Source organism: Lampetra planeri, chromosome 36 (genome assembly GCF_965212315.1).
Source record: "Lampetra planeri chromosome 36, kcLamPlan1.2.h2, whole genome shotgun sequence".
Classification (NCBI taxonomy): Eukaryota; Metazoa; Chordata; class Hyperoartia; order Petromyzontiformes; family Petromyzontidae; genus Lampetra; species Lampetra planeri.
Window position 1 is genome coordinate 9,586,339 of NC_136142.1, and position 125,571 is coordinate 9,711,909.

A 125,571-nucleotide genomic window follows, 5' to 3' on the forward strand; every position below is an offset into this window, starting at 1 on the left:
CGGGAGGCCGTGACGGAACAAGGTGAGTCAACTGACTGAGATGACTGGCAGATCCCACATCTTGTGCTGCCCACTGTGCCAACTCTCACTTACACAAAGATAAAGATACCCCCGTGTAGCCTTTAACAGGCTGTGAGGGCAAGTGCTGTTAGCTAGCACCTATGACGCCACGCGAGAGGGTGGGTTGCCAGCGCCACACCCGGCCGCCTTTGTCTCCCCAGCGGTGATGTTTTACACATCACACCGGGTACTCATTTGAGGCTAAGTCGACCTAGTTGAGGCCCAGGACCGGTTCAGATATAATCGTCACCGATGTTGGTGGCCGTGAGCGGGAATCGAACTCGTGCACTCCACGTGCGCTGTGCACACGTACGGCCCGACAAATCCCACCGCTGGAGGGAGAGCTTCCTCCCCAAGCCATCACCAATATCATCAGCCATGGTCAATCCACTGCTGGCTGAGGACCTGTCTCGCGCCCGCATGCAGTTTTCGGGGCTGATTTGAGTGTTCGTGGTGAGTGAGCACAGACGTTGAAGCAGAGTACAGCGATATTTATGTATTTATGACGCTTCTTTCCACAAGGGATCCCTCACCGATTTTCATGACTGTTTCAGGAGGTTCCCGACAAGTTTCTCGCAGTAGGATGGTTGCTGTCAAGTCAATTTTATTTTTGTTTACATCGGTGGCGCCTTTCCGGCACATTAAAACACAACATAACATCAGAACATTCTAAATTATGAGAGAAAACTAAAATATGTTTACATACTGTCCACCGTTGTTTAAAATGTTTTCAAAAATTCTTCAAGCAAGTTTTGGCCGTGAGTTAGTTGTTGTGTTCAAGTGAAAAACAGATGTGTGTTGCCGAATTGTAACTTCAATGTTCGTGATGGAGTCGAGTGTGCCGGATTGCTTCTGGAGGTCGTTTCCAGAGGTGTGGCGCTGCAAATGGGAACGATCTGTCCAACCCCACGGTTTGTGTGTGGTTGTTGGCTGGGTCACGAAGCCCGCATGCCTAGCCACCAGCTTCTGTTTGGCCGCATAGAGGGGTTAAATGGGCACGGCACGAGCTGGAGAAGAGATGGAGCTGATGTGATACGGGAGGATGTGGAGCTGAGTGGACTTGTCAACGACTGACGCCAGCGGTGTCAAGATCGGCCTCTATGGAGGAGGCTCGTGAAGGACGCTGCTGCTGCTGCTGGGCAGTTGGAGGGAGTCGCCCTCCAACAACAGCGGAGGGCAAGAGGAGCGACGCTCACAACAACGAGTGGAGCGCCGGGCGGATAAAATACAGCGAGTTGGCATCAACCGGTCATCTCAGTCAGCCAGCTCATGGCACCTGGGTCTGCCCCGTGACCTCCTGCCGGCGAGCCTTCGACACTTCACGTGGCCTCAAGGTGCACCTAGCCTGGCACAAAGTGCCGTGGTCATGTTACTTCGTGTCGAATGGCAGTTGAATTGGTATGAGTATACAATTGAGTGTTTGGGTTCAGGAGCGGCGTGAGCTGTTGTATTGCTTGATTTGTATGAGGTGCATTTTTTCTAATTTAGCCAATTTTGACCCTGACCATGGCACGCAATGGCCTATCTCTTCCGCATGACCTCACAGGGTCTTTAACGTATTATTTATGGTTAGTAATTGTTTTCAGTTTCACGAGTTATTTTGTTACGTTTTTATCTGAGTGTCTGTTTCTGTATGCGGTTTAACTTTTCTTACTTGGCAAATGTTGACCCTGACCCTTACACACAATGGTCTGCTCTTGCGAATGAAGCCACGGGATCTTTAACGTCACAGTCGTATATTGTTTATGGTAATAATTGGTTAATTTCACAAATTACGTAATGTGTTTTTAAAAATGTGTTATTGCGTCTGTTGCTGTGTGTTGTCGAGAGCTTTGATATGCTCGATGACAGGCGCCTTATAAATATATACAGGAGATACAAGCATAATGTGCATGCATAATGCGCATGCGTAATGCACGATGATTGCCATATGAATAACCCAGCCGACAATGGCTACCCATTGTAATGTATATGCATTCGTTAATAAAGTCACATCATCACATCTATCCCTCCATTTCAGGAACGAAACAGGAGGAATTTTCCACAAATCTGGCTGTCCGCCTGATGATGCCGCTTGTAATTACTGGCGAAACGTCGTGCTCAGATTGTAAATGTTGTGGTTTTGTTCTCCAACACACAGCCGGTTAGTGCTGTACTAGTATACTACATTATACACTAGTGCTGTACTAGTAACGAATCGACACGTTTTGTTTACGTGACAAACCTTACTGATTGGCCGTGTCGGGTGGTGGCGGGTTTAACGACACATTTATATCTACGCGATCTATCTCAAAAAAGCCTCTATTGTGGACAACAGAGGAGCATCATCGTCATTAACACAGCCGCAGTATTAACGCGGGCGGCCACCTGGGTTCGAACCGCCGGTACCCTTGGCAACAGGCGGCGAACCGCCCCGCAGCGAATACCACTGAAGTTGTTTGCTAATAAAGAACCTACGTGTAAAGTCGAAGTTGTTTGAACAACAACAACAATCAACTTTAGACAAATAATTAACTTAGAACAATCTGACTTGCAGAAACGCTAGTGGCAATTTATAGCGACGGGTGCGTGACGTTTTTGATAGCGTTTAAATTACGTGGCGTCACTGCCGCATACTTGTCTATCGCGTGCCAATGTCAATTAAAGCGACCGAGGGCGTGACGTCATTTATTGAGTTCAAATTACGTGACGTCCCCGATCCTGACTTGCATAAGCGCACCAGTGGCAATTAAAGCGAGGTTTAAATAACGTGACGTCACCGACGACTACTTGTTTTCGCGCGTCATTGTCAATGAAAGCGACGGGGCGCGTGACGTCATTTTACAGCGTTCAAATTGACGTGACGTCGCCGACGCAGCGAGCGCGGGCAAAGGTTTGACGTCACTCCCGGCGAACGTTATTTCAAACGGACCAATGAGAGAGCGCCCACACCGCGTAACGAATGCATATTTATCAAATGACGTCACTACCGAGCCACCGTGGGCTGGGGGGGTTGACCTTGAAGATGTCACGATTGCGCTTGACCAATCGCAACGTCGGTAGCGACCTCCCCCCTCGTCCTCGCGTCTGATTGGCTGGTGGTGGGGGTGGTGATGTCAGAGCCGTTGGCGCTGCGTTTTGAATTTGCGGGAGGCCAGAGTCGCCTCAGGTTTTAAAGTTAAACAGTTTTATTCTACAATTATAGTCTCTATTTCTACATACACACACATATATAGCAGAACGTCGTGGTAATGAGACCTGGAGCACCCGCCCGCCCGCTGTGAGAGCCGAGATCAGTCCGTGCCGCGGGTGCTCTTCCCACGCTGAGGTAGGCAACGGGACATTCGCCCGAAACGTCGTCGCCTGTTATATTTGTACATTTCATATCGACGCTGACGAACGCGTGTCGGTTGTTATTGTTGTTGTTTGTGCACCACTGCCAAGGGAAGCAGTATGAGCGTCAACCGATAATGTGCTTAAGGTAGGTTCTGTACAACAACAGCTTTAAATTAATGATAAGTATTCTTCACGGAAGCTTTAAGTGAAGATATAATAATAATCAGTGTTTACCCTTTATGGCAATACAACAGGAGGTAAGAAAGTTTGTTGGGTTAGATCGCGTAAGTGTATTATACTTACGCGATCTAACCCAGAAAAACCTTAATTATGAATAATGTTGGTCGTGAAAGCCTACTACGTGTTAAACTGACGACAGGAGTTGTTTTAAGATATTCAAACATTTATCTGATAATAATATCTGCATTGTCTTTGAAACTGATTGCCCTACGCCAGAGACAGCAGCCTTCTTCATGGTCGAGTCTCACCACCAGTGTCAGACCAAAGAGCCACAAGACGAACAGCACCAAGTCCTATCAGAGCAGCTATATCATGGGACCTTTTTGCCAGTGTTAAAAGTTTGAAAAATAGGTTTTTACTTTTCTGGCAATGCAACAGGAGTTGTGTTAAGATGTTTAAACACCAAATAGATACCTTTCGCAATGAATTGAATTCGCATTAGCCACACACAGTACTTGTGATGAACGTACAAACAAAGCATGCTCTACACCATTGGAACCTCATTTGCCAGAAGAAAAAATATGATCATTGGTTTTTTACCCTTTTATCCGGTAACAAAACTGACACCTTTTTTACAAGGAGTCATGTTTGCATAGACCCTTGTAAGGGCAGTGCATACATTATCAGAGTTATGTTTTTTGTTTGCCTTGCGACTGCAGGTATTGTGGTCTATGCAAACATGACTCCTTGTAAAAAAAGGTGTCAGTTTTGTTGCCAGATAAAAGGGTAAAAAACCAATTATCAAAGCATGCTCTGATAATAATATGGCATTGTCGTTGGAACTGATTGCCCTACACCAGAGACATCCTTCTCTATGGCCTCGTCTCACCAGCGGTGTCAGACCAAGGCGAACAATGCACTATGAGAGCATTTATACCTTGAGATGGGCAGCTATATCGTGGGACCTTTTTGATACTGCCAACAAACGTCTCATGATGACAACAAATGCGTTCTGAACACAGTTGTTCTGAACCTGTCCTCGCGTGTATGATGGTAGAGTATGTTCAGGAGATAGATGCCAATGTCGAGTTCTGCTAGTCACGACGAGAGGGCTTCAGGGGAGAGCGAGAGCGTGGCAGAGTTCGTGTCGTGTTGCTCTTCCTCCGCTTACTATCCGCTCCATAATGTGGGTTTCCATAACCCCAATCGCACTCCTGTGACTTGCATTGAATATCTCTGTGGGTCAGTATCTATGTATATCCTATGCTTTTGCGTATTATCACAGCGGCAATATATTGAGGCGCTAAATGCCAATGGTCTGCTGACCAATAACGAGATGGCTTCAGGAGAGACGTTTCTGTTCCTCCGTTGTAAACTAAACGATAAACACATTTTTTTTACCAGGGTAAGGCCCACTGAGATATACTGTACAGCTCTTTTTCAGAAGCGCCCTGGCCACAAATGATAGCTCAACAAAATTGGCTTATCACGTGGAAATTTATAGCGGACAAATACTCGAAACGTGTGATGTTGATTCTAAACATGGAGGGAAAAACCAGAGGACCCAGAGAAAAATCTACGCGACCACGAGGAGAGAGACACGCAGATTCCAGATATACAGGCAGGCGTCGGGGTTGGGATCGAACCCACGACCTCCTTCATTGCAGGCGAGGTAGTTAGGTGCGCAGACCATACTGGTTGTATGCCCCATAGCTGCACTGATACATGCTCGGAGTGCTGTGACCCGATAATTCACTCATAATCACGTGAGACAACAACACGTAAGGCAATCGTTAGGTATAATTTGTCCACTGCGGGATGAGGACCCAACAACACAGGCCGTGCAGAAACTGGAGCTTCTTTGACCATCCATATCTCACCACAGAATGTGAGCTTGTGGCTCATGCAACTGAAACTGGACCATTTAGTAAATCCATAGAGACACACAGAGATAGAAACTCAGAGACCCATGGGTACATACGTACTCGTAGAGATACATAGAGATTCGTAGAGAGACATTGGTCCACATTGATAGGGAAGAGATACGTTAAAGGACAAGCCGCAGTAGCGATTGTAGCCAAGCAATCCAAACTACGAACCATACAGTAAGCTCTTTCAACCGAGGAGGAACAGCCAAACTGCACGAACTCTCTCTCTCTGCTGAAGCCCCTCTCGTCGTGGCCAGCAGACCACAAACATTGACGTTTAGCTGCTGAACGTAGACCTGCACCTGGCATACGCAAGAATAGAATCACGCTCGTCGGCGCAGGTTGGTGAAGGTGGGGAGTGCGAGGGTGGCAGCAATAAAGTACAGGCACATTGCCACTACGGATTATTTTAAAACAAACTAAATGATAGCTCAACGAAGTGGCTTATGTGGAAATTTGTAGCAGACAAATACTCTAAATGCATGTTGATTCTGAAGGGGAAAACAGGAGGACCCAGAGAAAAATCCAAGCGACCACGGATGAGAACATGCAAACTCCAAATATATAGGTGTCAGGGTCGGGATCGAACCCACGACCTGTATACCAGGCGAGGTAGTTAAGATCTCGCCACCGTGCGCTGTTCATTCCCATGCAGCCCCGTAAAACAACGCATACACGTTTTAATATGTAAGACTATTACTAATTGCTGTCTTTAAAAGTGTAACGAATGTATGTCTGTTATTAACAGGTTAAGGTACAGCCCAGCAATTTCTCACTCATGTCACTGCTGGTAGAAGGGGTCTTCACGAGATGGGGCTCAAGAGAGAATTTTATCCTCTTCCACATTGGCCGGACGTATTGGAGGAAGTGGGATTACCCAGTAATAACTTCTGGATGAACAGGGATGATGGGGGGGGAAGCTATTTAAGAAACTTGCCCATTGTTTAAATTGCCCCAGCGAGAGATCAAATTGAACTCGAGAGAATAATTTGCTAAGTGGCCATGAAAGCATAGCCATTAATGTCTCTCTCTCTCTCTGCTGTCTTCTGCAAGACTGTGAAGCAAATCAATCGTGCTGTTGACGCCGCGGCCGTCCTTCTCATCCCTTCGAGTGGTTCCATCCATCCCTCCCTGAGCCATGGGTCTGCACGAGAGCAAAGACGGAGCCGCCGCTGCTGTGCCCGAGACACCCATCGCCATGCCCGCCATGCGCCGTCTGCGCCAGCTGGAGGACCCACGCTCCCCGTCGTGCGATATCGAGCGCACACCCATCGAGGTACGGGGCGTGGGGGAGGAGGCCACTGGTTTACGTCGCACTCGCAGGGGACAAAGGGGGTGTAGTTGACTAGCAGCATATATAGGGTTGTTAAAAATCGGGATTTATTTGGCATTGCCGGTAACCGCATGTCAAACACCGGACAGACGGACAGGAGCTGTTGCATTCACGCTCTCAACGCTTAGCTCAGGGGTCGGCAACCTGCTGCTCCAGAGCCCGATGCGGCTCTTTGAAGGACTGCTTCGGGACGTTATTTATTAAGGACTATCATCTCGCATTCACACTTTTTTAGTGTGTTTAGTTTGTTGTCCATCCCCCGCACCTCCGATTAGCACGGTTGGCTATGTATGGTGCGAAAGAACTTCTACATGTATGCATTGCGGCTCTTGAAACATTAAAGGGGTATTTTTTACCGAGTTATAAAAAAGAATGGCTCTTCTTATTTTGGTTGCCGACCCCTGCCTTTGCCAGAAAGTGGAGCGGTGTCGCCGGTTTTTGTGTGTGCTGTCGGTCAGGTGGGGAGCAACTCGGAGGAGAAGAGACGCCCCGAGAGACTTTCTGTGGGAGACACGGGAGAGGAGGAGGAGGATTATGAGGAGGAGGAGGAGGAGGTGGTGGTGGCTCCCAAGGAGGAGGGTCACGTGGCGGCGGTCAATGACCCGCGCTCTCCCTCGCAGGAGTTTGACAGAACGCCGCTGCGCCTGGAGCCTGAAAAGCACACACAACGTATGTGTTGGGGGCACGGCGCGCAGAGGGTGTGCATGCGTATGTAGTAGGTCAGTGTGTGAAGGGTGTGCGTGGTGGGCTTGATGGGTGTACTTGTGTATGTATAGTATAGTATGCGCTACAAACCCGGTTGGCTGTGTTCATTGTTGTCCCTCCAGATGCAACGAGTGCCCTGGCCATGCAGCTGGACCTTGTCTTCCTCGGTCTGAACACATCCGATTTGGCCCCAGGTACCTGGCTCCGGATGTTCCAGACACTCTCCCCACCCTCCTGTGCATGGGGTTTTCTCCGGGCACTCCGGTTTCCCACGTGCAAACATATATACGCGCTTACAAACATGGGAGAGAAATCATGCAAACGCATGGATTCTGTAATTCTTTCTAAAATGCGTTTGTCCTCAGAATTATTTAATTTATTGATGATAATATTCTTCAACGGGAAAGCGAGATATGTAAGTCTTCATAGGAGTTTAAAAGTATGACTAATTATTTTGACTCACTGGAGTTTTTCCTGGGTTATTGAGAGCCTATTACCATCATCAATGTCAACAGCATGTGCATCATCAGCATCGTTATCATCTACAGTGTTAGCAACTGTTCTAGCACTGTGAATATCATCGACATCACAAGCAGCTGCATCATTAGCAGTGTCATTGTGTTAATCCATCATCTCTAGCTGCAGAAGCATCATCAGCTGCGGTATCTAAATGATAATCAATCATCATCAACTGTATCATCTTTATCATCACAATCACCGTCAATGCCCTCCGCGGTCAGTGCTACCGATTCCACCTGACGAACCCCTCATTTTAACAGAGCACGAACTCCAGTGCACGGCGTTGCTTACCCTGCCACACCCAGAGAGCGATACACCCAGGGAGGAGGCTGACGACAGACTGGAGGAGGTGGCTCTGCGCGTCTCCACTGCCGCCCCGCCGGTGGTGCTGTCCATGAGGGAGCAGGAACCGCTGGACCCCCCGGCTGCTCCCCAAGCTCCCCCACCAAGCCCCAGGTGTGTGTGCGTGTACATGTTAGTGTGCGCGTGTGTGCGTGTACATGTTAGTGTGCGCGTGTGTGCGTGTACATGTTAGTGTGCGCGTGTGTGCGTGTACATGTTAGTGTGCGCGTGTGTGCGTGTACATGTTAGTGTGCGCGTGTGTGCGTGTACATGTTAGTGTGCGCGTGTGTGCGTGTACATGTTAGTGTGCGCGTGTGTGCGTGGCGAGCCGTAGTTTAGCGGTTTGCACATTACACTACGAACCCGGCGAACCAAGTTCGATTCCCACTCATGCCCAATAACAGTGGTGAATATCTGAACCGGTCTTTGGGCCTCTCCTAGGTTGTCTCAGCCTTAAATGAAAACCTAGAGCGGTGTGTAAATATTACAACTGGGGGAGACAAAGACTGTCAGGCTTAGAGCTAACCACCTTCTCGTGAGCCGTGACGACCTTCACATGTGCTCGCTCACAGCGCTTACCCCAACAGCCTGTGTAGTTTATAGGGGGACTTTTGTCTTTGTTTGTATCTGCATGTACGGGTAGTGGATAGAGCACTGTTACAAACCCGAATTCAATCTTCATCATAATGGGCAGATAGTCCACATTTCGTCATTTGTTTCCATTTTTCTCTTGTCTTGTGCCAATATGCTCAAATAGCGCCACACCTTTCTGGCACCAATCTCGTTATGTCATCGTCAAGCCATTCTCTGTTAGCTCTTCCTCTCTTTCCGGTTCCTTCCATTTTTCCTGAATGGTACACTTTTAATCTTCCTCTTGTTGTCCACCCTACATACGCGTTCAATAACGATCGCTTATTAAACACTGTCGAGGGTAAATGCGTGTTAAAAAGTGTTGCAGAATCCCCCTCCCACCCTCTCTTCCCCCTCTCCCGTTTTCCCTTTTAAGTTAGTTATCTTCTCCCTTCCCTTTTGCTGTCCCTCCCCCCATGTAAACGGTCACTGCTCTGCTAGAGGCTCCTCACCTGGATGGGGCAGTGAGCCCCAGTGGCGTAACGAGCGTGGAGGGTCAAAGTTACGAGTTGGGGGCCCCCTTAACAACAACAACAAAAGTGTAAAATAACAATCTAGATTTGAAGTTTTCGTGACTGCAGAGATCCATACTCTTCGGTTCTTTCGGTAAAGTCACGTATGTATAAAATAAAATAGTGATTTAATTTATTTTGTTTTATTGTGAAAGAACAATAACGCTTATTTAAAACGCAGTTGAAATACATTTATATGAAAATGTGCTTCCATTCACATTTTACTTTAACTTAATTAGGCTATGTATCGTGGCGATATATAATAGCCGAGGTGCGACCGTGCGAGACAAATCAAATACTGGGGCGCCAGCTGACTGATTGACGGCACCCATCCTGAGCTGATGACATCACCACTACGCCACCAAGCCCCGCCGTGTCGATCTCGGGCTTTTGCTGGCGGGATCTGTGCTCTTCCCCCTTCTTGTTCTGTGACCGGTGCTGTGTAGCCGGGCTCGCGTTGAGTTGAAATAAAAACAACAAAAACAAGTGTTGCGGAATCGATGCGTGTGCAAGCTTTTTCTTCGTCGCCTTTGTTCTTCACGCGTGCGTACGCGTTTCTTCCACAGTGAGGAAACGCCACCCGTCCCAGCGCAGTGCTCTCCGCTGTGCGAGGCCGCTATCAATGTTCTGCCGGAGTTGCCTATTTATTGTGGTGCGTTCACTCTCCCACACAGCTAACCACACGGCCAACTCTGACCACACGCTCGCACGTAGCTAACCCACCCAACCATGCAATCATCCACACAAATAACCACCTAACCACACAACAAACCATATGTGTCCATGTGCCTGTGTGTTTGTCTGTGTGTATGTTTGTCTTTGTACTGTGTAAATTTGACTGGAGTGGTAGTGTAGCGGTTAGTGCGCTGCACTATGAACCCGGCGACCCAAGTTCTAGTTGCTGAGGAGATGGGGTCTGCTTCAGTCGCTCGCGATCACAAATCACTTTAATTCCATCAAAAAAGTGACTTGAAGTGCCATGCCTATCGCCATACTTAAGGGAAAGAAAGGTGATCTGATCTCCAACTCCCAGGCACAAGTTTGCAGACTTGCTAAGCATTTCTGTGAGGTCTGGAGGGAGGGGAAATCCCTCAGCCCAGAAAACATAATTGGGCAAAGTGGGGATTACTCTGCTGAGCCTGCTGTGCCTCAAATATTGTAAGAAGTAGTCAACCCGCTATGAGTGACTGGCTGAAGTGCCATCTTTTGAAGTACGGAAGGAAATCCAGAGTCTAAGACCAGGAAAAGTGCTGGGCAGAGATGATCTCCCACACAAACTGCTGAGGGAGGGTGGTTTTTCTGTGCAGACTGCCCTACCTGACATCATAATAACAGTCTGGACCACTGGGTGGGTTCCGCAGGATTTGAAGGATGCCCTGGTGGTCCCCCTGACTTTAAAAACTACAGGGGCATCTCCCTCCTCAGTGTACCGGGAAAGGTACTGGCAAGGATTATTCTACATCGCCTTGCCAGGCACGCTGAAGAGAGGCTTGCGGAGCCCCGATGTGGTTTCAGGCCAGGGTGGTCCTGCACAGATATCATATTTTCTGTCCGTCTGCTACAGCAGAGGTGAAAAGAATTCCACCAGCATCTACATCTCTGCTTTATTGACCTGGTCAAGGCCTATGATACCATCAATAGGCCTGGGCTCTGGGTTGTTCTTCATGCTTTCGGAGTCCCTGACTGCCCACAATCATTAAGGACCTTCATGATGGTGGTCGGGTAAAGCTACATGGCCGGAAGTCAGAGCCATTCCCTGTTAACCTTGGGGTGCGACAGGGATGTCCTCTGGCACCTACATTATTTAACATCTATTTCGACCACGTAGTTTGAGAAGCTTTCCATGGCTGTACTGGATGAATTTCCATCTGGTACAGATACAATGGGAGGCTGATGGATGCCTGGGTGCGGTCGAGGGATGGCTCTCTATTGGTGTGCTGATGATCTGGTAATTGCTGCTCACTCTGAAGTGGAGTCGTAGGTGCTGCTGCTGAACTTGGAGCATGCTATTAAGAGGTGGGGCCTTACCGTCAGCCCCTCCAAAATTAAGCACCTGTCTGGGTATTTTGTGTCATAAAACACTCCACCTCCTCAACTCCTCATTGGTGGGGTAGTTGTGGAGAGGTGTCCATACCTGGGCAGTCTGCTCATGACCGGCTCTGGTTTGACAGCAGAGGTCTCACTCCGAATTAGTCGAGTGGCATTATCTTTTCATTGGCTGCGTAACGCTGTATAGAAGCTAGCTACCTGGTGTGTCCCTCCACATGAAGCTTTGGGTCTTCTCGGCCACAGTCATGCCCTCCCTTCTCTATGCTTTAGAAACATGGACCCCCCCCCCTAATAGAACATCTTTACCGGTTAGAAACATTTAGGCTGGCCTGCCTACAATCCATCTTGTGTTTGACCAGCATGTATTGTGTGAGGAGCTCACAAATCCTCGAAAGATCTGGACAGTCCCATTGTTGAGCTCCTGCAGGCAAGGCTGCTTTGGCTGGGTCATGTAGCCCACATGCCCAGCCACCACATGCCTAAACAGCTCTTGTTCGGTCGGATCGAGGGGGCTAAACGGGTGTGGCACGGGCTAGAGAAGAGATGGAATAATGTGGTGCGAGAGGATGTGGAGCTGAGTGGACTTGCCAATGACTGATACCAGCCGTGTCAAGATTGGGCTCTGGAGGAGGCTCGTGAAGGACGCTACTGGGCAGTTGGAGGCAGTCGCCCTCCAGCAACAGCAGAGGGGAGAGGAGCGACGCTCACAACAACGAGCAGAGTTCCGAGTGGCTAAGACACAGCAAGTTGGCACAGTATGGGGCACAGGTGGTGCATCTGCCAGTCATCTCAGTCAGTCAACCCAAGGCACCTCTGGGTCTGTCCCATGACCTCTTGCCAGCTGCCGTTCAACACTTCACGTGGCCTTAACATGCACATCACCGCCACTTAGTGGCAAATGGTGGTTATTGTTCTCGTATGTATGACCATGTGCGCTTGTGTGTGTTATATGTATGACTGCACGCATGTGTTATATATATGACCGTGTGTGTTATATGTATGACCATCTGCACCTGTGTGTGTAATATGTATGACCGTGTGAGCAGGGAGCCCACTTAAGGCCGTGTCCCCGTCGCGCCCGTTGCTGAAGCAGCGTGTGGGCCCCCGGGTCCTTGGGGTCCACTCGTCGGTGACCCCGCGCTCGCCCCTCGCCCTCGTGACCCCGCGCCCGCCTCTCTACCTCGTCTCCCTGTGCGACCGCAACTCTCCTGGCAAGCCCCAGCGTCCGGCCGTCACGGCGAGTAACCCACAGTGCCGCGTCGTCATGTCGAGGCGGTGGGGGAAGGGTCGCCTCGAGGCCACGGATTCTCAAACTTGCTTGGGCCGCGGACCAATCGCCCGATGCACCCTGGTGACAAAACAGTTTCACCTCTCTCTTGATACCAGTCATGCAACATGGTTAATATTGCCGGAAAATTAAGAAAAAAATGTAGCTATAAGGTTTGTTTTTTTAAAGAGGGGCATTTAGATCTTAGGGTTAGGGTATTTTAACCAGGGCAGTTTACCTAACTTCATTTTTTAATTAAACATCATGAGTAAAATATAAATGTCCGAAGCATTGTTATTATTGTCCAGATCAAGATACGTTTGCCTCACGGACCACCCCCGGTGGTTCCGGGGACCGCACTGAGAACCACTGCTCTTGGCCATCCTGATAAGCCTGAAACAAGTGCTCCGGGAATTAATTAATCTGTATCATTTTCATTATTTTCTCTTTCCCTATAAGACCCTATTGCCTTTTCCCCCCCACTGCACCACACAAAGCGTGTGTCGGGGCCGTAGCAGAGCCAGCCGTGCGCCAGAGGTCACAAACGGGTTTTGATTCCTTACCCGTACCCGGCCGCACCAGTCGCAAACAGGTACCCGTATCCATACCGGGTCGGGTCCGGGTAGCCGGGTATTGGGTAGAGTACGGGTATCGGGTACCCGATTGCGACCTCTGGGATGAAGCCATGTTGCAGGCGCGGGTGGGTTGATTCTAGGAACTTGAATTGTGAGAAGAGACAAGACGTTGGGAAATGAGTGACAAACGGTGACTCACCAGTGACTCACGGCCTTCTCACTCATTGGTTGAGGTGAGTCACGTGCGGCTACCCGTACCCGGCCGCACCAGGGTCGCAAACGGCTACCCGTACCCGGCCAGGTAGTCGGGTATCGGGTAGGGTACGGGTATCGGGTACCCGATTGCGACCTCTGCCGTGCGCGGCATAGGAGACACCCAGCTGCTTTTCCACTGCAGGAGCCAAGCCGTGCCGCCGACGTGTTTGCGAGCAATTGGCGAGTCGAGGGCACGCATAGGCGACGCGGCAACACCGTGTCCTCGCAGTGCGCCGACTGACGTCGAATGCATTGCGATCATTTCGATCATTTCGCTGCTATAAATGTCCAAATGATAAGCCACTTTGTTGAGCTATCATTTGTGGCCAGGTCGCTTCTGATAAATAAGTGAATACCTCGGTGAGCTTTGCCTGGTAGGATGGGCATGGTTTAGTTTTATTTGTTTGTGTTTGGGTGATGTTTACCTTTCTTGTACTTTCCACTATCATGTTTTTGTATTGTTTGTTGTTGTAACATTCTTACCCGCCCCTCCTGAACATCTGTGAAAGAGCTTTATAGCTCATCGGATTCCTCCAGTACAAATAAATATTCTGATTCCTACCTGGCCCTGCTTGGCCTCCCTTGCCAGATTCGGGTGTCCTATGAGTCCAGCAGCTCATCACGTTGTTTTGTTTTCCGGCTCGGAACAGCAAATAGACAGTGGGGAAAACCTCCGGTACCGCGAGGGCCCCACGCTAGCACGGGTCGGATGTGCCAGTGGTAAGCGGGTATATTTTTGTCTATTGAGAAGTGAACACCTTCACACGTGGTAACGTTTATTTGTTTAACTGGGTGAGAACTGAAGAAACCAGGAGAGTCTCGTTTGGAATCTCCATGGCGCAGTAGTAATGTGCGCGTGTGTGTGTTTGTCCACCCAGGGTCGCAAGGGAGGCTCCGGTGAGGCGCTGCACGTGCCCGCTCGCGCCGTGCGCAAGCACGAGAGGGTGATGGGCGGTGACAAGGAGAACAGCTCCGTCCGAGCTCTGGATGACTGAAGATGCCGCCGCCGCTACTGCAAGCCGTCAAAGCAGATTCTCAACAACAGCAGCCACTGCCATTGCCTTGGGTCGACGAGGAGTTTGCCAAACACCCCTGAGCAGAACCCTCTTGGAAAGTCGCGAGTCTCGGGAGTTGAGACTCGGCTTTGAAATTTCCTCTAAGACTTCGTGACGATTCACCCTCCGCGCTTGGATGAATCGCCACAATCCTGTTTGAGCATCGACTAATTCGTCCTCGCGTAACATCGCCATCTGTACCGTCTCGTGTGTTCTGTCTCATTCAAATCTTGACTCTCTCCTGCTCCCGCTAGGTACTTTACCATCGTTCCATCTCGTCACTGCCAGGATTGTTCCGTCGTTGTTTCATTCCATCCGCACAAACTTCAATCTCTTCCATCCCATTTATGTTGCCACGTGTGTGCCATTTCGTTCGCTCGGTGTAGTTCCTTCACTGTGCATGTTGAAGATCCCCTGACGTCGTTGGCAAGAGCAGGCCGTTGCATGTGCACATCGGGGGTCTATCATTTTCCAACTTCCGAAAACTCTACGTGCAATTACTCCAGTGGGATCTTGCACTTAGTACCGGCAGGACTAATGCCCGCTGGTGGCGAGTCACCTTGCGCGCACAGGGATGAGATGCAACAGAAAGCGCGCCGAGACGGCCCGGCATGTAGGCTGCGACGTCGATCACGCCACCGTCATCATCAGTTCTGTTCTGAGTTCCGCGTGGTTTCCTGCAGCTCATGTGGATGGTCTCGTTCCGCTGCGTTTGTTCTCGTGGTGTTGGCCATTCCTGTTTCACCCATTCTCACCTTGGGCCCAATTCCTTTTGGACAGTGGGTTAAGGCCAAAAGAAACGTTCGCATAAAGTGTTTGTGCAAATCGAAAGCAATTAACCCACCCCCCCTACCTCCAAAGTAAATTTAATTGCCTGCGTTGTGATTTGTCGGGTAGTTCCCATGCCGCGTTCATTAAAAAGTTACACTACGGTCCGGCTCCAGGTTCCTCTCCAAATGCACTGCCAGCGCTTTCAAGCCTCTGGCAAGTGTGGTGGTGGGGTGACGAGGTTTGAAAACGTGTGGCGCCATATTGGTTTAAACGTTCGGTCAGCTTGACTGACGTGGTCTTCACAAGATATGCTGTAACAATTGCGACAAAAGATGGGGGGGGGGGGGCATGGTGAAGTGTAAAGAGGTACATTGATGCGGGGCCCCCACCGGCCACGACCTAACGTGCGCTCTCAAACTCGACCTCGCTGTGTATATTGCAGACCTGATAATCACGTGCTCATCACGAGCTCTGCACCCTTCTCGTTGCCTTCCTCGTGTATGGTCTTCAAGTCACGGCTCGCTCGGTTTTGCACATTTTTCTCGCCAATAAAAGTTATTTTAGCCACGATTTGGTCTTCGAAAATGGTTTTGAGGACAAACACCCAGGCAAGGCAACTTTCCATGTAGTTTTGAAAACACACAATTTCTAAGGATGGGTTTTATTTCGAACATTACAAAACTTTGCAAACCGGGTGGTATTTATTTTTCACCTTAGAACTATATTCTTACAAAAACCAACAACAAAATAAAGACGGCCAGGATGTTTCACGTGCAACTTCGGTCCGGTTAACATTACACCAGCCCTGCCCCCTCACTTTGAAATCAGGAGGCGGACGTCCAATTTACCTGCAACCCTCCTACCAATCACAGCATCCTGAACTGACTACTCCTTAGCACAATGCTATACCAGTGGAGAAACCACGGTTGTGTTTATGGCTGTGTATCTATGGGTGTCATTATCCGTATGGGTGTCTGTAACTGCATGGGTGTGCCCGTGTGTGGGGAGCTGCCGTGTAGCCACACGGCAGATTCTACACGAGTGGTGAAGCTATCAATTGTGCGGGTGGAGGGGCCCAGGTGCTGAGCTATGAAACTGGGACAGGCCGGGGGGGGGCATTATACTCATTGCCCCCAGGGCTGATGCCAACGACGATACGCCAATTCCATAGCGAGACATGAAGACTTACCAGAGACAGAGGAAGGCACAGAGACAGAGAGAAGGAAAGGACCGAGCAAGCGTTGTGGCTATTGAGTGTGCAGGCGGTGCAACTGCGCCAGGGCTCACAGGCTGGAGGGGCCGAGGCATTTGCCTACAAATATGGGGGTTCAAAAGTTGGACAGGAGGGGCCCCAGTTGACGTCTTGCACCAGGGTCCAAGTCGGCCAAGCTACGTCACCGTTCCACTTCCCAGGATTCTTCACGAAAGTTTTTTTCCCAAGCGGATTAAAGCAGGGCGAGAGGAGAGGAGACGCACGCGCCCGTTACAGGGGACACCGCCCACAGCTGCGTAAACAACAACAAAAAACGTCGAAGCCCTTTGGGTTGCGCGCAGCGGCACGCGGATCTAGGCACTTGGGGAGAGCTACGCTAAAGGGAAGGAGGGCTGAGCGTCGACCTAGAGTCAAAACGAAACACCCGACGGTTACAATTGATGAGCGGGACGGGGCGGGGGGTGGTGAAGGTAAAGGTGCGGCCCTGCAATTGCTCGCTCACTCACGTCACGGCCTCCACCAGAGGGAGCTCTGAAGAGCCCCCTTCCCCACCTCTAGAGGGTATTTGGCCTACTCTTTCACACGCTGGCCAGGCATCTTGGATAAAAGTGGCACAGTGCTGGGTGGACGAAGGCGTAGGAGTGGGGGTGGGGGGGGATTTGAGAAACTTGGACCGACGTTTCAACGCCGCGCTCCGTGAGATTGACGGCAAACAAATAATAATACAAAAGCTGAAGAAACAGAAACGCTGCCAAGGTGGCCACATTGCCCGCAGAGCTTCAATGGCCGTGATCCCCGCAGTTACGGCCGGCTCCGCGCTGACCTTAGCCACCGCGATAAACCCCCATTTTAGCTACGGGACATCTGTGAAAAAAATAACTTCATAAGCTCATCGGATTCCTACGATCCAAATAAAGGTTTCGATTCTAACCGATTTGAACGTCTATGTAGAAGAGGCACGTGGCCGTGAAGGCCACGGAGCCTTTTGCCGCGACCTGCCCAGTTTGGGTGAAGAGTCAAATGTCGAGGGATGAAAACGAAACGGAGTAAAACTTACAGGGTAAAAGCGCTCACGCTGCGACATCCGAGTCAAGTTTAGGACAAGGCTCCACTTCTTAAGAGAGAGTGGAGTCGCTGAGAGGGGGTGGATTCGCACCTTCAATTAGCATGGTGGGGCTACGTACGGTGGGAAAGAAGTTAAACACACATACAGGGACTCCTCGACTTATGAATGAGTCAGGTTCCAGAGGTTTGTTCGGAAGAGGATTTGTTCGTAAGTACAACTTTACGCCTGTCGATTCCAAAAATGTTGTACGGCACGTACACTAAACACAGGAAATGGCTTTAAAAGTTATATAATCTCCTGTAGATGCCACTGGTTCTTCATATTCTGCAAACGTAGATGCCACCACCGCCATCTATTGTGCGGCGATTGAACTTACGAATCTCGGTCCGAACAGGCAAATGGACATACGGACAGCTTTGTTCGTATCTCTGACAGTTCGTAAGTCGAGTGTTCGTAAGTAGAGGAGTCACTGTACAGAGTACATGGTGGGGGTGGGTGGAGCCACCATTAAAGTGTGCGGTCACAGGGTGGAGAGGGTGGAGAGGGTGGAGCAACTGGGTGGAGCAGGTGGAGCCGCCACGCGTGGGAGGGGTCGCCGAGGGTGGGAGGAGTCGCTGAGTGGAGGTCGGTGGGTTCCCCCGTGGGTCGAAAATGCACATCAGGGGCACTTCCTGTCGACGCATTGCTTCCCGCCCTCCTCGTACTCCTGCTTGGAGATCCACATCTGCTGGAACGTGCCCTGCACATGCAAAAACAAAGATCCCCCCAAGTATAGTCTTAAAACTGTTGGGGCAAGTGCTGTTAGCGCGTAGCACCTATGAAGGCCGGCACGGCACGCTAAGGGGGTGGGTTGCCAGCACCATGTTGTCTCCCGAGTGGCGATGTTTAAACACCGCACCAGGTACTCATTTGAGGCTGAGTCGACCTAGGGAAGGCCCAGAACCGGTTCAGATAATTGTCACTGGTGTTGGCCATGAGCGAGAATCGAACTCTGGCAGCCGGGTTCAGAGCACTACACTACCGCTCCCATGCGCATGCGCACATATACACGTACAGACGCACATGTAGATATATACACTAAAAAACAAGCAAACAAGCATATACAGTAAACTAAACTATAAACTAAACAGTTTTTATTTTACCACTTAAGACCCACTGAGATATATAGCTCTTTTTCAGAAGTGACCTGGCCACAAATGATATCTCAACGAAGCGGCTTATTATGTGGAAATGTATATCAGCCAAATATTTTAAATGCATGCTGACTAAATGTGGAGGGAAAACCAGAGGAACCGAGCAAAAATCCACGTGACCATGGAAAGGACATGCAAACTCCAAATATACAGCAGGCGTCAGTCAGGGTAGGGATCAAACTCACGACCTCCTGTATACCAGGCAAGGTAGTTAACATCTCGTAGCCACCGTGGTGATGAAGTGTGAGAGCGAACGTGCGAGTGCGAATGTTTGTGAGCAGGACTGAATGTGTTTGCGAGTGTGTGTGATTGTGAGCCTGTGAGCGAGCGAGTGATTGAATGATGAGCGAGCGAGCGTTACACACCAGCGATGCGAGGATGGAGCCGCCAATCCAGGAGCTGAATCTTCGCTCGGCGGAGCTGGTGTTAGAGATCAACTTCAGCCTCATGCTCTGTGGTCCAAATCCACAGACATACACAGAGACACACATAGATATAGACAACAACCAGCATTCACCACTAAGTGGCGGTGACTTCACCACGGCGCTTGTGCCATGCTCGGTGTCGAAAGCTCACTGGCAGGAAGTCCAGGTACAGTTACAGACACACACAGAGACAAAGATCCCCGTATTGCATTGACAGACGATTGGGGCAAGCGCTGCTACCGTGCATCTATGAAGGCCGGCACGGCACACGAGGGGGTGGGTGGCCAGCACCACGCCTGGCCACCTTTGTCTCCCTAGTGACGCTGTTTACACACTGCACCAGGTACTCATTTGAGGCTCAGTCGACCTAGGTGAGGCCCAGGACATGTTCGGATAATCGGCATTGGTGAGCGGGAATCAAACTTGGGTTGCCGAGTTCAGTAGTGCAGCGTGCTAACTGTTACACTACAGCTCTCCACACACACAGACAGTTACAGACACACACATGCAGATGCACATTCACACACAGCCACAAACGCAATGTACATACGGGCAGCCAGAAATAATCAAAATCCCACAATTCATCACACAGGTCATTGGGGGGGTCGTGATACTACTGATGCTACTGGCCCTTGCTAGTTGCTGTGGCGGTCACTTCCTTGTACGTAAGCGATGCTGCCGATGGTTAACGGTGGCTGCGTCACTGGAGTATGTCGACTCACCGGCGGAGTTTTCTGTGAGAGCTCGCGGTTGATGCGGTCGGTGAAGCTCGGCAGGAGAGTGTTGCCCCCAGCGAGCATCACGCTGCCGTAGAGACCCTGCGCTCGCCGCAAATACCGCCACCACGCCCGTGTGAAGTGTGGCGTCTGTGGTGTGGTATGCGTAGGGTGTGATGTGCCTGGTGTGACGTTCGTAGTGCGGTATGGAAAGGATGTGGGAGTGTGGGTAGCCTTGAGTCTCAAGCTATTGTGGATCATCCAGGGGGTAAGGAAGGGTGGGGGCCGACACCCCCACTGCAGATAAACATCCGTAGAGGGACGCAGGCAAGGCCAGTGAGTCCTATGCATTATTTGACCTCCTCCCTCAGGTGTTGGATCAAGTAGCCCCATCTGTGAGCTCCTCTGGCAGGTGAGGCTGCATTGGTTAGGTCACGTAGAGCGCTTGACCAGCCACTGCATGCGGAAGAAGCTTCCGTTTGGTCAAATAAAGGGGGCTAAATAGGCACGGCACTGGCTGGAGAAGAGAAGGACTGATGTGATAAGGGAAGATGTGGAGCCGAGTGAACTTGCCGATGACTGGTACCAGCAGTGTCAAGATCGGCCTCTATGGAGGAGGCACGTGAAGGATGCTACTGGGCAGCTGGAGGCAGTCGCCCTCCCAACAATGACGGAGGGTGGAAGAGCGACGGCTCACAACAACGAGCAGAGTACCAGGCGGCTAAAACACAGCGAGTTGGCACATCCAGCTTCTGTTTGGCTGGATAAAGAGGCGGCTAAGTGGTTGTGCGACACGCCGAGAGACAAGGCTTGCGATGCGTTGCATGGTGCGCCGTGTACGACAAAGGACCGCAGCGGCCTGCAGGCACTCACGGGCCGGATGTCGATGTCGCACATGCCCACGCTGGTGGTCACCACGTGGCTCACGCCCAGCATCGTGTTGCCGGTGAGACCCTGCCGCACCAAAGACAGAACCACCAACATCGTCGTCATCGTCACCGACACCACCCCCTCCTCCCGCACACGGCAACACGCGTCGCCAGGTGCAAACGCCACGATCACAACCACCGAGGGTTGGGAGCGGAGTGGTCAGTGGGATCAGCGGGAGAAGCGCAAGCAGGCGAAATAGTGAGAGTCGTGCGGTGTGCGTGGCGTGAGTGGAGAGCCTGGTGTGGTGTGTGTGGTGCGTGTGTGGTGAGTGCGGTGTGATGTGTGTGGTGCACGTGGTCAATGCAATGTGGTGAGTGTGGTGTGGTGTGTGCGTGGTGCGAGTGGTGAGTGCGGTAGTGTGTGCGTGGTGCGAGTGGTGAATGCAGTGTGGTGAGTGCGGTGTGGTTTGTGTGGTGCGAGTGGTGAGTGCAGTACATGTGGCGAGTGTGGTGAGTGTGGCGATTGTGCCAAGTGTGGTACGGTGTGATGTGGGTGGTACGAGTAGTGCAAGTGGCGAGTGTGGTTCCACGTGTGGTGCGAGTGGTGAGTATGACGAAATAGCGAGTGTGATGCGGAGTGATGCGTGTGGTGCGTGCGGTGCGCACAGCACGTGCGGTGTGGTGAGTGCGCCATGTGTGGTGAGAGTGGCGAGGGCAGTGCGTGCAGCGTGATACGTCATGAGAGTGGGCGAGTGTGGTGAGCGCAAGTGGTGAGACTCACTCGTGTGCCGAGAGCGGCACGTGCGTGAGCGAGTGGGGAGCGAACCCTTACCCGCACGTGCGAGGGGTCGAACAGCCCCTCGGGAATCTTGAACCTCTCTGGCCCAAAGTCGCAGTTGTATCCGTTCGGGAACTCGTAGTGAACCGTGGGCATCTGAGCGGCCACCCTGCACACAGCACACAGCACACACAGACGCGTACGCACGTACAGATACACGCCGGTGAGGGGTTTCGTACAGGCGGAAAGACAGGAGGAGAGAAAAGGGAACAGCAGAACTGGGACAGGGGGAAAGGAGTGAGAGAGAGAGCAAGGGGGGGGGGGTGAGCTGTACGTTATGTACGTGCACATGTGGTACGAACTGGTCATCGTAGGAGGAGTCGGAGACCTGAAGCACAGACGCCTGGAAGTCCTGGATCACCTCCTGCCACACGCACATAGCACAAGACAAAGATCCCCGTATAGCTTCAACAGACTTTTTGGGGTAAGTGCTGTTAGCGAGTAGCACCTATGAAGGCCGGCACGGCACACGAGGGGGTGGGTGGCCAGCACCACGCCCAGCCGCCTTTGTCTCCCTAGTGGCGATGTTTACACACCGCACCGGGTACTCATTTGGGACCAGTTCAGATAATCATTACTAGTGTTGGTGGCCATGGGCGGGAATCGAACTTGTGATTCCCAGTCCTTCGTCGCACACGCCGCTCCATACCACGTATCACTCGTCTTCTCTCGACCATGTCGCAAACCCACTCAGCCCCCTCTCTATCCAGCCGAACACCGCACACAGAAACACACAAAGGACAGGCAACACGCATCGCGCGCACACGGCACACAGCATACACGCATGGTACACTGAACACAACGTTGCGGACAGTTATAAGAATGACAAACGTGCCCATGAGAGACGTAGCGATGAAATCAGCTCGTGGTGCAGCCGCTGGGTGGGTGATTGCATCGCGTGGCCACGAGAGATGGGGGGGGGGGGGGGGCTTTGGGCGCCACGGTGGCTAGGAGATGTTAACGACCTCGCCTGGTATACAGGAGGTCGTGGGCTCGATCCCGACCCTGACGCCTGCTGCTGTATATTTCGAGTTTTCATGCTTCTCTCCCCGTGGTCGCGTGAAAATGTATCCGGGTCCTCCAGTGTTTTTCCCTCCACATTTAGAATCAACATCACGCCTTTAGAGTATTTGGCTGCTATAAATTTCCACACAGTAAGCCACTTCGTTGAGCTATCATTAGTGGCCAGGTCGCTTCTGAAAAAAAAAGCTATGCAGCTTAGTGCGGGTTACCTGGTAAAATAGTTTATAGTTCATGAACAATTTGTAGTTTCTTTCAGTCGTGGAACGATCATGGCTCAAGTTGGTAATGGTGATGATAACGGTGTCACGACAACGGCCGCGCTGTTTGGATAATTTCAACGATGACGACGATTTATTAGGTTACTGCACGGCCGCTCTCTCACGTTGCACATGTGGTTGTGCCAGGAGCGCGTCACTTGCGGCAGCTTCTCCTTCTTCTTCCAGCTGGGCTGGGAGCCCTCTCGCACCGCGTCCTGCCGCACGTGCGGTCAACACAACACCAAGCAGGGAAAAACATCAGGGACGCGCGCACGCAAGGATGCTGCGACGTTTTCCAACAAGCGTGATTTTTTTTCCCCCGGGAGCATTTAATTCAGTGCTAAAAACGATGAATTAGCGATCGTTTAAAGCCGCGCAACGAGATGACAATCATGTAGAGCTAGGACGCAGAGACCTGCGTGTTGCGCAGTGACCCACGCGTTAAAATGTATACCCATAGACTTACATAGACAACCAAGACTAATATAGACCAATAGACTAACATAGAATGCATAGATTAACTTAGCTACAGGTAGCACCCACAGACTTAACATTGAACCCATAGACGAACGTCGAACCCATAGACTTAACGTCGAACCCATAGACTTAACATTGAACCCATAGACTTAACATTGAACCCATAGACATAACAATGAACCCATAGACATAACAATGAACCCATAGACATAACAATGAACCCATAGACTTAACATTGAACCCATAGACATAACAATGAACCCATAGACAGACCTTGGAGGCGATCATGTAGGGAGGGACAATTTCTATGTTCATCTCCTGGAACATCTCGCGGCACTGCATGGTGATGAAGTCACCAGCTAGGGGCGACTTCACAATGCCTGGGCACAGCAGGGACAGAGACCACGCAGAGCAGCGCCACACACACACATGGCACCGTGAACACAGCAGGGTCAGCGTGTCGACATGTATCTATCATGTACAGGGATCGCCATGACGTATGTGCGTGTGATTATTAGTTTTTATGAGGAGGCTCATGAAGGACGCTGCTACTGGGCAGTTGGAGGCAGTCGCCTTCCCACAACAACGGAGGGCAGAGGAGCAACGCCCACAACAATGAGCAGAGCGCCAGGTGGCTAAAATACAGCAAGTTGTCACAGTAGGGGGCACAGCTGCTACATCTGCGAGTCATCTCAGTCAGTCAACCCATGGCACATGGGTCTGTCCCATGACCTCCTGTCGGCGAGCCTTCAACACTTCACGTGGCCTGAAAGTGCACCTGGCCTGGCACAGATCCAGTGGTGACGTCACCACCACTTCGTGGTGAATGGCGGGTGTTTTTGTTGTACGAGTGTAGGTGCTCACTAACTGCACTTGCCCTAACAGTATGTTTAGGCTATATGGGGGTTCTTTGTATGTCTTTTGTACGAGTGCGTGACTGTGTGGGTGGCGAATATTTTAACTGGTCCAGGGACCTCCCTCTACGTCAACACAGCCTTAAATGAAGTACCTGGTGCGGCACGTAAACATCAACACGAGGGAGACAAAGGCGGCAGGGCGTGGTTGCTGCCCACCCGCCAAGTGCAGTGCCGGCCTACGTAGGCGCATGCTAACGGCGCTCGCACGGTCTGTCGAAGGCTACATGGGGGAGCTTTGTCTTTGTGCGTGCGTAGACACGGACCCTGCTGCAGCACGTAGCCATCGTGCACGGGGATCGCCGTGGTGTGCGTCGCTCCGCTGTCGAGCACCAGCGCCGTGGAGCGCCCGTTGGCGAAGCTGTGGCCACGAGCGAGTCAAGGAGGTTGGAGCCTTGTCCAGTGATCAGCTGACCCGACCCACCGGTCAAGTCACGGGAGTGTCTGACAAACCCCACCAACTCAACAAACTGACCGACCCGACGATCAAGCAACGGTACCGTCTGACAACCTGACTTACTCAGAGACTGACAAACCAGCTGGTTAGTCGACAAACTGTTACGGTTAATAACCAGGGCAGCCAGCCGGAGGAGAACCGTGAACCTCTGCAAACAAGTGACGAACGCGCAATCGCCGTCCTGCATCACAGTCCCAAATCACAGTACAGCAGCTGCTCAGTTTGACCCATGTGACCGCGATCGAGTCTGCAAGTAAACCGAGTCCTTTAAAAATAACACGTTCTGAATCGTCACTCCCATCCTACAGAGCTAACATTTTCATGTTTCTACAGCCTGGTTCACGTGCGTTTTGCATGTGTAGAGGTGTAATTGTGTATGGGCACGGATGGCTAACAAACACAAGGGGCGTGGTTAGGGCCGTACACAGAGGAGATGCTCACACCGACGTCCGCACCTGCATCCCCCACGGGCCCCTCCCGGGGGTCGAGTACTATAAAAGGTGGTGAGCCGGAGGGCTCGAGGTCGAGTATCAGCTTAAACCAGCGAAGAGCGAAGACCAGCTAGAATAGGCCCCGGAGCTCCCCTGGCTCGCTGTCCTTGTCAGGGCCGACCAGGGCAAGCCGGTGGCGTGGCCCCGAGAGCCCAGACTGAAGTTCTTATAAGAGCCGGTCTGGAGACTCAGGGTGCCGGGATCCCAGCTTGACCAGGGCTGGGATAGGTAGCCTCCCCTAGCTCCGTAGTGGAGGACTCGGGCTTAGGTTAGTGGGGTTAGATGTTGCGTCTCCCTGTTAGACGAGTGAAGGGGACGATACCCCTCTAAGTGCTGTGTGTACCCGTTACTGTACACAAGTTGGTGTTAATAAATAAGTGTGCCTCCGACCCCGTCGTCAAAGCCTCCTGAATACTTACTACACATGATCCACGTTTCTGTTTGGGTCAGATCCCCCCACCCCCCCCTCCACCATCATGCTGGATAATCCTGTTCCCGGTGCAGTAAACACCAACAACGGGGAGGGAAAACGTAGTCAGGTGTGAAGCTGGCCACAACACCACGTCCTCATGCGCTAATGCTGGCCTGAAGATTTTCTACAGCGCAATTCGGAAAAGCCCTCAAATAGATGCTAACAGCACTTTCCCCCTGCAAGCTTTATGGCTGTATGGGCAATATTTTGTGTGTGTGCACAGATCTGCGCATACTGCAATCTGTGAGCGCTATCGGGCGTTGGCATGTGCGAGGATACGCGGTGAGCACCGCCGACTTGCACAGGAAGAAGGCGGGGATGTTGTAGTGCTCAAACATGAGCTCCGTCAGCCTCTCCCGCTTTCCCCGCGCGTTCCACTGAGCCACACGACACACACACATGTAAGTACAGATGCACACACATGCACATGAATGCAGGCGGCGGTGGCCAAAGCCGTTCTTAGGGTACGGCGAATCGGGGCGACTGCCCCAGGCCCCGCGCTTTGGGGGGCCCGGCGCTTCAACGTTACGGTAGTGTCAGACGTAATACTTTAGTCTGAAGGCGTCGGGGGGGCCCCGCACCCCACTATGGGCAGGCCTGGTGGTGGCTATGCACGCGGCCTGTAATCCAGCACTGAGGAGGAAGCGAGGGTTGGTGGCTCACACGAATGTTGCACAACTTGCTTTCCTCGTGGGCACCGAGAAGGAGCCATACCCTGGCTTGCCAGGAGAAGGCGATACAGAAAAGTGTGGATCAGTATCATCTATCCCTCTTCTGTATGAGAGAGAGTGCTAACCATACATGTGGTTTCCTCCCATATGTATGGCTAAAAACAGCTCAATAAATAGAAAACTGCAGAGCTTGGACAATCGCTAGCACCAGTTCACCGCCTGGCTGTCTTCCACCACCTGGCTGTCCGTCGTTCCTCAGCGATTGTGAGAGATGCAATTTGCGTGAACGACGCTGCTACTTAACATTAAACGTGAATGCACACGCACACACGCACACAAAGTGCACACACACACGCGGCAAACGACCACTGAGAAATGACAACTGTGGGAATGCTGCCTCACGATTGCAGCCATCGTGCTAGGCACACGACATCGGTGGATTGACAAAGGTTGTCTACCGTGTACGAGGAACAGAAATCCCGAGGGGATGTAGGTGGGATCCACCATGGTGGAATGTAGGTGGGGTCCACCACAGTGGCCGAGGGTTGCAAGGGGTGTGAAAAAAGGTTATTTACCGGAGCTTCGGACATGAGCACTGGGTGTAGGTCAGGTTCCGACTTGATGTTTCGTTTGTACGTGTGATCCAGAATGGCTTGGAAGCAATCCCAGTCTTCGACTGTGGACCCGCACACATACACGCGAGCACATGGCGTCACCCACACGCACAGACGAGCACAAGGCAGGGTTAAGTATCTGATCAAATCAGCAAAAATGTGCCCCATCTCCACAGTTAAGCAGGTTCTGAAAACTCGACAGCGCTCGCATGGGGATTTGTTTTACGTGACCGGGATCCACTGTGAGGTTACAGAGGGAGGCCCTCATCCAGCAGTGGATGAACAAAAGGATAACACATGCATCAGTATACGTACTGTATATGGGCCTTGTTTAGCAAGCGTCGACAAAAAAACTGCGCTCGTGAATGTGTAGCAGATGAGCGTTCGTGTTTTTTTTTTATTTAGCGAGGTCATAAGAAATCCAGAATGTAGGTGATGTCAACAGAATTGAGCAGCAAGTGGAGAGAGTTTTGACCTGCAAAATGCTATGTATGTATGTATGTTTAACTTCTTTCGCACCTGTACGTAGCCAACCGTGCTAATCGGAGGTGCGGGAAATGGCACCCACTCCAGGGCAGTGGGACCCTGGGTAATCTGTTGATCACTTAAGGCAGATGAGCCTCAAGCAGGTCAATGTAATTCGCAAACACTGGGAAGGCGTGGCTTCAACCTGGTGAATTGTTCCGGCCATCAACAATCACACGATAAAGAGGGAGAAAACGCTGGCGAGGAGTGGCGGCATCAACAGCTTTGGCCATGATGACAACTTCATCTTGATGGCGGTGACACTCAAAGGAGTCTGTGAGCGACACTGCATGTGTGTGTTCATGTGCTAGCGTTCACGTGGGGAGCGGTAGTGTAGCGGTTGGCACGCTGTGCTACGAACCCAGCGACCCACGTTCAATACCCGCTCATGGCCAACACCAGTGATGATTATCTGGACCAGTTCTGGGCCTCCCCTAGGTCGACTCGGCCTCAAATGATGACAAAGCGAGGTGTGTAAACATCGCCACTGGTGAGATAAAGGCGGCTGGGCGTGGCGCTGGCCACCCACCCACTCGTGTTCCGTGCCGGCCTTCATAGGTGCTGCTCGCTAACAGCACTCGCCCCTACAGTCTGTTGAGGCTATAAAGGTGGGGGGGATCTTTTGTCTCCGTATTCAAGCGCTCGCACAGCCCACTCACTCATTCCGTTCTTGAGCGGTGACGTGACCTCCATGCCCTCGCGCGCCACGTGCAGCGCGTTCACCCCGATGTGGTAGGACCTGCGGGCGCCAACGTGGCCGCTCTCCATGCCAACGCGCTCCAGCCCGTCCACGTCCATGGGCGTCGTGCCGTCCTCCCGCTCCAGCATCATCCCGAGGGCGGTCGGGAAGTCGGCCTGCCCCGCGCACGGCAGCGGTGTTCAGAGTCAAAAACTCAACACATTCGTCAAACGCACCGTGGCCTTAAAATAAATATATACATATATAATCTGTTCTGCTACAACGCATGTTTTCATAACGTGAATTGGATTAGGGAACACTTATTTTTAAACGCGGATGCGAATGCGATTGATTGAACAGAACTACATACTCTTAGGTTTTTCGGTAAAGTCACGTAGGTAAAAAATAAATAATAATAAATAATAGAATAATAGAAATAAAATAATAAATCACGACGTTTCGGAGGCAACACAAGTCTCCGTCATCAGGTGGGACTGTCACAGCTAAATTTACTGAGACAGATTTACTGAGACAGATTATGAATCCTGGCAGTCACGAAAACTTCAAATCTAGAATGAACAGAACTACGTGGCACGAGTAGGAATAAGCGGCTGCACGGCTGCCTCAGCGTAGCGTTGCACAAGGCGGGATGCTGCTGGATGCTTCTAGATGCTACCCACGCGCCTCTGTGTTTGTTCAGCCTGTGTACGCATATCACGTGTTATCGCGGACTGTGCCTTACCCTATATATATATAAAAGGGAAATTTGTGAATGTGTGTCTGTGGAAATGGGTAGCTTCCCCGACTGTACACAATGCAAAAAGCATAAAAATAGACTTTTGTATTTTGGGGGGGTGGGGGGCGCAATAATGGATATATTTTGCACGGCAAATGAGCGGTGACGTCAGATCTGTGATGTCACCCGCATGCGGAAGCATTACGTAGTGTGCCTGCTGACGTAACGCATCCCCCCCACCCCAACCCTCCGCGTAGGCTGTGTATTAATCCAAGACAAAAATCCAAGTCTCGGGCGAAGCCGGGTAGTAAAGCTAGTTATTTATAACGCGATTCTTCCATAACGCGGTGTTCTTCGGGAACGCAACTACAGTGTTATAGGAGAACGAACTGTATATCATGTGTGCGCACGTGACGAAGGGACATTACTTTCAACATTAGTGTGAGTTGCGTGCAATTCCCGTCCCAAAATACATGGGTGTGGGCAGGACATGTCGCTAGTAGGGATGACGGCCAATGGGTGAGAATAACAACGGATCGCACATAAAAGATACATCCACTATAGAGACTGGCCGATTAAATCAGCACGTGTGCTGGTATCAGATGGATTGCTGCATTGTGGGACTGCTGAGGGATGATGAAGATGGTTGGTGGAGGCATACTTTCCATTCTTTGCATAACACTTTGCATTATTTTTCTTTTACAATTTTTATTTTACCAGCTCAGGCCCACGAAGCTGTATAGCTCTTTTTCAGAAGCGACCTGGCCACAAATGATAGCTCAAAGAATTGGCCTATTGTGTGGAAATTTATAGCAGCCAAATATTCTAAACGCGTGCTGTTGATTCTAAATGTGGAAGGTAAACCGCAGGACCTGGAGAAAAATCCATGCGACCATGGGGAGAGAGAGACACGCAAACTCCAAATATACAGCAGCAGGTGTCAGGGTCGGGATGAAACCCACGACCTCCTGTACACCAGGCGAGGTAGTTAACATCTCCTAGCCACCGTGATCATGAGAGAGAGAGACACGCAAACTCCAAATAAACAGCAGCAGGCATCAATCGGGATCGAACCCATGCACGCCTGTATACCAGGCGAGGTAGTTAACATCTCCTAGTCACCGTAATGATGATGAGAGAGACACACAAACTCGAAATATACAGCATCAGGCGTCAATCGGGATCGAACCCATGCCCGCCTGTATACCAGGCAAGGTAGTTAACATCTTCTAGCCACTGTAGCTTCGTTAATGTCCATGTTCATGATCCAGGTCATCGTTACTTCCGAGCACAAACGCCCGTTGGAAATCAATCCAGAATCCACGAATAAGCGCCACGTTCCTTCCTCGCTCGCCTTGCCCGCCGCTCTGCGCGAGCGGTGTTCGTCGCACGGGGCCCCCACGCGCGCCTACCTTCGGGCAGTCCTCGCCCGCAAACCCTGTGCGCACCGAGTACGATCCCAGGTCGAACACCAGCGCCCCCACCTCATCTGTGTTCACGACGCAAAACAGAAAAAACGACAAGAGTTAATTCAATCTTGATTTGAAGCTTTCGTGACTGCAGGAATCTTTGGTTCTTTCGGTAAAGTCACGTAGGTAGAAAATAAAATAAATCACGACGTTTCGGGCGCAACACAAGGGTCCTTCATCATGTGGGAAAGCCTCAGCAGCAGACCACGCTTTCCCACCTGGTTACGGGCGCTTGTGTTGCGCCCGAAACGTCGTGATCTATTTTATACCTACGTTCGTTCACTCGTTCATTCATTCTCGGAGCAAGGGAGCCGTACTAAGCAAACTGTAGGATACTTGCGATGCAGCATGTATGCCCCGAGCCTCAAATACCTAAACTAAGGCACCCTAACGATATTTAGAGTTCAGTGTTAATGCCTGTGGCTAACCAAAGCCAGACTTGGGCACGCACTCTAGGCTGTATAAAGTACTGTATTAAAGTATGATACTCAGAGCCAGACGAAGGCATTATTACATCCTTACGGCTCAGTGCGGATGCCTGTGGCTCAAAAGAGTCGTCTTAAGGCACCCTTAGAATGTTTACAGTTAGGTATTAATGCCCAGACTCAGAGCCGAGCTCAAGGCAACATTTAAGGATATTCCGTTTGAATGCCTAAAGCTTATACACATAAATGAATGTACCTTTAATACTGCGAGTCGGTGTTAATGGGAGGGAAAACCCCCGTCTAGAATACTCACCTCCGCCGTATACTCCGCCGCTCATGATCACCGACTCGGTTCGCGCAGCTCTGCCGACCTAGGCACCTCGCGGCCGGGCAGGGATTCTATCCGAGAAGGGGTTACCCCCGCGCGCCTACTTCGGGCCTAGCGCTCGCCTTCAAGTCTCTTCAACTTAAAACGATCAACATCAAAACCAAAAATAATAACGAAATGTTTTTTTGTGTAAAAAACAAAGTACAGTTGTTAGCCTCGGCGGAAAAGGCACCGTTTTTAAATATTTAGATTTTTTAATATTCGGTAATGAACGCGGACCCGGAGACGCTGCAAACCGGCGCGTGGAACGGGGGCACAATGGAAACGGGAATCGATTCGCGTGTCACGCAATCGATTCTGCAGATTCCCGAAGTGCTCGCGGGCGAATGGTAGCGGGCATCGATCCGTTAATTTTTTTAATAAAATCTCGATTCCGGGTAATCGATTCTCCACGCCTCCTGTGGCCAGGTCAATTGCACCAACCCCATTTGTCTCTGGGTATCCGGCGAAGCTGTGGATGGGTTTACTCCGTGAGTAAGGGGCCGTCCATAAATGACGTCACGCACCTGGGGGGGGGGGGGGGTCAGACATTTGTGACGATGTGTGACGAGGGGGGGGGTTTGAGAAACGTGACGTCACATCAAAATGCGCAACTTTCAATAAATATAGACAACACGTTCTACTTAATTAAATAGACTTTTTAATAAATGTTTTCTCCTACAACATCAGAGTGCAGCGTCACATTAAATACGCACTACAATGACAATAGTTTAAAGCGATTTGAAGCATGTTTTATTTTGGTGGGGGGGGCAGAGCTTTGTGACGTCATATTTGAGGGGGGGTCTAACGTTTTGTGACGCCGTGTGACGAAGGGGGGGGGTCAAAATTCGTCCAAAATCGCGTGACGTCATTTATGGACGGCCCCTAAGATGTTCAAACACCAACTGGACATCCTTTTGCAAGGAATCAAAGCACTGCATTAACCACACCGCAGTTATTGTGTTGAACATGCAAACGAAGCTGTCAATCAGTGCCCTGACTTATTACAGACCAATTCAGGCCTCATTGATCACCCCGTCCTCTTATAAATCTCAAAGTCCCATCATAAGGGATAAACACAAACAAATAGACAAAACATGTTTGCCCGTTCTAGATTTGAAGCTTTCGTGACTGCAAGGATTCATATTCTTAGGTTTTTTTCGGTGAAGTCACGTAGGTAAAACATTAAAATGAATAAATGTAAAATATTTTATTTTACTTTTATTACTTTTAATGTTTTACCTACGTGACTTTACCGTAAAAACCTAAGAATATGTTTGCCCTTATTGGGACCTGAAAACTCAATTTTGCTGGACAAGAATACGGCTAAACATGGGTTGACAGGTATGGTATAGTGTACTGTATAGTAGTGTAGTGTATAGTGTAGTATATAGTAATGTAGTGGATAGTAGTGTAGTGTATAGTGTAGTCTATAGTAGTGTATAGTGTATACCATACCTGTCAACCCCTTATGAGTGCCCTAACTTATCACAGACCAATTCAGACCCTATTGGTCACCCCGTGCCCCTTATACATCTCAACGTTCATCCTGCAAAGTCCCATCACAAGGGATGAGAAACACAAACAAATAGACACAAAATGTTTGTATTGAAACGGCTGTACGCCGTATGGACCTGAAAGCTCAATTCCCCTGTACAAGAATACGGCTAAACCGTATGGGTTGACAGTTATGTGCAAACAAACACGCTTTGATAATATATACATGGTCTTTGTAACTGATTGGCCTACACCAGAAACAGCCTTCGTTATGGTCTATTTGGTGTTTTTGGCAATACATCTGTTGTATTGCCAAAAAGGTTGAAACCTATTCTTACTTTTAATACTTTGATACTGGCAAAAAGGTCCCATGATCGATTTTCAGCCTCGGCGGGGATTGGATTGGGCGGCCACCGTGCGTCACAGGGTGCTCATCGGTTACACGTTTTGGGTTGTGCGAAATACATGTCTGATAACACCGAGTAGCGAACGGTCGGCTACATACGCTACCATAAGAAATCCAACATACCGTGCATAACATGAATATATAGAGGATCGCAGAGCTTGGGGAAATGTTCTTCGCACCGGCTGACCGTGTGGCTGCTACCGTCTGCAGTTCCACGCGCTCCTGAGTCGTCCTCTCTGTCTGGCGTGTTACAAGTTGACATTAGTATTATTACATCCTATTTACAAAGTCCAAGTGAGTTCTGCTTCAATTAGCATTGAGACGCTGCTCAGCCCTATACAGTCCGGAGCCAGTAGTGGAAACTCCACGTTCCGACGGCAGGGGCGCAAGTCTATCCACAAGATAAACCACAAATTGGTGTCCATCTTATCGACCCCGCGGGGTATGGTGATGGGCTGAGTCAACCTCCCAACCAGGATATTAATTCCCAACATTCCAACTGCGGGCAATGCCCTTCTCCGTGGAAAATAAATAAAATGAAGAAAGAGCATTATCCTGAGCGTATCCTATTATGTCTTCATTTTAAGTCCACCCACAGTGGTGTTATTGACGAATGTGTGGAGTTTTAATATGTAACATCTGTCGGTTCCACCAGCGTTGATTGAAGCTAGCCTGACTGCTGATGATATACTGAATATCGAGTGTTGCCTTGTACTGTACTGAATCTATGCTGCTGATATGATGCACTCCCAAGTAGGTTGCATGGCTGAGGGGATGTGTAAAGAATACTTGTATATAACATATCTTTTTTTTCAGAATATTTATTTATACTGGAGGAATCCGATGTGCTATAAAGCTCTTTTTCACAGATGTCCAGTAGGGGAGGGTAAGAACTTCACAACAACAAACAGGAAAAAAACCTGAGAGTGGTGCAAAGTACAAGAAAGGTAAACAAACCACCAAACCACATACAAATAAAACTAAACCATCCCCATCCCACCAAGCAAAGCCCACTGAGGTATTCACTTATTTTTATAAGTGACCACACGTCCACGGGGAGAACATGCAAACTCCAAATGTACAGGCGTCAGTGTCGGAATCGAGCCCCCGACCTCCTGTACACCAGGAGAGAAATATGACATCATACCACCGTTGCGCCCCTTAAATAAAAAATATATATAAGTTCAAATTGCATCATCAGTTCTCAAGCTTCGAAAAGGCAGTAAAACAACAGCAAAAACATTCCCAGACCACACCAAGACAACACTGCAGAGTCCCTCCATACAAATTGTACATGAAAATTGAACTCGCGATACATTAAGGATTACATTTACAAATCACATTTGCAAATGTGGCTGTATCCAGCACTAATCTTCTGCTGCAAAATAATTTTTGAAGGAAGATTTATGATGTTGAGGGAGGAAACAAGGTTGTTTCAAAACCTCGGTGCTGCAAAGGCAAAGCCTTTGTCACCAATTCCAATTCTTGGAATGGTTAAAAGGCAATTAGATGGAGTCTTAGGTTTCTTGTATTTGACAATGGAGTTCATGAATTAGCTAAGTATAGCGCAGATTTGCCAATAAGGATGTTATGGATGAATAGGGCCCAAAGTAGATGTCTTCTTGCATCAAATGATGTGAGATTGGATTTTAAGTAGAGGTCACGATGGTAGGTTCGGTACTGTACATCCAGTGCAAATCGAGGAGCAGAATACTAAAGCGGGTTTAGTCTATTGAGTGATTCATTAGTAGCTGATCTGTAAGAAGCATCACCGTAGCTAAACAGTGGTAGAATGATAGCTTAATTAATTTTCAGGCGTAGTCGAATGGAAAAAAAATGTGTTTGTATATAAAAATTCAAATTTGGATTTGATTTTTATCGAGATATGATCAATATGGGATTGGAATGTACGTTTTGAACCGATTAGCAAACCCAAGTATTTTAAGCACTCCGTTTGTTCAAGTATGTTGTTTCTGATATCAGTAATAGGTGAAGAGAATGAAACTGGATTTTTGTTTGAGGAAAACACCATGAACTTAATTTTTCTAAGATTTAGGAGTAATTTAGCCATGCAAATTGATGTTGAGTTAGACCAAAACCGTGTTGGAGATTCTCTTTGACTTATTTAGAATATTTACTAGATACTAGTGTAGTGTAATAGCGCCGGCTGGTGACCAGCCGCGGCAACTGTGGTGAACAAACAGTACACACGCCAGCGAGCATATACACGGCTGTGTTGGCAGGGCGGAGGAACTGGGGCAAGGGTCATGGAGGGCCCCATCTGGAAGCCCCTGGAACCTGCTAGTGGGTTCGAGTAGGGAGGCTGGTAGCATAAAAGGGGCCGAGAGCGGGAGCTTAAGGCTGCCGGTTTGGGATTGGATCGTCTCGTCGTTGCTATCGTCTCGTCGCCATCGTCGCTGCCATCTTCGCTCGATATTGCGCTGCTAGATAGTTGTTGGCTGTCTCAGTCAGCGCCGTCGGTTTTAGAGGCTAGCGTTGTGTATAGGCTAGCGACTGTGGAGTGTGTGCAGGCGAGATAGTGTGTGTGCAATAAAGAAGGTGCCTCTACAAACCCTCGTCTCCGAATTATTGACACTACACTAGCATGACAGTGTCATCAGCAAAGCTATTTAATTGTCTAAATATAATGAGAACAGAACAGAATGGGACACAGCACGGAATCTTACGGAACACCAATCTAGATTTGAAGTTTTCGTGACTGCAGGGATCCATACTCTTTGGTTCTTTCAGTAAAGTCACGTAGGTATAAAATACCGAAAGAACCAATTATGGAACACCCTTGGCTATTTTATGGATGAGATAGTATCACGATGTACCCATTAACAACGGTCTGAGAGGTAGCCCTTCAACCATTTTACTGCACTGTCTAAAATGATTGTGGGTAGAATATCATGGCCAACAGTGTCAAAGGCTTTTGACAAGTTGAGCAAAGCAGTAGTGGCCTTTATCCAGGTTACTGAAGATAACGTGTAATAACATCCACCATTGCTGTGGTAGTGCAGTGATTCTCTCAAAAACCAGACAGTGGTCTGTGAAGGAGATTGTTACTTTTGTTGTAGCAGTTTATTTGCGATTTAAGTATTTTTTTGAATATTTTAGCAACTGGTGAAAGAATAGAGATTGGTCTATTATTATTAGGGTCTTCTTTGAAGCCATTTTTATATACCGGGTGAATAAGAGCGGTTTTCCACTCGATCGGAAATGTACCTTTGATAAGTGAGAGGTTGAAAAAGTGTGAGGGGTTTATAAGTAAGATCTGCCACAGCCACACATGCAAATCCAGGTGACTCGTCTTCTCCCGGGGATGATGATGACGACGATGTCTTAATTGATGATAGTTTATGCGATAAATCGAGTTCAGATATGGGACTAAACGAGAAGTATGGAGGATGACTTTCACGAGCATTTTTCGGGTTGGTGTATGAAGAGAAAGAAGTGCATATTTGTCAACCCCTTATCAGTGCCTACCTTGTGGCAGACCAATTAAGACTTTATTGGTCACCCCGTGCCCTTATAAATCTCAACGCTCGTCCTACAAAGTCCTATCGCAAGGGAGAGACACAGAGAACATATATTTTCTTGCCCATATTGAAACGGGCTGTATGCCGTATGGACCTGACAATTACATCTATATGTATAAAATCGCAAATCTGTCTGTCTGTCTGTGTGTGTGTCTGTCTGTCTGTGTGTCGCCGGACCATACGCAGTTTCATTGGACGAAATGTGAGGGATTTGCGAGACACGATTGGTCCGTTTGGTTTTCCACGGCGGTTGCCCCTGGCAACGGGTAGCGACGCATTCGCTGCGGGGTGGACGCCATTTTTAATTCCCGTTAAAAATATACGCACGCATTAACACGCGACTCTGAGGTAAATTCATCAAAGTTTCACGTCCTCTTCACTCCCCCCCCCCCCCACCCCAATGTGTGCAATTACTATTATAGGGTCGGTAGATAATAAAATTATAGCGATTAGACAGTATTATTGTAGCGCGGGGGGGGGGGGGGAACGGCCCCAGTACCCAGCCTCAGCCGGGTGGGCAATTTAGGCGAGGCCGGAGGTTCTGCACGGTACTAGGCCTCGACACCCCACCACACTATAGGCCGTACATATTACTGCACAGCGGCCGAGGAGATCGTGGCTGGGGGGGGGGGCAGGGGTAGCAGCCCATCTGTGTATATATGTAAGGTTATTAACAAATATATTTTTCACCCGGGCAACGCCGGGTACTTCTGCTAGTGTCTCTATACAAGAATACGGGGTAAACCGTATGAGTTGACAGGTATGCACTACCCAGTGTATCAATGTCTCACTAGCAGTGTCTCTGTACCAGTGTTTCACTACCAGTGTCTCACTACCCACTAACTACCAGTGTCTATGTACCAGTGGTTCACTACCATACCCCTTATCGGTGTCAACCCCTTACCTTATTATAGACCAATTCAGACCTTATTGGTCACCCGTGCCTCTTATACATCTCAACGCTTATCCTACAAAGTCCCATCACAAGAGAGAAACACAAATAGACAAAATAAATGTTGTTTCCGTAATGAAACGGCTGTACCCCTGTATGGACCTGAAAACTCAATTTCGCTGTACAAGACTACGGGGTAAATCGTGTGGGTTGACACGGTATGGAGGTGGGGTGATGTGAACAATGGGGCATTCCGAGACTTTTCCTTTATACTCTCTGATGTGTTTATGTCAAAGGATTCTCTTTCACGAGGAGAGGGCAGACAATGCTACAACAGAGGCATTGCTCATCTGTCGTAAAACTTAAATCGACAGAATCTGTTGAGGTCAGGGGGCCCGAGGGGAGGGGACTGTGGGGGGAATCGAGGAGAGAGGCCTCGCGTTGGGCTCAAGAATATTTAAAAAAGATCATCGATTTCTTTCACGATTATAATCAGTTTGACTTCGTCATGTAACTCGATTATATTTATTAAAGCGATTAATCGATCCAGGCCTGCGTGATTCGCCCTGAAACCGCACCCGTCTCCGTGGCAACAACGGGGCCCCTCCCCACCCCACCCCACCCCCGTGTCGCTACGGGGTTGCTCCGCACGGGCTCGGCCCCACACAAACACAGGGCGGCGGCGGGGGGGGGGGCTCAGCTTTATAAACAGTAATCACCCTAGAGGCGTCACGACCCTCGGAACCGCAATGCAATCAAATGAGCCACGTCACGCACCCATTTGCCCTGGGGGCATTTCTCATATTCGAACTGCCCACCCGTTGGGCGGAGCCTCTGATTAATTGTCGCGTTGGATTCCGTACAGCGCTTAGGCGCGAAGAGCCCCTGCGATTGGCCACGGCGGACCGGGTCGGTCGCGTCCGACCAATGCAACGTCACTAACATCAGCGTCACGTGGCGCGCGCCGACCAATGAACGCGAGGGCCGGCGCGCAAGCGGTCTAGGAATTGCGAAAGGGGGGGGAGGGGAAGTAGTGGAAGGAGGGGCCCCCCGCGCGTTGCCTTTTTCCGCGGTTCACGTTCGCGCTGAGGGGAAGGCGGCGAGGAGGCGGAGGCGGCGGAGGAGACGACGACGACGAGAACGACGACGCCAGAGGAGGAGGAGGAAGAAGGACGGAGGGACGCGGAGACAGGGGAACGTGGCAGGCGCGCGGCCACGGCAGCGCGGGGTGAGTTGAGCGGGCGAGGTGTCTCCGACCCCGGCCCGCTCGCCCTTCATTACCCCCCCTCGCTACCCCCGTGGTGCCTCACGTCTCGCCGCTCCCTCACACACTCGCGTTATCTACTCTCCTCCATTACCTCGTTACCTACCTCCCACCCACCACCATCCTTCCTGATGTTACCGTTTCGTTACCTCGATACCCGTGCGGTTATCTCGACGGTGGTCTCCGTCACTGCGCCTTCGTTCGGCCTTGCGTTCGCGCTCGTTACCGTGTGCCGCTACTGCAGAGCCCGTCAACCCCCTTGTCGGTGCCCGACCTTACTTCAGACCTTTATTGGTCACTCCGTGCCCGGTATCAATCTCAACGTTCATCCGACAAAGTCCCATCGCAAGGGAGGAACACAAACAAATAGTTTAAACATTTTCTTGGCCCGTATTGAAGCGGCTGTACGCCGTTTGGGCCTGAACTCCATTTCCCTGTACACGAGAATGCCGTGTGGGTGGACGGCTATGTACGACCAAGTGTCTTACCTACCCAGTGTCTCTGTACCAGTGTCTCACCACCCAGTGTCTCACCACCCAGTGTCTCACCACCCAGTGTCTCACGAACAGTGTCTCACTACCCAGTGTCTCACTACCCAGTGTCTCGCTACCCAGTGTCTCACCACCAGTGTCTCACCACCAGTGTCTCACTACCCAGTGTCTCACTACCCAGTGTCTCACCACCCAGTGTCTCACCACCCAGTGTCTCTCTACCCAGTGTCTCTCTACCCAGTGTCTCACCACCCAGTGTCTCACCACCCAGTGTCTCACCACCCAGTGTCTCACCACCCAGTGTCTCACCACCCAGTGTCTCACCACCCAGTGTCTCTCTACCCAGTGTCTCACCACCAGTGTCTCACTACCCAGTGTCTCTCTACTCAGTGTCTCACTAGCAGTGTCTCTCTACCCAGTGTCTCTCTACCCAGTGTCTCTCTACCCAGTGTCTCTCTACCCAGTGTCTCTCTACCCAGTGTCTCTCTACCCAGTGTCTCACCACCCAGTGTCTCACCACCCAGTGTCTCACCACCCAGTGTCTCACCACCCAGTGTCTCACCACCCAGTGTCTCACCACCCAGTGTCTCTCTACCCAGTGTCTCTCTACCCAGTGTCTCTCTACCCAGTGTCTCACCACCCAGTGTCTCACCACCCAGTGTCTCACTACCCAGTGTCTCACTAGCAGTGTCTCACTAGCAGTGTCTCGCTACCCAGTGTCTCACTACCCCGTGTCTCACTACCCCGTGTCTCACTACCCCGTGTCTCACTACCAAGTGTCTCACTACCCAGTGTCTCACTACCCAGTGTCTCACCACCCAGTGTCTCACCACCTTGTGTCTCACCACCTTGTGTCTCGCTACCCCGTGTCTCGCTACCCCGTGTCTCGCTACCCCGTGTCTCGCCACCCCCGTGCCTCGCCACCCCGTGCCTCGCCACCCAGTGTCTCTCTACCCAGTGTCTCGCTACCCAGTGTCTCGCCACCCAGTGTCTCGCCACCTTGTGTCTCGCTACCCCGTGTCTCACTACCCCGTGTCTCGCTACCCCGTGTCTCGCCACCCCGTGCCTCGCCACCCCGTGCCTCGCCACCCAGTGCCTCTCTACCCCGTGTCTCTCTACCCCGTGTCTCGCCACCCCGTGTCTCGCCACCCCGTGTCTCGCCACCCCGTGTCTCGCCACCCCGTGTCTCGCCACCCCGTGTCTCGCCACCCCGTGTCTCGCCACCCCGTGTCTCGCCACCCCCGTGTCTCGCCACCCCCGTGTCTCGCCACCCCCGTGTCTCGCCACCCCGTGTCTCGCCACCCCCGTGTCTCGCCACCCCCGTGTCTCGCCACCCCGTGTCTCTCCACCCAGTGTCTCTCCACCCAGTGTCTCTCCACCCAGTGTCTCTCCACCCAGTGTCTCGCCACTCAGTGTCTCGCCACCCCGTGTCTCGCCACCCCGTGTCTCGCCACCCCGTGTCTCGCCACCCCGTGTCTCGCCACCCCGTGTCTCGCCACCCAGTGTCTCGCCACCCAGTGTCTCGCCACCCAGTGTCTCGCCACCCAGTGTCTCGCCACCCAGTGTCTCGCCACCCAGTGTCTCGCCACCCAGTGTCTCGCCACCCAGTGTCTCGCCACCCAGTGTCTCGCCACCCAGTGTCTCGCCACCCAGTGTCTCGCCACCCAGTGTCTCGCCACCCAGTGTCTCGCCACCCAGTGTCTCGCCACCCAGTGTCTCACTACTCAGTGTCTCACTACCCAGTGTCTCACCACGCAGTGTCTCTACCCAGTGTCTCACTACCATACCTGTCAACCCCTTCTCAGTGCCATACCTTATCACGGAACAATTCAGACCTTATTGGCCACCCTGTGCCCATTATACATCTCAGCGTTCATCCTACAAAGTCCCATCACAAGGGCGAAACACAAACATAGCCAAGCCCGAATGTTGTTGGCTGGATCTAAACGGATGTATGCCGTATGGACCTGAAGACTCATTTCCCTCTACAGAATACGTGATACGCCGCATGTGTGTTGGCAGATATGAAACGATACCCTTTTTGTTAAGCCAGGTTTTAGCTCCCGTCACGAGCACGCGTTACCCCCGCTCGTTACTATTTATTACCTCGTTACAATCAAGTTACCTCTAGCTATTTTAACCACCTTTAAACCCCCTCCAGCCACTCGTAGCCGCTGATTAGCAGCCATGCCCCCCACTTTATTTGTCTCTTCGATATCCCGCGTCACTTCCCCTTGGCATCCCTTTGCTCACTCCTTGTAACCCTGCTACGTTACCCTTAACTGCAATGGTAACCGCGGTGATAATGAAGCGGTTGAGGTGATTTAAAAGCAATCTCGGGCGTGGTCGCTAGTTTATAGAGCGATCGTTGTTACACACATTACAGAAGCTGCAGTGTGAATCCACGTAGTTTATTAACACGTAGTGGGCTTTCGGGACCAATGTTATCCACAATAGAGGTTTTTTGGGGTTGGATAGCTTAAATATAAATGTGTCGTTAAACCTGCCACCACCCGACACAGCCAATTAGTAAGGGTTGTCACGTAACAGTTCCTTACTAGTACAGCAATTCCGGTGTGTTGGATGGTAAATCCGCATATTAAATCTGGCTGTCGCCTGATGATGCTAGTTGTAATTACTGGCGAAACGTCGTACTCGAATTGTAAATGTTGTGGAATTACTCTCCAACACCGGTGTGCTGTACTAGTAACAAATTGGCTGTGTCGGGTGGTGGCGGTTTTAACGACACATTTATATTTACGCGATCTAACCCCCCAAAAAAACTTCTGTTATGAATCCATGTAATAATTAACGTTGATGTCAATCTGCGGAATCCACTGTGTGAACGGTTATAGAATCTATGTGCGAGTCTTACAGTACTCGTGTGGTCATCTGTAAACTATCTACAGGTGGTGTTTATAGTACCGTGGATTGAAATGCATAATCCTGAGGATATGAATCTGCAGACTTTACAGTGGTGACATCGCTATACACTACACTTGTTTTTTAAACGGTTGCTGAGCATAGGTCCAAAACGTCAAACGGCCAGAAACAAGCAGCACTATCATAGTTGTAATGGATAAAGCGTTTATGCATTTCTTCAGAAATTAACGAATAAAGTTCATAGGAACGCGCTAACCACGATATGGATAGAGTGGTGTGCAAAGGGTGCGACTGGCCGTGACAAGACGATTGACTCGGTGAGTGTTGGATCATCAATGGAGTTCTCATCTTATTTAAACAAAATCGACTTAACTTTCAAGCCAAACTGTTAGACATTGAAACATATCAGGTACAGCGAGGTTAGGAACTGAGTGTGCTCCACCCTAGATGGCAACAGTGTTCCAACTTTGGCCATAGGGGCCATCCATTTAATACGTACGCATGGAGGGGGTTAACCCAAATGCGTACGCTTGCGTGTGGGGGTCTACTGACAATGTACGTACGCATAGGAAACGGGGGGCGGAGGGTGGAAAGCTTCGATAATAATTTGTCTGCATTGGCCTTCAAATGAGTTAGATAATCCGGCGGTGGACTATCTGTTGCTTAAACACGTTCATATTATGAATCCTTGATCGTTTCTTGCGTGGATTAAATATCAGCCGGGTGTGGGGAGGGGTCAGGTCTTGACAGATTTTTGCGTACGTACTAAATGGATGGCCCCATACTGTATTTGTCGTTTGTATAGGAGTCGCAGCCAATAAGTAAGGGTTGTCACGTAAGCATAACGTGCCAATTCGTTACTAGTATAGCACACCGGTGTGTTGGAGAGCAAATCCACAACATTTACAACATTACTAATTGGCTGTGTTGGGTAGTGGCGGGTTTAACGACACAGTTATATTTACGAAATCTAACAAAACACCTTATGGATGATATTGGTCGCGAAAGCTTGCGTGTTAAACTAGGAATCACAATTGATTGGAGTTAAAGAAGGGTATGGTACGGAAAGGAAAACCATGCTTCTTGAACGCCTCCTTTAGTAGATTGGGAATATGGTCCAGCCATTCCTTGACAGGTCAGATGAGATTGTGTAAATATAATCTGCTGTGGTGTGAACAAATCAAACCTGCAGTAAAACCTCTCAAAGAGACTAATTGGGGAAAACCTTTCCGGTTATTTGGGGTGTACTGAAACTAATTGATCATTGCGGACGTAAAATGACATTTGCACGTGATTAACTTGACTAAATAATTGCAAGTAAATGTTGAACAACATTTTAAAAAGCACTGCACATGTGTTGTGTGATGTAATCCGAGTTCCCATCGCCATGAAGCAGAGGTTACAAAGCTGAGATTCACTGGCTGTATCATGCGAAAGAGATGTTATGATGCATTTAAAGAGTTTATTTTGTTGCATTTGTGAAACGTTTAAATGAATGTAGAGCATGTGGTGTCCAACAACATGTACACAGAATTACACACAACAGATAAGTATATAACTTTATAATTGCGAGTGCGCATAGCCTACCACTCGAAGGTTAATTTGCGCACTACCACTGTTCAGGTAGTTTTTTTTAATTGATGACCAGAGCGGCAAATGTAGGGGAAAAAACTGAATATTTGGCACCACTCTCCCTCAAGAGTTCTATCCAATCCTCGGCCATTTTTCCGTCCAATCGCAGACCTGCCTTGGGTGTCAGTTGATGAAATCTGAAGGATTGTCCACCCCTCTTTAGTTTGTGTATGTTAGGGGGTTATGGCCAAGCATTGGAAAGCATTTGGGAGGACATCCACCAAAGGAGATGGAGCGATGAGATCAGTTCACCTGCATGTGGATTGTTGTTTCGCAAGGTCGTGAGAGGTGCGGGTGACCTTGAGGTCATCATCTAGCAGTGGATTGGTCATGGCTGGTGATAATGATGGCGTGGGTTAACGTTTGGGTTATGGCTTCGGGGTTTGGGGGTATGGTTACGGACCGCAGTAAGTAACATTGTTTTTCTTACCACGTAGTTGTAGGGACAGTAGTCTTCACTTTTATCTAATTTTGGTAACCTTTCCGACTTGCTCCGACTTCCGGCTTTGCTTGAGTCGGACTTGAATGTTTTTCCTGTGATGCCGACTGAATTTACAAACTATGTAATGTTTACGAAGGTTAAGCATTGGCATGGAGAAGTGTGGTTGATACACGAGGGTTATCTCACCGCAAACAAAATAAGCATCAGCCTGTGGCCATTCTAGAGTGATGTTTGCCAATAGCATTGGGCCTCTGTGAACAAACTTACTGGTTTAGACTTTGGGTCCTCGGCCACAGTGTGGCCTGTGAAATAAATGCCACTGGGTTTCCTAGCATTTGTGGGGTAGCTAGAACCCTTTACGAACACGGGAGCAGGGGGGGGGCCTTTCAGCCAATACGGTGTGTGGTGTGGTTCTATAGGCTTTGTGACGAGCGCTCGGCTCCGCCGACTTTAATAATTCATGTGAATCGCCTCTTCCCACGTGTGGACGAGAGGTGATGGGCGGGGGCTTGGTAACGTCAAAATCGCTGTCAGCCGCATCGCGCTGGGCGTGGCTTGTAGGGGGTTGCCTGCCTTCGGGACGGTGGGTGTGGGGCGTGGCCACTGTTTTTAAAGGGCCTAAAATAATCAACCATCCAATGAATTACAGATATTGGTTGTTTAAGCGACTTAACTATTCATCCGAGCGTTCGTTGTGACTAAATCAAGGTGATAGCAGGACTAGGGGGCCTCCTGCCCACAGCATCATTTCACAGGGCCCATGGCCACATTAGGCCGACCACTTCACAAGGCCCCGCAACCGATATTTATCCTTGGCTGCAAGCATCTTCTCAGCTGTACGAACCGGGTACGAGAGGGGGGGGGAGCATTTTAAACCTGAAAGCAGTTTATTATTTTGGCACACTCGGTACCATACTCTGCCGTCTTTCAGGTGTTTGGGAGGACAGTGAATACATATGGATCTTGCTTACCTGTCGGTTAATGTGTGGCTCGCCAAACGAGTTTAAAAACCCCAAAAGTCATATTAAGCTCTCGGTTAAAGACAAGGTTTCCCAACCCTGGTCTACAGTCACGTGAACTTATGGATTTTGTCGTGGTGTGAAGCGATACAATCTGCATTGATGTCCAGTACATCACACATCACCGCCATGGCCAATTAAACCCCCCCCCTTTCCTGCACACCAGTGCACTGTGTGTTTTGGTGTTGCTCAGTGTAGACGTCCACAAATGGGACCTCCGTCACATACGGTCACGTGTTCTTAATCTCGTGTACATTCGTTTGACTTTAAATCACGTCGGCGCGTTTCACCGTGTTCGGAGAAACTTGCGCTTTATTTGCCCTGTCACCTGTGTGTACACGATGCTCCGACTGTCATATTTGATTGATGTTCCCATATCTGACCTTTTCACACATCTGCCTACACCTGGTCCCCAAGCGAGTTGGTTGCGTGATTGCATCGCATTTGTTTGTGCAAAGCCACACGAATATAACATATCATTCTAAGTCCCATCGGTCTATGGTATTTCCAGGCTTGTATTATTTAACCAACGACAATTAAGTAGACACTGGGCTGGTTTCGTGCTTTAGAAGCTCATCAGCAGTCGGGAATGGTAAAAAAATGCTGATGGGTTGGCAGATGTTATTTGAGTGTCCTTTATTGGCAAGAGCGCTTGGTATTGTTTTCTGTCTTGAAGGCATGTGGTGTACAGTGTGAACTATGAAATATTGTAGACTGGTGACGTGAATCCATAGGGTAGTAACTGTATCTGATGGTACAGTGAATATAGTATTTGTCTGTCTTGTCATTGTATAGCTAATGTATAAGTGGAATAATATGGGTATGTGTGTATGTAAAGTGGACTGCACAATAGTGAACGAGTATCCATAGGACAACCACTTGACTTCCCCAAACAGTTACCACCCTTGGAATGAGTATGGGACGAGTTAACCCGTAACAAGGATTTGAACTTGCAACCATACGATTGTGAGCCTCTCGCTCTACCCCTGGTTGACTAAAGTGACTGTGGATCGTATGTCGTACAGACTGTGTGATTATACACTATGGGTATATGTGTAGAGTTGTCTTCGATAATTTTGTGAATAGTTCATGTAAGTCGACTGCTGGATGAGGGCCTCTTCACACCCTATCGTTCATGGGGGTTTGACCATACTTCTCCCCGTTGGTCAGTGCGGGTTGAAGGGAGAACCAGGACCGGTGCAGACCTTGCTTGCCACTCGTGTTCGCCATGGCTGGGAATCAAACTGGGGTTCGTCGGTTTCACAGTGCAGTGTGCTAACTACTGCGCTACCGATCCACCTAATGTGTGCGATTGAATCAATACTATCTGGAGATAAGACTACCTGTATAGCGAATAGGCTGTGTGTGCAATCGCACCATGTGTGTAATCACACTGCATGCACAGCAGCCATTTATCAGTCCACTGCTGGATGAAGGCTTCCTCGCACTGTCGATCATGGGGGCTGTTTGACCATCCTTCGCTATACTGGTCAGTGTGGGTTGCTGAAGGCGAGGAGCCGAGAGACGTGAGACTGGATATTTTAATACCTAGTAAACTGAACTATCTTTTATTTTACCAGCTAACGCCCACTGAGCTATTTCGCTCTGTTTCAAAAGCGACCTGACCACAAATGGCTTATCATGTGGAAATGTATAGCAGCCAGATACTCTTAAGTGCATATTTCTAAATGTGGAGGGGAAAATCCACTGGACCACGGAGAGAACATCCAAACCCTAAATATACAGCTGTTAGGGTTGGGATCAAACCCACGACATCCTGTATACCAGGCGAGGGAGTTAACATCTCGCCACCGTCGTGCCTGCTTTAGTGACTACTATAGATGTATTAGTGATTCATGCGTATGTCATCGACAGCCATAATCCACTGCTGGATGAAGTCCTCCCTAGGCAGTCGCCATATCTATCTGTATAGGAACTCAAAAGGTAGGTAGTACAGTGACTGGGTGTGCGTGACTAATACTGGAGATCCAAGTGTCCTCTTCGTTTTGATGGTCGGGTTAGACCCTACATCTCTCACACAAGACAAAGATCCCCTGTATAGCCCTAACAGTCTGCCGGGGTAAGTGCTGTTAGCGAGCACCTATGAAGGCCGCCACAGCACACGAGGGGGTGGGTGGCCAACACCACGCCTGGCCGATTTTGTCTCCCCAGTGGCGATGTTTACACCACACCAGGTACTCGTTTGAGGCCGAGTCGACCTAGGAGAAGCCCAGTACACGCACAGATACAAGACACGTACAAGACAGACACATGAACAAGACGCACACAGACACATGAACAAGACACACAGACACATGAACAAGACACAGACAGACACATGAACAAGACACAGACAGACACATGAACAAGACACAGACAGACACATGAACAAGACACAGACAGACACATGAACAAGACACAGACAGACACATGAACAAGACACAGACAGACACATGAACAAGACACAGACAGACACATGAACAAGACACAGACAGACACATGAACAAGACACAGACAGACACATGAACAAGACACAGACAGACACATGAACAAGACACAGACAGACACATGAACAAGACACAGACAGACACATGAACAAGACACAGACAGACACATGAACAAGACACAGACAGACACATGAACAAGACACAGACAGACACATGAACAAGACACAGACAGACACATGAACAAGACAGACACATGAACAAGACAGACACATGAACAAGACAGACACATGAACAAGACACAGACAGAGACACATGAACAAGACACAGACAGAGACACATGAACAAGACACAGACAGAGATACATGAACAAGACACAGACAGACACATGAACAAGACACAGACAGAGACACATGAACAAGACACAGACAGACACATGAACAAGACAGACACATGAACAAGACAGACAGACACATGAACAAGACACAGACAGAGAAACATGAACAAGACACAGACAGAGACACATGAACAAGACACAGACAGAGAAACATGAACAAGACACAGACAGAGACACATGAACAAGACACAGACGGACACATGAACAAGACACAGACACATGAACAAGAGACAGACGGACACATGAACAAGAGACAGACGGACACATGAACAAGACACAGACAGACACATGAACAAGACACAGACAGACACATGAACAAGACACAGACACATGAACAAGAGACACAGACGGACACATGAACAAGACACGGACAGACACATGAACAAGACAGACACATGAACAAGACAGACACATGAACAAGAGAGACAGACAGACACATGAACAAGGCAGACGCATGAACAAGACACACACAGACAGACACATGAACAAGACACGGATACAAGACACACACACACGGTTCAACACACGGGGGGGTGGTGGTGGGGTGATGGAGCGCGGCCTCTACATTCCCCACAGCGGATAAGCGCCAAAGGGGGCCCATCGGGGCGCGCCTTTCCGCGCCCGTTGGCCGCGAGCCCGTCACGTGCTCGCCGGCGGGCCAATGGGCGCGGGGCTTCGTGTCGGCGCTCACGCCCGCCTGTGACTGCGTGGGCCAATGGGCGCGGCGCGCCTGCCCATCCGCGCTGGGAAATGTAAGCGGGCTCCATCTTCCTCGTCGTCCTCCCTGCTCCTCGTCATCGTCTCCGCTCATCATCATCCGCCTCTTCCCAATCATCCCCCTCGTCGTCTTCTTCGCCGTCGCGTTTGACATGGCGGACGCGGCGCGCAGCCCCGCGCCATGAGCCCCGCGAGCGGCCACACTGCTGCTGCTGCTGTTCACCTCGGCGGGAGAGCGAGAGCGGCGGCCGAGTGGGAGGGACGCGGGAGGCGACGCGGCGGAGCGGCGGTGAGCGGAGGATGCGCGGCTACGGGGTGGGGGTGGATGGGGTCGTCCGGTTATTGTGGTGGGTGGTTGGTTGCTGCTGGTGGGGGTGGTTGGTTGGTGGTGGGTGGGGTGGTTGGTTGGTGGTGGGTGGGGTGGTTGGTTGGTGGTGGGTGGGGTGGTTGTTGGTGTTGCGTGGGGTGGTTGGTTGGTGGGGTGGTTGGTGGTGGTGGGTGGGGTGGGTGGTGGTGGTGGTGGGTGGGGTGGTTGGTGGTGGTGGGTGGGGTGGTTGGTGGTGGTGGGTGGGGTGGTTGGTGGTGGTGGGTGGGGTGGTTGGTGGTGGTGGGTGGGGTGGTTGGTGGTGGTGGGTGGGGTGGTTGGTGGTGGTGGGTGGGGTGGTTGGTGGTGGTGGGTGGGGTGGTTGGTGGTGGGGGTGGGGTGGTTGGTGGTGGGGGTGGGGTGGTTGGTGGTGGGGGTGGGGTGGTTGGTGGTGGGGGTGGGGTGATTGGTGGTGGGTGGGGTGATTGGTGGTGGGTGGGGTGGTTGGTGGTGGGTGGGGTGGTTGGTGGAGGGTGGGGTGGTTGGTGGAGGGTGGGGTGGTTGGTGGAGGGTGGGGTGGTTGGTGGTGGTGGGTGAGGTGATTGGTGGTGGGTGGGGTGGTTGGTGGTGGGGGTGGTTGGTGGTTGTTGGTGGTGGTGGATGGGGTGGTTGGTGGTGGTTGTGGGTGGGTGGGATGGTTGCTGGTGAGTGGGGTGGTTGGTGGTGGGTGGGGTGGTTGGTGGTGGGTGGGGTGGTTTGTGGTGGGTGGGGTGGTTTGTGGTGGGTGGGGTGGTTTGTGGTGGGTGGGGTGGTTTGTGGTGGGTGGGGTGGTTTGTGGTGGGTGGGGTGGTTTGTGGTGGGTGGGGTGGTTGGTGGTGGGTGGGGTGGTTGGTGGTTGTGGGTGACGGGGGTGGTTGGTGGTTGTGGGTGAGGGGGGTGGTTGGTGGTTGTGGGTGAGGGGGGTCGTTGGTGGTTGTGGGTGAGGGGGGTCGTTGGTGGTTGTGGGTGAGGGGGGTCGTTGGTGGTTGTGGGTGAGGGGGGTCGTTGGTGGTTGTGGGTGAGGGGGGTCGTTGGTGGTTGTGGGTGAGGTGGGTGGTGGTGGTTGGTGGTGTGGTGGTGGTTGGTGGTTGGTGGGGGTGGGGTGGTTAGTGGTGGTGGGGTGGTGTGGTTGCGGGTGGTGGTGGCTGGGGTAGTTGGTGGGTGGTGGTGGTGGCTCGGGTAGTTGGTGGGTGGTGGTGGTGGCTCGGGTAGTTGGTGGGTGGTGGTGGTGGGTGGGGTGGGTGTGGTGGGTGGGGTGGTGGTGGGTGGGGTGGATGGTGGTGGTGGTGGGGTGGGGTAGTTGGTGGGTGGTGGTGGTGGCTCGGGTAGTTGGTTGGTGGTGGCTGGGGTGATTGGTGGTGGTGGTGGTGGTGGCTGGGGTAGTTGGTTGATAGTGGTGGCTGGGGTAGTTGGTTGGTAGTGGTGGTGGTGGCTGAGGTAGTTGGTGGGTGGTGGTGGCTGGGGTAGTTGGTGGGTGGTGGTGGTGGCTGGGGAAGTTGCGAGGTGGTGATGGTGGTGGTGGCTGGGGTAGTTGGTTGCTGGTGGTGTTGGTGCTGGCTGGGGTAGTTGGTGGGTGGTGGTGGTGCAGGCTGGGTTGGTTGGTTGGTGGTGGTGGCTCGGGTAGTTGGTTGGGGGAGGTGGTGGTGTTGGTGGTGGCTGGGGTGGTTGGTTGGTGTGGTGGTGGTGGTGGCTGGGGTAGTTGGTTGGTGGTGGTGGTGGCTGGGGTAGTTGGTTGGTGGTGGTGGTGGCTGGGGTAGTTGGTTGGTGGTGGTGGTGGCTGGTGGTGGTGGCTGGTGGTGGTGGCTGGGCTAGTTGGTGGGTGGTGGTGGTGGCTGGGGTAGTTGCGTGGTGGTGGCTGGGGTAGTTGGTTGCTGGTGGTGTTGGTGCTGGCTGGGGTAGTTGGTTGGTGGTGGTGGTGGCTCGGGTAGTTGGTTGGTGGTGGTGTTTGTGGTGGCTGGGGTAGTTGGTTGGTGTGGTGGTGGTGGCTGGGGTAGTTGGTGGGTGGTGGTGGTGGAGGCTGGGGCAGTTGGTTGCTGGTGATTCCTGGTGTGGTGGTTGCTGATGATTGCTGTGGTGGGTGGGGTGGTTGCTTGTGGTGGTAGGTGGGGGGTGGGTGCTTGTGGTGGTAGGTGGGGGGTGGGTGCTGGTGATGGGGGTGCTGGTGATGGGGGTGCTGGTGATGGGGGTGCTGGTGATGGGGTTGTTGGTGGGTGGTGGGGGTGTTGGTGGTGAGGGGTGGGGGGTTGGTGGGGGTGGGGGTTTGGGTGGGGGAGGGGTGTTTGGTGGGGGTCGGGTGGTTGCTGGTGGTGGGGGTGTTGGTGGTTGCTCGGTTGCCGGTGGTGGTTGCCGGTGGTGGGTGTGGTGGTTGGAGGGGTGGTTGCTGGTGGTGGCTGGGGTGGTTAATGGGGTTGTGCCATTGTCCGGTTGTAGTTAATGATTCGGTGCTGTGGATACAATGTGGTTACTTGGGTTTCCTGGTTTTTCTGGTTAATGGTGGATTTGGCCTGTTCAGTTATTGTGGTTACAAATGTCGTTAATCAAGTGGTTATGGTTAATGATGTGGGGTAGGCAGGTTATTGTGGTTAATGATGTTAATGTTGTGGTTAATTGGAAATTGTGGTTTAGGGGATCGTATGTTGGGTTTTTTATATTGTGTTTGTGGTAACTAATGTGTTTTGTGGTTAATTGTATGTTTTTTGGTATAGTCCGTTTTTGTTGAATGATTAGGTTAGTGGTCTATGAAGTAGTTATCGTGGTAAATGATAAGATTGTTGTGGTTAATGATATGGGTCTGGAGTAGTCTGGTTATCATGTATTGATGTTGTGGTTACGGTTTTTGGGTTACAATGATTTTTGTTCGTGTGGTTAATGAGTGTGTAGGATGTGATTGTTGAGGGTAATGATGTGATTATGCGCCGGTGCATTCAGTCAGATGTATAATGTGGTTACGAGGTGGTTTGGTTATCCCAACTGGACATCTCTCAAATAACAGCTGAACGGTTTTTCTCCAGGAAAAAAAAATTACATTCGGATTCTGTTTTCATTCACGTAGTTAGATTTTAGTGTGGTTGTTTTGGTGTTTATTTGGTTCATGGGTGTTGGTGCGGCTATTGGGGTGAATAATATGGTATACGCATGGATTAGTGTGGCTTACGAGACAGGTCCCTTGAGAGCTCTCTGTGCGGCTACACTTCTCCCCTCAAGGTGGGAGTGGGACCTGCCCGTACAAGAGCAGATGAGGCAAAATCGGTCAAACAATCTTAATTTCTCAATTGCGATTTGCATGTAGCAATCATTGCCACCCACCCCCTCCCCCCTTTTATTTTGACAGATTGTGATGAGTCTCCTTATGCCCACTGAGACAGCTGCCACTGGGGGTGCACTTGAAAAATATCTGAGATGTTATGTGAAAGGTTTTTGTGAAACCCCGCCTCCCCCGACATTATAGGGGGCTTTTTCAAAAAGAAAAGTGTTATCATCATTAACCTGGTCTAATCGTGCTGACTTTTATATCCTTAATTTTCGTGGTTTCGGTTCATCATTTGAACCGATACCACTTGCGTCAGCACGAACCAATAACATAAACAAGGTAATGACCGAGTTTGAGTATCTGAACCGGTCCTGGATCGCCCCTTTACCAGCCCGCACGGACCAGCGTGGTGAAGTATGCTCAAACATTCCCCACAACTGATATGTCAATAGCAGGCCATTACTCGGCAGTGGCTTGATACCATCTGTGAATGTTGTTTATCAGGATTAGATGAGCAAGAAGCCATTGAGAAGAAAATCATTGATGGTTGATATCGGATAAATGATGTGGATAGAGTACAGTACTGTATATGGTTGTGTGGGTGCGGTTGTGTTCTTTTATGGGTATGGGTGTGTTCTGGTTGCATGCGATTGACGTTTTTATATCCTGTATTTAATTAACTGGGAGAGGCTATGAAACCATTGAGACGGATTAAACAGCATTGCCTCTTTTGCAAGGGCGACATGGGTCTGTTGGTGTGCGTGGTGTCTGCGAATAGCCTGTGATATGTCTTGACGGTTCTGTGTGTGATGTGCCCATGTTCAATATCCGTGATGAGCCTGTGTGAGATGAAACTGAGCGACAGCGTTTTGCAGGGTGTGCGTGGCAATGCGTTTAAATGCGTGGTGTGCGTGTGCGCATCCGTGATTTTTTTCGTGTGCGATTTCGGCTTTGCTAGATGTGCGTCTCCTTTTTGTCCATGGGTCCGGTGATGTCTTGCGTGGCGAGTGCGTGTGATGGGTCTTTCCGTCGTGCACGCATGTGCGCCGTCCTGCTGTCCCTGTGTGTACCATCGTCTTCCTCCTACGTGGGCCGCCATAAGAACGCCCTCGCCGCCCCCCCCACTCGCCGCCCTCTGCTCCTCATCAGCACGCCCGGCTCGCTCGTTAGCGGCACCCGCCCACACTGTTCGCCTGCGTTAAGTGGTTCCACTGTACGCGCTACTGTAAGCCCCATCCCCCCCCCGTGTGATGGGAGCGGTGGTGGGGGGGGGAGTTGAGGGACAGGCGGCGGCAGAGAGAAGATGGCTCGGTGAGTCCGTGGGGAGTGGATGGGGTTAGGCGATTATTATCAGATGTTTCCGAGGCTTTCCCCATCGGGCACGTGACGTCAATCCAGCCCTTGGTAACGATGCCTCCTCGCTCCCCGGTGTCCGATTCCTACCTCCCAGAGCAGCGCTGTCTGGGTAGCAACCGCTCCCTCTTCGCCCCCCCTCGTCCCTCATCGCCGCCTCTCATCTCTCTCACCTCGCTCCCTCCCCGCTACTGTCTCCCACCTCACCTCGTTGCTCCCTTCCTCACCACCACCACCTCCTCGTCCCCCGTAAACAGCTTCAGTTCCTCACTACCTCTTTGCGCATCTCACTCCCCTTCTTGCTCCCTTCCTCACCATCTCGCCCCCCCCCCCACCTTCACCCGTGAAATCCGTGGGGTGCAAGTGTGGCGATGATGATCGCAGGCTTCTCGCCGTTTCTACGGAAACGATTCCCTTTTTAATAGCGTCGCATCCTTTTCGCTACCAGAGGGACCACACACCTCAGCAGGGTTTGTCAAATGTAAGCAGGGATTTAGCCTGGAAAGCGTTTGGATGGGGCTGTACTTGATGCGCGCAAAGCGGGTTGTCACCGGCAGCTGTGTGGCTGCATTGTTTACGGCACAGGGCAGTAACAACATCCATTGTACTGTCCTTGGTTACTACCCATGCCCCCCCCCTCTTATCCTTCATAAACTCGCAATGACCAGAGCTGTACGGAGCCAACCGAGTAGCCAACCGATTATCACGGAATGGCTACGTACGGTGCGTAAGAAGTTCAACATGTTTACATACATAACCAACGCGACCCGTTCGTGTGGGGAGGCACTTATCAAGGAGTGAAGTGACGAAAGGGCTGGATGTACAAGCCAGTGGGTTTTACTTAGCTCTTCATAGTTATGTTGATGCTGGTGGTGGTGGGTTCTAAGTCGGTCAACCCACGGCACCTGGATCTGTTCCATGACCTGCCAGCGGGCCTTCAGACACTTCACGTGGTCTCAAAGTGCACCAAGCGTGGCACAAGCGCCGTGGTGGTGACGTCGCCGCCATTTTAGCGATGAACGGTGGTTTGTTTTTTGTTGGGGGAGTTTTTGTTGTTTTTGTTTTAGGGAGCCACTTGGCTCACTTCCGATTGCCGAGCCTGGGGTAATGTCGGTCCGTCCGGTGGACACTTCACACGTCTTTGACAAAGTTCTACAACCCCCCCCCCAAGCGTTCACCACACAGTCTCGCGCACACAGCTCGCCTACACAACGGCAATGGGCAGTTTATTTTTTGTCGGAAGAGATTAGCAACATTATTTGCCTACATTTTTTTTTTCCCCAAAAAAGTTATTCTTTACTTGATTTTGCTACCAGCGGGCCCGCCTAGTTCGCGTGCGTGCCAAGACGACGAGTTTGTGTGGGTGTGATGTTTAAGCGTAAAAACACAAGTGCATGTGTGTGTAATTTAGGTTAGAATGTGAGCCATAGGGGTATTGGTGTGTGCGTGAACACTCAAGGGTGTTCAGGGGTGGGGCGGTCTTAGTGTGTGTGGGACGGTTGGGGTCCGATGATGAGCCCGGCGACCCGAGTTCGATTCCCGCTCACGATCAATAAGTGGAGAATATTTGACCTCAAATGAGTACCTGTTGCTGTGTGTAAACATCGCCACTAGGGAGACAAAGGCGGCCGGGCGTGGTCCTGGCCACTTACCCCCTTGGTGTGCCGTACCGGCTTTCGTAGCGCTGCTGCCTCGCAGCACTTGCCCCAACAGTCTGTTCATGCATTAGGAGTGGAGGGGGGGTATCTTTGTGGGATGTTAATGTGCGCCAGTGTCTTTCACACAGTTTTAGAGGGGGGGGAACACTTTCGCCGGTAAGCATCATCAGTGCAAGGGCCCATCACACACATTATTTGAAACCATTGGGGTTTGACAGCAGCACGATGGTGATTGGGGCTGTTTTCACTCGGGGGGCCGCACCGTTAGGGGCCGCACGAAAGGCCACCAGGGGCCCCACCGATGGCCCGCGGGCCTTGCCATGAAGAATGCTGCGCGGTGTGCGTCAGAAGGCGAGCGCGGGTGTTCAGTCTGCACGTGGTGACGCGTGCACACATCACGCAAAACAACGGAGGGGGCCGCCTTAATGGACCGGCCTGCCGGCTTGCTTGTCACGCTGCTGCTGTTTCTTACCGACAATGTAATTGGTGCAAGGGGACGGCGGCTGCCCGGCTGCTGAACTTAAACCCGAGCGGCGCTCTGCAACCAGCGTCGTCATGAGTCGGGTGACGTTAACGATTAAATGGTTTTGGTTGATTCGTTCGAGCTGTAATTTGTGGCCAGGTCCCTTAATAAAAATAAGCCCATAGCTCAATGACCTGGTAAAATAAACAGTTTAGTTTAATTTGTATATTTTAAGTATTATATATTTTTAGAGTAACACGTAGGCTTTGCAAATGTTGTGGAATTACTCCTGAAGTCACGAATTGGCGCGTTGTTTACGTGACAAACCTTACTGGCTGTGTCGGGTTGTGGATGGTAACGACACATTTATACTTACGCGATCCAACCCAAACACCTTTATTATGAAAATGTTTATTACATTTCCTATGCATTGCCCACTCCTATCGTGTGTTTTGTATATTTTGTCGTAACGTTCTGACCCGCACTAACTGGACACGTGTGAGGAAAGGGAGCCTTATGGCGCCATGGGCTTTCTTCCAGTATCAAATACATGTTGTGATTCCGAGAGTCGAATCCCGGTCAAATGTTGGGGAACGATCCTCACTCGCGAATGTTCGCATGGCGCGTTCCATTGCGATTGGTCCGGCGAGCAGCCATCGGCAGTGGGGGGGGGGGACATCGGTCAACCGAGTGGTACGTTTCAGTAGCCGCACGCACCATGTCGCAAACCCATAACCATTTGAATAAAAAATCTATTTTATTATCGATAACGCTAAACGTACTGAAATATTGCAAACCCTAGATAATTATCTCCCCCCCCCCCCACCGCCGAATTGGTTTCTTCCGCATACACACAACACTGCCCTTCAATTTGCACCCATTCGACCCTGGCACCAGTGGTCTCATCCAACCCCTCAATTGGCACCCCAACGACCCTGGCACCGGTGGTCTCTTCCAACCCCTCAATTGGCACCCCTACGACCCTGGCACGGGTGGTCTCTTCCAACCCCTCAATTGGCACCCCTACGACCCTGGCACGGGTGGTCTCTTCCAACCCCTCAATTGGCACCCCTACGACCCTGGCACCGGTGGTCTCTTCCAACCCCTCAATTGGCACCCCTACGACCCTGGCACGGGTGGTCTCTTCCAACCCCTCAATTGGCACCCCTACGACCCTGGCACCGGTGGTTTCTTCCAGCCCCTCCCAGCTCTGGGCCACTACCGCCATTGTGCACTGTACTGTGCTCTCTCGCAGGCACTGTACGTTTTAAATTCCATTTCTTTTGTCAATCCACTGCTGGATGGGGGCCCTCCCCACGTCTGTGCGGTGCGTGGGGGATTAGTTGAGCATACTTCACCACACTGGTCAATGCAGGTTGGTTGAATAGACGCTGGGAGTATAGAATTACTCTAGCAGCGTGACTAATTTATCTTTTAAAATTGAAATTTTTTTAGGTGGACGATTAGTGCGTAATTGTGAATGAAGGTTTTTTTTATATTGATGAGAACGTGATGGAAATGTCAGTTTTTGGGCAGCTGGAACCAGCAAAGCAGAACGTACGAGAGAGACCCCTGTACAGACGAGACGATACGAGCAAGGCAGTGAGTGTTGAGTGACCGTCGCATACGAGATGGGCGGGAATCGACGAGCCAGACGGTGCAAATGAGATTGTACAACCAAGCTAAAGCGAAATTGTTTAATCGAATTGCGAACCCCGATTTGTGGCAATTTTAATTGTGTGTGTGTGTGGGGATGGGGCAATCTGGTGCATGCCCTTGCACTGTACCTCCACAGCTGTACTGCGTTGGCCCCAACCCTCCTGTATGCACTCGCTGTGGCACATGAGCATTGCGTGTGGTGCTGTACGGTGTAAGGCCTATTACTGTCTTGTACCAACAGAATAAAGTAACAGTTTGTCATTTTATGCAGGAAAGCTTCACTCTTGCTCAAGACTCTGGTGTTCGGGAGGGTCCTGCTTGGGATTGCTTGGAGAAGAATTACATTATGTTGCTAATTATTTTTGTGATAAAAAGCCTTTGCATGCAATGGAAGTGCACTTAAACTGGGATCCCCCCCCTCGGCTCTACGGTGCAGTTGCACCGCCTGCTCGCTTGACGGCGAAGCCACTGATCAAGACGAGAGGGAGATATTTTTAGAGGGCAGAGCACAGTGTGGAGCTGTGACTTGGGTGCTTTGGGAGTTACGGAGTGGGTGGTCGTGGACACCAGAGAGCAGCGGAGATGGGAGGCAAAAAGGAAGAGAAAGGCGGGGGATGATGCTTTGGGGGGGAAGGTAATGGCAGAGAGGGAGAGACCGGCTTGTTGCATAGTAACACGTACGTGCGGTGGGTGGGTGTTGGCTGTGGTTAGCCCCGTGGTGGTGGTTGCAGTGGAGGGGCTACGGCTGGGAGTGGTGCCGCCACAAGTGGACGAGGAGCTGTCGGTATCGAGGCTTTTAGTTTCTTTGCGTGCGTTCTTCCCGGCCGCGATCACTGGTGTCGCCAAAACAAAATCGACGGGGGTTTGCGCCCGGTGTCTGGAGTCTTGCCGAGAGGGTAAAGCATCGCTCTTCTTTTAATAAAATATGACTTTGTTTACTTGCTTAGGCTTCCGTGGTTGTGCTGTGCAGCTCTCCGATGTGTGCAGGGGTCGTTACCGCATGACGTTCGGCACGATGTCCGGCGTGTTTTGAACCTTGGTATCGCAGTCCACTGGACTTTTTCTATTTAACATTTGAGTAATTCCCTTGAGCCGTGGAACGTGTGTGCAGAGCGTTTTTTTTGCCACTTTTTCACAAACTATATTGAGAAATGAAGCCCCGATGGATCTCCATGTGTCGTCTGTTTGACTCCATATGCTGGGAGCTTTTGTCATGCACTGAATTGAAGATGCTCCCAGTGCGAGGAGGGAAACATTGGACGTCAAGCCAAACCACATGTGGCACGACCCGAACAAACGCAGTGGACAGCTATCGGGGCTTAATTTCTCAACAAATACTTCTTGCGTTACTGCTAGACTGCAGTAGGTGGTACGTAACAAGTACGATAGTCGTATGCCATAGCGGGAGGTTTCTGAATGCGGTGTGGCGAGTGCAGACATTTTTTTCCCCTTGTTTACCAACCCGGCTGACATTAAGCCATGTTTATTGTGATATATCTGGTTCCAATACAAGTCTGTTGTTGTTTCTGTGTACAGCGCGTAATTTTTTACTGGTTAGCCTTCACCGAATCGCTGGTGGAGTGGGGTAGGTGGAGCGTGACTAGTAGCCACAAACCAACAGGTAATAATAGATGTGGTGTGCCGGATGCGGAAACACTTTGCAGGTTTCCTCAAAAAGTAATAATTAAATGGCCATGAACGGCCGTTCTATATCAAAAGATTAAACTATTTCCATACCAAGTAGAAATGTTACCAAGTCGGCTTTTAAGGACCAATGTTTAACTCGAGCAGCGTTTGCTTGCACAGCAAATCCTGATGGCTTCCTTGATGCAGCAAACCAGCGATCCGCTTCTTTCGTCTTGTGTGCTTGCCATCAGCAGGGTGTGGCCACATCAAACACTGCAGGTCTGCCTGGCGTTTCTAGGCAAAAGCCGTCCGTGGCGAAACGTTGTACAAACATTCTCTACGGGTTTTGCGATTCTGTTTTTCCTGCCGTTGTCTGCTGGCACTGGGTTTCGATTGACATTTCATAGCTGCTAGACTAAGTGCTGCTCAATCGATTTAGAAATATTATGTAAAAAAATCAATTGGACACGTAAATATTGCTACAGACTTCCGGAAAAAAAGTACCGTGATTGACCAAGATGAAAGTTAAAACGTCGTCGATATAAATACCTACGTAATTCTATTTCGCTTCGAACGCTGTGTATCGTAAAGGAGGAGACATTGTTACAAATTCCATCTCCCCCCCCCTCTCCCGCGCGGAGGCCTCTAATTGGGACGCTTCTGTGACAGTAAGACAGAAATCACGGCAAACCGACACCACTCGCTGTTTCAGCAGAAACAATTCCTCTTTTGGGAAACGGGAAGTTGCTCAACTTGTACAAACACATGACCAAGCATCGCCGTTGGTGATAGTTTTTAAAAAGGAATTGGCCGTACATCCTAATGTGCGGGGTCTGCCTGTGAAGGAACTTCTCAACTCGGTGGTGGCTGTCTGTTTCCATTGCAAGTGTGTGATAAGTTTGTCCTGATAAACCAAAAATCGTTCGCAAGCATGATGGAAACTCGTGTTTGGTTCGTTGATGTTGCAGCCCTTTGTCAATCTACTGCTGGATAAAGGCCACCCCCCCTCCCTCACAGCCCCTCTCACGCTGTGTTGGGCAGCAGGGTTGATTGGCCCTACTTCACGCCGGTTGGCGTGGGTTGGTGAAGGAAACTTGAGTGGCGCGAATCCCGTGTTTGTGATTTTTCGCTAACGAACTAAATTCTGTGGGAACTTCGATTGGCTTCTCCACTGCAAATCATATTTGATCGTTTTTTTAGGTGTCTTTTGAATAATCGTTACCCTGTTTGCCTGCATTAAGAGCAGCCACGAATATTAACCGATGAGCTTAGATATTTCACAAACTCGACACATTTGTCAATATTCTTTGTGTTCCTTTAAAATTAGAAAATGGTATATAATAGGTGACATTTTCAGGCAATTGCCCTTCATAGCAAATAATGTGTGTACTTGTGCGCCACTGCAAATGCGGTATCACCAAATTGTAATTTGGTTAGCTTTAATATTTCATTGGAAAGGCAGCTAGCTTTCCCTTGCCAAGCGTGACCTCGTCATCACCATTACAACAATTACCACTTCTATAGAAGTGAACAGAGGTAACAATGTCGGTGACGGTGTTCGGCATTCTTGCCTTTGCCGGTCACGTGAGATTGTGAGGGCAGACAATGCCTGGGGGTGAGAGGTGTGGGGGGCGGCTAAAAAAAAAATGTTGAAACCTGCCCGACCGCACTGGTGCGAGAAGGAGCGCGCACGCATTCTTGTCGTGCCTGATGCCCTTCACCCGCAGTGGTGCACCCTGGTCTCTGGGAAGCCAAGCGGGAGGTCGAGCATGGCTTGCGCTTGGACAGGCGACGGCTGCAAACAAAACAATGGCCGTTGTTGCAGGCTGCTGCTTCTGCGAGGCTATGTTGTCAGCAGTCCAACATAATCCATTGTTGTCCTGTACATCTGTACTGCCACGTCTGTGCTCTCCACCTTGATCCACCCACGCCGACCGCAAATGGTGAAGTATGGTCAAAGGTAACTCCTGCGGCCAGTGACATGGGGAGCCTTTTCATCTGGCAGTGGCTGTGTACGTACAGCCTGTAGGTGGCACTGGCTTTGGGGGGGCCTACATTCATCAGTGGATTGATCATCGGTGATCATGTTGATTGAGTGACGAGCAGGTTACACTATTTTGCTCTAGTCTGTCGTTCCATGCGAGAGAAAGAGATCGCTAATGACAATAATTGTTGCTGAGTAAACACTGTTACTGCCGCCTGCACCGCTTTAATTTCATCCTCCTCTCCCACTGAATGGGTTATGGGCAGGGTCAGTGGACATCCTCGGAAGTTCCACCGATGTGTACCGCAACACTCAGTGATGATCCGGCTGCGCCTCCTGGTTAGAGCTTCCACCGATTTCCTCTCGATTACGGGAAGTGGTTGGACAGGTCGTGTTTGTCTTTTTTGTGGTTCCGAGTTTTCACTGCGTGCAGTATTGATTTGTGGACGCACAAAAGACACACCTGGCGCTCGCTCACGTGTGGGTGTGCGGCGAATGTGTGTGCTCGTGTGCGTTCGTGCGTGTGTAAGTGTGTGTCCGTGGGGAGCGCTGGCGCAGTGATTTGTGCGCTGCGCTACGAATCCAATAGCCTCAGTTGAATGCCCAGCTACGGTCAACATTCGTGGAGAGTGATAATCGGAACCGGTTATGGGCCTTCTCCTTTGTTGACTCTGCTTTCTTAAAATGAGTACCTGGTGCTGTGTCTAACACATGAGCAGCGGGCAGACAAAGGTGGTCATGTGGTGGTGGTATTTGCGGTGCTCGTACTGGTTACAGTGGTGTGCATGTTTCTCCACTCGTGTGCTTTCATGTTTTCCCACGTCCTCTGTCTCCATTTATTTTGTTCTTGGACCATCGCCTCCAAGTCTACCTCAGTCTCTTATACTACTTGTTCTAGGCCTACCTCTCAGTCTACAAACCCCATTGCTTGCTCTGTTCATCGCCTTTCTTTCATGTGTTGTGGTTTTGCTCCCTCAGAGGACGTGTTCCCCTGGCCATCTGAGCCAACTTTCTTTTTGTACGTGTCCGAGATGGCTACCGCTGCGCATTTCTTCTTCATTTTTGATCCTAATCGGGCTTGGGTTTCCCGATTTACATTTTTTTATTTTAATGTTCTAAACCGGATTCTCCAGTGCAGTGAGTTGACGGTTTCGGCCCGGTCACAAAATGACGGAGCAAAATCCTCACATTAAATATTTTTTTGCCTTGTTGGTGTTATTTGAATTCCTGAAAAAAATGACTTTTTTGATATGACAGATGTGATGTGAGAAATTTTTGATATGTGGAATAGAAAATATACGCAGTTTACACTTGATTTAAAATAGTAAAATTTTCCTCTCGTCAACATTCCAGCTCATAAACCAAATCAATATGAGTATTTTCCAACATGACAATTTGATTTGATTGGCTATATTGGGTGGTGAAGAGTTATATCTTAAAAATTGGCATTATAGCTACACGGTCAAACCCAAAATAAAGTAATTGTGAATCATATCGATTTTTAAAAGGCTACGAATACAAATTTACATATTAATAGTTAAGAAAAGTAAGGCGGACTTTGGCAGGACACATCTCCTCGGGGTTGATGGTGACCAGTGGCCTGGACTAACGGAGGAATGGCAGCCGGAGGATGAGGGGTGGGGAGCACATCGGACAGCGTTAACGTTTCCTCGGGCTGGAGCTAAGGTGGTGGGGGGGGGTGTGCTGCTGAGAGGGACGTCCACCTTTTGTAGAATCAGCAGCGTCGGCGCTCGTGTGTGCCGGTGCTGCACCGCAGGGCCGTGAGAGGACGGCGGACGACTGCTGGCTTTGGGATAATTTCTTACAGCAGGTGGGATTTGGTTGTGGCTTGGCGACGATAATTTGAGATCGCCGCTCTTTCCGAGGTTTTTTTTTTATTGCGTTAAGGCTTCGACACTTCTGTGTGAGGGTTTTGTTCTTTAAAATCTACTCGAGGTAGAGTTCGCGAATGTGGATACGATGTTTATATAGGGGGGGATTGGAGGGCTGGGTTAAGTTCCCGTGAGAAAATGAAAACGTTTCTTGGTGTTAATTTCTCGAAATTAAGAGGAAGGTTTTGCTCCGTAGCCCACGTGGTGTGCATGAATAGGCTGTCCAAAGTGATGTCAGAAGTTGTTCGGTGACGTCATCTCCACCGGAGCTGTTCTCTCCGGCCGGATGCGATGGCACGCGGCTCGTTGTCTTGAGTTCCAAATAAACATCGTCGCCTGGTCTCGTGATGAAAACCCCCGAGTCCCTGATCTCGTCAGGTTTGGGACTGTTAACCAGGCCTGTAATGGCGTTATAGATTCAATAACTCAGATTCTTTCGCACACTATAAACACATTGAAGTGTGCACGTGTGTGTTTTTAAGAAATTATTTACGTCGCACAATGTGTGAGCTGTATGATACATTGAGGCTGATGCAAATAACAATTATCCATTACTGCAAGCATGTTGTCTGCACTAATCGGCTAGAAGACGGGAAATATTTTTGACCCGGTAATAATACCGCTGTGTTTCTGACCTTCGGCATGCTCCATTGTTTCAGTCACTGCAATGGCCTACTCCGGTTGATGTGACGGAGCCTTGTGTTCATGTGTGCTTGTCCTCCAGCGGGCATTCGTCTGCCATTTTAAAAGGCAACAATTGCCGTGTATAATGCCAATTTGGGAATTTGCAGGTAAATTTACCCAGTAAATCCTCGCTTCAAAATTTTTTCAGGTAGCTCCTGCTAAGATGTCAAGTTTGGGGCAATGTGGCTATATGAATCCCAATTGAGTAATTAGAAATATTTGGCCAATACCAGTTAAATTGTTTGGGTGTTTTTTTAGCTATGGGTGGAAGTGGAGTGGGGGCAGAAACTAGAGAACCCGGAGGAAACCCATGCAGAACACGGAGAACATACAAAACTCCACGTAGAGAAGTGGCAGACAGCAATTAAACCCAGGCGCTTCTTACTGGAAAGCACAGTTGTTACTACTGCGGCCACCCCTCCCGCTACAGTCGGGATGGATCGGTCTGAGGTGGCCCACAGACACGGAAGGATTTTAACGAGACCATGTGGTGTGAGATGAGGGGGGGGGGCAGGACGGAACTGGAAGGGAAAGGCATGTAAACAACCCAGAATACATTGACTATTACCCCTTTCAAAGATCAATTACATATAAATTGGCTTAGTATTCGTAACGTTTGTGTTTTACTATTAGGAACTTTTTCAATCGGGTGAGCGCAAGTACAGAGTTGCAGCCAAAGGTGTGAGCTTGGGGATGTTGCGATGAAACCCAACTCGTGGTGTAGCGACTGGATGGATTGTTTCGTTGCAGGACAATGGGTGATGGGGACTGCTTGGGGGGGGGGGGAGAGGCCTTCGTCCAGCAGTGGATTAATCGTTGGTGGCGGTGATCTGGGACTGTCCGGCGGTTTAGCGCCGTTCGCCGCTTGTTTGCAGAAGTTCACGGTTTGAATCTAGTAGCTGCCCTGAATAATACCGCGGGTGTATTCGCCGTAAAAATGCGCACAGTCTGCTGGACGTCAAAAGGTCACGTGACGTGTTATGTCATTTGCGAGAGTAGGCCATTGTGTGCCGGGCATGACTGTCCAAATTTGCCAAATAGCACAACAACAACAAAAAAATACCAGCAAATTACTCAATTGGAATATGCAACACAATTATCCCCCCCCCCCATCTGTCGTGCGACACTTGCCAGGACCCTCCTGAAAAACAGTCGTGAGACTCTGCAAGGCTTTCTTGTTCTAATAACAATAAGCGGGGGGGCAAGTGGTTGCGTTTCTGGCCAGTCTGACAGGGTTGAGGGCAGTGGGCAGGGCGGACAGTGGTTGTCTTGGCTGCGGTTCCTCTGGGCAGCCAGTTAATGATCGTTCTCGGGAGACACACACGAACTGTGCCTGCACTTGCGCACCGATACCCGTGTGTGTGCGCACCTGTATTAAACATCTGCATGCGTATTTGTCTGCCAACCTGCCTGGACATTGTATCCACCTTTTGTTTGTGTGTGTGTGCTTTTACAGGTATGAGCTGAAGTAGCATAGCCATCCATCAATGTGCCTAGAATGACCTTTGTTTAATTGCGTGTGGAACTGTTCCTGGATGTGTACCTGTACGTTTACCTGTCGGCTTCCACACTCGTGCATACCTGCACGTGTAACTTTGGATGTGCATATCTATTCCTCCATGCTTTACCTGTGTGTGCACCTATGTACCTGCACTGCCTTTGTGTGGAAGCACTTGTACCTGTCAGCTTGGGTACCTGTATCCGCTTGCGTACCTTTTGTGTGTCTCGTGTATCCACGTGTACCTGCGTGCTTACCTGCAAGCACTTGTCTCTCTTGTAGACCCCCTGCCACCTTCAGTGCCCCCCTTCCCCCCCCTGTCACACACGCACCGTCCACGCCATCACCTAACCCCCCTGGCAAAACCCCTCGTTAAGAGCTGCACTCGCTAATTACCCTAATGAGCACACCTATCTTTCGCCATGGTGACGACTCTCTAAACAAAAGCACCTTCCTCTCCCTGGGCACACACCTGGGCGGTTTCGCCAGGAGGGGTTGGGCACAGCGCCGCCGTTGAGCTCGTCTTTTCAAGCTGGGTTTCTCGCAATCCCGTGCACTGTTAGAATTATTCTTATTTGCCGAGTCCTTGAAATACGAAGCTAATTTAGGACAGGGTAGCGCACCCCCGGTGTGTTGGTTTTCTTGAAACCACCATTAAATTTTCACCAAAGATCACATCTCGCCCGTTGACGGCATGCAATGTCTCGTGTTTATATTGCGTTGCATATTGGACAAGATGCAGCCCTGGAAATTGCTTGCTCACGCCACCGATTTACAAAAGAGATCTTGATTTGGAACTGCGTTGTGAGAGAGCCCTGTCCAGACGACATCTGGCATTTCGATGTTCACGATGGCGAGGCGTGTCTTGGAAGAGACCGGTTTGCACTGGAAAAATAAAAACGCAATATACAGAAAGGTGAACGATGGCAGTAAAACCACCGACAATCCCACATTGCAATGCTGTGGCTGCCTCAGTGGCTGCCTCAGTGGCTGCCTCAGTGGCTGCCTCAGTGGCTGCCTCAGTGGCTGCCTCAGTGGCTGCCTCAGTGGCTGCCTCAGTGGCTGCCTCAGTGGCTGCCTCAGTGGCTGCCTCAGTGGCTGCCTCAGTGGCTGCCTCAGTGGCTGCCTCAGTGGCTGCCTCAGTGGCTGCCTCAGTGGCTGCCTCAGTGGCTGCCTCAGTGGCTGCCTCAGTGGCTGCCTCAGTGGCTGCCTCAGTGGCTGCCTCAGTGGCTGCCTCAGTGGCTGCCTCAGTGGCTGCCTCAGTGGCTGCCTCAGTGGCTGCCTCAGTGGCTGCCTCAGTGGCTGCCTCAGTGGCTGCCTCAGTGGCTGCCTCAGTGGCTGCCTCAGTGGCTGCCTCAGTGGCTGCCTCAGTGGCTGCCTCAGTGGCTGCCTCAGTGGCTGCCTCAGTGGCTGCCTCAGTGGCTGCCTCAGTGGCTGCCTCAGTGGCTGCCTCAGTGGCTGCCTCAGTGGCTGCCTCAGTGGCTGCCTCAGTGGCTGCCTCAGTGGCTGCCTCAGTGGCTGCCTCAGTGGCTGCCTCAGTGGCTGCCTCAGTGGCCTAAAGCCCTCTCTGCTTCCCATCGGGCCCTGTGGGAAGTTTGATGCGTGTGTGATACCAGTCGATTCCAGTGGACGGGTTCCGCAAGATTGGAAGGATGCCCTGGTGGTCCCCCTCTTTAAGAAGGGGTACCGCACCGACTGTAACAACTACAGGGGCATCTCACTCCTCAGTATGCCAGGAAAGGTCCTGGTAAGGATGATTCAACATCATCTTGCCAGGCACGCTGAGGAGAGGCTTGCGGAGCCGCAATGCGGTTTCAGGAAAGGGCGGTCCTGCACAGATGCCATATTTTCTGTCCGTCTGCTACAGCAGAGATGTAGGGAATTCCAACAAGACCTACATCTCTGCTTTATTGACCTGGTCAAGGCCTATGATACCATCAGTAGGCCTGGGCTCTGGGTTGTTCTTCGTGCTTTCGAAGTCCCTTACCCTCTGCTCCGATCATTAAGGACCTTCATGATGGTGAGCGGGCCCGGGTAAAACTACGTGGCTGGGAGTCGGAGCCATTCCCTGTACACCTTGGGGTGGGACAGGGATGTCCTCTGGCTCCCACGTTATTTAGCATCTATTTTGACCACGTAGTTTGTGAAGCCTTCAATAGCTGTACCGTTAGGAATTTCCATCTGATATAGATACAATGGGAGGCTGATCGATGCGCGGGTGCGGTCAAGGGATTGCTCCCTATTGCTCAACCATGTTATGTATGCCGATCTGGTAATTGCTGCTCACTCAGAGGAGGCGATGGAGGCGCTGCTGCTGAACCTGGAGCTTGCCACTAAGAGGTGTGGGGCTTTACCATCAGCCCCACCAAATCTAAGCACCTGCCTGGGTATTTTGTACCATCGGACACTCCACCTCCAAAACTCCCAATGGTGATAGGGTAGTTGTGGAGAGAGTGGAGAGTTTCCCATACCTGGGCAGTGTGCTCATAACCAGCTCCGGTTTAACAGCAGAGGTCTCACTCCGAATCAGTTGAGAGGCATTATCTTTTCATCGGTTGCGTAACGCTGTGTGGAAGCTACCTGGTCTGTCGCTCTGCACGAAGCTTCAGGACTTCTCGGCCAGTCATTCCCTCCCTTCTCTATGCTTGCGAAACGTGGACCCCTCCTAATGGAACAGCTTCGCCGGTTAGAAACATTTAGACTGGCCTGCCTACGATCCATCCAGGGCTTAACAGGCTGGATTGTGTGAGGAGCTCACAAATCCTTGAAAGATCTAGACAAAGTCCCATCGTTGAGCTCCTCTGGCAGGCAAGGCTGCGTTGGCTGGATCATGTTGCCCACATGTCCAGCCACCGCATGCCTAAACAGCTTTTGTTCGGCCGGATCGAGGGGGCTAAACGGGCGTGGCACGGGCCTGAGAAGAGATGGAGTGATGTGGTACAGGAGGATGTGGAGCTGAGTGAACTTGCTGATGACTGGTACCAGCGGTGTCAAGATCGGCCTCTGTGGAGGAGGCTCGTGAAGGATGCTACTGGGCAGTTGGAGGCAGTCGCCCTCCAACAACAACGAAGGGCGGAGAAGCGACGCTCACAACGAGCGGAGTGCCGGGTGGCTAAAGCACAGCAAGTTGGTACAGTAGGGGGCATAGGTGGTGCATCAGCCAGTCGTCTGTCAGTCGACCTGTGGCATCTGGGTCTGCCCTGTGACCTGCCAGCGGGCGTTCGACACTTCACGTGGCCTCAAGGTGCACATAGCCTGGCACAAGCGTCGTGGTGACGTCACAGCCACTTAGTATCGAATGGCGGTTGTCCAGTGGGCAGTGACAACTCGCCACTGACGCTAGCTGTGACCGGGCGATTTGGTCAAAAGTGCAAAACTGAACTGTTTCCTGGTTATCCTTGACAGTATGAATGTGGTGTTAAACCCACCACCACCAGACACAGCCAATTCGTAAGGTTTATCACGTAAACAAAACCAGTCAATTAGTTACTACTTCAGCAACACACCTGTGTTTTGGAGAATAAACCCTCAATTGACACTTTTTTTTTACGTGACACACCTTGTGAATTGGCTGTGTCGGGTGGTGGGGGTTTAACCACACACCTACGCTTTCTAACCAGAAAAACCTTTATTGATAAAATTGGTCGCGAAAGCCTACCTGTTAAACTATCCTTTACAGGTTGTCGATCGTTAAATAAATCTCCTTGTCTACCTTGTCCCCCCCCCGCCCACCTTTTTTCTCCCCGCCCACAGGAGGAAGTGAACTTGGCGAGCATTTGAGGAGAGCGTGACACCCGTGACGACTTGTGGAGAGAACCGTGGCGACGATGAGCGAGTTGGACCAACTCCGCCAGGAGGCAGAACAGCTCAAGAATCAAATCAAGGTGCATGCGCGTACACACACGTGGTGTTGGGGTTATCTTGTAATAATAACAGTAGTTTTCTATTGTCGTCATTCTTAGAGCGAAACGGACGGCCACTCGACAACCTCTTTGTGCGCCATTCCGACCTTCGTAGGTGCTCGCCAAAAGCACTTGCGCCAGCAGACCATGGGGGCGACACGGGGGAATCTTTTTTTCCAGTGCAAGTTCTACCGCCACTGGCACTATGACGCGTGTGTGGCGACGTGACCGAGCGGTAGGGCCATTTGGAGTTCGTTGCAGAGGTTTGCGGTTCGAGCCCAGCGGCTGGCTGGCTTACCCTGGTTAATGTGGTTAATGCCGCGAGTGAATTTAACCACGAAACGGCACGGCACTAGCTAGCGCGACCAGCGGACGTTGAAGATCCCGTGACGTTATTCAAACAACAAAAATGGGCCCACGTGCGCCGGCGTGACGGTACAAAAAAGGGTGACAAATGGGTGGTAAAATCTGTTAGACTTGTTCTGCACCTACAATTTAGCACGGTTGGCTACGTACGGTGCGAAAGAAGTTCTACATATTTTAAACGAGCACCTGCATGACAGCCTTGCACATTGAGAATAGCGCGAATACCAAATACAGTGGTACCCCAGAGATCGAACTTAATTCGTTCCAGAAGGCCATTCGAACACCGATTTGTTCGAACACCAATTCATTTTCCCCATAAGAATTAATGTAAATGACATTAATTTGTTCCAGACACAAGAAATCTCTCATTATAAAGCATTTTTACACGAAGTTTTACAGTAATTACATGCATAAAATCATACTATAAAACAAGAAACACAATAAATAAATGGAATAAATATATGGAATAAATTAAATAAATGAACATTCAACTTCACTTTACCTGTAGTCAGGAGAGTTGATGGCTGGAGTGGAAGGTGGTGAGGAGGAGGAGGAGGTGGTGGTGTTATTGTTTGGAAGGGCTGTCCCCTTCCATAATAACGTCGGGTAAACTGCCCTTCTGGGGTTCTTTCTCTTTTGTGCCTCTTTTCTGCCACCAACTGTGAGTCACTTGAGCTCTTTCTGACTGAACTTATCTAAAGAGGTTTGTTTCTGCCTCCGTTTTAGGATGTTTCGAAAATGACACATTGCATTATCATCAAAAATATTTCTCACTCGGTTGGCTTCTGCCTTATCTGGGTGATATTTTTAACTGAGCTTCTCGTACGGTAAAACATTTGTTTGGGCAAGCGTCATGCATGCTGGCCATACGCGTCTCAGCCGTACAGGTTCTTTCAAGTCGCGATTGCTCGTTCGACCTCCGAATTTTTTTCCGTTTCCGGGGCGAAAAATGTTCGGAAATATCGTTTGACCACCGATTTGTTCGAGTTCTGGTGCGTTCGATCTCTGAGGTTCTACTGTATACTAAATTATTATTATAGTCCCTTCATCCGTGTTGTTCGATGCCCCCTTCTCGTTGCCAGCGATTGCTTGCGTTTGCACCGCTGGGCCCCATGTGGCCTATTAGCACGTACCCACTGAGCCACGCCGGCCCCCCCCCCCCCCCCCTGTATTGCTCCTACTTCCCCCCACTCCGCCACCTCACCCTCTTCCCCCTCCGTGTGTACAAGTCCTAAGAGCCACTCCCCACCCCCCAACAGTGGCGTCTCGGCACATCGTGATTCGTTCCGTTCCGCGTTGGGTTTTTGTTCCATTGACAAAATTTAGTACCCGAATTTTTTTTCGTCAACTCGTCGCTTTCATTTCATTTTGGGTGGCTGATGACCAAGCGACATGACAGTGCCTGCTGCCCACCCACCGCAGACCGAAGTGCGACCGACAGTGACCAGGCTGGACTTACGGATTCTGAATGAACACACAGCAGACGGAGATGGGTTTGGTGGCCATGACTGAGACACTCCGGTGGACAGAAGACCCAGTCTAGTAATTGGCTACATGTGAACAAAAGTTCCTAGAGTTCACCCATTGGCTGACCTGCTAGGGGAAAACTTTCGGCTCAACTCTGCTTGGCTTCTCGGGCCCAGTAAGGTGGGGCGCATGAGCATGGCAACGACAAGGTAGTGATATGGTGAAAGAGCGATGATTAAGTGCATTGAGTGTCTTCATCTTTGTCGCCTGCCTAATTTCTGCCCCCCTCTCATCACCCGATCCTCCCAACTCCCCACCCCGTCTCTTGTCCTGCAGGATGCGAGGAAGGCGTGTGGAGACACGACCCTCACCCAGGTATCAAACTCGCACCACATGGGGGCTGTGGTTTATCGTGTTAGAGGTGAAAGTTGTGGTGGAAACGATGGGTAGTGAAGATGATGTGATCATGCTCATTTTGGTGGTGGTGGTGGTAGGTAATAACTGTTGGTGGTGTTGGAAGTGATTGTTTCAGATAGAACTGATGTTGTGGAGGAGGGTCATGTCTAGTGGAAGTGGAGATAATGTAATAACAGGTGGTGGTTGCGATAAAAACTGGTGGTAGTAGTGGTGATGTGGTGATGCCTGTGATGGTGATAACTGGGCTGATGAATGTGATGGTTGTGCGGATGGAGGTGCTGATTGTTGTGATAGTTGTAATGATGTAGGTGATGTGGGGAGTGGTAGTGTAGCGGTTCGCGTGTTGCGCAATGAACCCGGCGACCTGAGTTCAATTCCCGTTCATGGCCAACGCCAGTAACGATTCTTTAAACTGGTCCTGGGCCTCCCTTAGGTCGACTCAACCTCAAATGAGTGCTGCGATGTGGAAATATTGCCATTACGGAGACGCAGGTGGTTGGGCGCGTGGTGCTGTGCCACCCTCCCGCTCGTGTGCTCTGTCGGCCTTCATTGGTGCTCGCGAACAGCACTTGCCCCAACAGTGTTAAGGCTACACGGGGGAGGGGTTTGTCTTTGTGCTTTAGTGTGGCCGATGCATGCGATAGGCGTTGGTGCCAGGCAATTCACACGATCCCTATCCCAGAATTGCACTGTGCTTAATGAAATCGTTCACCATTCCAAACGGCATAATTTGAATCTGCTTCGTGTCCAACTATTATATTCGGTCGGCAAGAGCCAGAGCTTGCCATCTACTGGTGATCCTTGGAATCACCGCTACAATTCCCGTTCTCTTTTATGGAGACTGATACCGCTATAGTAAAAAATGGGATTTTACGCACGGTTCCTAGGCTGTTGGGGAATCGCCTTTTATTTCACTGGTTGAAACCAGCATCTCCATTCAAGTGAATGGAATTATTTTTGACAGCCCAATTAAAGATCATCTCTTAGAACTCCCCTTTGATTTGAATAGAGATGCCGGTATTGCCATTGACATTGGTTGGTACTGGATGACCATGCTCGACTATTGTAATGTTTGAATCCCATGCGGGTGATTGAAGACTGACATGGAAATTGCCCATAAGAAGGGGATGCCACGGTGGCGAAATGTTAACTCCCTGGCCTGGTATGCAGGAGATCGGTGGTTCGATCCCAACCCTGGCACCTGTATATTTGGAGTTTGCATGTTTCCCCTGTGGTCGCGTGGATTTTTCTCCGGGTCCTCCGTTTTTTCCCCTCCATATTTTAGAAACATATGTTTTGGAGAATTTGGCTCCTATAAATTTGCACATTTAAGCCACTTCATTGAGTCGGCTCGCTTTATAAAAATAGCTCTAGCTCTGGGCCTTAGCTGGTGAAATAAAAAAAAATAGTTCAGTTTTAGTTGAAGTATTGTGATTCATGACTTAAAGCTTTCATGACTGCAGGAATCACAATTATTCTTGAGTCTTTCGGTAAAGTCCCATAGATAGGTTCAAAGAAAATAACAAAAATAGCAAAAAAACTACAACGTTTCGATCGCAACACAAGCAATCGTCATCAGGAGAAAAATGCTCTTTTGATGACGATTGCTTGTGTTGCGATCGAAACTTTGTTTTTTTTGTAATTTTTTAAATTTTCTTTGAACCTATCAACGTGACTTTACTGAAAGACTCAATAATAATTGTGATTCCTGCAGAAGTTATCGGCAGTGGAATTGTGGGATTGGAATGGGTTTCTTGCTTGAATCACCTAACCAGATGGTTACTGGCTGTGGTGTAGGTGGTGGTTGTGGTGGGATAGTCTGAGGAGGTGCTGTGGAACAAGTATAGGGAAACTTCTCTTACCGAGCGCTGAGGAGGACTTGCAAATAACTTGGGCGGGCAACTACTCACTTGCTCGCACTCAAACGAAGCATTGTTGTTGCCGGGTAAAAAGGAGTAGTCCCCCTCCCCAAGTACTGGGTTAGTGCGGCTAAGATGTTTGCAGTTATGGGTAAAGACTGTTTGCAGCCCGTTTCAAAGTAATTCTAGATTTGAAGCTTTCGTGACTGCAAGGATTCGTACTCTTAGGTTTTTTCGGTAAAGTCACGTAGGTAAAAATATAAATTAATGAAAGTAAAATAAAAATCACGACCTTTCGGAGGCAACACAAGCTTCCGTCTTCAGGTGGAACCGTCACAGCACGATTGCTGTATCAAGTAAGAGCTCTTACTTGATACAGCAATCGTGCTGTGTTGGTTCTCCATGCGGAGGTGGAGGCCACGGTTGGGGTGGGTTTAGACGGTCGACCATTTTCACAAGGTTGGCTCAGGGTTTGGCAGTGGTTGTCACATTTTATTTGTTCACTAGGGAGATTTGCAACACAGCGAAGCAGCCTTTCCTGTCGCCTGCATCACTCTTGCAAATGTCCTATCACTTTTGAGTTCTCGGCTGGTTAAATAAAATAAACGTGAGCCTCTGCCTGACTGGCTGTTGAATCCTTACCGCCCCCCCTCCCCCCCCCAGATCACGGCCAACATGGATCCCGTGGGTCGAATCCAAATGCGGACACGACGCACGCTGCGTGGACACCTGGCCAAGATCTATGCCATGCACTGGGGCTCCGACTCGAGGTGCCACCGCCGCTCCTCCGTGTGTGCGTGTCTGCGCGCGTGTGCCGTGCCGGCCTTCATAGGTGCTCGCTTTAACAGCACTTGGCCTCGACGGTCTGTGAAAGGCTGCGTTTGGGGGTGTCTGTGTCTTTGCATGTGGGCACCTTGCTCTGCCCCTGTGTGCTGTGGCCAGGGTTTCGCGTCTTCTCACTGCCTCTCTGCTCCCTTTTATCTACTTGTTTCTGTCCTGGGTTATCATCTCCACGTCCACTGCACAGTTCTTTACCATTGTTTACAGCTTTAAAACCACCGCTTTGTAGGGCCTGTCTTTAGGTATCCAACCTGATGCTGCCCTAGTCGTTCAACGTTCCTTCTGTTATGGATTTACCTCCTCGTAACATTTCCCCCCCTCGCCATCTAGTTGACTTTCTTCCAGCTTGCCTGAGACGGGTACACTTAAACGTAAGCGACTTGCCCTCCGTCTCTCGCCATCCGAGTCCACTTTCTCCCAACTTATCGTGAGATGGGCACTTGCCATTCTTGCCTTCTTCGTCATCCCTTCATTTGTGACCCGATCTAAATTTAAAAACTAATTTCTTTGGAACTCCTTTTTTGTGTTTTTGGTTTGTTGTCCTTCCCCCGCACCTCCAATTAGCACAGTTGGCTACGTACTGTGTGAAGAATTCTACATACGTACCATCCAGTCTTGTGTTCCTCGGATCCATCTCGCCACCCTCTCTCTCTGATGCGCATCTTCTGCTCCTCCCCTGGGTTTTAAGAGTCCCAACATTTAAATCCGTATGTCAATCCTGGTCTTGTTTTTGTCTTGTACAGCTAACTCTTGGTTATCCGTGGGGAACATGGTGTGACTTGTGGATTAATCACGCTCGCAAAAAATGTAAATTATTTAATTTGTGCGCTCGTTTAATTGTTGGCTGCTCCTCGCCCGTCAGTGGAAGATGTCTTTACCCCTATTCTAATTGGGTAAACGATCATTTAGCATAATTTGTATAATTTGCATAATCCGTTTGACTTATTTCATTGGGGCCACCCCCTGTCCCCATTATTCCCGGTAATCGAGCGTTGCCTATTTTCTGCCAGGCCTGCTTGATCTTGTGTAGGGTACGAGTTATGTACGTTCTTGGGAGCCCCAAGTGTTTTCACATTCGTTTTTTCCCGTGTCGTGCCACGTGGTGTTCTGCGGCGCGTGACGTCCGACGTTTCATCTCGCTCCCTGTGCCCGGGAACTTGCTGAGCTCGTGGAACGAAACGTCGGACTTCGTGACGCAACACTGCGCGTGCCAACCAACGCTAATTTTGTTAACGTAAACCGGGAGAGGCGTGCTGCATGACCGCGAAAAACTTTGCAGTATCGTCTTGAGCGTTGTGAGCAGAGTGACCAGCGGGCGAGTGGCAGCCTGAATTTGATGCAGAGTGGAGTGAGCGAAACCCAATTTTAATAACTTGTGTGGTTGTTTTTCCACCTTCAAGCATGTTGCGCGTGTGCGTGAGTGTCGCATGGCACAGGCATTCCACATTTCCTGTCCTGAAGTTGTTTTTTTTCTCCGAGTGATGAGAGAGAGCAGGCGTGGTTTTTTTGTTTAGTTGGCGTTGCTGCGCTGCGTGGTTCTTTGTGAATCTCCTCTTGGCAGTGTCTTTCCCCCCCCACCCTCACATGGCATGGAGCTTCAGCTGCTGAGAGAGCGAGATCTTGAGTTGCCTGTACTCTTGCTTCAAGCTGCTCCGTAGACCAAGCTAACTCCACGCACTCACTCCGTCATCATAACAGCAGTGGTCGAGTCAACATTTTCTGTTTCAGGTTGAAATGAGCCTCCTCCGAACCATTGTGTGAATGTCGCGAAGGCGCAGTGGGTGGTGTTGCCGAGTATAACTGCGTGCAACGTGTGCGCGCATTTGAAATGTTTCCCCCCCCTGTTTCCAGAAACCTTGTGAGTGCCTCCCAAGATGGCAAGCTAATTATATGGGACTCGCACACTACCAACAAGGTAGAGTGTTTTGCCCGAGATTTGCTTTTATGGTTTCATTTATATCTTTATAAATGAAATCTTTTTCCAAAGTCGAAGGCACGGACCATCATCGTCGAAGGTCAAAGCTCACCGTCGTCGTCCTGCACATTTTTCGTTCGTCGAGGCGAAATCGCGTTCATTTGTTAACCGGACAAGCGGCTGCCCGGTACGTCTTTAGCGTTTCCCCGGCAGTCTCGCCCAGCGACAGCGGTTCTCGACGCGGCGATAGAATCCACGTGAGTGCCTCACCCATCGTGCGTACGTTGTCCGTGGCAGTGCTCATTGTGCGTGTCCGTGTCCTTCTTTTGTTGGTCTTTGCCCTTTCGCTCTGCGCACATCTCCTTGATGCGCTCTTGACCCCAGGATGGGAGATCGTGTTGGATGCCGCCCATTCCTCGGTCCATTTTTTGTTTGTCCGTCTCCGTCGCTCCTTTGTGTCATTTGCTCTCCCTCTCTCGTTTGGGAGTCGTGGTCTGTTCCCATTTTCAGCGTGGCGCTGGCGTGCCACGAACCGCCGTGCTTTGTGCTAATCGCTCGCTTTTCATTTTTTTTGTTATGTTTAATCTCAGGTTTGTTTGTTTTTTAAGATCACCCTCCTCTCCTGGCCATGCACCATTTATTCTGGATGTTTTTTTTATCTCAGTTTTGTGCCAAAGGATTAAGTTGCAATGGTTTTGCGTTGCATGAGGTCTTGGCTGTTTTTTGTTTGTTTCATTTTTGTCTAAACCATCTTTGGTGTTTTTTGTTTTTGTGTGTGTCTGTGTGCGCGTGCATTTTCATCGCTGCATGCAAACGCACCTTGCTTTGCGGACGACACACGACACGCAACATGAAATGCATCACGCCCAACACAACGCGTACATAACACTCTTTATATATGACCACACACATTCATCATGCAAACCATATCCACGATTTGCATTCTTTCTCTACGCATAATTCATCATAACACTTAAACACAACGATTGTACCACATGCCCGTAACTACACGCACACAATACCCATAACCACATGCTACGTACCACACACTCGTAACCATATGCACACGTGCCCCTAACACTCGCACGCACCACTCATCACTCGCATCACTCTCATCCCGCACACGCGCAACACTCGTAACACACGTGCATACACATGGTGACACACATGCATGTGCACGCTACACATGTAGACTGTTAGTGAGCGCCTCCCAGGACGGCAAACTCATCATATGGGACAGTTACACGACCAACAAGGTACGCTCTCCTGCCCGCGCGCCCCGCCTGCCCGCTCGCGTCCTCGGCGGCTCATTGCGCGTGCAAAATTAAAACTGTTGATTTTAACTTTTGAAATGTCGAATGGAACTCTTCAATGATACCATTTGATTGAAGTCGTTGTGTAAAAATGTTAACCAGTGGGTATGTATTCCGTTGCATCCATGTGTATCCACACTCGTGTGCATGGAACTGTGTGTGTGCCCGTGAGTGCGTAATCTGTTTGCATCCGTATGTGTATAACCGTATGTGTTTCACCGTGTGTGTGTGTATATATAGGGGAGCGGTAGTGTAGTGGTTAGCGCACTGTGCTACAAACCTGACAACCCGGGTTCGATGACCACTCACGGGCAACACCAGTGGCTATTATTTGAACCAGTCCTGGGCCTCCCCTAGGTCGAGTCAGCCTCAAATGAGTACCTGGTACAGTGTGTAAATATCACCTAGGGAGACAATGGTGCTGGCCACCCACCCCCTCATGTTTCGTGCCGGCCTTCAAAGGTGGTTGCTAACAGCACTTGTCCCAACAGCCTGTTAAGGCTATACGGGGGATCTTTGTCTAGAGTTTTTTTCCACAACCCTTCTGTGTATATCTGTCTGTAACCCTTGGCGATGTAACCCGCCTGTGTGTATACCCCTTTTGTAACCCGTAATGTGTGTACTTTTCTAAACCGTGTGTGTATATCCCTGTAGTGTAGCGGTTAGCGCGGTAGTGTCACGGTTCGTGGAATGTGCTATGAACCTGGCGACCCGAGTTCGATTCCCGCTCACGGCCAACACCAGTGACGATTAAATTAACCGGTCCTGGGCCTCCCCTAGGTCGATTCGGCCTCCAATGAGTACCTGGTGCGATGTTTAAACATCGCCGCTGAGACAAAAGGCGGCCGGGAATGGTGTTGGCCACCCACCCCACAACGTGTGCTGTTCTGGCCTTCATAGGTGCTCGCTAACAGCACTTGTCCCAACTGTCTGTTAAGGCGATATGGGGGATATTTGTCTTGTATACCCCTGTTTAACTCTTGTGCGTGTGTGCCTCTGTTGTAACGTGTGTGTGTGTATTCCCCTGTTTAAGCCTTGTGCGTGTTGTACCCCTGTTGTAACCTGTGTGTGTGTGTACTTCTGTTTAAGCCTTGTGCGTGTGTACCCCTGTTGTAACCTGCGCGCGTGTGCGCGTCCCGCGCAGGTACATGCAATCCCCCTGCGCTCGTCCTGGGTGATGACCTGCTCGTACGCGCCCTCCGGTAACTACGTGGCGTGCGGCGGCCTCGACAACATCTGCTCCATCTACAGCCTCAAGACCCGCGAGGGCAACGTGAGGGTCAGCAGGGAGCTGCCCGGCCACACGGGTGGGTGCTCGCTCGGGTACACTCGCTCGTCGTGGGCAAAGGCAAAGATCCCCTGTGTAGCCTTAACAGATTGTTGGGGCAAGTGCTGTTAATGAGCACCTGATAAAGGTTGGGACTGCACACGAGGGGGTGGGTGGCCAGCACCATGCCTGGCCGTCTTTGTCTCCCCAGTGGCGATGTGTACACACCGTACTAGGTACTCATTTGAGACCGAGTCGACCCAGGGGAGGCCCAGGACCCGTGAGCGGAAATCAAACTCTGGCTGCCAGGTTCATAGCGCAGCGTACTAACCGTAGCCCTATACATACACACATTCATATACACGCACAGCCTAGACGCCCATATTATTTGCGCACTCATACAGCATCTACACATACTCATCATCTATATATAAGTCTATACTCTTACACACTTGTACACACTGAGCCTATACACACTAAGACACTTAAACACAAGTGCTCATACACAGATATATGCCGATAACCAAATAAACTAAAACTAAACCATTTTTTATCCTACCAGATAAGGCCCACTGAGCTTTATATAGCTCTGCCCCATGAAGTGGCTTTTCAATTGGAAATTTATAGCAGTCAAATACTCAAAATGCATGTTTCTAATATGGAGGGAAAAACCGGAGGATCCCGGCAACAAATCCACGCGACCACAGGGAGTAACACGCAAACTCCAAATGTACAGCACCTGACCTCGTCCGATCTTGGAAGCTAAGCAAGTTTGAGCCTGGATAGCGCTTGGTTTGTCATCCGCATGCACCGACAGGGTGTCGTAGAGCTTGCGTGGGCTACGCTGTGGGCTGCAGGGGGCCGTGCGATGAGATGTAAGTCTGATCCGTGTGTAAATTGCGCTGAAACATGCCGGCGTAAAGGAGGGGGGGTGGCTCTATCGAACAAATCCATTCTCGAGCGCATCGTTTCCCGTCGCCGGCAATCTTGACGCGCTTGTGTTCCCCCGTCGCCAGGTTACCTGTCTTGCTGCCGCTTCCTGGATGACAACCGCATCGTGACCAGCTCCGGCGACACCACATGGTGAGGGACCGCGCTGCGCACGAGTCGACTCTCGATCGCCATCGTGTCCTCAATACAACAACCCCCTTTCCCCCGCCCCCACAACGACCATCATCATCATCACCACCATCACCACCACCTAAACATCGCTACGGATTCGTTCACCCGAGCCGCTGACCCTCGACAACATGACGCAATAACGGCAACAGCGGCTGCCGCCGTTCGCTACTCTGTGGCGGTGACTTCACTAACTTTCCAGGTAGCCAGGCTAGGTGCACGTAGAGGCCATCAGGTGAAGTGTGGAAGACTAGGGTGAAGTGTGGAAGGCTCACTGCTGGCAGGATGTCATGGGACAGACCCAGGTGCCATGAGTTGACTGACTTGGATGGCTGGATATTACACCACCTCTCCTCACATTTGTTTCAACTCGCTGTGTTTTCAGCCGCCTGCCCCTCTGCTGGTTGTTGTCGGGGGCAGTGGCACGGCCCAGTGGTAACACGTCGTCCGCCCCCTTGCTTGCAGGGGGTTCATGGCTCAGATCCCGCAGGCCGTCTTGGTTAACATGCCGCGGTTGTACTGAATGTAAAAAAATACAGCTCCATGCCGTCTTCTTTATTGGACATCGACGATCCGGCGACCATTGTTCGATAAGCGGCCATTGTGTGCCAGTGTCATTGGCCATTTTAGGAAGCCAAAATGTTTAAATAACAGTGGAATGCACAGAAATGTGTCGACTTTATCTCCTAAATGTGTTCTTTATATTTTCTCAATGCAGTTTTCGTTTGGCAAATCGTGCGAGTAACTGGTCCCCTCCTTCCAAGATGCCTGGCCAGCATGGAAGAGAATGCCACAAACGCTGTTAGAAGGGATCTATAGGTCTCTTCTAGCGGGAAGGCTCTTCCGGCAGCATCGGCGTGAGCAAGAAATAGCCGGGATTGTATTTTGAACTTCTATTTTCGTGCAGTATATATAAATGAATCACCCTGTGCATTTCCAAAATTGTCAGCCTCTAACCAGCACGGCACTTGCACATCTCCCTCTCCTTTCTCCCCATGCAATATGCCCCTCACCCCGCACCGTCGCCCCCCCCCCCTCTCCCCAGCGCGCTGTGGGACATCGAGACGGGGCAGCAGACGACAGCGTTTGTGGGCCATTCGGGCGACGTCATGAGCCTGGCCCTGGCCCCCGACGGCCGCGCGTTCGTGTCAGGCGCCTGCGACGCCTCCGCCAAGCTGTGGGACGTGCGCGACGGCATGTGCCGGCAGACCTTCTCCGGGCACGAGTCCGACATCAACGCCATCTGCGTGAGTCGGCGGCGGCGCCGTCACGGCCACGGCGGTTCCCATGTGGGGCGGAGGATTTTTGCCGGGCGCTCTCGCGATCCGATAACGGTGTGCGAAATATATTTGAACCTGTCTTGGGTCTCATTTAGGTCTACTGCCTACAATGAGTACCTGGTGCGATGTGCAAACATCGCCACAGGGGATACAAAGGTGCAGTCGCGTGGTGCTGGCCACCCACCCCCTCGTGTGCTTTTTTTTCCCCCGTCCATCGTATGTGCTCGCGAACAGCACTTGCCCCAACAGTCTGTTCAGGCTATACGCGGGCAAGGGTTGATCTTTTCTCTTTTGTTGCGTGCGTGGTGCGGTGCAGTTCTTCCCGAACGGTAACGCGTTCGCGACGGGCTCCGACGACGCCACGTGCCGCCTGTTTGACCTGCGCGCCGACCAGGAGCTCGTGCTGTACTCCCACGACAACATCATCTGCGGAATCACCTCCGTGGCCTTCTCCCGCAGCGGGCGCCTGCTGCTCGCCGGCTACGACGACTTCAACTGCAACGTGTGGGATGCCATGAAGGCCGAGCGCGCAGGTGCGACACAGCACCGACGTCGCGGATAAATAATTGGCAATTTTAAAAGAATCGTACCGGAATGTCTTGCAGCACTGATCTTTTTCATTTTTTTTTTTTAACCCAGTCGGAGATTTCCTCCTCGCATGAGCATTAAGACGGTGCACGTGCCTCCTTAATTCATGCCCTGAGCCAGTCTTATGAATTCCACATTCTTGTGAGGGGGGGGGGCGTCGGGTCTATCCACAAGACAACCGTTGTTGTACTCGTTTTATCGACTCCAACAGGGATGTTGGGCTGAGGTCGACCGACCAACCATGGATATGACCTCACGACCTCCCGATTTGCGGGTTGCTTGCTCTGCTGCCGAAGTCACCTTGTCAGATTTCTAGCCCAGGATGAGGAGGGGGGGGGGACAACCGAATGGGCAGCTGTCGCTGTGCGGCACCGGTGAACGAGAGCACTCGCTTGCAAGTCGGCATGAGTCTGCTCCGTAGGGGGCGATGTTGCTTTTTGTTAATTCATGCAACTGCTTGGCAAGTTAATCTAATTTGGGCCATGACACCGGCACACTTGACCTAATCCTCTCATCTAATATCGCAGCATATTTTAACGTCCACCGCGCGGCGGACGCAGAGGTTTATTTTTTTAAGGTCGATAGAATAGCGGTATTGACCAAGGAGGGTGGCCTGCTGGTTTAGATTCGGTTCTCGCCTAGTCGGCGTCGTTTTACTTTCACTGCCGTCTGAAGCTGGCTCGGCACCCCCCCCCCGCGCCCCTGAGAGCGATGCGCGAGACATTAACGCCGTGTTCGGGGGTTGACGACCGTGTCCACGGCAGTGTGTGGCAGAAGCTCAAGCGGCAACATTTCTTGACACGCATGCACACGGCCCAGCACCGAGAGAACTTACGTGGTGACCTTCCGATGACCTTGGTGCTAAACGGGGGTTCTGCACATTTTTGTTCCCTGCGTGTGCGCACGCGACCAGGTGTGCTGGCTGGACATGATAACCGCGTGTCGTGCCTTGGAGTGACGGAGGATGGCATGGCGGTGGCTACTGGTTCCTGGGACAGCTTCCTCAAGATCTGGAACTAAGAGCACAACACAGCCCCGTGCACCACCACCATCACCACAACTACCGCCACCGACATCACCACTTGCAGCTCACATTGACGAGGTTTTATGCGGTCACTTTAGAGTTGGGTGATGCACTCCTCTCTCCAATCCCTTGCCACCTTCCCCCCTCCCTCTGATGTCCCCCGACTCGCACGTCAACGTGCGTGCGCATCGACGACAGTCTGACAAGAAGACACGCTGTTGGGTGGTGGTGGTGACTCGGGTGTAGTGTTCACAGCCTCTACCCCACACCCTCACCACCTTATTCCCCTCACCACCACCACCGCCGCCGCATGCTTCTTAGCGTCACTGACTTTGTCTTCCTTTTAAACAATTCACATCCTGGCCCTTCCCCCCCTCCCATCTCTCAGTAGTAAATGGTGGCACAGCCCAAGCACGTGGTCACGAAGCTTCACGATCTAGATGGTTGCATTGGCTTGAGAGCTGCTGCTGGTGGTGATGTTGGTGAAGGGGTGGTGCGTTTGATGTGGGGCCCAACCAGGGCTCCCGCTGATCCTCCGCTGTCCCCCCTCTCCCATGTAGTTTTGTCAGCTGATGGTAACGAAGCCTCGTTGCCCGCCCGTGACGTGAAGGGTGACTGGGGGGGCTACGCTAAGCGGGTTGGGGAGGTGGCTGACAGCGTTGTCGTTAGCCGGGGGGGGGCATGGTGGCATGGGCGGGGGTGGGGGAATTGATCGTGTTAGTGGGGTCACAGTCGCCCCTAGTTGGGGGCGAAGGTCAGACTAAAGCAAGCATCCCTGTAAAACTTCACATTAAAATTATTCTCTTGCTAGGCTCGTTCGTAATAGCAACAGCGCGAGGGGCTGCTGCTGCTGCGGCGGCCTGTTTGTTAGCGTAGCGCGGTGGCGGTGGCGGCCGTAGGGTCCCCCCCTCTCCCTTGCACTCGCCCTGGGGGTACCAAGTGCTGGGGGGGGGGGGGAAGGGGAGGGGGCTGCAGGTGTAGGGGGGGGGGGGCCCCAGGCAGCAGCAGCAGCAGTGGAGTAGGGGGGGAGCCGTTAACAAACTATCACCCGCCCCCCACCCCCGGCGTCACGGGGACACGTATTTTTGTTATTTTTTTCCCCCGCTCGCGGGATGGGTGACACATCCCCTCAAGTCAGTGGTTCCGCCGCTCTACTGTATATTACGCAAATACACGCAGTTTCCACTTTTGAAAACGTATCGTCAGCTCCGCAGCCAACACCGTTGGGAACCGGCGACGTCAGGAGGAGAGGAGCGCTTTGGGGGGCGGGGTGGTTTTTGTTGAGTGAGGCCGGTAGGACGACGATGACGACGATCGTGAAACCACATTCCAGCTTTTTACTCTTCGCTGTAGATTAGGGGGGGATGGGGGGGCAAAGCAGGGGGGGAGGGGGGGGAGGTGCCACCGAGAGTAAGCGGGGGGGGGGGTCTCACTGATGGTGGGAGAGGAGAGATGAATCGGTCAGCTGGGGGGGCGGCAGGTTGGCAGGATTGATTAGATTACACGCTGGACTGTCGGAGGGGTTCTCTGCAGAATGGGTCCGACTGTGGGGGGTGCTGGTTGTGACTCCCCCCCCCCATCCCAGATCACTCGTGGGCTGTGCGCGTGCGACATTGCTCGCCGGATGGGGGGGGGGGGGTTCGCTTTGTCGTTTGGTTCTTCGTCGCTTTCGCGGCCCCAATCTTCAAAGCGATGGGGCGTGCATCCCCCCCGTGGGGAAAGCAACCGGCCGCTCTCAAACGGCAGCAGCGGGGGGGGGGGCGGTAGAATTGTGTGCCGTCGCGTCTCTGTTCGTCATCGCTGGTGGGCGGGGGGAGGTGGGGTGGGCGTGATTTTTGTTTAACCGGGTGAGATGTTGGGGGGGGGGGGATCGTCTCTTTGTTTGGCAAGTGACCTGGATCTACCGAAGTGACAAACCTTCAGGTTTTACACGGAGACGAAGTTTGCCCTCCCTTTTTTTAAATGGAATTTCTGGCCCAAGATACACCGCGAAGTGCGGTCTCTCCATCGTTTGAAATGAAATCTATCGGCGTAAGCGGCTCACCGCCGCCTCCTGGATTATGGCTTTTTGTTGCCACGTGTTCGCGCAAGATATTGATTGTAGGGTTTCCACAAACCCAGCATGTTACAGTATCATCACACGTGTGTGTGAATGGGAACGGTCGACTCTTGCGCGCGTGCGCACACATCACTGCATGTGCCGTGAGCCTAAGAATCCGTTTCAATCGGCGGATCTGTCACGTGTCTATTTACACGGGGTTGCACACCAACCTGGATATAATCAGAATAAAGTTTTGAGTTGCGCATCTTAAATAACCCCCCCCCCCCCACTCAGTCTCGGGGACTTCCAGGAGGAGGGGGAAGGTGTTCTTCGTAGGAGAAGTTTGGCCAATATCAGGAGAGTGGACGCGACTGAATTTTTCTTGCGTCTGGCGTCCCCGTTTTTAGGCCTACCCCACTGCGAAACGGCCTTCACCCGTCGCATCACCACGAGCATCTTTGCCGCACTAATTGGGGTACTCGAGGGGAGAGAAGGGGGGGGATTCGTCGAGCTGGCAACAACAACGCTGCATTTCTCATTTTAACGTCACACTCTGTGACCGGCTTCCCCTCCGTGTGCCCTTGTGGACGCACGGTTTTTGGATCATACTCGGCAAGGGATTGTGTGGATGTTGATGTTGGGGGGGGGGGGGGTGAGGGGATCAGCACCAAAGGTAAATTTTGAAGTTCCGATTTTGGCCCAGGAAAGGCTCCCCCCCCCACCCCGCTTGTAACGAGTGACAGCCGTGCTGGCGAGGTTGGAGTCGCGACGAGGCAGCGAGACGTTAGCGAGTTGAGAGAGAGGGGTCACTTCTGCCGACGCTGCATCGCCCGCACACCGCGCCGGCTCCGAGCGGGCGTTGAAATTCCTCCTTTGATGTTGGCCGTCACGTTAACCCGATAACTTTGTGTTTTCCTTTTTTGGGTATTTTTATTTCGTGGCTTTTGTACCGGTCGTAATTTTCCGTTCGCCAAGGCACGTGCCACAAAAACCAAACTCCCGAGAGTGTCTTAAGTTTATTGTTGCCTGCAATGTTTGTTGTTTGTTATCTTTTCATCGGGGGTTTTCTCGCCTTCATTTTCTTGTTCTTTTTTTGTAAACCGCAGCCGTTCATCTGAAATGCGTTTTGATTTCTCGTCACCAAAATCGCCTGCGAGTCGAGGTGGGCCAACATGCGCTTTGCGGTCGCCACCCTGAAGCAGAAAATTCCAGCCGCGGACCACTTTGTTGTTTTTTTTCCACCCGGGGCAGACTGTAAACGCCGTCGCGCTACCTTTTAACTCATGACGGTCGTGATAATAACGACAATTAAAAAATATATATATCGCGCTGTGACATGGCGAGCAAATTTTTCAAGGGCGCTGAACAAACGACCAATAAACGTTCAACCTTCGTCTTTAGTCCCGCCGCAGAGTGAAAACGCAGGGTTGTGGCTTCACTCGTGGATGGCCGACAAGGTGAGTTGCGGCGTCGATTGACTGCAGTTGGCCCAGCACAGCTTGGTCACCGCTTGGTCACAGCTTGGTCACAGCTTGGTCACAGCTTGGTCACAGCTTGGTCACCGCTTGGTCACCGCTTGGTCACACGGTTACCGACGGGTCCTGGCCCGCCGGGCCGGCAAGGGTGAAGCCACCATGCTCGCCCAACATCGGTTTGAGACCCCCCCCCCCCTCTCTGGCAGCCGCGCTGTAACAATGCTGCCTTCAGGGGTGCTCCCCCCCCCCTCTAAAGAGAAGACGCTAGGGACGAGTGCGTCTGGCAGAGGCCGGCATTTTCTGCTCCCGTAGCGCCGAGACGGACCACATGCCGTCCCGCGTGCGGCGTGGTTCCCGCGCCCCGGTGTTACGCCGCGTCCACGCCTCTCGGTGTCCCGTCTTCGACCCACGTGTACATATGCACCGCTCGCCCCCCCCCCCCCCACAGGTGCCAGCCACAACAGAGCCGTGGTGGAGAGCGAGAGAGCCCCCCCTCCCCAGAGTCGCACGCCACCAAGAATCGGTGATTTTGCGCTCACGACGACGCTGATGATCACTGCTACTCGTATATAGGTTAAACACCACGCGGTGACGGGTTCATGGGGCACGGGGGTGCATTTTTGCTTTTGGTAGAATAATTACCATTCGATTATTGTTACTGTGACGGATTTTAACTGTAAAATATATCGACTCGATTCCTTCTCTCTATTTTGTTTTGTTATTGCGGTATCTCTCTTGGTAGGCCTTCACAATTATAATTGTGATTTTTACCGTCGTTTTTTTATGTTCGCAAAAATGTTGGGCCGGTTCACAGGGCCTGCCTCGTTCACCTGTCGTAACAATAACGCTCCGGTTATTACTTTAACCCGAGGTGAAGGGGGACTTCTGACCCGCCGAGGTCGTCACGATGATCCTGTCTTGAGGGTTCCTGCTCTTTTATTGGGGGGGAGGGGCGGGGTTGAATGTGTGGTCAAATTTTTTAATTGACGTGCAGCTCTGGTGTGGGGAAATGTTTTTTTTCTGTTGGCATCATAAGGGATGAGTTTAACGCCGGTCCTCACCCTCCCCCCTCCTTTTTACATTTGGAATTTGCCTTCGTTTTTCAACGGAGCTTTTAAACTTAAGTGACGTAAAACTTTAATCCCCACTGTGTAGACGATATTTAATAATGCCTAAGTGCGCTTTTAAAACATCTCTTTTATTGGAGGAAGCCGGAGAACCCCGGAAACATTAAGAAGGGAAACGCTCAAAAGATTGCCCCCACCGCCCCCTTCACGCATCACCACCCAGCACGACACGTGGCAGGGGAGTTTGGGGAGGGGAGTCTTATCCCTCCCCCTCCATCCCCACTCGTGCTGCTGGACGGGAGGTGATGGGTTTGGTGATGTCATCGAGGTAATCCGAGCTGGGGGTGGCCTGGGAGGGCGAGCGGAGTGACGTCGTCGTCCCAGGGTTGTGGTGTCCCATCTGGCTGCAGGGTGGGGCGCTAGTTGTGGTCGAGCAATCTTCCCCGGCTTTGCTTTGGGGTTGGGCGAGCCGCCTCCTGACGGTGGTGGGTGGTTGTGATCTTCACACACGCACCATTTGTGCCGGGCATATTGTACGGACGGAATTCGATAAAATTGCACCCTGTAAGCAGTTACGTTTGGCAAATAACATCGCAGACACTGATGGGGGACTCCCGAGTATGCGAAGCCAACCAATTTACAGATTCCTTTTTAAAGACTATCTTGGTCCTCCCCGATGGTCCCATTGCGATGATTGCAAGTTATCCGCGGCCGATATGCCCTTGGTGATTGTTCTTATTCGTTGGGCTGATGTCGTGAACAACCCGTATGAATGACGCCAACAGAAAGAGAAACCGATAGAAGCCGAACGACGGGAGTTAAATAAAAATGAGCTGCAAAGAATCGATTTATTCCCCTCTCGAATCGTCAACCGAGGATCGTGAAATCTTAATCTCTCATGGGAAGGAGGTGGGTGGGTGGGTGGGTGCGGGCAGTTGCCAAGTCATTGCCAGACCCCGACGGGGGTTGTCAACGTCCTCGTCATATTCCGTGTCCAGATTGTTGTATTTTGTTTTGTGCACACACCCGCACACCTGTGGTGCCTGCCTTGGATCGCCGATGTCCTGTTGTACCCCCCCCCCCAGCTATTTCTGTTGCCCATAGAAACCCTTCATTAAAACTTCCAACAGCTGCCCTCCCTTCATCCCTCCCTTGCCTACCCCGAGTTTGCTCCGCCTGCCGTTCCTCCTCCCCAGCACCGTTACGGGTTGATGGTGGTGCAACGGGGACACGGAGAGAATGTGTGGTGATGATCGTGGTGGAGGTGGAGTGCCCGGTCCGTAGTGTGCTGTAAACTGCGACAACTCGGAGGAATTATTTACCAGAGTTGAGATCGGTGGGGGTTCGTTTTGTTTAAATGGACACATGGGGGTGAGGGGGGGACGAATGATGAAACACGTGTTGTCTGCATGATGCGAACAGCTCTTACAACTCTCGTCTCAAACTCGTTGAACGCTGTTCCCTGCGCACAACGCAGACTTCAAATGACCCGTGGTGATGTTTTTAGCGTGTTAGGGTTGTCCAGCGGGTTGTGTCGTCACCCGGTGGTGTTTTTTTACCGTTCTACCGATCGGTAAAGATCAACCCCCCCCCCCCAAAACCACCCCCCAGAATCAACGTTCTCACGTTCAAAAAGATGATAAATATGGACACGAACCTCCCCGTTTTTAAAAAAAAGTAAACTTTGAAAAGGAAACCATTTAACGACGCTCAAGACAATTTAAACAATTTTAATCAAAAAAATCTTTAAAAGACAACTTAATCGCCTAAAAGAAGAATAACTCGTGATTTATTGCAGGTTTTTATAAATATATGAATATAATCGACTTTTTAACGTAGCTTTTTGGTGTGTACTGTAGAAGCGGTCTGAGTGTGTGGCTGGCTTCTGGTTGAGTGGGCACCCTCCCGACCCCGCCGCCTCCCCCTACCCCCCATGTTCGCTTTAAAACTAAAAAAAATGCCTTTTTCATTTCGCTGGGAACGTCGCTCGGTTCTGTTTACTCGCTCTTCCGTCTCGCTCTGTAAAACGGAACAATGTGCGTTAACGGCTACGGACTCTCGTGTCTCTTTATTTCTGGTTTTATTTCACCCTCTTGGGGTTTTTCTGACCGCACAACCGAGCCAGGCGCGGGTCGGGAGGCACCCGCTTGGTGGTTTTTGTTGTTTCCCCACTGCCTGGAGCCGAGCCGTGCAGTGCCGCCTACCACGCAACGCAATTGATGAGTCGAGTCGTGGGTAAAAGTCCAACGTGAAACCGACACCGACCTACGATCGAAAATATTTGCGCCCCCCCCCCCCGCTACTCTGGCCCTGCTTGGCCCCCCAAGCCAAATTCAGATGTTTTGCGAGGCCTCGGTTTCACGGCTTGGTTCTGGCTCGGCTCGACAAAATAGCCAGTGGAAAAACCACCCCCCGTGCTCGGATGTGCCATGGTAAAGAAGAGGTGTTTGTGATGATAGGCGGGGTGGGCTTTGGAGTCCCCCGCTTTGTGGGTCCTGTGCCTTGTTGTGCATGGATTCAGTTTCACTTTGGTCTTCACGGTCTGCCGCCTCAACATTTTACTCCCGGTGGTATTTACATTTTGGAGAAGATGAGTTCCGTTTTTGTCTCGATACTAAAATAGCTGTGGTCCCGTCCCCTCCTCACACAATCACCGTCTCACCCCCTGCTCACGAACTCTCTCGCCTACCCCAACTCATGTGGTTTTTATTGGTGCTCAGCTTTCTCTCATTTTGGACACCAGACGTTTTAATCTTTCAGCTGCAAAAGCCCCGATGGGCTATGAAGCTCTTCTATCACACGTCCCAAAATCCCGTGCCATCCCAAGATGACTTATAACAATGGCCTTTATACCCAGGAAGCTTCCTAGAGTATCCACGTTGCTTGCTTGAGGAGGGTCCTGCATTCAGAGTGTTTTGAGTATCCACAGAAACCTCACCGTGCAGACGTAGGATGGATAAACACTCAAGGTCTTCGCGGATAATATCGTGAGCTCGTTTGCTTTTTACCTTCCATTTGGCTGTCCACTTTCGCCCCGTGGAGTTGCGAGTATCACAGCTCTTGCCTCCTGAAGGGATGCCTCGCGCGCCCACCAACCGCACCACGGTGACGATGGTTGTGACGAGGTCCACGGGACTTGTTTGATCTCACCGTGCCCCCCCCCCCTTGCCTCGTGGCAGCCGGCGATCTAAATCCGCCCCGCGATCCTTCGGTGCACACTCGACTCCGAAACCCGTCTCTCCATCCACACGCTCTTCCCGTCACACGCACCGCGTCTCTCACTTTGCTCTGCGTCCTCGCTCGCCCAGCCTCCCCACTGCTCTCCCCTCTCCTAACCACCCCCATCCCCCCCCACCACCACCACCCCTCCAGGGGAGTGGCCGTGTGCGGTAGCGTGCAGTGTCGCCGTTGTTATTTAAATAAGAAACTAAAATGATGTAATAAAGCCATTTCACATGAGCGCGCCGTCTCCGTGCATATGCCGTTATTCTGTCGATGCGCAAAACAAATATTCGAGCGTTGGCGACGGCCGAGCTTTCCTATGCCCGCTTTGAACCTCTTTCGCGCCGTACGTCGCCAACGGCGCCGATCGGAGGTGCGGCCAACACCTGAGAATGTGGCTGTAATTTCTCAGTGAAATCGGCGCTGAGAGAAGCGGCCCACGGGAGTGGATATGATCGAGCTACCCCCTGAAAGGCCCCATCAAGTGATTCCCCCCCCTCCCTGCTTCGTGCACACGGAGGGCATCGCTTGACCGCTGCCTTGCGCGTGACGGCAAGACTCGTCGCGTGACCGTCAATCTCGAACATTCATTCTTGGAGATGGAATTCTGTAAACGTTTAAGTTGCAAAGTCGGGTTATTCCAGTGGTGTTCGTGCAGTTATTGGCGATCGGGCCGAGACCCATCAAACTCGCTACATCACCGCGCGTGAGAACCCGCTTTAAATCGCGGGTGGCCGATTGCCTGCGGAACTATAAAAGCCACAGCTGATAAAACCTAACGCAGTCGTGATGCACTTCCACCAAATAGTTTGTTCTTGTAATTATCGACACCCGCACTGAACCCTGCACCCCCCAGCACCCCCTCCCCTCAAGGGATCGACACCCAAACTTGCACAAGAAAGTCTTATCCTTTTATTCGTAACGTCCAAGCAGCGGGGGCAGCACGCGTCTGCCATAACGCGGTGGTCGTGCCCAGCGACGAAGGAGATTGAGCCGGGAGTGGTGGCAGGGCGCGTCGCGAGAGAACCGACGACACACGCGAGATGTGACGGCGTTGACTCCAGGGTGGAGACGGAGACGAAAGCGGGAAGGCATCGTAGAATTCGGAGGAGGCGGCGGCTGGACACGAGCAGCTGGGGAAAGCGAGGGGGGGGGGTTACTGGCTGGCAGCCAGGATCCACATGTCAAGTGTTAAGAAGGCTGAGCGGGAGGAGGCACGGAGATTTCAGTTGCCAGCCGTTTCTGGCTCTTATCCTCGGGGTTTGAGCTTCGGGGCCGAGTCTTCGTGGTTTGTTCCACTGCGTCACTTTGGCATTCCCTCCCGTCATCTGTTTTCCCAAGTTCTCACAATTTTGCTCAATTCAAGAAACGTGTACAACTATTGTTAGATCCATTACAGTGCCACATTAACAGTGCTGTATGCTGCCGCCAGCCTGCTATCTTGGGGCCTGTGCACCGACACCTTAATTATATATTTAAAAAACACGCCCTGGTTTGACTGAAGGTCCCAATTTCAAAGTCTGTCCCAAAGTTTTGTAAAAATCTGAATTTTGTCCCTGGATTAAAACAGTATGGCTTCATGGTCAACTCGTGACGGTGAGGGAAAGGCGGGGCTACCTGAGTAGTGGGTGGGGCCTCTGAGCTGTGGGCTGCACCATTGGCAAAGCCACCTGCTGGGGATGGTGGTGGCTGAGTGGGTGTGACGATGTAAAAGTGGGCAGGGCTGGTTGAGGGTGGGGCTGCCAGCTCATTGTTACGCCTCTTATTATTTTCCACTGGCACACTCGAGCCGAGCCAGCACAGGACCCTCACGTACTACGGAGTGGTTTTCTCCACTGGCTGTTTGCCGAGCCCAGTGGGAACCAAACCGTGCCGCGCTGCTGGCCTCACAAGAAGACGTCTGAATCTGGCTCGGTGGGGTGGAGGGAGGGGCAAGCAGGGCCAAGGGGTGGGACTGACGACTCGTGGCGTCGGGCGGGACACGGACCCGGCCGTGAGGTGGGGAATGGCTCCCGGCGCGTCCCGGTTGAGCCTCCCAGGATCGCGGGATCTCTAGGGGTCGACGAAGCTGACGGCGATATAGCGCGTGCCGTTCGTGGTGGGCAGCCCCTCGTGCAGGTGCGTGAGCCGGCCCGGGTGCATGAGCGCCCAGCCCTTGCGGGGGTCTGTGATGGAGCACTCCTGCCGGGCAAACCGGCACCCGCCACCCTGCGGCACCACGGGGGACATGAGATGGAGACATTGGGAGAGATGGGGGAGGCATGAAAGGGGAAACCCAGAGGGACTATGAGACACGAGACGTGGGGAGGACTCGTGGCGATTTGGAGGAAAGCAGTGGGGGGAGGAAAGAAGAGACCAGGGTGTGGTGTTGGCAGTCGCCGTGTGGTGCAGGTGTGTGGAGGCGCGGTACCTCGTAGTCGACCCCGGCGGTGTTGAGGGCGACGTTGATGGTGTAGGTGGACGCGTCATGGTGTGGCCGTAGGAACGGCTGACGATCGGGGCGATAGCGAACCACGAAGCTCAGCACGCTCAGCGACTGCATTCAAAAGAGCGACACCACGGCTTGTGATCATCAGCAGGGTTGCAGCCCTGCTACCGCAATGGCCACTGCTACGTTACCAATCATCACGTCTGTCTTTTTCTGACCGAACTTAAGTTTAGAGTGGCCCTGATATGTTCCGTAACGACTGTTGTATGAATACTGACTTATTCGCTCTTCTTAGAGAGCATCGGTGTGGAGGTGCCCTAATACACTGAGCAACGACTGTATCATTACTGGCTTCACAATTGTTATAGCTCATCAGTGCAGCATGCCCCTCCTAGCCACACACAGCTGGACTATTCCTGGCTTCACCATTGCTTTAGCTCATCAGTGCAGCATGCCCCTCCTAGCCACACACACAGCTGGACTATATTACTGGCTTCACCATTGCTATAGCTCATCAGTGCAGCATGCCCCTCCTAGCCACACACACAGATGGACTATTCCTGGCTTCACCATTGTTAAAGCTCATCAGTGCAGCATGCCCCTCCTAGCCACACACACAGCTGGGCTATTACTGGCTTCCCCATTGCTATAGCTCATCAGTGCATCATGCCGATCCTAGCCACATACACAGCTGGTCTATTCCTGGCTTCACCATTGCTATAGCTCATCAGTGCAGCATGCCCCTCCTAGCCACACACACAGCTGGGCTATTCCTGGCTTCACCATTGCTATAGCTCATCAGTGCAGCATGCCCCTCCCACACACACAGCTGGACTATTCCTGGCTTCACCATTGCTATAGCTCATCAGTGCAGCATGCCCCTCCTAGCCACACACACAGCTGGGCTATTCCTGGCTTCACCATTGCTATAGCTCATCAGTGCAGCATGCCCCTCCGTCCTCCCCCGCGCGGCAACTGTAATGGAAACGCGGCTTTCGGGCGCCTTGGAGCTCATCGTCGTGGTCGCGGGTCTCGCCTCGGTCACGTAGCCCTTGTACATCTTCTCGACCACGGGCTTGATGAAGCGGCGCAGGAAGGCGAGCCACTGGTCGTGGAAGCCGATCTGCCCCATGTGGATGTCGTCGGTGGGCACGCTCTCGTAGCCGCCCACGCGTTTGTCCTGCAACAACAACGTCATCGTGATGGTGGTGGTGCGGTGGTTGTGAGGACGGTGGTGGTAGGGCAGTGGTGATGGTGGCGGTGGGATAGTGGCGTGGTGATGGGTGTGGTGGTCATGGCGTGGTGGTGGTTGTGGTGATGTGGTGGCGGTTATTTTGTGGTTGTGCTGTGGTGGTGGTGGTGGTGGCGGTGGGATGGTGGCGTGGTTGTGATGGCGTGGTTGTGGTGATGTGGTGGTGGTTGTGCGGTGGTGTTGGTGGTGCGAGTGACCTCGTGTTTCCCCCCGGACCACTCTCCGTGATTCTCCATCTCCTCGATGATTTGGTCGCACGCGGCGTCCGAGAAGAGCGGGAACCAGAACACCTCGTCACACGGCTGCGTACTCGCACAAAGACAAAGATCCCCCGTGTAGCCTCAACAGACTTGGGGCAAGTGCTGTTAGCGAGCAGCTATAAAGGCCGGCACGGCACACGAGGGAGTGGGTTTCCAGAACCACGGCCGACCACCTTTGTCTCCCCAGTGGCGATGTTTACACACCGCACCAGGTACTCATTTGAGGCTGGGTCGACCTAGGGGAGGCACAGGATCGGTTCAGATAATCGTCACTGGTGTTGCCCGTGAGCGGGAATCGAACTCGGTCGCCGGGTTTATTGCGCAGCGTAGCGCTAACCGCTTCACTGCCGCTCCCCACACACAAACACAGAGACACACACAGACATACACACCGACATACACGCACCGACACACACGCACCTCGCCACGTGTTCCCACCTGCCCCACCTCATTACCTTCTCGACAATGCTCTGCTCGTCAAATATCTTGTCGTAGTCCGCGTGGATATACTTCTCCTGCCAGTCCTGCACAGGGATGGCACCTCATCATCACCATCGTCACCATCGTCACCCTCACCGCTATGATCACCTTCATCTCGATCATCATCCTCGCCATCATTGTAGTCGTCGTTATTGCTTGAATAAACAAATTAACATCACCACCACAGTCAGCGTCATCACTCTCATGATTATCATCGTCATCCTCATCATCATCACGGCCTCATGTCAACAGCAGTGACGTGCGGTGAGGTCAATGGCTGGGGAGGCACTGGCTCGTGTCAGAGCCAGATTCACACACTGAGGGGGGCGTGTTAGACACGTCCCCCTCAGTGAGGCAGATGTGATAGCTGCCTCCCCTGGTTCTTTTTCATTGCGGTTTCATGACGAGACCAACGAGCCTAAATATCTTTATACACGCACATGAAATAAGTTACCCGGAATATGGAAGGCGAGGACATGAAATTAAGGGGTCTGCAAACATTACATTGGTGACATACTGAGATAGTAACGGGCACGTGCTTATTGCCCGCGCTCCATCCAGTTACTGAGGGGTTGCGCAATCAGAGGGGAGGCTGAGCTCGTCGCTGCCTCACCTCTCGTCTCTTCCTACATTTGCAGCGGAGCTCCGCAAATTTGGCGATTTTGACTATAAAAATGATTGGAATCGTACAGAAATGACATTTATAACACAGATCAGTGGAAAAATCTTCATATTTATTTTATTATTATTATTTTTCGTAACAGCTATTTTCATTGGAGCATGGCAGATGAGGCTCTGCCTCCCCTGCCTCCTCTGACCGCACGTCCCTGGTCCACAGACACCAGCGGTTGAGGCGAGCGCCGTTAGCGAGCGCCTACGAAGGCCGGCACGGTGCACGAGTGGGAGGGGGGTAGCGGTGTGGCCGGCAGGGGTTGCGCCTGGTGAGCGCTCGCTGGGGCGGGCTGCTGGGGGGCTGCTGGGGGGCTGCTGGGGGGCTGCTGGGGGCTGTGGGTGCGAGCAGGCACCAGCAGTGACACACGACACCCTTGTAGCCTGCACAGTGCCGTGAGCGAGCGCCTACGATTATTATTATAACTCATCAATATTATTACACTATGGAACACGATTTTTGTCCCTGGGTATTTTCTAATTTGCATATACCTTAAAAGTATAGAAAATGGCTATTATTGTTCCCCACAAACTTTGCTTTAGTGACCAGGACTTTACGTGAACGAAAGACACAAATGCACACCGCGTTTTCTCATTGAAAATCGGTACAACTCAAAATGTCACTGTCCTGGTCACAAAAGCAAAGTTTGTGGGGTCTAATAGCCGTTCTCTGTACTTTTGAGGTATAAACAATTAGTAAATAGCACTTACTACCCAGGGACAATTTTTTTTGTTACACAGTGATATCATTGTGACAACCGCGCCCGTTTACCCACGAAGGCAGCACCGAGTCCCAGGACTCTTCTGCAGGGGGGGGGGCCCTGCCGAGTTTTCATCTCCCCCCCCCCCCCAGGTCAACTCAACCTTAAATCAGTGCTTGGTGCGGTGTGAAAAGAAACGGGAGTACTGGGGAGACAAAGGCGGCCGGGTACGGTCGCTGCCCGCTCCACCGGGGGGACCACTGCGTGAGACCGCGATGTGGCCGCCGCGGTCTCCCGCGTCTCACCTGCGAGTTCTCCTCCATCTGCCACAGGTCGTTGTGCAGGTGAGTGGTGGTCTGGTTGCCTAGCGACAGCAGGTGTCCAAACTCATGCCTGTTCGTCAGGTGCATGAACACCCCCTGCAGACAACATCGCCATGGTTACGGAGCAACGACTCGATGATTGTCCTCACAAGTGGCGATGGGCTGCAACCCGATTACGCAAGGAGTCGGCGAGTGTCTGAGGGTGCAGTAGCGTGGTGGTTGTGTGGTGGTTGTGTGGTGGTTGTGTGGTGGTTGCGCGGTGGTTTCGTGGTGGTTGCGTGGTGGTTGCGTGATGGTTGCGTGGTGGTTGCGTGGTGGTTGCGTGGTGGTTGCGTGGTGGTTATGTGGTGGTGGTGGTTATGTGGTGGTGGTTGTGTGGTGGTGGTGGTTGTGTGGTGGTGGTGGTGGTTGCGTGCTGGTTGCGTGCTGGTTGTGTGGTGATTGCGTGGTGGTTGTGCGGTGGTTGTGCAGTGGTTGCGTGGTGGTTGTGTGGTTGTGCAGTGGTTGCGTGGTGGTTGTGTGGTGGTGGTGGTGGTGGTTGTGTGGTGGTTGTGGTGGTTGTGTGGTGGTTGTGTGGTGGTGGTGGTGGTGGTTGTGTGGTGGTTGCGTGCTGGTTATGTGCTGGTTGTGTGGTGGTTGCGTGGTGGTTGCGTGCTGGTTGCGTGCTGGTTGCGTGCTGGTTATGTGGTGGTTGTGTGGTGGTTGCATGCTGGTTGCGTGCTGGTTGCGTGCTGGTTATGTGGTGGTTGTGTGGTGGTTGCGTGGTGGTTGCGTGGTGCTGCGTGGTGGTTACGCGGTTGCGCAGGTTGTGGGAGAAGGCGAGCTCGTGGTCCTGGCTGGGCCCCGGTCCCTGCGAGTAAAGGGGGGCGCCCAGGGCCCCCCGCAGCGCGGAGCCGTGCAGCAGGTACACGGTGCTCACGTGCGGAACGCTCCACACGCCCCTGCAAAGACAAAGATCCTCCGTGTAACCTTCGCAGACTGTTGGGGCAAGTGCTGCGAGCCATGCACCTATGAAGGCCGGCACGGCACACGAGGGGGTGGGTGGCCAGCACCACGCCCGGCCGCCTTTGTCTCCCCAGCGCTGATGTTTACGCACTGCACCAGGTACACATTTTAAGGCTGAATCAACCCAGAGGAGTCCCAGGACTTGTTAAAAGTGGTCACCCACCCGCTCGGAGCTGTGCCGGGCCGCCCTTCAATTCCCGCTCACAGACCACGAGCCGCGGCGAATATTCCAACCGGTCCAGGGCCTCCGTTATTTGTACGTACGTGGAGAACTTCTTTCGCACCTTACGCAGCCAACCGCGCTAATCGGAGGTGCAGGGGAAGGACAAGAAACTAAACGCAAAAAGCAGAAGTTTGTGCGCTGAGCGACGAACCTGGCGACCCGGGTTAGATTCACGCTAATTGGCCAACACCAGTGATGATTATCTGAACCGATCCTGGGCCTCCCCTAGGTCGACTCAGCCTTTATTGAGTGTGTAAACATCGCCACTGGGGAGACAAAGGCGGCCGGGCTCACAGCACTTGCCCCAACAGCCTGTTGAGGCTACGCGGGGGTAGGGGGGGGGGGGAATCTTTGTCTGTGTGCGCATGCACGCACGCGTGTGAGTGAGTCTGTGCGTGTGTGAGCGTGTGCGTGTGAGTGAGCGCGTGTGAGCGAGTGTGTGTGAATGTGAGCGTGTGAGCCTATGAGTGTGTGTGCGCGTGTGAGCGAGTATGTGAGTGTGCGCGTGTGCGCGTGTGAGCGAGTATGTGAGTGTGCGCGTGTGAGCGTGTGAGCGAGTACGTGAGTGTGTGAGTGTGAGCGCGTGCGAGTTGTGCGTGTAAGTGTGTACATGTGTGGGTGTGCGTGTGTGCGTGTGAGCGTGTGAGCGTGTGTGTGCGCGTGTGAGCGAGTGAATGTGTGTGAATGTGAGCGTGTGAGCCTATGAGTGTGTGAGTGTGTGTGCGCGTGTGAGCGAGTACGTGAGTGTGAGCGCGTGCGAGTGTGCGTGTAAGTATGTACATGTGTGAGTGTGTGTGAGTGTGTACATGTGTGAGTGTGTGTGAGTGTGTGTCAGTGTATACATGTGTGAGTGTCTACATGTGTGAGTGTGAGCGTGTGAGCGCACACTCTGCGTCCGGCCACGATGTCCACGTAGTCCTCGGAGCGAGCGTAGAAGCCGTCCTCGCCGCGAGCCCCCCAGAAGTTGGACCACAGCTTCCCCGGGCGGGACACGAGGGGGGCCAGCACCTTCCTGCGCCCACGAAGACAAAGCCCCCCCCCCACTCCTTTAACGGCCCAGCGGCGACGTTTAACACCACTCCCCCACCAGGTGCGCATTTGAGGCCGAATCGAACCAGGGAAGACCTCGGACCTGTTCAGGTGAACTCTGCTTCGTAGCGCAGTGCGCTCGCTCGCCGATGCACCACCGCTCCCCACGGCACGACAAAGCCTTAGGCGCCGTCTATAAATGACGTCACGCGATTTTGGACGATTTTTGACCCCCACCCCCTCGTCACACGGCATCACAAAAAGTCAGACCCCCCTCAAATATGACGTCACAAATCTCTGCCCCCCCCCCCCCCCCAAATAAAACATGCTTCAAATCGCTTTAAACTATTGTCATTGTAGTGCGTATTTAATGTGCCGCTGCACTCTGATGTTGTAGGAGAAAACATTTATTAAAACGTTTCTTAAACCCTCCCACCTTCGTCACACATCGTCACAAATGTCTGACCCTCCCCCCCCCCCCCAGGTGCGCGACGTCATTTATGGACGGCCCCTAACGACACATTTATATATTTACGCGATCTAACCCAACAAAAAATCTGTATCGTGGATGACATTGGTCGTGAAAGCGTGCCACGTGTTAGACTGCCACTCCTTTGTGAGTCGCTCCCAGGGACAATCGTCCCCCAGTGGATTCTGATGCTTTCTCAGCCAGCCCAATCGCCATGCACCTGCGGATGTTCTCTCATCCACATTCTGCTCCCTCCATCTCTCGCGCACACGGAGACGTTCCACCCGCCTGTAACAGCGTTCCAGCCCGCGTGAGTCTTGAACTTGCGTTTTGTCTGTGCACGTACGAGGAGCGATGCGGCTAAAGCACGGCGAGTTGGCACAGTAGGGGGCACAGGCGGTGCATCAGCCAGTCATCTCAGTCAGTCGACCAGTGGCACCTGCTGGTTCTGCCCCGTGACCTCCTGCCAGCGGGCGTTCGACACTTCACGTGGCCTGAAAAGTACACCTAGCCTGGCACAGGCACCGTGGTGACGTTACGGCCACTTAGTAACGAATGGCGGTTGTTGTTGTTGTGCGTGGGTGGGGAGCGGTGGTGTAGCGGTTAGCGCGCTGCCTGACGGACCAAGCAACCCGAGTTCGATTCCTGCCCATGGCCACCAACGTCAGTGACGATTATCTGAACCGGTCCCTAGGTCGACTCGGCCTCAAATGAGTGCCTGGTGCGATGAGGAAAAGGCAGCCGGGCGTGGTGCTGGTCACCCACCCCCTCGTGCGCCGTCCCGGCCATCGCAAGATGCTCTCTTCACAGCATTCGTCATCAGCAGCACAATCAGCACCGTCACGGCCACCAGCATCAACAGCAGCAGCAGCAGCATCAGCAGCATCAACAGCAGCAGCATCAGCAGCATCAACAGCATCAGCAGCTGCAGCATCATCAGCTGCAGCACCAGCAGCTGCAGCATCATCAGCTGCAGCATCATCAGCTGCAGCATCATCAGTGCCAGTGGGGCAGCAGTCGTGTCGTCATCATCATCATCGGCACCAGACGTCTGTAGAGACTACACGGGGGACCTTTGTCTTTGTGGCGGCCCACACCTGTTCTGCTGGATGAGGAGGCGCAGGGAGTGGCGGTTCGTGAGGGCGACGCCGGCATCCAGACTCAGGTAGAAGTCGCAGCCGGAGTCGTCCCGACACACCGCCCTGCACGTAGAGACAAAGGTCCCCCGTGTCGCCTTCAACTCGACTGTTGGGGCAAGTGCCGTTAGCGAGCTACTGAGGGGAGGCCCATACCGGTTCACATAATCATCACTGAGTGAGAATCGAACTCGGGTTGCCGGGTCCGTAGTGTAGTACGCTAACCGCTACACTACCGCTTCCCACGACTCACACACTCACTCACACTCACGCACACTCACTCACTCACACTCACTCACGCACACTCACGCACACTCACGCACACTCACTCACGCACACTCACTCACACTCACTCACTCACACACACTCACGCACACTCACGCACGTACACTCACTCACGCACACTCACTCACACTCACTCACGCACACTCACTCACTCACTCACACACACTCACGCACACTCACGCACACTCACGCACACTCACGCACACACTCAATCACACTCACGCACACTCACGCACACTCACGCACACACTCAATCACACTCACTCACTAACACACACTCACTCACGCTCACTCACGCTCACGCACACTCACACTCACGCACACTCACGCACACTCACGCACATTCAATCACACTCACGCACACTCACGCACACTCACTCACACACACTCACGCACACTCAATCACACTCACTAACACACACTCACTCACGCTCACTCACGCACACTCACACTCACTCACGCACACTCACTCACGCACACTCACTCACTCACGCACACTCACTCACACTCACTGACGTACACTCACTCACACTCACTCACGCACTCACTCATTCACACTCACACTCACTCACGCACACTCATTCACACTCACGCACACTCACTCACACTCACTCACGCACACTCATTCACACTCACACTCACTCACGCACACTCACGCACACTCACTCACGCACACTCACTCACGCACACTCACTCACTCACGCACACTCACTCACACTCACTTACGTACACTCACTCACACTCACTCACGCACACTCATTCACACTCACACTCACTCACGCACACTCAATCACACTCACGCACACTCAATCACACTCACGCACACTCACGCACACTCAATCACACTCACGCACACTCACTCACGCACACTCAATCACACGCACGCACACTCACTCACGCACACTCAATCACACTCACGCACACTCACTCACGCACACCCACTCACGCACACTCACACTCACTCACGCACACTCAATCACACTCACGCACACTCACGCACACTCAATCACACGCACGCACACTCAATCACGCACACTCAATCACACTCACGCACACTCACTCACGCACACCCACTCACGCACACTCACGCACACTCACGCACACTCAATCACACTCACGCACACTCAATCACACTCACACTCACTCACGCACACTCAATCACACTCACGCACACTCAATCACACTCACGCACACTCAATCACACTCACGCACACTCACTCATGCACACTCAATCACACTCACGCACACTCAATCACACTCACGCACACTCACGCACACCCACTCACGCACACTCACGCACACTCACGCACACTCAATCACACTCACGCACACTCAATCACACTCACACTCACACTCAATCACACTCAATCACACTCATGCACACTCACGCACACTCACTCACGCACACTCAATCACACTCACGCACACTCACGCACACTCACTCACGCACGCACACTCACTGACGTACACTCACTCACTCACACTCACTCACTCACGCACACTCAATCACACTCAATCACTCACACAAACTCACTGACGCGCTCACATACACTCACTCACGCACACTCACGCACACTCAATCACTCACACACACTCACGCACACTCACACTCACTCACACTCACTCACGCACACTCAATCACTCACACACACTCACGCACACTCACACTCACTCACACTCAATCACACTCAATCACTCACACAAACTCACTGACGCGCTCACATACACTCACTCACGCACACTCACGCACACTCAATCACTCACACACACTCACGCACACTCACACTCACTCACGCACACTCAATCACACTCAATCACTCACACACACTCACTGACGCACACTCACACACACTCACTCACGCACACTCACGCACACTCAATCACACTCATGCACACTCACGCACACTCACTCACACTCACTCACGCACACTCACGCACACTCAATCACACTCACGCACACTCAATCACACTCATGCACACTCACGCACACTCACTCACGCACACTCAATCACACTCACGCACACTCACTCACGCACACTCAATCACACTCACGCACACTCACGCACACTCACACTCACTCACTCACGCACACTCACTCACGCACACTCAATCACGCAAACTCTGCAGAACAGAGGGAAGAGACCTACAAACTCTGCACAGAGAGGGCGCCTAGCACCAGAATCGAACCCAGGATCTTCTTCACCACTGCACTGCCACCCTGCCGGCGTAATACAAATGCAAGTAATGTTGTTGTTATTGTTGTTGATGTTCTGATGTTGCTGATGTTGTTAATGTTATTGACGTTGTCGCTGATGTTGTTGCTATTGTTGATGTTGTTGTTGATGTTGTTGTTGATGTTATTGATGATGCTGTTGTTGATGATGCTGCTGTTGATGTTGATGTTGTTGTTGATGTTATTGATGATGCTGTTGTTGATGATGCTGCTGTTGATGTTGTTGTTGATGTTATTGATGATGCTGTTGTTGATGATGCTGCTGTTGTTGTTGATGTTGTTGTTGCTGCTACTCACGCGGCGCTCTCCCTGGCCTCCGAGGGGCTAAGGGAAGAGGTCTGGTCCAGGACACGGGCCGACTCAAACTGAGCCCCGTGGTCTGTGAGAAAACGACTCACCTGGGCCTGCTGATGCTTCACCTGCAGGGAACAGCACCGTCATCGTCATCATCATTAGCATCATCAGGAGCGTAATCAGCATCATCACGGCCACCAGCATCAGCAGCATCATCGTCGTCACCAGCAGCAGCATTAACAGCAGCAGCATCATCATCGTCGTCATCATCATCAGGAGCATAATCAGCAGCATCACGGCCACCAGCATCAGCAGCATCAGTAACAGCAGCATCATCATCATCAGCGTCATCATCATTAGCAGCATTAGCAGCAGCATCATCGGTGGCAGTGGGGGCAGCAGTAGCGTCATCATCATCAGCAGCATCACGGCCACCAGCATCAGTAGCATCAGTAACAACAGCAGCATCATCATCATCAGCAGCAGCATCATCGGTGGCAGTGGGGGCAGCAGTAGCGTCATCATCATCACGAGCACCATCATCATCACCAGCACCATCATCATCACCAGCACCATCATCATCACCAGCACCATCATCATCACCAGCACCATCACGGCCACCGGCGCCGCCACGGCGGTCCTCACCGTGCAGTGCACGAGCAGCGCGACGCGTGACGCCGGGTAGGCCATCGTGAGTATCCGCTGCAGCGCGTCGGGCAAGAAGGGAGCCGGCGTCTCCACGAAGAGCGCCACGAGCACGCGGGGCAGCAGACGATCCTGGCACCACCACCACCGCCATTGCCACACAGCACCCCAATAATAGACTTACTTTGCCCATAGACTTAACATTGCCCACAGACTTAACATTGCCCATGGACTTACATTGCCCATAGACTTACATTTCCCATAGACTTAACATTGCCCATAGACTTAACATTGCCCATAGAATTACATTGCCCACAGACTTAACATTGCCCATGGACTTACATTGCCCACAGACTTAACATTGCCCACAGACTTAACTTTGCCCATGGACTTACATTTCCCATAGACTTAACATTGCCCATAGAATTACATTGCCCACAGACTTAACATTGCCCATGGACTTACATTGCCCACAGACTTAACATTGCCCACAGACTTAACTTTGCCCACAGACTTAACTTTGCCCATGGACTTACATTGCCCATAGACTTACATTTCCCATAGACTTAACATTGCCCATGGACTTACATTGCCCATAGAATTACATTGCCCACAGACTTAACATTGCCCATGGACTTACTTTGCCCATAGACTTAACATTCCCCACAGACTTAACATTGCCCACAGACTTAACTTTGCCTATGGACTTACATTGCCCATATACTTACATTTCCCATAGACTTAACATTGCCCATAGAATTACATTGCCCACAGACTTAACATTGCCCATGGACTTACTTTGCCCATAGACTTAACATTGCCCACAGACTTAACATTGCCCACAGACTTAACTTTGCCCATAGACTTACATTGCCCATAGACTTACATTGCCCATAGACTTACATTGCCCATAGACTTAACATTGCCCATAGACTTACATTGCCCACAGAATTACATTGACCACAGAATTACATTGCCCATAGACTTAACATTGCCCATAAACTTAACATTGCCCATAAACTTAACGTTGCCCATAGACTTAACATTGCCCATAGACTTAACATTGCCCATAGACTTAACATTGCCCATAGACTTAACATTGCCCATAGACTTAACATTGCCCATAGACTTAACATTGCCCATAGACTTAACATTGCCCATAGACTTAACATTGCCCATAAACTTAACATTGCCCATAGACTTAACATTGCCCATAGACTTAACATTGCCCATAGACTTAACATTGCCCATAGACTTAACATTGCCCATAGACTTAACATTGCCCATAGACTTAACATTGCCCATAGACTTAACATTGCCCATAGACTTAACATTGCCCATAGACTTAACATTGCCCATAGACTTAACATTGCCCATAGACTTAACATTGCCCATAGACTTAACATTGCCCATAGACTTAACATTGCCCATAGACTAAACATTGCCCATAGACTAAACATTGTCCATAGACTAAACATTGCCAATAGACTTAACATTGCCCATAGACTTAACATTGCCCATAGACTTAACATTGCCCATAGACTTAACATTGCCCATAGACTTAACATTGCCCATAGACTTAACATTGCCCATAGACTTAACATTGCCCATAGAATTAACATTGCCCATAGACTTAACATTGCCCATAGACTTAACATTGCCCATAGACTTAACATTGCCCATAGACTTAACATTGCCCACAGACTAAACATTGCCCATAGACTAAACATTGTCCATAGACTAAACATTGCCAATAGACTTAACATTGCCCATAGACTTAACATTGCCCATACCTATCATAATCACCCAGGAATGTCCGTACTTAACCCTCGTGACGTTACTCCACATCGAACAGGCCCCCTCAATAATCATGAACAGGTGACGTCCTCCAAATGGACACCCCCCCCCCCCCCCCATTAATAATAATTAGCGAGTGACGTCACTCCAGATGGGGCGAAGCGCCTCCTCCCCTCCGCGGCGTCAACTCACAACCCTCACTACAAAGGCAGAACCCTCACGTCACGTGATCTCCGTCACGCTGTTGAGACATCGAAGTAAAAAGGACATCGTGATGAACAAGGGATTATAACCTTTACATGAAATAAGTCTGTGTCACCGCGGCCTTACAAATTGCACACGAATTGATGCAATGAATATGACGTCACGGTCTGCTCTTCGCTTTCAAGTTTCAGATTTACTGCAATACACCCGTCCTTGGATGGGCAAAAGGTGTATCTCTGCGATGGCCATGAAACCCAGTCAGTGTCTCTCTGTGATGGCCACGGAACCCAGTCAGTGTCTCTCTGTAATGGCCATAAAACCCAGTCAGTGTCTCTCTGTGATGGCCATGAAACCCAGTCAGTGTCTCTCTGTGATGGCCATGGAACCAAGTCAGTGTCTCTCTGTGATGGCCATGAAACCCAGTCAGTGTCTCTCTGTGATGGCCATGAAACCCAGTCAGTGTCTCTCTGTGATGGCCATGAAACCCAGTCAGTGTCTCTCTGTAATGGCCATAAAACCCAGTCAGTGTCTCTCTGTGATGGCCATGGAACCCAGTCAGTGTCTCTCTGTGATGGCCATGAAACCCAGTCAGTGTCTCTCTGTGATGGCCATGGAACCCACTGTTCTCTCTCTCTCTCTCTGATGCTTCCCATGTGTCCCAGCGATCAGATTCTTGCGGTCGTTGCTGCCGCGCGTCTCTGGTTTCAAACCCTAAAAATTCTACCGCGCCAGTTGTTTTTACTGCACCTGGTCGCCACGTGTGTGCCACGTGTGTGTCTCGTGCGTTTGTCTGCGATTGTCTCCCCACACAGTGGTGTAGGGAGCGGTGGCCTAGAGGTTAGTGCGCAACGCTACGAACTCAGCGGCCCGAGTTCGATTCCCGCTCTAGGCCAACACCAGTGATGATTATCTAAACCGGTCCTGGGGCACAAATGAGCACCTGGTGCGATGTCCAAACATCATCACTGGGGAGGCAAAGGCGGCCGGGCGTGGTGCTGGCCACCCACGTCCTCGTACGCTCTGCCGGCCTTCATAGGTGCTCGCTAACAGCACTTGTGCCAACAGTCTGTTAAGATTATATGGGGAATCTTTGTCTTTGTGTGCACATATTCACAGAGATATTCACAGAGATATGTGGGGAGCGGTCGTGGACGCAAACCCTAATTCGATTCTCGCTCACGGTAACACCAGTGATGATTATCTGAACCGGTCCTGGGCCTTTCCTAGGTCGACTCAGCCTTAAATGAGCACCTGGTACAGTATGTGTAAACATGGCCACTAGGGAGACAAAGGCAGCCGTGCGTGGTGCTGGCCACCCACCCCCACCGTGTCCCATACCAGCCTTTCATAGGTGCTCGGTAAAAGCGCTTGCCCCCAACAGTTTGTTAAAGGCTATACGAGAGATTTTTGTCTTTGTACACCTAATTAGCAAAACGTCAGCCGTACTGATTTATTTACATGCCTAATGAGAATGAATTACTTGAGAACCCCTCTCACGTCTAAGGCTTATCACATACAATAATTCACTGGCATTGGCCACACAGATTGTTTGTTATGCACTTTTAAATTTAGATTGAAAAAAAATATTTCTTAAGAACTGATTTATACATGTGCAATAGTGTTCCAGGAGACTTGGACGCCGGGGTTGGAGGCACACGTATTTATTCCGTGTCGGTACAGCACAACACTGACATACAACACTGGAGGGGGTATCGGCCCCCTCACCCGTCTAACTGGGGATACACTCTCTAGCTACGCCTAGCCTACCTCTGGGTCCTCCACTAACGGGCTAGGGGAGGCTAGCTAGCCCGACACTGGTAAGTCGGGCTCACGGTACCCGGAGTCCCAGACCAGCTCTTACAAGAGCACCGGCTCTGGCTCTCGGGACCACGCCGCTGGCTCGATCCTGTTCGGCCCAGGGGAGTCCAGGGCTCTATCTACGACGATCTTCAACCTTCACTGGTTAGCTTCAACATCTCTCCCTGAGCCCTCCGGCTCATCCCCTTTTATACCAAAACCCCCGCTGAGGGGTGGGGCCCCGGGGGATCCCAGCTCCGAGTCAGCCCCCCAGGCTGCCCGATGCGGACGTCGCTGGGAGCACCTTCCCGTGCACCGACATAGCCACGCCCACTGTGTTTCTTTCCCATCTGATCCCATTGTATAACAGCCCCTCCGTAACACCCCTACACATGCATACATAGACTCACACAGAGACAGATAGACACACACTGAAACCCATAGACTCACACACAGACCCATAGAATCACACAGAGATCCATATACTCACACACAGACTCATAGACTCACACACAGACCCATAGACTCACACACAGACCCATAGACTCACACATAGACCCATAGACTCACACAGAGACCCATAGACTCACACAAAGACCCACAGTCTGTTGTCCTTCCCCCGCACCTCTGATTAGGGTGGTTGGCTCCGTTACGGTGCAAAATAAGTTCAACGTACGTGCGTACATATTTGAACCCGGGAAATTGATGTCACCCTAGATGGTACCTTCACGTGACATATCAGGTCTGGGCTAATCGACTCAAGATTCTCTCTGGCTCTGCCGGACTGGGGATCATTGCGAGTAAGCTGTGTCCTCGTAGTACCGTGCGTGGCTATGTATGTACGTGCGCTGAATTTCTTTTGCAGCGTACGTAGCCGACCCTGCGCTGATACGCCACGTGCAGCACCAGTCTAGTCCTGGCACTGCACAGTGGCGACCGCAGCATTGCATTGTGGGTTACAGAATTGCTTTGCGATATTCCAGTGGGTGTCAGCGGTATTAGTTTTTTTATCTTTCCTTTATATATATTTTTTTTACATCTTCAAATATTCAAGGAAGTTAATTAACATGACGATCCGCTTATGAATTGCCTGTAGTTTTATTTGGATGAATTTTTTGCTGAAATTTGTGCCATTTTTCCCACTGGCACATCCAAGCCGGCGAGCGAGTCCCAACACGGCACCCCGGTGTGCGCTCTGTCCACCGGGGCTGTTTGCAGCACCGCGCCAAGCCACCAAAACCGTGCTGCACTTTTAAATCAAAATTTAAAAAACTCAGCGTCACCCACGGCCCCCGGAGCGGCTCGGAAGACAAAGGGTCACACATTCACTTCAATCCGGGCTGGGTCTCCCCCCAGGTCGGCTCGGCACATAATGCTCCGCGCGTCTGTACCTCCACTCCGGCGGCGAGGTGTCGCTCGTCCTCCAGGCAGGCGCGGCAGCCGCTCTCGTAGGACCACGCGTCTGGGATGTAGTTGCCCAGGTACGTCAGCTGAGCCTGGCCACGCTCACAGGTGGCGGCGGCGGTAATGAGGACGACGCCACGCTGAGTTCGTGACAGAGCTGCCCTCCTCTCACGACACGGAGCGCCTCACGCGTCACGCGCGGCTCGCATCGTACCTCGTACAACCGCCGCATCGATTAGCATGCTTGGCTACGTACGGTGCGAAAGAAGTTCTTCGTACGTACATCTCAACAAGTAAGACAGGTTTTTTGGGGGGGTTAGATCGCGTAAATATAAAAAATATCGCGTAAATATGTTTATATTTACACAATCTAACCCAAAATCACCTGTATTATGGATGATATTGGTCGCGAACGCCTCCTACTGTGTGTTAAACCACCTCAACACACTTCCATAGGGCCCCCCCTCCCCCACCACCACACACATTTTGACAGGGATCATCCCCACCACCACCACCTTTGTCTCACCTTCGTTTGACCGCTGCCGAAGATGACGACGGGCAGGCTGTTGTACTCGATGTTGCGAGCTCGCACGCGGCCCGTCTCGAACTTGAGCACGACCTCGGCTGGAGCACAGACAGACAATGATCCCCCGCGTAGCCTCGCTTCGAACCCGACAAAGCCATCCGAGCGTGGTCCTGGCCACGAAACTGCGCCGTGCCGGCCTTCGTAGGTGCCCGCTAACGGCACTTGCCCCAACAGTCGAGTTGAAGGCGACACGGGGGACCTTTGTCTCTACGTGCAGGGCGATGTGTCGGGACGACTCCGGCTGCGACTTCTACCTGAGTCTGGATGCCGGCGTCGCCCTCACGAACCGCCACTCCCTGCGCCTCCTCATCCAGCAGAACAGGTGTGGGCCGCCACAAAGACAAAGGTCCCCCGTGTAGTCTCTACAGACGTCTGGTGCCGATGATGATGATGACACGACTGCTGCCCCACTGGTACCGATGATGCTGCTGCAGCTGCTGCTGCAGCTGCTGCTGCTGCTGATGCTGGTGGCCGTGATGGTGCTGTTTGTGTTACTGCTGTGGCGATGTTCACACACCGCACTACGTACTAATTTGAGCCCCAGGACCGGTTTAGATACTAGAGAAATCCGATGAGCTATGAAGCTCAGGTGCAGATAATCATCACCCGTGTCGGGAAACGAACTCGGGACGCCGGGTTCAGAGCGCAGTGTGCTAACCGCTACACTACCACTCCCCGCAAAGACAAAGATCCCCATATAGCCTTAACAGACTGTCGGGGCAAGTGCTGTTAGCGAGTAGCACCTATGAAGGCCGGCACAGCACACGAGGTGGTGGGTGACCAACACCACGCCCGACCGCCTTTGTCTCCCTAGTGGCAATGTTTACACTCCGGACCAGGCACTCATTTGAGGCTGAGTCGACCTAGGGGAGACCCAGGACCGGTTCAGGTAAACATCACTGATGTTGGCTGTGAGCGGGAATCGAATCCGCGTGGCCGGGTTCGTAATGGAGCGCGCTAACCCCTACACTACCACTCCCCACGCACGCACGCACACATACACACGTACAGACACACACACGTCCACCGAGTCGCGTGTAGACGCCGCGGTGACGCCGCGTCCCCACGACGACGTACCGACGGCCACGTGATTAACCACACCCCCTGGCCCTGCTTGGCCTCGAGCCAGATTCCGACGTCTCTCCTCGCCAGGCCGACGGTGTTTCGTGGTCGTGGAGCGGCGCAGCACGGCGTGGCAAACAGCTCTAGAGGAAAGCCCCCCCACACCGCAAGGAACCATCCGTGCTGGCGCGGCTCGGGTGTGCCAGTGGATAAATGGGCACACCCGTGCCTGGAGTGTCTTTGCATGCCTCTCACCGAGCGAGCCGTGGAGGTTCTGGAAAATTCGGCAGCGGTGATCCAGAGTGATGTTCAGCTGCTCCTGTAACAACACGGAGGACACGGCCATGGGCGGGGGGGGGGGGGCTGCTCGACTGGCACGGGCCGGGCAGTGGTGGCGACGCTGCTCGCGGCTGCCCTGTAATCCAGCGTCGCGAGAGTGGTTGGTGGATCGCCGCGCAAATGTTGAAAAACTCCCTTCCCGTGGGGGTCCAGGGAGAGCCCTATACCCTGCCCTGCCAGGAGAAGGCAGCACGGCAAGTGGGCCAATCGCCGCCTTGTTTATTCCATCTGTACGGGGATCGAGTGTTGCCCTTTCGCTCGCATGGATTTTCGGTTTCCTCCCATTTATTGGCTGAAAACATCTTAAAATAAAAACCCCAATGCAGGACCCTCCCGAAAGAATTGTCCTATGACTCGGTGTGGCTTTTTTGGATAAATAATTATGAACTCCCACCACGTGGGATACGCGGCCAGCCGAGGTGGAACGTCCCCGCCGTGCACCTGCCCCGACCGCACGGCAGCCATCCAGCGGGCAAAACTTTTTTTTTCCCAACATCAAAAAATAAAGGTGCCAAGCCCTGTTGCTATGACTGCTGCTGCTGTGAGCGCTCTTGTCGATGACCGTGACCGTGTGCTCAAAAGGTCAGGGGTGAGAGTGTGGAGTGCGCGGGGCGCACCCTGAGCTCCGGGTCGAGGTAGACGCGCGTGTAGAAGTTCTTCTCGTCGGTGGCGGTGGCGCCGGCGCCGTCCCACAGAGCGAGCAGCTCCCGCACGGCCGCGCCCGTGCCCACCAGCCCTGCCCATGGCGCACACACAGGAAGTTTCAGCGGCACCACCATCAAACATCGCCACGGATTCGTTCACACGAGCTGCTGACCCTCGGCAACACGACGCAACAGCGGCTGCCGCTGTTCGCCACTCGGAGGCGGTGACTTCACCTCACCGCTTGTGCCAGGCTCGGTGAAGTGTGGAAGGCTCGCTGCTCGCAGGAGGTCACGGGACAGACCCAGTTGGCTGACTGCGATGGGTGGCAGATGCACCACCTGTGCTCCCCATTGTGCCAACTTGCTACGTTTTATCCGCCCGGTACTCCGCTCGTTGTTGTGAGCGTCGCTCCTCCGCTCTCCGCTGTTGTTGGTGGGCGACTCCCTCCAACTGCCCAGCAGCAGAAGCAGCGTCCTTCACGAGCCTCCTCCACAGAGGCCGACCTTGACACCGCTGGTACCGGCAAGTTCACTCAGCTCCACATCCTCCCGTACCGCATCAGCTCCATCGTTTGGGCACGCCGTGGCCGGGCTCCACGAAGCAGAGCGGCTTCGGCTCGGTGGGGCCCTAGCGGGTGTGGGAGGTGTTAGCGAGCGCCTCTTGAACACGCACCGCCGTGGCTGAGGAAGCGCTTTCCGTGCCGAACGGCCGGGTAGTGGTCCCGCAGGCCCTGGCCCGGCTGTCCCTGGCCCGGCCAAGCGAAGGCCTCGGCGGCGAAGACGAGGCGGTGGCGAGCCTGGCGGAACTTCGCCAGCAGCTCCGCCGGCCCGCTCGCCAGCAGCACGTCATGGGCGCTGTCAGCAGTACACACAGCACACACACAGCAAACACACAACACACACAGCACATCATGGGCGCTGTCAGCAGTACGCACAGCACACACACAGCACACACAGCACAAACACAGCACACACACAGCACACACACAACACACACACAGCACATCATGGGCGCTGTCAGCAGTACGCACAGCACACACACAGCACACACACAGCACAAACACAGCACATCATGGGCGCTGTCATCAGTACGCACAGCACACACACAGCACACACACAGCACAAACACAGCACACACACAGCACGCACACAGCACGCACACAGCACACACACAGCACACACACAGCACATCATGGGCGCTGTCAGCAGTACGCACAGCACGCACACAGCACACACAGCACGCACACAGCACACACACAGCACACACACAGCACACACACAGCACATCATGGGCGCTGTCAGCAGTACGCACAGCACGCACACAGCACACACAGCACGCACACAGCACACACACAGCACACACACAGCACAAACACAGCACATCATGGGCGCTGTCAGCAGTACGCACACAGCACACACACAGCACACACACAGAACAAACACAGCACACACACAGCACGCACACAGCACACACACAGCACACACACAACACACACACAGCACACACACAGCACATCATGGGCGCTGTCAGCAGTACGCACAGCACACACACATCACACACACAGCACACACACAACACACACACAGCACATCATGGGCGCTGTCAGCAGTACGCACATCACACACACAGCACACACACAGCACACACACAGCACACACACAGCACACACAGCACAAACACAGCACACACACAGCACATCATGGGCGCTATCAGCAGTACACACAGCACAAACACAGCACAAACACAGCACACACACAGTACACACACAACACGTCATGGTCTCTGTCAGCAGTACACACAGCACACACACAGCACACACACAGTATGTCATGGTATCTGTCAGTGGTACACACAGCACTCACACAGCACATCATGGTCTCTGTCAGTAGTACACACAGCACACACACAGCAGCACACACAGCACACACACAGTATGGCATGGTCGCTGTCAGCAGTACACACACAGCACGCACACAGTATGTCATGGTCTCTGTCAGCAGTACACACACAGTACAGATATAGTACAGACAACAGCAGACAGGTCACACGCATCCACACCTCCTCACACCTCCTCACCCCTGCTCACACCTCCTCACCCCTCCTTACCCCTGCTCACACACCTCCTCACACCTGCTCACACCTGCTCGCACCTGCTCATGACGACGACGACCGCGTCCTCCCCCAGGTGCCGCAGGTCGCCCTGCAGCTCCGCCTGGAGGAGCGGCAGCGTGAGGCCTCCACCCAGAGGCGCCTCCGACTCCGCACCCAGCACCTGCGGGGGCGGTGCGGGGGGTAGCGACAGCGCTGAGTGCGCAGGCGGTGCAACTGCGCTCGGTCCCATGGGCTGGAGGGGCGGGGGCGGATTATACAGAGCGCGTTGTATAATTACAACGCGGTTTAAAAGGCGTAAATGCAAACCGAGTGGTTTCGATGGCAGGGGCGGTGCAATCTTCCAGGGAGTGAGTGACCGCTACAGAGGGCACGTGGGGGGGTGGGGTCACGGAAGGGCTATAGGGGAGGGACGGGAAGGGGTGGAGGGTTCGAGCGAGGGGAGGTGAAGAGGAAGGGGACGGGCTTTAATAGAGGAACGGGAGGAGGTAAATGAGGAGGGGGGGGGTGGTTGATTAATTGCTTGAACCAGGGACCCATGCCAACTGCGAGAGACCAAGATGGTTGTGTAGGTGAGCGTGCAGGTGAGCGTGCAGGTGAGCGTGCAGGTGAGCGTGCAGGGAAATTCACAGGCGAGCGCGCAGGCGAGCGCGCAGGCGAGCGCGCAGGCGAGCGCGCAGGCGAGCGCGCAGGCGAGCGCGCAGGCGAGCGCGCAGGCGAGCGCGCAGGCGAGCGCGCAGGCGAGCGCGCAGGCGAGCGCGCAGGCGAGCGCGCAGGCGAGCGCGCAGGCGAGCGCGCAGGCGAGCGCGCAGGCGAGCGCGCAGGCGAGCGCGCAGGCGAGCGCGCAGGCGAGCGCGCAGGCGAGCGCGCAGGCGAGCGCGCAGGCGAGCGCGCAGGCGAGCGCGCAGGCGAGCGCGCAGATATGCAAACCCATTAAGTCACACGTGCACCTTCACACAGGTGTGTGTGTGTGTGTGCGCGCGCGCGCGCGGGAGCGGTGTCGACCCGGGTCCGATTCTCGCTCGCGGCCATCTGAACACAAAACCCGTGCCTCTCTTAGGTCGACTCAGCCTCAAAAGCGAGTACCTGGTGTCAGCGCGTGCAACACATCACACCGCTGGGGAGACGGCGGCGGGCCCGGGCGCGGTGTTGACCACCCACAGCACTTGCCCCAACGGCCTGCCGAAGGCTACCGGGGGGATCTTTGTGTGCCCAGGTGCGCGGCCGCACCTTGACGGTGTAGTTGAAGTGCCGCGCGCTGCGCAGGAACCGCTGGAACGCGTCGGTGTCAAGCGGAGCCGCGGTGAGCAGGTAAACCTCCCCCGCCTCACCTGTATTCGGAGGGGGGGGGTCAGAGACACTCGCAAATCATCGTCAATCGTCGCCATCACCGTCATCATTCGGAGGGTGGTGGCGGTGGAGGCTCCGCACGTGGCGGCTGCCTGTGACCCAGGACTGTGGAGGCAGCAGCGAGGGTTGGTGGATCACCGCGCGAATGCTTCCTGTGGCGCGAGCGTCGAGGAGCCGTGCCCTGGCTCACCACGAGAAGGTGGTACGAGGAAGAGTGGACTAATCTCCATCTGTTCGATCTCCCTTTTCATCTGCCTCTCTGGGTATCTGTGTTACCCTGTGGGTTTCCGTGGATATATGGGTTTCTGTGTGAGTCTATGGGTCTCTGTGTAAGTCAATAGGTCTCTGTGTGAGTGTATGGGTCAATGTGTGAGTCTATGAGTCTGTGTAAGTCTATGGGTCTCTGCCTGATTCTATGGGTCTCTATGCAAGTCAATGGGTATCTGTGTGAGTCTGTGGGTCTTAGTCTGAGTATATGGGTCTCTGTGTAAGTCTATGGGTCTCTATGTAAGGAGTGACTTATGCAAGTCTATGGGTCTCTGTGTAAGTCTATGGGTCTCTATGTAAGGAGTGACTTATGCAAGTCTATGGGTCTCTGTGTAAGTCTATGGGTCTCTATGTAAGGAGTGACCTATGCAAGTCTATGGGTCTCTGTGTAAGTCTATGGGTCTCTATGTAAGGAGTGACCTATGCAAGTCTATGGGTCTCTGTGTAAGTCTATGGGTCTCTATGTAAGGAGTGACCTATGCAAGTCTATGGGTCTCTGTGTAAGTCTATGGGTCACTATGTAAGGAGTGACCTATGCAAGCAATTTTAGGGCTTCGCCTTTTCCTGCCATCGGGACGCCCGGACACTTCATAAGCAAATATGTCCACACGTGGCAGAACCGCCCAATCCTTGCACGATCCACTGCTGGATTGAGGGCCTCCCGACGCCTTGTGGCTCGTGGAGGAAATATGACCATGCTTCACCATGACAGCGGCGTGGAAGCATCGAATTACTGTACAACAATTGGCGACCTGCTCGTGCGTGGCACGCATGGGTCGCCCATTCAGAAAAAAAAGCTATCCGGGCTCAACCCGAGCGCAGCTTCTGATATCTCACGACATCGACTTGGGCAAACAACAACAACAACAACAATGGCTCCCAGCTGGACCCACTTGCTCTACTGCCCCCCCACACCCCGCCCGACTCGCTTGAACCCGCGGGTGCACATCTGCATACGGTACTCGCGTGCCCGTCTCTGAGTGAACCACCAACCTCCCACACTGCACGTTACCTGGTCCTGCTGATGCCGATCCAAGCAGCAGCAGCAGCAGGAGAAACCGGCGGCAGCAGTAGATGCAGAAGATGCCTGTGATGGTGTTTAAGCGGATGTCTCCCATGATCCTTGCAGAACCTTCCAGGTGCCACCTGGGTTTTTGTGTTGAAGGTTGGTCCTGTCTTGGGACAGGTCCGATGATGAGCAGGAACTGGGATCTGAGTTCGATATTGGGTCAAGGTTGATGCTTTCTGCGGGAGTTTGAGAAAGGTCCAAGCTCGAGAGAGGGTCGAGAAGTCACCGCGGGGAGCTGTGGGTCTCGTCACGGGTTCGCGTTGAAGATGTTCCAAGCTCGAAGCAAGTCCGGAGAGGAATTGGGCGCCGAGTTCGACGCGGGTCCTGGTTGATGAAAATCTGAAAGCTTGAGTTGGGTTCTGGTTGGAGACGGCTCCGAGGTGGAGCAGCGTCTTGGTTCGACACAGGGTCAGGATTGGGCCTAAAATGCCCTACTAACCTTACTCTGCACTGGTTGCACAGAGATCCGTGGGATGATCTGCTCCGAGTATGAGACTCGTCCTCGGTAAATGCTGGCCCAGGAATTGCGACCACAAACAAATGGGCCCGAGGTTCGACACCACTGGTCAGTCAAGTAAGATTTAGAGAGACTTGTGGATTATTGAGATTAGTCCATGTTAAATATACTGCTCCGTGTTAGAGAGAGAGAGATCGGTCTGTATAGAGACGAGCCAGCCAGTCTTTAAAGAAAGAGACCAGTCCGCAGAGACACTGCTCAGATTTAGAGACAGACCAGTCTGTGTCGAGGGAGAGAGCAGTTTGCAGAGACCCTGGTCCTGTGTTATACACGTCCGAAGAGAGACAGACCAGCCTGTGCCGAGACACTGGAACGAGTTAAATGGAGAGGGAGCGAGAGACCAGTCTGTACAGAGAGAGAGAGAACACCCCTGGTCCGTGTGTAGAGCGGAGTCGAGGTTGCTGCAACTCTAAGACTCTCGTCTGTTGCTGCTGCTGAGCAGGGGGGGGGGTGTTGGGGAATGCTGGGGGTGGGAGGAATGGTGGAAGGAGGGCGCTGGGATCCGCCACGCCTCGTCATTTTTTTTTACCTCGCTTATTTGGGAGGGGTGGGGGCGCAGTGGTTAGCGCACTGCGCCTTGGTGAACCCGACCAAGTTGAGTTCCACTGAAGGCGTGTGACGTTGAGTGCTCATGCTGGGGAGGCGGAGAGAGAGGGGAATGGAGAGAAGAGAGAGAGGTGGGGAACGAGTTGAGAGGGTGGAGAATGAGTTGAGAGGGTGGGGAATGAGTTGAGAGGGTGGGGAACGAGTGGAGAGGGTGGGGAATGAGTTGAGAGGGTGGGGAATGAGTTGAGAGGGTGGGGAACGAGTTGAGAGGGTGGGGAACGAGTTGAGAGGGTGGGGAACGAGTTGAGAGGTTGGAGAATGAATTGAGAGGTTGGGGAATGAGTTGAGAGGGTGGGGAATGAGTTGAGAGGATGGGGAATGAGTTGCGAGGGTGGGGAATGAGTTGATAGGTTGGGGAACGAGTTGAGATGTTGGGGAATGAGTTGAGAGAGTGGGGAATGAGTTGAGAGGGTGGGGAACGAGTTGAGAGCGTGGGGAATTAGTTGAGAAGGTGGGGAATGAGTTTAGAGGGTGGGGAATGAGTGGGGAGGGTGGGGAACGAGTTGAGAGGGTGGGGAATGAGTTGAAAGGGTGGGGAACGAGTTGAGAGGGTGGGGAATGATTTGAGAGGGTGGGGAATGATTTGAGAGGGTGGGGAATTAGTTGAGAGGGTGGGGAATGAGTTGAGAGGGTGGGGAATTAGTTGAGAGGGTGGGGAATTAGTTGAGAGGGTGGGGAATGAGTTGAGAGGGTAGGAAATGAGTGGAGAGGGTGGGGAATGAGTTGAGAGGGTGGGGAACGAGTTGAGAGGGTGGGGAACGAGTTGAGAGGGTGGGGAACGAGTTGAGAGGGTGGGTAACGAGTTGAGAGGGTGGGGAATGAGTTGAGAGGGTGGGGAATTAGTTGAGAGGGTGGGGAATGAGTTGAGAGGGTGGGGAATGAGAGGGGAGGGTGGGGAACGAGTTGAGAGGGTGGGAAACGAGTTGAGAGGGTGGGGAATGAGTTGAGAGGGTGGGGAACGAGTTGAGAGGGTGGGGAACGGTGTTTAGAGTCTAGGGTGCAATCGAGAGTGAAGAAGACGGAGAGCTTGGAGGCTTTATAGATCGGAGAGAAGGGAGGAGGAGCTGAGGGTTGTGGGGTTTTTTTCATCTTCGGCGGAAATTCCAGGGCACGTGGCCACGCGGCAGCTATTTAGCAGCGTGGATGCGGGGGGGGGCAGCAGTGCCCTGCAGCACTCACACACAGCGGGGTGAGGGTTATAGGGTGAGTGGTAGGGGTATAGGGTGAGTGTTGGGGTTATAGGGTGAGCATTAGGGGTATAGGGTGAGTGGTATGGGCATATGATGAAGACGGCTGCTTGCGTTGTAGCCGAAACGTCGTGAGAATTATTTCATTTTATTATGTTTTATTTTTATTATTTTATTACTTCCCTTCTACGTGACTTTACCGAAAGAACCAAGAAGATGAATCCGTGCAGTCACGAAAGCTTTAAATCGAAACTTGTGACGATGTGTGACGAGGGGGGGGGGGTTGAGAAATGTGACGTCACATTAAAATGCGCAACTTTAAATAAATATAGACAACACGTTCTACTTAATTAAATGGACGTTTTAATAAATGTTTTATCCTACAACATCAGAGTGCAGCGCCACATTAAATACGCACTACAATGACAATAGTTTAAAGCGATTTGAAGCATGTTTTATTTTGGGGGGGGGGGGGGGGCAGAGCTTTGTGACGTCATATTTGAGGGGGGGGGGTTGACTTTTTGTGACGCCGTATGACTGGGTGAGGGGGTCAAAAATCGTCCAAAATCGCGTGACGTCATTTATGGACGGCCCCTATGTCGTACGTGTGCTGAACTTCTTTCGCACCGTACGTGGCCAATCGTTGCTAATCAGAGTTACAGCCGGAAGCAGCAGTGGCATCACCGCCAGATGGATTCATTGCATCTCATGTCGCCGCGGGACCGCAGAGTTTAACCCCCAGGGGGTCGGAGCTCCTCCAACAGAGGAACAGCAACAAACGAGACCAGTCTCTCTGCTGAAGCCCCTCTCGTCGTGGGCATTTAGTTCAACATTGTTACCGTGCTATACCGTACATGTGTTGAACTTCTTTCGCACCGTACGTAGCCACCAACCGTGCTAATCGGAGGTTGCGAGGAGGAGGGAAGTACAGTACAACAAACTTAACAAAGAGCCCCCGTGTCGCCTGAAGCAGACTGTTGGTGCAATACTCTTAGGTTTTTTCGGTAAAGTCACGTAGGAAAAAAAATAATAATAAAGATAAATAATAAAAATAATAGAAGAAATAATAGAAATAAAATAGTAAATCACGACGTTTCGGAGGCAACACAAGCTCCGTCTTCAGGTGGAACCGTCACAGCACGATTGCTGTATCAAGTGAAGAGAAATCCCAAGAGACCCGACCATGTATATATACTGGTTGTTGGGGCAATTGCTGTTAGCGAGCACCTATGAAGGCCGGCACGGCACACGAGGGGGTAGGTGGGTCAGAACCACGCCCGGCCGCCTTTGTCTCCCCGGTGGCGATGTTTTTCCACACCGCACCAGGTACTCGTTTGAGGTTGAGTCGACCTAGGGGAGGCCCAGGACTGGTTCAGACAATCACCACGGGCGTTGGTGGCCGTGAACGGGAATCGAACTCGGGTGGCCGGGTTCGTGAGCGCAACGTAGCGCTAACCGCTGCACCACCGCTCCCCCACTACAACACGCGCAACACACACAAAGAATATCCCCTAACCGCTGTAGAAAATCAAAGCGTGCATTCAACCACGAACCACCACCACCCCACTTATTTAATAGCCAGTGCGCTCTACCAAATCTCAGCGCCAGACTCAAGAGGGCCCAACCTCCGTAGCCCCCTAACCATGCTAACAAAACCAATGGCTGCAGAAGCAATGCCCAGTCTGCATAGCCTAACCGCTCTGTGAAATCTAAACCTCCATTAGCCCCTTGCCCGGCCACAAATCCTCTAATTAATTATCTGGTGACGCTGCTGTTGCTGCGTTGGCAGTGGTGTGTGTGTGGGGCCTTTCACACATGAGAAATAAATAGTAGGCAACGTTTCGAGAAACGGCCCTTCTTCAATAGCACGTAGACAGAGATGGAGTAAATACTAAATAGTAACGGTCGGTAGACTGACCCACAATTGGCACCATTGATCCTTATACCATTGATCCTAATTGGCACATGAATAGGTAAGCTATTGAGTAACATACAAATCCTTCAATACTGCTACTAACTTTAATAAAATAAAATAGTATTTCTACATACGTTCCTTCGTATTCAAAGTTACATTATAAATGAAAATGCTAGCAATTCTAAGCATTTCATAAAAAGTCCCATGAGCATCCTGTCGAATACCTGGGCAGTGTGCTTATGATCAGCTCTAACCCCAAAACAAACCTGTATTATGGATATTGGTCGCGAAAGCCTACGTGTTAAACTGACTCCGGTTTGACAGCAGAGGTCTCACTCCGAATCAGTGAAGCGGCATTATCTTTACATTGGATGCGTAACGCTGCTGTGTGGAAGCTACCTGGTCTGTCACTCCACACAAAGCTTTGGGTCTTCTCGCTTACGGTCACATGCCCTCCCTTCTCGACGCTTTGTGAAACGTGGAACCCCCCTAATGGAACATCTGCGCCGGTTAGAAGCATTGAGGCTGGCCTGCCTACGATCTGTGCTGGGTTTATCCAGGACGGATTGTGTGAGGAGCTCCTCCGGCAGGCGAGGCTGTGTGGGGGCCGCCTCCCCGCTCCCTGCGAGCGGGCGGGGCGCGACGTCCACCCCCTCCACTCCCCCCTCCTCTTCTTGGTTCTTTCGGTAAAGTCACGTAGAAGGGAAGTAATAAAATAATAAAAATAAAACACAATAAAACAATTCTCACGACGTTTCGGCCACAACGCAAGCAGCCATCCTCAGGCGAAGAATGAAACACCCCAAGCTTGGAGCGTATATTTAAGCTGGGTTAGAGGGGGGGGAGGTGGGAAGAAGAGCGCCTAAACAAAATAATTTGCATATCAAGAGGAATTCAGCATATGGAAAATGCGTAGGAGGTGGGCGGGGGGGGTTCCAAATCAATACTATGCCCGTGCATTATGCAGGATTAGCAGCATCAAAGGGGGGGGGGGGGAAGTGGGGGAGCATTAACAAAGGAAAGGAATGTTAATAGTATGTAGCTGTAGTTACTAAACAACCACGTAAAAAACTACAGTATAAACTGCATGACACACTAAAGTATAAACTACATAGCATCATCAGTAAACTTACTATACTCTACAATAAGCTGAGTTACTAACAGTAAGTAATACATGAAAAATTCTACGTTGTAAAAAATTATATAATATGCTTCCATCTAAACTTTATTCTCTTACATCACACGCGTCTATACCGTACTATATACTTCCATAGGCAAAACCAACATTAAATTACATACTGTATTGCTATAAACCACCCTATACCTTATACATTTTTAATATAACACTATGTATTATTCTACCCACCCTAATGTGTATCAAAATGGTTTATTACGTCCTTCCAGTGATTGCTAAGCCAGAATCCATCTTCTCGGCCGGGCCCCCGCCAATCGGGTGATCGCCCCCCCCCCCCCGCGCCAACGCCCTCTCTGAGGGACATCGTTAATTGGCTGGCTCACCACCGCCCGGGGTTATCCCCCACACGCCCACGGACACCACTACTAAACGAAGCGGTGGCGTGCACGCGCGCGCCCCTGCAGGCGCGTGTTTTACACAAATGCCGGCGCTAATCAAAACAAACGGCGGCAGTATGAATATGCGCGCGCCCCTCTGGGTGGCTAAGCCCTAATCTGCTAGCACACAAAGGCTAATACTAAAGGGCTGTATGAATACACGCGCACGCCTAGCCGTTAATGCTCTTGCCGTTGTGTAAACACGCTGTGTAAACGCCGGCGAGCGGGTTTATCGCACCCCGCCCTATTTACTCACGCGGCACACTGCAGGCGCGAGTTTTGCACACATGCGCGTAAACACGCGCTAGCATCGGCGACCGTGTATGTTTTAATACACGCGCGCCCCACACACACAGCTCAAATTACCAACACCGCACCGACGCTGCAGCTCTACGCTCGCTCTCTCGCGCACACCATCTCCCCGCGCAGTCGCGCCACACACAAATCGCAGACACCACGTCGAGGTTCTACCCATACACACAGAAATCACACTGCACCGATAGTCTGAACTAAAGTTTATTAACGGCGCAAATACACACTACCTGGAGGTGGAATATTTCGCGAGGAGAGCCTAGCCTAACTCTGCCTATGAACCCAGTCACACAAACGTCCAACCACGTACCTCGAATCTGGACTCACAGCGTCCCACGGACGCTGAGAGAGTCGGAGGGAGGAGGACGAGAGAAAACTTCACCTATCACTGCCTCGTAGCAGCACTCGCTGGCATCACACGGATGCTGCAAGCGGCTCGAGGAGGCAGGACGGCAGGGAGTGGGTCTTGACGGCCCAGAGGTTGCAGACAACTGACCGAAAATCGTCCGGGGCCCCCCTTTTTATTCTCTAAACTTCAAAGGCCCAGGGTGACGTCATACCGCCCAGCCAATCGTGCGCTTACCTGCGCCCTCGCACTCTTGTTCCTCATTTCTGCCAGTGACGTGCAGTGAGGTCAATGGCTGGGGAGGCACTGGCTCGTGTCAGAGCCAGATTCACACACTGAGGGGGGCGTGGCCTCACGGAGGGGGGCGTGTTAGACACGTCCCCCTCAGTGAGGCAGATGTGATAGCTGCCTCCCCTGGTGCTTTTTCATTGCAGTTTCATGACGAGACCAGCGAGCCTAAATATCTTTATACACATACGTGAAATAAGTTACCTGGAGTATGGAAGGCAAGGACATGAAATGAAGGGGTCTACAAACATTACATTGGTGACATACTGAGATAGTAACGGGCACACGCTTATTGCCGCGCTCCATCCAGTTACTGAGGGGTTGTGCAATCCGAGGGGAGGCTGAGCTCGTCGCTGCCTCACCTCTCGTCTCTTCCTACATTTGCAGCGGAGCTCCGCAAATTTGGCGATTTTGACTATAAAAATGATTGGAATCGTACAGAAATGACATTTATAGCATAGATCAGTGGAAAAATCTTCATATTTATTTTATTTTATTCTTTTTTTTTACTTTTCGTAACAGCTATTTTCATTGGAGTATAACAGGTGAGGCTCTGCCTCCCCGGCCTCCCCTGACTGCACGTCCCTGCTTTCTGCCATGGCCTAATCCCCTCACTTCAAAGGGCTGGGATGGCTATTTGTCCCGCACGACCAATCGTGCTGCTACCTGTGGTTATTGCCCCCTTGTTACCGCGTCCTTCCTCGAGTGCCGTGGCGGCGGCCCCGGCCACCCATTGTTCCTCGTTGCAGATTGTCTGGAAGGGCTCTTGTGCTTTTGCTTGCTTAATATTCCGCCCTCCGTCCTCCCCCCAATGTTGTAACTCATTGCGTTTGGCACAGGGAACCTTTTCTTTCTGCGCCCATACAATTTTAAGCCAAGTTTAGGGGCATCGCAATGTAACCTGTCCTGCGAGGGTCGGCCAATCTCCTGGCACCGGGAAACCATGGGACTCTCCCTCTAGGGGCCCTTCGGATTAAAACCCGATGTGCCAGGCAACCCCTCCGCCAGGACACTACGTGGGTGCGCTGCGTGAGGGTGGCGTGTTTAGTGCAGGGGCCGGGAGGGAATTGCGGCGCTTGCGGAGTTGCTCCGCGGTCGTGGCACCACAGCTGCGTTGGCTGGGTCATGTAGCCACCGCGTGTCTCAGCCACCACGTGCCCCAGCCACCGCATGCCCAGCCACCGCTTGCCCCAGCCACCGCATGCCCAGCCACCGCATGCCCAGCCACCGCAAGCCCAGCCACCGCTTGCCCCAGCCACCGCATGCCCAGCCACCGCATGCCCAGCCACCGCTTGCCCAGCCACTACATGCCCAGCCACCGCTTGCCCAGCCACCACATGCCCCAGCCACCGCTTGCCCCAGCCACCACATGCCCAGCCACCGCATGCCCTAGCCACCGCATGCCCCAGCCACCGCATGCCCCAGCCACCGCTTGCCCCAGCCACCGCATGCCCAAGCAGCTTCTGTTTGGCCAGATAGAGAGGGCTAAACGGGCACAACACTGGCTAGAGAAGAGATGGAGCTGATGCGGTACGGAAGGATGTGGAGCTGAGTGGACTGGTACCAAGGGTGTCAAAATCGGCCTATGTGGAGGAGGCTCGTGAAGGACGCTGCTACTGGGCAGTTGGAGGCAGTCGCCCTTCAGCAACGGAGGCAGAGGAGCGACGCTCACAACAAGTGGAGCGCCGTGCGGCTAAAATACAGCAAGTTGGCACAACGGGTACATCTACCGGTCATCTCAGTCAGCCGACTCATGGCACCTGCTGGGTCTGTCTCAAGACAGGGTTACACCTAATAAATGAAAATGATAAGGGGTTGACAGGTATGTATTCATATGTATTCACAAGCAACTCCGGAACGTGTCCTTCGTGAATAACGGGGGAATTCTCTATAGGAAATGTAAGCAAATCACTACAAATAAACAAAAAAATGTAGTTTATTTGTAAACCAGATGAAGCCAACTGAGCTATTAGTTATTTTCAGAAGCGGCCTGGCCACACAAATTGTAGCTCAACGAAGTAGCAAAGTGCACCTAGCCTGGCACAGGCACCGTGCGTGGTGACGTCTCGGTCACTCAGCGGCGAATGGCGGCTGTCGGTATTGGCATCCTAACCGCTGTAGAGAATGTAAACGGTCCAGATGCTACGCACTCCGGGTCTCGGCCAATCCGCACTAC

At 51.9% G+C, this 125,571-nt stretch overlaps 4 protein-coding genes across 10 annotated transcripts; 2 read left to right on the top strand and 2 right to left on the bottom strand.

The window, feature by feature from the left end:
• The first annotated feature begins 3,074 nt into the window (after nucleotides 1-3,074).
• On the top strand, nucleotides 3,075-16,066 carry CDCA3 (cell division cycle associated 3). Of its 4 annotated transcripts, none has more exons than XM_078611538.1 (8): nucleotides 3,075-3,367; nucleotides 6,596-6,759; nucleotides 7,275-7,485; nucleotides 7,644-7,715; nucleotides 8,301-8,496; nucleotides 10,091-10,176; nucleotides 12,620-12,810; nucleotides 14,549-16,066. In XM_078611538.1, exons 2-8 carry the CDS (start codon nucleotides 6,622-6,624, stop codon nucleotides 14,663-14,665), a joined length of 1,011 nt encoding a protein of 336 aa, XP_078467664.1. In that variant the 5' UTR covers nucleotides 3,075-3,367; nucleotides 6,596-6,621; the 3' UTR covers nucleotides 14,666-16,066. The 4 variants fall into 4 exon arrangements, with proteins under 4 accessions (XP_078467664.1, XP_078467663.1, XP_078467667.1 ...); XM_078611537.1 differs by having other exon boundaries at nucleotides 3,078-3,367; nucleotides 6,537-6,759; XM_078611541.1 differs by having other exon boundaries at nucleotides 3,080-3,367; nucleotides 8,346-8,496.
• Nucleotides 16,067-16,141: 75 nt separating this feature from the next.
• LOC144730788 (actin-like protein 6A) lies at nucleotides 16,142-31,696 on the bottom strand. Its single transcript, XM_078611536.1, has 14 exons — nucleotides 31,340-31,696; nucleotides 30,545-30,621; nucleotides 28,377-28,572; nucleotides 27,154-27,254; nucleotides 26,187-26,284; nucleotides 24,754-24,848; nucleotides 23,847-23,953; nucleotides 23,222-23,311; nucleotides 22,119-22,180; nucleotides 21,811-21,925; nucleotides 20,983-21,063; nucleotides 20,116-20,211; nucleotides 19,334-19,420; nucleotides 16,142-18,514 (listed from the first exon to the last, which is right to left on the bottom strand). Exons 1-14 carry the CDS (start codon nucleotides 31,362-31,364, stop codon nucleotides 18,434-18,436), a joined length of 1,311 nt encoding a protein of 436 aa, XP_078467662.1. The 5' UTR covers nucleotides 31,365-31,696; the 3' UTR covers nucleotides 16,142-18,433.
• Nucleotides 31,697-38,760: 7,064 nt separating this feature from the next.
• On the top strand, nucleotides 38,761-83,143 carry LOC144730782 (guanine nucleotide-binding protein G(I)/G(S)/G(T) subunit beta-1-like). Of its 4 annotated transcripts, none has more exons than XM_078611526.1 (10): nucleotides 38,761-38,958; nucleotides 69,183-69,313; nucleotides 71,501-71,539; nucleotides 74,104-74,210; nucleotides 77,388-77,451; nucleotides 78,653-78,815; nucleotides 79,792-79,858; nucleotides 80,940-81,141; nucleotides 81,491-81,707; nucleotides 82,676-83,143. In XM_078611526.1, exons 2-10 carry the CDS (start codon nucleotides 69,257-69,259, stop codon nucleotides 82,780-82,782), a joined length of 1,023 nt encoding a protein of 340 aa, XP_078467652.1. In that variant the 5' UTR covers nucleotides 38,761-38,958; nucleotides 69,183-69,256; the 3' UTR covers nucleotides 82,783-83,143. The 4 variants fall into 4 exon arrangements, with proteins under 4 accessions (XP_078467652.1, XP_078467655.1, XP_078467653.1 ...); XM_078611529.1 differs by lacking the exon at nucleotides 77,388-77,451 and adding an exon at nucleotides 76,132-76,195 and having other exon boundaries at nucleotides 38,766-38,958; XM_078611527.1 differs by lacking the exon at nucleotides 38,761-38,958 and adding an exon at nucleotides 49,021-49,308.
• Nucleotides 83,144-91,489: 8,346 nt separating this feature from the next.
• On the bottom strand, nucleotides 91,490-117,595 carry LOC144730781 (procollagen-lysine,2-oxoglutarate 5-dioxygenase 1-like). The gene is made up of 19 exons (XM_078611525.1): nucleotides 116,596-117,595; nucleotides 115,197-115,297; nucleotides 114,008-114,129; nucleotides 112,530-112,711; nucleotides 111,830-111,948; nucleotides 111,129-111,192; nucleotides 109,752-109,849; nucleotides 109,213-109,317; nucleotides 104,024-104,155; nucleotides 103,382-103,503; nucleotides 100,528-100,632; nucleotides 98,819-98,944; nucleotides 97,498-97,645; nucleotides 96,687-96,800; nucleotides 94,987-95,055; nucleotides 94,469-94,573; nucleotides 94,056-94,199; nucleotides 93,002-93,127; nucleotides 91,490-92,799 (listed from the first exon to the last, which is right to left on the bottom strand). The coding sequence occupies exons 1-19, from the start codon at nucleotides 116,699-116,701 to the stop codon at nucleotides 92,644-92,646; spliced, it is 2,244 nt and encodes a 747-aa protein (XP_078467651.1). The 5' UTR covers nucleotides 116,702-117,595; the 3' UTR covers nucleotides 91,490-92,643.
• Between the last annotated feature and the right edge of the window lie 7,976 nt (nucleotides 117,596-125,571).

Excerpts from the sequence above, each read along its gene's own strand:
- LOC144730782 (XM_078611526.1), top strand. The coding sequence starts at position 69,257 with ATGAGCGAGTTGGACCAACTCCGCCAGGAGGCAGAACAGCTCAAGAAT. Across the intron at positions 78,816-79,791 it reads GGAGCTGCCCGGCCACACGG|GTTACCTGTCTTGCTGCCGC; the intron begins GTGGGTGCTCGC and ends CCCCGTCGCCAG. Across the intron at positions 79,859-80,939 it reads AGCTCCGGCGACACCACATG|CGCGCTGTGGGACATCGAGA; the intron begins GTGAGGGACCGC and ends CCCTCTCCCCAG.
- LOC144730788 (XM_078611536.1), bottom strand. The coding sequence starts at position 31,364 with ATGAGCGGCGGAGTATACGGCGGAG. Across the intron at positions 22,181-23,221 it reads GGCACAACCACATGTGCAAC|GAGGTGATCCAGGACTTCCA; the intron begins GTGAGAGAGCGG and ends TGCGTGTGGCAG. Across the intron at positions 18,515-19,333 it reads GCTCCATCCTCGCATCGCTG|GGCACGTTCCAGCAGATGTG; the intron begins GTGTGTAACGCT and ends TTGCATGTGCAG.
- CDCA3 (XM_078611538.1), top strand. The coding sequence starts at position 6,622 with ATGGGTCTGCACGAGAGCAAAGACGGAGCCGCCGCTGCTGTGCCCGAG. Across the intron at positions 10,177-12,619 it reads GGAGTTGCCTATTTATTGTG|GGAGCCCACTTAAGGCCGTG; the intron begins GTGCGTTCACTC and ends CCGTGTGAGCAG. Across the intron at positions 12,811-14,548 it reads CCCAGCGTCCGGCCGTCACG|GGTCGCAAGGGAGGCTCCGG; the intron begins GCGAGTAACCCA and ends TTGTCCACCCAG.
- LOC144730781 (XM_078611525.1), bottom strand. The coding sequence starts at position 116,701 with ATGGGAGACATCCGCTTAAACACCATCACAGGCATCTTCTGCATCTAC. Across the intron at positions 97,646-98,818 it reads ATCGTGGCCGGACGCAGAGT|GGGCGTGTGGAGCGTTCCGC; the intron begins GTGCGCTCACAC and ends TTGTCTTTGCAG. Across the intron at positions 94,200-94,468 it reads GGTCCGGGGGGAAACACGAG|GACAAACGCGTGGGCGGCTA; the intron begins GTCACTCGCACC and ends TTGTTGTTGCAG.